This window comes from Cupressus sempervirens, chromosome 7, assembly GCF_028749045.1.
Source record: "Cupressus sempervirens isolate cs-2001-9-10 chromosome 7, ASM2874904v1, whole genome shotgun sequence".
NCBI lineage: Eukaryota > Viridiplantae > Streptophyta > Pinopsida > Cupressales > Cupressaceae > Cupressus > Cupressus sempervirens.
Window position 1 is genome coordinate 329,483,854 of NC_143124.1, and position 144,179 is coordinate 329,628,032.

A 144,179-nucleotide genomic window follows, 5' to 3' on the forward strand; every position below is an offset into this window, starting at 1 on the left:
TGGACAAGATACATGCCGATAAAAATCCAACAAATATGTTTAAAAAGGTAGTGACAAGGAGGAAGTTGAACTCTTCTTCAGCTTTGATTGGTCTTCTAGACTGAACATAATAAAAGAACAATAAAGTCCAAGGTGGTTTGATCCAGTAGGCACCTCGTGGAGCACTGACATAGCTACAAGATTAGTCTCTAAGTGGGAGATTGTTTTTTAGCATGGAGCCTGATCAATCCCCCAAGTGGGAGATTATTAGATTGTGGTTATTGATTAGGAAAGTACTATACATACTCAATAATTCCTTGGTGGGGTTTGGGGCTATTTTATCGACATTTTATGGTTGACATGTTGTAACTAATTTTAACCCTAAAGTGGCAAAAATACTTTTATGAAAGGGCTTAGGGTTAGGGATTGTTTCATCGTGTGTGATGCAAAAATTGCTTCTTACAACAATATTGAGCTGTAAGGGATTACAGATTGTAATCACTGGATCATAATAATATTGGACTTCTTGTTTGGTGGACATAGCCCAAGGATTGGGTGAGCCATGTTAAATCGTGGTGTCTTGTGTTCTCTTCTAATATTATTCATATTTACATGTAATTATTATTTTTGTCTAAGGTTAATCCTAACAACAACTACTAAAGGCTATATAAGATTCTTAGGCATGGATTCCCTTGAGTGATTCTCATGAAAACCTTGGGGGGTGGATGCCCTAGAGAGTGGAGGCATAGGTGCTCCTACACCATACTCCCTTGTTTTGAAAACTCAAGTCCCACTTGAGAGTAACTACTGAACAAAAGTGTCATGCTTGGCAATACATTCTTTACTCATCCATGTAGCATCAATATCAAGAAGACCCTTCCATTTAGCCAAGTAATCTATGTAGGTCTTCTTTTGTGTTTGTTTGACCACCTTGGAATCAAGAATATTTTCCAACTATAATGGTTGGCTATGCATTATGCATGTGTATCATCAATATCCTACATAGAATCATTAGATCTTGCATCACCTTTAAAAGGGGTGAGATAAAAAACATTAAAGATAGGAAAAATGGAAATGGTTTAGTATAATGAGATTTCAAATGAATTTTCCCTGAATTTGTGAAATATCTAATAGGGTCCAATCTTTCTCATCTATAGTCCAATCTTTCTCATTTGTAGTTTGGTGTATCTACTAGGTATCCTTTCCTTATTCAAATATGCCCATACTTGATCTCCTTCCTTGAAAGCAACATGCCTTTTCTTCTTGTTTGTTTGTGCCTTATACCTTGCAATATTCTGATTTAGGGTGTCCTTGACTTGGTCATGAATTTATTTGATCCATGTGGATAGTTCTTCACCTTGTGCACTGACCTTAAATTCATTAGGTAAATTTCTTAACTCCATGAATCCTCTAGTATGAAGTCCATAGTTCACTCGGAATGGTGTCTTCCTTGTTGACCTATTTACTGAATCATTAAAGGAAAATTATGCTCGAGGGAGGATAGCATCCCAATTTTGTCCATGCTGTTTGGATAGACACCTTAGAAGGTTTCCTAAGGATCTGTTTACCACTTCAGTCTGCCTATCTATTTGTGAATGGTAGGTAGAACTGAAAGAGAGGTTTGTTCCCAGCTTTTCCCATAGGGTTCTCCAAAAATATCCTAGGAATTTTACATCTCTATCTAAGATAATGGATGTTGGAAATCCATGAATTATGACCACTTCTTTAAAGAATAGGTTGACAATATAGGAAGAATCATTAGAGCTCTTTCAAGGAACAAAGTGAGCCATTTTTCTAAATCTGTCAACCATGAAAAAAATTGTCATTAATAGGTAGTTTAGGCCAATGGTAGTTCCTTATTAGGATTTCTAGTGTCTTATCAATCCCAAATTGATCTCCTAATGTGCCACAATGCTTTTCTCTGATTAGATTTTCTCTAATGGAGAATTTTGGAATACAAAGTTGACCTCCTTTGAACAAAAGGTCATTCTACAACAAGTATTGAGAATATGTACTATTATAAACATCAAAGAGAGTAGAAAAAACCTTATGGATGTCACCAAAATTTGGATAATCTTTGTACAGGTGTTTAAGGGCATCAATTCCAATGCTTTGTACCTACACTTCTTCAACTAGACTAACTCTCTTGCTAAGAGCATCTGCTACCTTATTTGCAGTACCTTTCTTGTGCTTTATAGGAAATGTGAAGGCTTAGAGTTGTTTAACCCATTTCATATGCCTGCAACTTAACTTGTCTTGGTTGTTAAGGTAACTTAGTGCATGATTGTCTATATAGACAATGAATTCTTTAGGAAACAAGTAGTGCCTCCATTACTGAGGGCATGAACCATAGCATATAGTTCTAGGTAATAAGTTTTGTATTTCTTCTTGGCATCATTTAGTTTTTCAGAGAAGAAGGCCACTGGTCTTCCCTCTTGACTAAGGACTGCACCTATGGTTAGGTTGCTAGCATCAGTCTCCACTGTGGAAAAAATGTTGAAGGTAGGTAGTTCCAAGATGGGATATTGTGCTACTCTTCCCTTCAAATATTCAAAAGCTTCATCTATTTGTGTAGTCCACTAATTTTTTTTTTTCCTACCACATTTGATGGTATCAAGTAAAGGTGCACAAATGTGACTAATTTTTTTGACAAATTTCCTATAAAATGTTGCCACTCCATGGAAAATCTTGACTTCTCGTGAGGTCTTAGGTTTTGGCCAATTAAGGATAGCCTTTACCTTTTCAAGAACCATTTTCAATGTACCCTTTGAGATGACAAAATCCAAAAATGTCAACTCTATTTGCATTAATGCACATTTTTCTAGATTTAATGCTAGTTTCTTCACATGTAGCCTTTGGAGGACTTGTTCCAAGTATTTCATATATTCTTCCTTGGTGCTTCTAAAGATAAATATGGCATCTAAGTAGACCACTACAAACTTGCCTATGAAATCATGAAGCACTTCATTCATTAGCCTCGTGAAGGTGCTAGAAGCATTGCTAAGACCAAATGACATTACAAGCCATTCATACAATCCCTCAATGGTTTTAAATGTTATTTTCCACTCATCTCCAAGCCTTAATCTTATCTAATGATAGCCTAATTTAAGGTCTATCTTTGAGAAATAACATACTCCTCCAAGTTGGTCTAATATATCTTCTATTCTGGGTATAGGGAACCTACACCTTATTGTTATTTTGTTTATTGCCCTGGAGTCAGTGCATAGTCTCCATTTGCCATCTTTTTTGTGGCCAAAATACTAGGGATTGCACAAGGGATGAGCCTCTCACTATTACAGTTGATACCAAATTACCACAGAAAGTCTGTCATAATTTTGGCATTGCCACCTATTGCCATCACAATTATGACAGCTTACCATCAAAATTGTGATGGCCATAGGTTGTGACACCAAAATTGTGATGGACCTACCATGGTAATTTAGTAGATCAAATGTAACTTGGTATCTTTTGTACGAGTCATTTTGCCAAAAAAATACTGATTTTCCTAGAAACCTCTGCATTATGACCAGGAGTGAGTTTTTAAGAAACTTTATTGGGTAGGGAAGCACTTGGAATGAATTCTATTTGGTGAGAGATGTCCCTCAATGGTGAGAGTTCATCTGGTGTTTCCCTTGCAAGTATTCCTTTGTACTTCTGCAACAGACAATCTACTTCCTTATGTACTTCTCTATGCATTTCTTTCGTCTTTTGTTCGAGGACTAGGGCATACCCTATCTTTGTATCTTGAATGGTGTTTATCATTTCTTGTTCTCCTTCCATGATGACTGATTGCTCCTTTGATTTCTCTTGGTGAGGATCAGGAAGAGGGAGTAAGTTATATTTATGACCACCTTGGTTAATTTGACATTTGTTTGTGACACCATCATGTTTGGCCTTTAGGTCATACTGTCATGGATGCCCTAGAAAAAGGTGATAGACATCCATGTCTACAACATCAAAAAGGACTCTATCCTTGCAATCTTTGATTAAAAAATCTACCTAGGCCTATTCATCTATAAGGGTTTATTGTCCTTTTGTCAACCAAGATACATGGGAGGGATTTGGGTGGGATATTTTATCCAATTTTATTTTGTCTACCATTTCTCTAGATACAAGATTTTTAGTAGAACTAGAATCAATTAACAATTTGTATACCTTACCATGACTCTTACTGTTGGTCCTGAAGAGAGTCTTTCTTTGAGGAGGCTTCACTGGTACAGGTTCTTAGATCAAGGTTCTTTTCATCATGAGGATAGCCCCTTCTTCGCTAGTATAGCCTCTTCCACTGCCATCGTCATCTTCTTTCTTAATATTGGTTCTTCCCTCTCCTTGGTTATTCTACTTCTCAAGCCACTTGTTGGTATAGTAACCTATTTGGTTGCAGTTGTAGCATTTGATCTACCTAATTTTTCTTCCACCATTTCTTCCTCTTCCATTACCCCTCCTTCCTCTGTATCCACCTCTTAAAATTTTTTCTCCTTGGGTGTTCTCTTTATTGGAATCTCCTTGTGGCCTATTGTTTTGTGTTCCTCTTCCTCCGTAGTTTTCTTTTCCTCTATCATTATTCCTCTACTTCTATGACTTTGTTCATTTCTTCTTTTGTACTTTTCTTCAACCTTGAGTTCCAATTGGTAGCATTGGTTTACTATGGTAGGGCTTGTTAGACTAAGTTCATCTTGAATGGAAATCATTAGTTCTTGCATATATCTAGCACAAGTTTCACACTTTTAGGTTCAACAAGCTTAGATTTCATCACTAATTTCTTAAATTCTTCAGTGTAGGTATAGATATCCATCTATTTTTGTGTCAAACACATCCTTTTCTCATGAATTTGGACTTCATAATCTTCAGGGACATAAGTTTCCCTTATTAGGGCCACCATCTTCTTCCATGTGGTGACTAGATTCTTGTTATTCTTTACCCTGTCATGTTGAGCAAAGTTCCACCATGTGAGTGTAGAGCCTTTGAGCTTAGACTTGGAAATCTTCACCCTTTGGCTCTCAGAGATGTCTTCACAATCAAAGAAATTGTTTAAGGAATCTACCCAGTCCACTGCAACATCTAGGTCCACTTTCCCATTGTATATAGGAAAATCAAACTTGGCATGCATGGCTCTCCTCTCTATAGATTTTAGAGTCTTCACAAGTAGCCTCTAATCAGCAGGTCATTCTTCTTCCTCTTTCGCAAGGGGTTCTTCATCACTCCCTTGTCTAATATTTTGAGAGTTTTCACCACTTTTGTCACAAAGTTCTTCCTTAAGATTTTCCATCTCTTGCCTCATCAACTGCATTTCCTTGTTTCTTTTTTCGTCTTGCCTTTCCATGGTGTGGTCTTAGGTGCCTCCTTCTACACCCAAAATAGGCTTGAGAGAGGGCTCTACACCTTTGTAAAATCCCACATAAAAACATCAAATAGATACTCCTTGAGAGCAATCCAAATGTCCTTATCAAACATAACAACTTGCTTGATTCTTTCTTGGAATGAGAACCTAGGTGTTATGAAGGGAATGGAAAGGTTCCAAAACATCAACTAGTCTTAAAGTGGTGGAATGCAACAACCTAACCTATGCCCAAAAGCTTTGGCAACAATTTTGGATTTTAGGCCTAGTAGTCTATTAGCCCTACAAGCAAGGAAATTTGGTCTTGGTTAGAAACTTGTCCAAAAGACCTTGGAAAAAAAAAATATTCAAATACCATTTTGGAAGTTGTTGTAGAATCCAAGGTTTCATACCAAACCCTAAGTGCAACACCAAACCTATTTGAATAGGTTTATGAAGGAAGTCTTCACCAATACAATGTCTAGTCTTAGCCACTAGTTGGAATACTTGGAGGGATCTACGTGAGACCAAAATCCACCATCATAATTGATTTATCCATTCCCAAAGTGTTTCTATCATGTCAATCTCTATGATCTTGGAACAAACACATAGAATCACAGAAAATCAAAGCACAATATGGAAAGAGGTGGGATCCAAAATACATAACTCCAGAAATCTCTTCATTATATTAATTTGCTTAAAATTTCTACATCTGTAGTATCATATCTATGCTTCAAAATGACCCAAAATAGACTCAAAAAACCATCAACATTTCATTTCATCCCCTTGCATTTATAGGAACATCAAATTCAACAACAAGTAATGGATGGACAAAAAGGAATGTTTTTACTCATAAAATCAGAATTTGAACCCTTCATCTCAATCTTGGCAATCCTTTTACAGGGAAGGATTACAAAAAGTTTGTGATTGGATAGAATGACACATGTCACATATTAATTTGATACACATCTTTAGTTACAACAAAATACATGATATAGGAAAAGATAAAAACATGCACTTTACCCAAAATATTTGCAAGAGAGGAAAATACATTTATAAAGACAACTGGCAGCCTAGATTTTGAGGATCAACCTTGGTTTGTTATGTAGGTGTGCTCATAGCAAGTGAATTGCAAAAGTAAATAATCCTATTCATGTGATTTTTCCTTCCTCTATTGGATTTTCATGATGCTCATCCAACTTTGTGTTTAACTGCTCCCAGGTGGTGATGCAGAAACTTCAACTTTGTCCATTTCTTCCAAATCAGTTGCCACTATTTGCACACACAAATCTACAATATATGTTAAGAAAGCTCTACAAAATCTTCGAATATCATCTTCTCATAATCCTATTTCATTCTGAATATCTTAAATGCTTCATGAAGTGATGATCACCACTAAATGACTTATTACTCTACAACATCAATGGTCACACGCTCCACATTAACTTCCACCAAAATTAAACGTTGTAACTAATGCATGAAAAATCCACCATGAAACAATATTGAATTCAAGTCATCGATAAATTTTCATGCAAGCATATTTTTGTGGCTTAGATTTATCCCTAAAATATTGGGTCCACCTTTTTTAAACTAACGAGGAGGACGATCAATGAAAATAAAACATTTGGATACCACTTGGCATGCAGATCCCACCACCTAACCTTCCATCCATTGTCGACATGTGTCAACCTATCATGAAGTTTCAATGAGTAAACTTCTTGCGACTCTTCATCATGGGTTCACAATTGCCTTTCGATCTTATGTGCCTTTAACTAGATCTCATATCATTTTCCCTGATACATGTCAAGAAATTACGAAGCCACAATGAGAAAATAACTTGCACCTTTTCATTGTGAGGTCATAGTGAATATTAAATTGCTTTGATCTTTAACTCACAACTACTTCTTTCTCCCAAGATGTGTCATTTAGTTGAAAAATCATAAAGACTAAATTAACATGCATCTTCCCATCACAGGTTTGTGATTACTGTTCGATTTTTCTTGCAATAACCAAATTTGACTCACAGAACATCAAGAAAATCAAACACGTGTCAATTTGTCACTTTTTTGTGAAGTTACAAGGCTTAACACACCATGCATCTTATTATCGGGAGTTCACGACTGTTGTCGATAGTTTCTATCTTCACCCAAATCTAACCTTTCCTTTATGACATGTGGCAAGAGGTTTTGAAGCTGTGATGAGTAATCATCATGCAACTTATGATTATAGGTCCATGACAACCATTTTATCATTCTAATCTTTGATCTCATCTTGTCTACACATTGCAAGTTGCCAGGGACACATGGCCTTCAGTCACAAATCCACAATGAATAATTAAACCTACAACTTTCAAGCATGGGTTCATGACATCTATTGGATTATATATTTGGTATCAGATCTTACAAGAATGGAAAAGGAATTCCCAAACATGTGGAACCTCATCGTGAAGCCACAAAAAATACACATCATGTAACTTCTGATCATGGGTTCATGAGCATCGTTAGATCTAATAAGATGATATTGTATTAGGACATAGAGCTAGTGGGTTTGCTATTTTTGGGACATGTGTTACCAATAGTAGCCTGCCACATGGAGTTAAGAAAAAAGAGCCACGTGAATTGTATTTTGTAAACTCAAAAAAATGATTTCTCATGTAGAAACAAACTTAAGGATCATTTTTAGAATCATGACCACAGTGAGACTTGAAACATTAAAAAGGTTGTGACTTGCTAGGAAAATAAAAAGGGGACCTACCACACAATGGCCCACCCATCTTTTAATGATACAAAAGCAAAACCTTATGATATAAGACGACAGGTTAGAAACATTAGGTTATAACATTAGAAAAATGAAAAGGCCCCTTTTCAACAATATAAAAACCCTTCATTAAGTTGTTTCAAAAAGTAACTCAAAATTATAACATGCTAAGGGTTTTTGTAGGTTTTACCTAAGATATGAACATATATGCAAAAACCCATCTTAATCAATAGAGTATAAACAATTAATGATGCAAATCTAGGCTTTTGTATTTCACAAGAAATAGCGCTAATAACAGGTGAATGATGAGAAAATTTCTTTAGATCCCATTCAGTTTCTTCAACATTAGAAGTTGACCCTCAGAGGTTGGGATATAGAGCAGGTAAGGGGTCGGTGAGACCAAATGATGAGACTTCAACCACTTGGGAGGATGCCACATGGTTAAGAGATTAGTATGCATGTCTTTTTGTATGCTTCTAGGAGTAAGCCTATATTTGTAGGGGAGGATGTAGTGCCTCTCATGTTTGCATTATGCCCTATGGTTGTTTTTACCTAAGAGATACATTGACAATTTACATGTTTATTTGCATATCAAGATGTTTCAATAACTATACACTATTTTGATTACTAGTATCATAATTGCTAGATGTTAGATGATGTTGTTGTTCAATTTGATCATATCTGCATGACAATGCTAGTGACATGACATGTTGTTTTATGATGATACCTAGTTTATTTTGTATTAAGACTCGAACTATGGTTTATATATTATCATATGGATATATGTCTTTTACCTTCATTAAATATATGCTCAAATGATTAATAATGATTATTTAAATGTTTGATCATATGACTATATGTTGTACTCCACCATTTTCATGCATTGGTACTTGTTGGTGCTAGTAAGAAGTGAGAATAGATTTGTTGTCACTTGCTTACAAGATCTATGCAACACCTTGTTCTCCTTCATGTGACTATGTGCCTTTATGTACTTTGTATATTTGTATATTGAGTATTCACACTTGATGTTCATTGTTTACTGAACACATACAAAGTACATTCACTCTAAACTCAGGATTTAATTATGTACCTCTATTCTTGACAGTAGCACCATGGGATAATAACTTTGATTGTTCATGTTGAGCCAATGTCATTCCTATATGGGAGACATATCCAAATCACTGTATTATTAACCCTCTAGTAATTAGTAAATTCATATTCATAATGCATTGTGTGATTAGACCTATGAGTGTGTCTATGCATTTAGGGTTCTATAGTTGTTGCAAAGAATGTCAATTTAATTATTTTGGGGGATTTCTATATTTTATTGTAATTTATTTTAATTACTAGATAATTTGTTGTAGTTGAATTCTAAATGCTTAGAATTATCCAATTTAATTTTGGAATGGGGTCAATTACATTACTAACTAATTTAATAAAGTAGTCACTTTAGTAAAAGTGTTTATATTGACAAAAGTGAAGGGGATCAATCACTTCTCATATTTTTATTTTATGATCTTGGAAAATTCTCTCCAAAACCCTCTTGGGTCTTGTGTGAGATTTGTTCATTGTCATAGTTTAGCTTGTCAGGTCTTTGCAAGAGTGGACTCATTGGATTCTTCTTCTTTTCTAAGTTTTCCATCACTTTTAGTGTCCTCATTGTTTTATTGTTGCATTTCCTAGTTTCTGGCTTTTGGTGAAAGGTAGTGCTTTCACATTTCTTTTAGTTTATTTCATTTCTTCTCATCTCATTTGTTGCTAAATGATTAAGGTTGAGAAGTAGTGTTCTGCCCATTTTCATGCATTTGTAGAGCCTAGTTGGTTGGGTATGAGTATTTTATGGTTTTTGAGATTTAATTTGTAAGTTTTTATGTTGTCATGCTGTCAAATTTTGCATGTGAACTTGGATTGAAAATGTTATTGGATGTTTGTTAGTTTGACCAATTTTTGGAAATGGCCTTTTATTTTTGTTGGAATCCAAAAAGTTAGAAATTTGAGAATTTTTATCAGTCTTATTTTGCATACCACCTAGACTTTGATGGAATTTTGTGGCATATATTTGGATAATGGAAATGGATTGTCCTCCCTATTTCCATTCATCCTATGGTTTTACTTTATGAATTTTGGATTCATTGGTGAATCTATATTCTTGACAAGACATCCGGTTGAGTGAACTTTTACACTTGATTCTTTCGTTGCATTTTTCAAATCCAACCCTAGCATTGGTTTTATCATGTTATTGCACAGAGTTAGTTATGTCCACCCACAAGCATGTGCATGTGCATATGATAGGATCTTGTGAGACCCAAACTCCTCAATTTAGGCCAGATGATTGATTACTCATTTGGGGGTTGGGGTGGGAATTTGTATTGCCTCATGTCACTCATTGTATGATAAGAAAGGTATGTATGAGTAGACACATATAGTGTCTTCTCGTGGGTACGTTGGCCTAGAAGTGAATGGAAAGTTAATGTGGCAAGGTTCTAATAAGTGATAAAAAAATAAACACAAGATAATAAAACTTCAGATAAGATATGTTATCTACCTATACAGATGATAGTTGAGCATCTTAAGGAAGTTGGTCTGAGGAAAATGTGTCCAAATGGTAGCCAATCTTCAATGCAAGTTGGTACAAGGGCATGGTATGGAACCTCTCAAGGGAGTTGATTTATCATACCATTTTATATGACTTGGACTAGTCGAGCCAAGAATTTAGACTCTACTAGTGTCCCTACATAGTTATCCTATAGTGTGTATGGCTAGTAACCTAATACATTACATGGAATTCATGATCATTGAGTACTTTTTTCATGCATTGATTAACATGTTTATTAGCCTTAGATGTCTTTATCTTTTGTGACTATGGTTAGGTCATTATCTCCGTGAGCATGACAAGGTGGACCTGCGATTTCTATGTGGTTGGGAGGTGTTTCTACCTATACTACTGTTGGTTCAAAGAATATGAATGACTATCATCCAGATACATGATATTGTCAACTTATCCCTTCTCTTGTCTTTTCAATCTCACTTTGCAACTACACTCTTGTTGTGGAATACTCTTATTGTATGTAGATATTAATTATCTAGTTAAGTGGATGATTTAACTGATTATATGTTGTATTGTTATTTGATGTGTAATTGATTGCTTATCTCCTCAATTCATGCACATCCAATACTCCCCAATGATGAGGTTTTCTCTCATTGTTATCTTTCATACTTTTTTTCATATTTAATAGGATATTGTATCACACTCTTTAGGTGCATTGCATCACACGATGAGACACAAGACAACTTTTAATCACATGCAATAAGGACATAATATTACACAATGAAATATAGAATTGCATTTTACCACACCACTTACTAGTGGAATATCTCACCATTTGGAACATTGTATCACATAATAAAGTATTTTATCATACCCCTTCCAGAGTTTTATTATATGATATTGTTTAAACATTATCACACCATGGATAGTGAGCACTTCTAAACCTTTTTGAAGTTTGTGATTTATTTTTTTTAGTACCCATTTGGAAGTTGTTTATTCCCAATTTGGCCAAAATTGACTATCTAACAACTTTGGGATGGTTAGGAAAGTTGTCACATTCTTCTTGCATTTTAGCCAAAAATGATCTTGAATTGTTAATCATCTAGGAATATGTACTTAGACATTAAAATGAGTATCATATCTAATGCACTTATGGATAATGGAATAAACCATGTATGTTAATCACCTAGATATAAAATGTATGCAATAGTCATGATTAATGTATGCATGATTATATGATTTATTTAACAAAATTCTTAGTTTTTAATTTATCCTTGTTTCCAAGGAATCCTAAGTGGGGCATTCCATTAATGCCTAAATCATTTGATGTAATTATTTTTTTCCAATACCATCATCAGTCTGACCATGATATTGAAAAGTGTTATTCTTTGAATTTTTTAATCCAAGATCTCATTGATTCTAATGTTGTATCCATTGATATCGATGTTAATCATGTAAATAAATATATTGTAGCTTCTGATTAGAAATTTTAGATTTACACTAATCATTTACCCTCTTATTTGACCAATGGAATTAATCAACCTTCTTCCTTTGATACTAATATCATTTATGATGACAAAATAGAAGAAGCTAATCATATTGTTAATCAAGTTGAATCTCAACCTCAACCTTCAAACTCACCTCCACTTGAACCCTTAAATCCTTACTTCCTATAACCTTTAATCATTACATGAGATGATTAAAGCACCCGATGGTCCTCTTTGCATTACTTATTGTTGGAAATATTCAAGATATGACATGTTACTAAGAGGGGAGGGGTGAATCAGTAACCTTAAATCTTTTTATTAATTTACCACACATCCATCTATGCTACTGCATGCATTAGTTTTCAAACATAAAACAATCAATGCATAAGTGAACACAATATTTTGGTGACCCAGAAACCTTCCAAATAGAAAGTAAAAGTGGGATGGGGATGATACCCACAAAACTTCAATATTGCAGTATAAAGTTGGCCTATTAAGGCTTTTATTGACCACTTCTAGTGATCTACCCTATTAGGAGTACAAAGGACTGCTAGGTTCACCTTGTTAGAGGATTTGAAAATATGATTCACCTGTTAGGATGAAACAGTGGATCTGCTTGCAACTGATTAATGATAAGATCCCTTATGCATTGATCACCTCATGTGATGGATATAACTTTTCAGTCTCTGAATTGACCTTGTTGTGTACCTTGAACTGCTGTTGATGATCTTTCGCATATACTTCACATTACTTTACAATTCCTTCTCATTCCATGCATCATACATACATTCATTCATCATATCTTAGAATACATCTTACATATATACCTTTCAAACTTACAAAATTACAAGGTCGGCCAAAATACAAGTAAACAAATACATTACAAAGTCGGCCCAATAGTAAATAACTCGGGTTCACTGAACTAACTCGGTGACCTTCTGATACTCAGCGTCCACTGCATTACTTGGCATCATCATGCACTCGATAGAAGTGAAGGCTCGGTCCATACTAATCACTCAATGTAGTTCTAAACTCGATAACCACTGGTGACTTGATAGATGAAGTATCACTCGGTAGATACTGTTCATTGAGTTTACCTTGCTTCACTCGGTAAACATTGAATCTTTCATTGCTTGGTAGACACTATGAAGCACAATAGATACTGAGAAGCTCGGTAGACACTGTTGGACTTCACATTGTCTGTATTTGCTCAGTAGCCATTGTCTACTCGGTGTAAACTGTAGAATTGCAAAGTTTACAAGGTAACCACTTAATGCTCTGTAAGCATACAAAATTGAGTAAGTGTTGTCACTAATGACAAAATAATCATAATGCCAACAATCTCCCTGTTTGGCATTAGTGACAAAAACACTTATGAATCAAAACTTATATTCTGATTTACTATGTTATTTACATATCTTACATATCTCACATATCTCCCCCGTACATATGGTATGCATAACATTTATCTGTACAATGTCTTTCTTATTCCTTATTCATCTCATAATCCTAATGACAACAATCTTATCTCCCCCTGCCAACAATCTCATCCCCCCCTTTTTGACAATAATGCCAAAGAATGTATATACAATAAATTTAAATTGAAACACCAAAATGTGAGAGAAAATCTAAGTGTACTTTGAGAATAAGAGACAATGTCTTATCCCAATTGTCTTGCAAAATCTTGCAGGTGGAGAGAGCCACTTGAACTTCTGTAGAAAGTTCAATCATATGATCTGCTATTGAGAAATTGTTGTCACGAATCAATGTTTTTGAGTAGGCAATGTGTTTCTACATTTGATCCATGATTGGAAGAATCATATTCTGGATGTCAATCAATGTAGACCAGATTTTGGCTTCTTCTCTAAGTAACTCTGCCTACATTTTGGACAAAAATTTCACCTTTGTGTGATGTGATGAGCTTGATCTATGGTCAAGTTACAACTTTTGAGCGCTATCTTTCATTTCCACATCTAATTTATTCAATTTTTCTTTGACTTCCTTAGTGAACTCGATAACATCACAGAGCTTGCCAAAAAGTGATGTTACATTTGTGAAAGCTTGCTCAAGATTGCTCAAAATTGAGGTTAATTCAACCTGTTTTATCGCAATGTGCTCAAGCACTTTATTATCAAATTTCTTTTTTGCCTTTTCAATGAGTTTCTCTTGCCCAAAGGTGTCCTCATTGAACTTATTTACAGCCTCTTCTAATTGCAACAAAATGTGTTGAGATGAATCAACATCAACACCAATAGCTTCAATAATTATATTTTTAGCATTTTCTATTATAGTATATTCCCTATCTCTCTCTTCTATGAGTTGCTTCTGCCTTGCCTTCTGCTCTAGAAGCTGACTAACCATTCTCATTTCTCTGGCTGAGGCATTGTCCAAGTCTATCTTAGGAATAACAATTTCTGTATCCAAATCTATGTCTTCATCAATTTGTTTTCTAGTAAGCAGAAGTTTCAGAGGAGTCTTAAGCTTTACTTCTGTGCTTACTTCCTTGGATTTTGAAATAGAAACAATAGTTGACATGGATGGACTAGTAGAAAATATTTGAATAGGTGCAATTGGAGGAGAGCTGAGAGAAGTACCGACTGAATCCAAAATTGGTGTGCATCCCAAAAATGATGTACAAACAGGTAGTGTACTTATTGGAATATTTACTATTGGAGTAGACAAAATTGTAGAAATAATTGTAGAACTTACTGTACATGCAATAGAGGAGGTAGACATAGTTGATGCTCCAATGACTGATTGCTTGGGTGCTAATGAAGAAGGTTGCAGCTCGATAGATGAAGTAATGGTTACTTCCATAGATGATGCTCAGAGCTATGGGGAAGCAGGAGTAGATGATGTTTCTGATGTGGCCAATCTTGCTGAAGCTATCTCTAACCCTGATGATGTTGCAGTCTTAGGTGGAGAGTGAGGAAGGGAAGTAATGACTTGTGCTACAATCTTCATTGGATCATCTTCTTCATCCTCTTCCTCCTTGTCTTCTTCTTCAGCTTCATCCTCCTTCTCCTCTTCTTCCTTCTTCTTCATCAATTATTGCATATCTTCCTTAGTTACTGTGACCGAGGGAGTATTATCATCTTCCTCATCCTCTTTGTCACTTTTATCATCCTTGATTTCTATAGGATCATCACTGGGCTTATGTAGATGATAGATGCCTTTCCACATATTTGTTGCATCATTAACAACATGCTCAATTTCTTTGATTAAAATCAAACATGTATGGAATCTAATCATCATTGTTCTTCATTGTTGCCTTTATTTTTGCCTCGATGAGACTCAGTAGAAGATTCTTCAAGGATTGCTCATATATGTCCTTGGCTATTTGGGTGGCTGACTCCCACCTTGGTTGGGTGGCTGACTCCCACCTTGGTTGCAATCTTACCAACAACTCTTTGGAGATTTGAGGGGCAATTTGGTCTGGGGAGTACTTCCATTTTCCCATCTTGGTAAGTACCAGTTCCTCAATCTGTATCTTCTCTGGATCAGTTCTTGTTTCAAACTTTAGAGCTTTGAAATTTGTGATGCCAACTCCTTCTTCCATCTGTTTCAATCTTTCTTGGAAGGTCAGTTGGGGCTTGTTGAATACTACTTCATCCTTATTCCTTGGGTGGCTTGGTAATGATTACCTTACCCTTCTTCTTGACTGGTTCTACCTCTTTCTCTGATTCTTCCTCTTCATTTTTCAATTCCTGCTCCTCTTCTTCATCCTCACCTTTTCCCTCGGTAATCATTAAAGGCTTGGTAGCAGGTTTCAACTTGGCAACCTTTCTCTTACCTTTACTAATTGCTTGGGAAAGTTTGATTTCTAATTCTATTCTGGCTTTAGCCTCATCATAGGTTCCAAAAATTGGTTGGTTGGGATGTACTGGTTCATTTACCAGTGCTTCAATAATATCCCTGGTTTCATCAATGTTTACCTTATAAGGTAGAGGCTTTACCCATGCAACTCGGAGCCTGACTGCCTGAATATATACTCTGTCGCAGTCAACCATAAAACAAACATCATCTTTGTAATCTTCAACAAGTTTAGGAGGGATTCTAAACCCGTTGTTCATTCTCTCCTTGAAGTCCTCAAAATAGTTGTCCATTATACTGTTAAAATTGACACCCATTTTTGCTATAAACTCATTAATTGTTAGTGTAGTTTTTTTATTTTTCCTATTTTGCTAGTTTTTTCCTACACTTTTAATAATCTCGCTTAGGTTAATAAAGCATGTCTTATTAGGTGAATGGTTGTGAGGTGTCATCTTCCTACATGTGAGCATCCATTAGCTATCTTGGGAAGATACTTTGCTATCTTTAGTCTGATAGATGGTTGCTCCTCATTGGTTGGTGTTGCCACCTCCTCCCTCTTCCTAGCCTATATAAGCATGCTACCTGGCTTGTATTTGCATCTCTTGTTTTTGCATCCTCTTAATGCTATTTTGCTTCCAGCATTTGCATTACTCTCTTGGAAACTGACTCTATGATACTATTTTGATTTTGTATCATTTGCATTCATAGTTTAGATATTTACTCTTTGCACTAGTTTTCTGGGTTATTAATCTTTTCAGATTCTAACATGGTATCAGAGCTTTTCTATGTGCAAGAGTAGATTTTAGTTTCCTTATTTGAGAGATTTGGGAGGGGCAAATAAACTTTATTGTAGTTTTTTGAAAAACGAAGTATGCTCTTCTCTTGCATCTTTGGATGATCTTGAGAATCAGAAAAGTTTTGACAAAAACAATTTTTCTCTGGGGTTTCAATCTCAAATCTGACAACCAACTTGCATATTTGGAGTTTTCAATCAGTTTTGCAGGTTCCAGCATGCCATTGATGGACTTAAGAAGCTGATCCAGCATTTGCATGCCATATTTTGGTTGCTGGGGTCGTTTTCTGATTTTTGGAGCCGTTTTTTACTGTTAAAAGCGTTTGATTTACACTACAGCAACATCTTCTGTTCATCAGCAAGAAAAACGCTTTCTGGGTTTTGTTTGCAGCCCCGAAAAACCATCTGGGTATCTTTTAGATTTTGCATGCAAGTTGTATATTTTTTAGAATCGAGCATGCAAAGCTACAGCCATACCCCTCTCCGTTGGCAGCCGCAGATTTGAATGCAGTTTTCAAATGTCTCGTTCTTGCTCATACGGACTCCGATTTTGATGATTCTTATTATGAACTTGGCTATTTTTTTGTGCTCTATCCACTAATGGAGTTAGTTTTTGATTTTCATGCATGAATTCTTCAGAAATTGCAGATTCTCAGCCATGACTGTGCACAGTTCTCATTTTGGAAACTTCGGAGGATCATAAATTTCTCATACGACCTCGTATCGAGGCGATTCTTTTTTTGAAAGTGCATGATTTTTCGAGTAGATCGCAGTGGTGCTATTTGTTTCCTTGATTATTGTGCCCAAGTTTCACTTTTAGCATATGCTCTTCATGAGGGTTTGTAATGCATTGAAATCAAGACCACTAAATATCTCTTTCTAGTGGTAATTGTAAATGCACTAAAATAAAGTGCCAAATCATATTTCTTTGCGGGGGGTTCTTTAATTGAGTAAAAAGGGGAGCGCATTGTCGTGGCTGGATTCTCTTCCTTTTAGCATTTTTTTGCATTCCTTCATCATGGATCAAACAAATATGCCCATCCTAACTCCATACAATTACTTTGAGTGGAAATCACGCATGATAATTCACTTAAAGAAAGCTGGATTAAATAGGATAACTATGGGACTTGAAACTGAACCTACTAAAGATGAAGACAAGCCTAAGTGGTTTAACAAATGTGATGAGGCATATGGAACATTGTGTTTGTCTGTTTCTCCTGACTTGATATTTCACATTGAGTCTTTGGATACACCAAATGAAGTATGGACAAAGCTAGAGACACTATTTGGCACACAAGATTCAATGAGGGGTCATATGTTGGAAAATGAATTAATTAGTTTGAGTCCAGGCAATTTCAACACAATTCAAGATTTCTTCACCAAATTGAAATCACTAAGGCTGCAGTTAAAACAATGTGGAATTGAAAAGAAAGATGAACAACTGATTCTTAGTATTCTCTCTAAGCTAAGTTCAGAATATTCTGTGTTTGTTTCTACCTTCTATGCTACTAAGAGTGCACTTGGTACTCAATTCACCATGCCATCTTTAGATGATTTTGCTGTCAATCTCACTCGAGAACAGGACAAGCTAATCCAGATGGGCATTCTTAAGTCCTTTAAGTCACATGCCTTGGCTGCTAACCAAGACACAAAAGAACAACAAGGACAAAGTAGTAACAACAATAGTAAGGACAAGAAACAAAAGAATAGCGAGGAGAAGAAGGATCAGACACCGATTTCTTCAACTATTGATACAATATCTTCCAAGGGCGATAAGCCTAAGAAAGAAAAGGTCAAATGTGCTTATTGTAAAAGACCTGGTCATGATGAACATAAATGTTTGCAGAAACAACTTGATCACTTGACATACATTCTTGAGAAGAATAATATCAGTGTTCTTGAGTCTATCAAACAAATTTCTAATGAAGGGTCTAACAAGGAAAAATAAAATAGCAAGGGGAAAGGAAAGGGCAAGGCCCTTTTTGCAGTCACTTCCTCACCATCCACTTGGGTTCTTGATTCGGGTACTTCACACCAAATGGCTTCATCTAAGGAAGAACTTGCATCCTTGGAGCCGTGTACTATGCCTTCTATTTTGATGGGTGATAACACTCTTGTTGAGGTGTGTGGGAGAGGGTCTATTGATGTGGGGGACAGTACATTCCATGATGTTCCTTATGTACCCTCATTGTCAACTAATCTCCAATCGGTACACCAGATCACTCACACGGGTTTAGGCAAGCGGGTTGAGTTCACTCCTAGTTCAGTGGAGATATGTGAGTTGCACAATGATTCTACAGTTGCAGTTGGGAGAGTAGATCATCAGTCACGACTCTATATGTTTTCTCACTTTGTTCCTGATCCTCCTTTGACTGTTTCACTCACTCACTTTAATGATGTGAGCAGATTATGGCATGAGCGGTTTGGCCATCTTAACTTCCACTACTTGCATCAGCTTAACCAGCAAAGCATGGTCACAGGGTTGCCTTCTACTTTGACATTGGAGTCACTTGGAATACATGATGGGTCAGATTCACTTGAGCAGTCTTCTACCTCCACTTCTGATGCAGGGAGTGATTCAGAGGACTCACCTCCTTCCTCTCCTAGTCATCATTTACAGGTTGATGATTCTCCTCTAGATTCTCCATCTTCCGGTCCACTTTGGGCTAGACAGACCTTGCAGTTTACAGGTGATTGGGTTGGGGATCCATCAGACACCAAGCAGACTCGTTCACAATTCCAGGATGCTCTACATATCTTCATTGCTACTGCCTCAAATCCATAGTCCTTTCATGAGGCTTCTGGTATTTTTGAGTGGGATACAGCTATGCAGGAAGAGTATAGTTCCTTGATGAGGAACCACACTTGGGATCTTGTCCTTTTTCCTAAGGGAAGAAAACTTGTTCGATGCAAGTGGATCTACCGGACAAAATTTGCAAGCTTTGCTGGAGGTGCGGGATGCTACATCTTTTGGGGGGGCCTCTTCCTCTCACTTGGAGTCCTAATCTTCTTTGGGGAGTCTCTTTTCTCTCTCTTTTGGGGGAATTTTATGTACATGGGTACCTCATCAGGCTTGACTTGCCGGGACCCATTTCTACATTCACCTAAGCTTCGCTTATGGGGGGGTGTTAGTGTAGTTTTTTTATTTTTCCTATTTTGCTAGTTTTTTCCTACACTTTTAATAATCTTGCTTAGGTTAATAAAGCATGTCTTATTAGGTGAATGGTTGTGAGGTGTCATCTTCCTACATGTGAGCATCCATTAGCTATCTTGGGAAGATACTTTGCTATCTTTAGTCTGATAGATGGTTGCTCCTCATTGGTTGGTGTTGCCACCTCCTCCCTCTTCCTAGCCTATATAAGCATGCTACCTGGCTTGTATTTGCATCTCTTGTTTTTGCATCCTCTTAATGCTATTTTGCTTCCAGCATTTGCATTACTCTCTTGGAAACTAACTCTATGATACTATTTTGATTTTGTATCATTTGCATTCATAGTTTAGATATTTACTCTTTGCACTAGTTTTCTGGGTTATTAATCTTTTCAGATTCTAACATTAATCTGATATAGAATAGGGACATCCTTTCTCCATACAATAGAACCTTTGGAGGGAAATAATTTTTGTACATAGAAGAATAAACATGTTAACAATGATATGAATTTACAGGGGTTATTCTTGGACGATTTGATACTGTCCATGTTCTTGTTTAGCTGTCTTAGCAATAGCTCAGACAAGTCATACTCCAAATTCTTCTTCACAACCTTAAATGCTAGGTCTATGGCCTCACACGACACACTGTTCAATCGGCTTGAATTGTAAATCTTGTGAGCTATCACATGAATTCCATATCTAAGTTCAACGTCGAGTTTTCTTTTGTAGTTCATCCTGACCTAGAGTTTTGGTAGTTTTGGCTTTGTTGAGTATGGGAAGGCTAGTAATCTTGTGAATCATCTTCTTGGTGATTAATACGGGTTGTTCCAACTATAACTGACCATTGTGAACATGACTGAGAATATACCTAATCCATTTTATTTGAAAGCTTCTTGGCATATGGGAGATGTTGGTCAACCCTTTTGTCTCCAGATGTTTATGCTTGGGTTTAAGAGAGCCATCAACACACATTTCTTCTAACACGCTATCCATTTCTAGGGTTCCTATTTCTTGAATAGAACATTTGAAATGAGTTTGGATATCATTGATTAAAAGTACCTTTGGTGGAATTCGCGATTGTGCGCTATTAGGGTCTAGTGCCTCTGCAACAGCGGGAACCAACTTGAAGTTCGGTGCTTTCCACTCTATGCCCTTCACCAACATTTCTGATCCATGTTTCGCCTTGCTGGTGCTTGTACTTGCAGAAGCCATTGATGCTTAGTAGGTGATGAAAATCTTTGAACAAACTTCTTTATCTGCAAATTCACTCGAAATCACTTTGAAATTGCTTGAATGCACTTGGAAATCTTTTAGCTCTGAGAGTACAATGAAAATGAAGTTGAATTCTGCCCATTTTGATGAAGAGTTCACCATTAATGCTAGGTACCATGTTGTCATAATGCATGACAGACTGTCATCCACTAACCTAACTCAGCATGAGTATCAACTCGATAGATGAACAAAATTCTTTTTACTCTCGTCCTTGCTCACTAAAGTCTTTAACCACTTTGTTTGGTAGAGTCTGATGCACTTGGTGAAAGATAACTTTTTTGTGATCCCGACATATCTGCAATACTGATTGGATCATTTGCTTTCTTTCATTTTGAACTGCTCTAGATACAACTTGATGATACAGTTCCAGATCTTCCTTTATGAATCTAATTGGAAATGGTGGAGTCACCTACTTCTTGAGTGACGCGGCCATCATTTGAACTATTCTGCTTGGTAGATTTAGGAATCCATTGTTGTCTCATTTGCTTCCGAATGTTATCAGTTTTAGCTTTATTTTCATCTTCAATTCTTCCTATATTCATGCAGTTTTTAGCTATATGACCGAGTTCAGTGCATGTATAGCACCTTACAGTAGTGTCCTTCTTCCTTAGGTGATGTCTTGCACAGTTTATACCAATGTGTCCATATTCTCCACAATAATGAGATCTGCACCAGGCATTGTAGTCCCATCCAAATATTGCTTTAACAAGTTGTTCAACTGGATTGAATGATTTGGATCTGCATTGGAATGCCTTGTGACCATGCTTCTTGCATTTGTGACAATTACCTTCAAATTTTGGTTTCTCCTTGCATTCATTGGCTTTGTGACCATGCTGATTACAGTTATAACACTTTCCTTTGAATTTTCCTTTTTTATTACTCTAGCATTTGTTTGACGTGTGACCAATTTTTCCACAATGATTGCATGAGGGTTTTAAGTTCCTTTTTGCACCTTGCTTGGAAGATTCACCTTGATCTTCATTGTATCCAAGTCCTGCTTTATCTTTTTGCTTATGAAGATTCTACTCATTTTGCTGAATCAGTTAATTCATGTCTTCTTGTGACTTCATCATTCTTTCATTGATTTGCTTTTTAGTATTTAGGTCACCTCTTAATTTTTCAACAATTTTCTTTTCACATCTTAGTTCTCTCAGTATTCTTTCATTAATTTCCCTTTCACTATTTAGATCACTTCTTATTCTTTCATTCTATGCTTTGAGAATCCTGATTTCTTCATTTGCTTCAAAGATTTGATCCATTAGGTCTTCATGCTGATTGGATTGATTATTTCTTGCCTCCAAGTCTTCATTTGCTTGTTTCTTTGTTCCAAAACTTCACGTAGCCTGATTGATTGGATTTCTTGTTCTCTTTTAAGTTTTCTTACTTCTTCCTGTAGAGAGCCATTCTTTGTTAGGAGTTCCTTGATTGCCTCATTAGCTTCATCTGAACTACTTGATGGTAAAAAGTCTTCAATCTTTTCTTCAACATACTAATGGTCATTCATTTGTTTTGCAAGTTCCTTCCTTCTTTTCAGGGATTGGGAAAGATGCTCTTTTTCTTCTTTGAGTTGAGCCATGGCCATTTCAAGATCTAGCTTTTCATTTTCAATTGCCTTGTCAAGTCTGAATATCTCCATTTGTCCTTTAGATCTTTGCTCAAGCTGTCAAACTTTATCCTGAGAACCACAAATGCTCTGATACCAATTGTTGGAAATATTCAACATATGACAGTTACTGAGAGGGGAGGGGTGAATCAGTAACCTTAAATCTTTTTATTAATTTACCACACATCCATGTATGCTACTGCATGCATTAGTTCTAAAACATAAAACAATCATTACACAAGTGAACACAATATTTTGGTGACCCATAAACCTTCCAAACAGAAAGTAAAACTGGGGTGGGGATGATATCCACAAAACTTCAATACTGCAGTATAAAGTTGGCCTGTTAAGGCTTACATTGACCACTTTTGGTGATCTACCTTGTTAGGAGCACAAAGGACTGCTAGGTCCACCTTGTCAGAGGATTTGCAAGCATACAATGAAGTATGCACTCTGTTAAGAGATTTGTACAAAGACTGTTAAGTCTACCTTGTTAGAGGATTTGAAAATCTGATTCACCTGTTAGGATGAAATAGTGGATCTGCTTGCAACTGATTGCTGATAAGATCCCTTATGCACTGATCACCTCATGTGATGGATATAACTTTTCAGTCTTTGAATTGACCTTGCTATGTACTTTGAACTGCTACTGATGATCTTTCACATATACTTCACATTACTTCACAATTCCTTCTCATTCCATGCATCATACATACATTCATTCATCATATCTTACAATACATCTTACACATATACCTTTCAAACTTACAAAATTACAGGGTCAGCCAAAATACAAGTAAACAAATACATTACAGAGTTTGCCCAATAGTAAATAACTCGGGTTCACTAAACTAATTCGGTGACCTTCTAATACTCGGCATCCACTGCATTACTCGGCATCGTCATGCACTTGGTAGAAGTGAAGGCTTGGTCCATACTAATCACTCGATGTAGTTCTAAACTCAGTAACCACTGGTGACTCGGTAGATACTGTTCACTGAGTTTACCTTGCTTCACTCGGTAAACACTAAATCTTTCATTGCTCGATTTGCACTGAATCTTTCATTGCTCGGTAAGCATATAGAATTGAGTAAGTGTTGTCACTAATGACAAAATAATCATAATGCCAACATACTTCTACAATTTCTTGTATCCCTTCTTATGGTGTTTTAGTTGATCCTTTTCTCCATGGCTAACATTATCACTAAAGAACATCTTTTCAACAGATAATTGTATAAAGATTCTTATGATACATCTAAAGTTTGGATTCAAACTTGTAATGGTTTCCCTTATCATACCAATGATTCTATATCTCTTCCTATGATCCTTTGTGGTAAAATTGTGGATATTAAATTTGTATTAATCCCCACTTCTGATCAATTTAAATTAAGCTTGATATTATTTGGCTTTATTCCATGAAAGTTCTCGCTTCTCCCATTCATAAAGACCTTAATTTACTCACAATGGAGAAATCATCACCATTAATCGTTTTGTTTATCAAACTTTACACCCTCACGATTATGTTGACATAGACTTCTTTTGGCCTTCTTTACCTCAAAAACCACCAACTCTATTGATAATCTTTATTGATCCTATAAAAAAATTCAAGATTCAAAAGATTCTTGAACTTCATCAACCAAAGATTGTTTCTTCTAGAGGTCTTTTGCCTACTCCACCTATCTCTCCGTCACAACCTTCTAATATTTCTCAACATGTAATTGTTACGTCCTTGGAACCTATGTCTATTGCTCCTACTCCTTCTACTTTATCTTGTAAAACTATTCATAATCAACATGCTCATTATAAGTGTCACAAACATCATTTATCTAGAGCTAAATATGTGCTCTTGCTTCTCAAAACGCTTCATATTCTCAACCATTGCATTCCTTTGATCAACCCATTCTTGAACCTTTGGAAGACGTAAATCATCATAATACCATGCAAATGGATAAACACAATGATTTTATTTGTAACTTATATTCAATTGTGATTAATCTTGATCATAAAGTTATTGATGCTAATAATAATACACATGTTATTGATGATGAATATGCGACTATTGATGTTGACTACGCTTTGCCTAATATGCTTTCACAATAATTGATAATTATTCTTACTATTGAACATAATGACTCCCAACAAAGTCCTCATTTGGGACTAGCTATGGTTCCTACTATGTTGGACATTGTTCCTCTTGCGAGGTGTCCACTTTTTCCTAATGATACAAGCCGAGATTGTGGGGAGGGGGGTGGGCGGGGGCAGTTGGGGGCGGGGCGGGGTTGCAGGCCATGTGAATCTTTAACATGGCAATTTTTGTGTGTTTTCCTATTGAACTATGATTCCCTTGTGATGTGTTGCTATATATTTTTCCTACTTTTATTTAAATGGTCCTTGTTTCTCCATTAACACAAGGTGATATAGTAATCAAACATATTGTATATATTCCTATATTTGTATATCTCTTCTTCTATATGTTTTACACATGCCATTGCTCATAAATGTATCTTTGTGTAGTCCACTTGGATACCTGTGACATGATAGTACTAATTCTTTTTGGTCTCTGTGATCAACCCAAAGAGACTCATCTTCGTAACTCTTACATGTTTTTCCTCCACTATGCCATAGTTCTACTCTCTTTTAGGGAATGATAACATTTCATATTTGACACAATATTTCATATATTATCATATGATCATACTGATCCTAGAGTTATTAGATCCCTTTCATGTTTCTCTTTTTGTTATGTGTTTATTTCCCTTGAGGTGATCTCTCCTAGGGGCATCTAAGGTTGACATAACTTCTGCCTTTCGGGAACACACTGACTTGGTGAAACATACACCTGTATAGGCTGACCGGGTCAACTTGTACCTAGAGATCTACAATTTTATGAGATTTTTAGGTTTTCTATCATGATGTCTGATCTAGTCTCAGTTTTTGCCCTGTAGTTTCCAATTTGCTATTTTCTAAGTTGAAAGATGTTTTGCACTACACATATTTGAGGTTAGTCAGTTTCTTTACCTTCCCCTTATGTCTTAGATTTGATTTCTTGCTTTAGGAGGAGTGTATATGTGTTTCTTGCAATTAAATCAATTAACCCTAGGTAAGTTACTCAATCTAACAATGTTGTTGTCAACTTTCAAGTTGCTTTCATATTGAGCACATATGTCCTCATAAGTCGTGCAAACTATCGTTCCATCTGCACTACACCATTATTGTAAAATATGCAAATTCTCCCTTCCCAGACTTCCTTGAGCCTCTTCCACCCATCTATCTCACACTTGAAATGATGTGATCATATCTCAAATTGAGCAATCAGCAACCTTACTTTTCTTTTAATAACTAGCACTCAATTTTTTTTTGATGTAATACTTTTTTTTGGTCTAATATAATAGGTCCACATAACATCTTAAATCTTTTATTTTACAAATTTGATATTTGAACATTCATATTAGTTAATATTCTACTTGCTCAGTCATTTGTTATTTTGCTTCATTTGGATATTCTTCATATGATCCACCCTCCCATAACTATTTTAGACAACATTGATCATCCATTATTATGAATCTTAACTTTATCTTAAAATTCCACACCCCTTAGGTTAAGGGCACACTTAAGGGCACACGTGATTTTGCCTTCCCCATATTGTAACACGTGCTTCCCCTAACACACAAGTTCTTATGAATATTTACTTATATGCCCACCTTTTTTCAATAACCTGTACGTCAAAATTTCAGCCACAGTTTTCGTAAAGACATTTCAGGTAACACACAACAAAGTAGGTGGGTGAAATTTTTGTTTAAGGAACAAGAACATTTTAGTAGTATTTATTTCTCTCTTTCGTTTTTTTCGCGTTGTACCTTGTACTGTAACGGTTGTTATTGTTTGGAATTATCCTCCCCGCAAGAATAGAAGAATTGGGATAATACAACTAGCCCAAACACGATGGCGTAATGTGATTTAGGATGGGTTTAAGCATGTGTATTTAAGGCAGAGAAGACGTTGACGCGTTGGATTTAGGCCGAGTAAATTCAAAGCGGGTGGCGGTTTAGTTGTGCGCGACAAGGGCTTCTCCATAAGACCGTGGTCGTTGTTCCGCAGATAGAAAAGATTAATAATGCTATCAGGAAGCTACGCAGCAGCACCAGCACAGCACAGCAGATCTGACAGCGTTCCTATGAACAATGGATCAGCCAATGGCCCAATAGGAGGAGGAATAGTTCAGTCCCCTAGAGTTGGTTCTATGGCGAACAATAATCCAGGTGTTGCTAGGCCAGGCTGGGGAACCATGCCAATTCCCATGGGTCCTTATGCTCCACAGCCTATGCCCGTTCCAGCACCAAATGGTAAGGACTCTTTCTGAATTTGGGCATTTCATAGGGGAATTGGGTTTAACTGATCTCCAATTCATATGGGTCCAAAGACTTCGAATTTTGTTTCGTCTGGGTTCTCAGTTTTAATTCAAACGTGAAGTGGGTTTGTAAAATATTTTGAGATGATAGACGCTCTTTAGGCCAAATTGTTGTTTGATACATGTTTGTTTAGAAAATTGCTTGTCTGGGTTTATCCGGAATTGACCTCGTTTTTCGTGACTTCCTGATTTATGTTTTTATGGACCCGTAAATGCTTATCTAATGTGCTTGACAAAGCTTAATTTTTCTGCAATGATGATTTTCTCTTTGAGCCCAGTAATTTTATGCGAGTAATCAGGATTGTAGTTCGGGGTCGAAAAGTTGTATTTAGAGGCAGAATTGGGTTTGTGGGCAGGTAGGATGTTGTTAGGATTAAAATTTGCAATTCATATGGAAGTTTTGTTTGCCGGTATAATTTTTCTCAACCGTGATTTTCTCTTGCGAAGCTTTTTATCTTATTTGGGTAGGTGCGATGTTATAGTTTAGGGTCTAAGGACTGCAATTCATCATATTTGAATTGGGTTTCCATGCTTGCTTCATATGTAAAGTGGGTGCATGGTTTCAGTTGGTATATAATATGGGTTGTAAGATTTGAAGTGGACATGTCTGACTAATTTTATATTTGGATGGTAACTTACAAATGGCAGGGGATTCTGGTTTGTTAATTTAGTTTGTAGTTGATTCTAGTTTGTAGGATTGAATCCATTGGTTTTCAATTGGGTTGTTTATTTTGGATCCGTTATGTAGACCAACATAGTTTTGTATGCTGACTCACACTCATCACAAATAATTATATGGAGAAGGCGAATTTTATCCCATGTTGATCTAGTTTTACTACAGGGCAGCGTATTTATTGAAACTCCTCCCACATGATTGAAGGTGCTATTCCTTGGACAGGGTGCATTGTATGTTATCGGAATCTATTTTTTGGACTATAAAGCACACATGGCATTGTTCTTTGGGGTTCATTTATGCTTCATTTGCAATAATCTCTCTCAGTTCTCTAGAAGGGCTTATATTATGGGGCAGGCGCAGAAGATAAATTTACTTGCTCCAGACAATATAACCTTTCAGTCATCTCATAAGATCTATCAGCTGAAAGTTAAAAGAGTATATAGCTTACGGCTGATAGCTGAAATACTCTTACAATAACTGTAACTACTATCCACAAAAATACTACCCAGAATCCTAAAATTTGCTGGGAACATAACAAAGTGGTTAAGCGTAAACAAGATAAACCTAAAGGTAATAACTTATAATTTATTGTCTTAATCTAATCTTTGGTTGCATTTATCCAAATATTCCCTTTTGCTTGAAGAGCTTTGTACAGGAGTTGACGTGGAGAGAAATCTAATACTTTTCAGATGAGAAATGTTAAGCTCAACCCAGAAGATTTGTCAGCTGAACTTTTATGGATATTTTTAACCTGCCACAGATAGCCAAAAAAAAGTACAAATATAACCACTATCCAATAAAACCTATACAATTTAATTTTCATTATCCAATAAACCCTATACAATATAATTTGCATTTAACCCAAATTATTGCTGGAGACCACAAAATTCTTCTGCAGACAAACATAAAGGATACATTTGTATGAACATCCAAGTTTGGGTTATTTTCCTTTCATATTGCATGCAAGACATTGAGATGGAAAAAATATGGTTTTCTGCATAGTGGTGCTTGACTATTAATTGACAAAGGCTAAGAATTAAAAGGCAACATATAAAAGTACCCGCTACAAAATGCTGTTAGGATTTGCTAGGTAAAGTGATAATCATGGAAATAAATGTAGAGATATTATTGAAGGAAATGCTTTTCAGCTTATAATTGAAATGAATGGGACCAATCTCATAACAATCGCGCCGATGTGATACTAAATTGTCAAGAGTCAAACCAATGAACAAGAGAGGTATTGTGATAAGTTTGCACAAGTTGGACAAAATAGATACACCAATGGCTTTAGCGCTCTTTGTTCTATAAATAATCATTCTAAAGTTAATCTCACAATCACGGAATATATGTTAGAATCTGAAACATTCTAATATGAACTGTCAGTTTGACAGAAGTGAAATGTAAATGGCAGAGAATATGAGATTGAAAGCCCCTTTAGATCTGACAGATTGGATTTCAACCATAATTGAAATGCACCCATTTGCATAAGACGTTCATTAAACTATACACGAGACTGGAAAAAACACCTGATCTTTATATTAATACGAGGATATAAAACTCCAAGTTACTCACATGTATATTACACCATTTCGACCTAAACTTGAATTCCATTCTATACATGCCATGATGAAAAAAGTTTGTTCTAGATGGTTCTGACTAACAATGTGCTGGTTTTGTTCTAGTTTAAGATCTTTTGTATAAATACTCAAGTTCTTCAGTAGATTCTACCAAATGCTTTTTTACTTGAGAGTTGATAGTTGAGAGTATACTTCATCTTATGATGAATGGATGAAATATTAGAACAGGTTATCATATTCCCTTCAGTAGATACATTGGCCAATGCATATTTTATATGTCACTTATAGGCTCTATAATAGCCTTGGTTTTGTAAGGAGTTATCTATTCAATATTGAATCTATTAGAAAAAAAAACAGCAGTAATTAGCCCACTGCAGATATATAAGAGGAAATCAAAGGATGCAGTAATCTTAAGCACTTTCACCATCATCATGTTTTGAGTGCTTATGCCTCTTTATAATCATTTTGTTTTGCCCCTTTGAGATGATTTTGTTTGCTTGCTTCTGTTGATTAGTGATCTTATGATGCATTGTATATACATTTCTTAACATGTAAATTTTTTTTTTGTAAGTACAAGTCAACTTGAGGAAACAATTTGGCTAATGTTAAACTTTTTTGTTTGTACAATTTCTTTTTGTTGATAACTTTTCACGGTACCATAGTAAGTTATGTTTATTATTTTCACAATATCAGGCATGGGTTTCTTCTACTTTAGTTGGACCTTTAGGGGTGACAAAAGCTTTAATGATTATTATTAGATTGCATTCTCTTAATGAGTGGCACCCCATTTTTCGGCCCTATACTTACCAGTATTGGGGAACACACATCTGTAATACAGATGTGTCATTGTTGGTTTCCATTCTCAATCTACCTTTGGTCTTCATTTGCGCCTTGTTATCCTTTATGGGTCCTCCTCTCACATGGATGCCTTTTTTTTTGATAAATAGTGAATGATTTATGCTTCCATCGCTGCAGTGTTCAAGTTCTTTGTATTTTTTTTCAAATCCTAGGTTACTTATTTCTACGTAGTTATGGTTTACTTCTAATTATGCTTTCACTGTTCCACTTCTTTTAGTTCTTTCCGTTTTATTTTCAAATCTTAGGTTTCTTTATTAGCCTAAAACATTTTATTTGTAGCAAGCTGTAGAATAAGTCCCATTGACTTGCTCTGGTCATTCAGAGGCATAGAATACTTTTTTTCTTTGTGAACATTATTGCTGGCTTCACTTGCTTTGTTTCTGTGTTGTACTGACCGACTTTAAATGTTTTTGTAAAGTTTATGGTACATTTTGTCATGCTATTAGGAATTGTGGCCAGGAGAAATTGATGAAGATAAAGATTTATTGGTGTTTTATTATATCAATTTTAAGCCTTGTGTGGTTGTTTGGTCCAATACAGCCTAATTTTTAACAAAATGCTTTCACATCTGTAGGAATGCAGGGTCAGCTTGTGTGCAGTGGATGTAGAACTCTTCTGGTCTACCCTCAGGGTGCAACAAATGTTTGCTGTGCAGTGTGTAACACAGTAACAGCAGTTCCACCTCCTGGTTTACATCTCTCTCTTACCAATTGTGCTTTATCTTTTCTATCGATTTTTGTTATATTGAGATCGTTTTATTTGGAAGTGGAAACATTTAAGAAGGAAATTACCGTCTATTATGATGAGTTTTTGAAAGCTTCATTTTTTCTTTCGATAGGAAAAAAATGCAAAATCCTACAAGGAATTGCATCCTTAGTTTGCTAGATGTTGCTAGTAGTTTTATATTGGCTAGATAGGTCAATGAGTTTGACTCAAAAACTACACAGTTAAATCCTGATAGCAATAACACAGTTTTATATTGGTTACAATGCTTGAGAAACTGAATAATGTCTAAAACTGTTTTTTGGCAGTGTCTAGGAATATAATAAGTTGTGTAAGATAGGGAAATACAAGTAACGTCACATTAAAGCATTCATATCAATAAATATAATGTTACTAGCTCAATTCAACATTTAGTTTTTGGTTGTATAAGGTTTCATGGGTGGAAATAACATCAGATGAGATACTCATCAATCTGGTGCAGTGACAACAGAGGAGATAGGAGAGTGGCAAGATACTCATTAATCTAGTGCAGTGGCAACACAGGAGATGCGAGTCTTGGCAGACCTTTGAAAACTTGCGTAAGTAGCCCGGTGTCACGATAGTATTGGAAACAAATCTCTATTTGGGCTGAAGACTACCTGTAGATCATCGCAATAATAAGGGAAGAAAATAAAATTATGCATGCACCCTTTGAGACCTTTCGCTTTGTTTATACAAGCATTGGTCAGCTAAGTAAACACATCAAGGTTTACTAGATCAGATGATCCTGCTTCCATTTAAAATATTTTTGGTTTTGGCCATATTTTTGGAATATGGCAGACAATCCTGCTTCCAAGGTTGCAAAGTATGTTGTTTAACAATGCTTATTATACAGTGAATCCCTAGGAGAGAATGGTAAGGGTAAATGAAACAGATAATATGGAATAAAGGCCAAACTAGGATGAACTCAAAACAGAAAACACAGAAATGGACTGTGATAAAACATCTAACATTTCCTTCAATAAATATAAGCTAATTAAAGATTTTGAGTATAGTGAGAGAAACAATAGTCTTTATAGATTCAAGAACAAGACATTAATGCTTGGATAAAATATCTTTTGCAATGATTTACCTGCCTTTTATATTGTTCTGGTGATTGCTAGTGCCTAAAGTACTAGGTTGCTTCTATTGTATGTTTTGTTTTAGGATATTTAATAACAAAATTATCAACTGCATGTTTATGCACATGTTGCCAAAAAAATTTCATCTATAATAATATTTGCTATGCTTAGTAATTAGTAGATACTAACAGCCCGGCAAGTGACCGCAAAAAATCATTAAAGGATCAAGAGATTGTTTGGAAGAAAAAAGTATTTTTACGAACTGCAAAAGTATGTTGTTTAACAATGCTTATTATACAGTGAATCCCTAGGAGAGAATGGTAAGGGTAAATGAAACAGATAATATGGAATAAAGGCCAAACTAGGATGAACTCAAAACAGAAAACACAGAAATGGACTGTGATAAAACATCTAACATTTCCTTCAATAAATATAAGCTAATTAAAGATTTTGAGTATAGTGAGAGAAACAATAGTCTTTATAGATTCAAGAACAAGACATTAATGCTTGGATAAAATATCTTTTGCAATGATTTACCTGCCTTTTATATTGTTCTGGTGATTGCTAGTGCCTAAAGTACTAGGTTGCTTCTATTGTATGTTTTGTTTTAGGATATTTAATAACAAAATTATCAACTGCATGTTTATGCACATGTTGCCAAAAAAATTTCATCTATAATAATATTTGCTATGCTTAGTAATTAGTAGATACTAACAGCCCGGCAAGTGACCGCAAAAAATCATTAAAGGATCAAGAGATTGTTTGGAAGAAAAAAGTATTTTTACGAACTGCAAAAATTTCGAGACTATTTCATCATATGCTGTATAAAAGTTTACTTTGCTAACAAAATCTAATTCACAATAGAAACTAAACAATGGCACACTTGAAGATGACACAATGGTTTACTTTGGTAAAACCTTTCATCATTGTATCAACAATAATCCTTATAATGCACTAAGATTTGTTGTGTTCTCAAGCCACTTGTATGCATTACAAAATATGCTTATATTTATATGCACAATTCTTATAAGAAATCAGTAAGTGGTTTTACAAAACAACAGTCCCATGCACTTAGGGCAGGGATGTCCCTGCGTTGGGGACGTGCCATTCCCAAGTCCCTCTGCCACCTTCTTTGCACTGCCATCTTGCTGCCAAAGGTTTCTACAAGCAAATTGGCAGCTGCAGTACTTGTTATAGAGAGTGGGTTTACTGGCTATTGTAAATGCCACTGCTACACACACACTACATATGCATATTTATGAATGTACGTACATGATTTTGTAATTGTTTTGATATAATGCTACTTATTATTAGTCATCTTTATGATGTTTTTTATATTCATTTTGCAATTTTGCCATGTTCAAGTATTTTGTTTTATAATTTATTAGCTCTTATAATATTATACATCATTTCGTATCTCACATTTCAAGTACTATATTTATAGTATATTACAATATTAAAGTTAGGTAGCTGCAGGAGGTATCTGTGCACCTGTGATTGCATCAGCATTGTATTTGAGATATCTGCTATGTAATCTCCTGTGAGTTATCTAATCCTTTATAATTACTTTTCTGTGGAAGAGTCATCATTTATGAATGATCTTTATTCGAAGAGCCATGTTTTTTCAAAGATCATGAAGAGTCTTCAGTGTTGGCTAATGTGTGGCTATTACAAAACTCCTTGAAGCATCATCGCATGGTGTGAGATGACAACCTGTAGCAATGGTCTTGATTTTTCTTTGGGTTATCTATTGTGAGGACGTTTTCTGAGGATTGGTTATAGAAATTGAAGTCAAGGATATTGGTGTGATCAATTTTATTGTGATTATCTGTAGGGTGTCATTATTAGAGGGGATATTTTAGCAGATTATTTGGAACAATGATTGGGAGCATCTTTGGGTCATTCCTTTCTTGATCGTTATTTGCTGTGTGATGCTGAGTTACATGGTGCTATTGGATTCATGTATGATCAATAGTTGAGTATTGAACATTATCAATTTTGAGAGATATTTGATTCTTCTACTATTGAAGATTTACTTTTGGAGCCTATTGTTTATCCTTTGAAAGTACTGTAGAGTTGTGTTGAAATCATCATGTTGGTAATCATGGTATGTGTGTTTCGGTATGAAGTTATTTGTTGACAGAAGTTAGAGTAAGGCTTTGTTCATCTTGTATGGAGTGTTCAACATATGAGTACTTATAGTAGAAGATTCATTATTTTGTAAATATAGTTTTGAGTAATTGCTTTGGTGTGTGGAGACTCAAAAGTTGTGAGCTATGTATTGAGACTCTGTCATTATCTAAAATAAAGGAGTACTATTTTGGTGTGGCTGGTTTTTGCCCCTCGAGTAGGAGGGTTTTCTCAGGGTATTTCTGGTGTTATTGTGTTTTTGATTTATCTGTTATTTGTTATGTTATTCTGATTTGTAAAACTTAACATGGTATCAAAGCGAGTTTAAGGAAAGAAACAAAACCAGATTTATTCTAACATCAAAGTACTTTTTCTTGCCCTCTACTTCGATTCTTTCAGGTTTCAAATGGTGAATGGGCTCAAAGTTGAAGAGAGACTGGATGGTGTATTGAATTTCACATCATAGAAATTGAGAGTCCTTATAGCACTAGAAGAGAATGATCTTTTAAAATATGTGAAGGAGGATATGCCTCAGCCAACCGATAATGTTGAGAAAGCTCAATGGAAGAAGAATAACATTAAAGCAAGGTTGCATGGCGACGGGGTTATTTGGGTACTTAGGGTATGGGTGTGGGTATGACTATTTTTCGAAATAAGGGATGCGGTTATGCCAATTTTTTTGGTTTGTAATTTATAGATATTTTATTAATATAAAAAAGAGTTGTACATCATGAGGTGATGCAGAGCATCCTCAAACTCCTGAAATCTGCATATTCAATACTGAAATTTTTGTCATTATAGAAGAGGCAAATCCATATTATTCCTGTAGGTAAAGTCTTCCAATACTTTTTGCTTAAAGTTTTTAGTCTTTAATCTCTTCAAACTAACCTTCGATCTTATATCCATATTCCCCAAATTGAATCTATAAAAAAGACATTGTAGCATGGTAATTCTGCTCTTAAAAATCAGATTTTTGGCTACTTCAAATAATTCATACTAACTGAAAATTATATCCAAATTAGAGGGGTGCATCAAACCATTAAATAGAATTTATTGAACCAACTCCAATGTTAAACTCCAAAATCAGCAGATTACTCCCACAAGAATCAGTGCCCTAAAGTAATATTAAAAATTAGAATGTTCAAACCATAAGTGAATCTCGTAACGTGGCAAGATCTGCTCTTTTCAGCCCACTTAGAATCTGATTTTTATGTCAAATAAGAATTAAAAATCAGAACTTTCCAAACACCAATCTGATTTATGAAGACGGTACCCATACTTGTTCAAACTAAATTAAAGTATAGTCTAGTGAAATCTGCATTTTATGCATATAATCTAGAACATGAAGGGACCCATTCTAAATTGGACTTCTTCATTTAGAAACCACAAATTCATTTCATAAACAGTTTGCTATAAGGTGGCTTATTTTTTTTTCAGATTTATGCTCTTACCCAAATTGAAACTGTAAAACTGATTTCAAATCCATGAATCAATAATACACTCGATACTACCATGCAAGGATTCAAATACTTTTGTGCCCAAACTAGACTCATGAATAAATTGATTCACAGAATTAAATGATAAACAAATACTCAACACATTTTGATTGCTTCAGCATGAACATAAATTCTATGCCATTATTTTGGGCTCTGCTTTGTATTCACATAATGGTCATGACTGTCGACAGTCAGAGGGCTGATGATGTTTTCATTTCTCCCTCTGCTATGATATTTCAATTACATCAAGCCCTTTTTATAATTACTTTTGGCAGTTACTAATTCTTCTTTTTGGTTACAAAAGAGTGTTCAAATTCCCTTAACAACACATGATTTACAAATTGCAAAATTCCCAATTTTTGCAATGTTGTTTTATATTTAAATAAATTACTATTGTATTGAACTCTTTCACATTTATACCATTGGCCTTCCATTGAAATTTAGCAGATTAAAATGATTTTCCAAGGTGCTCTTGCACCATACTTCTGCCCTTGAAAAAATTTCCATGTATCATGGAAATGTTTTTTCTGATAACCTGTAGATAACTTTGCCTCTTTGTCTTCATTTTCTTCTTTGATACCTTTGCAGAACTTTGTCTTCAAATGTGACTCCCATTAATGGAGTTTGAATGGTTGCCTTTAGGGTGCTACTCTAGAGTTAGGTTCACTCCTCAATGCCACATCTTATACAAACAACTTGCCTCATCCAGGGGTCCTCTCTTGCCTCTCTCCCCAGGTCTTTTGGCAACCAACTGGACCTTCTTCTCAGGCCTTGGACCATCTTCTATGGCCCTTTAGGTAGACCTTCATGTACACCTCCCTGTAGCTAGTGAACATGCACCTGCAACCAAAACTCATCAACTCCATTTTATCCTTCGCGATTCTTTTTAGCAATCTCCATATGACTCTTAATATATCAGAGAGTTTTTGGCTACTCATTCATTGATACTTCAAATTGTTATATTGAGAATTCTAATTAACTTTCATCCCTTTTCTGTTTTTCTTCTCTTAAATCTATATCTTTTAGCATCAGCTTATCAACACAAGCTTGGAACTAGGTTTCTTATCTTATCTTATTGCCATGATAGGCAATTACTTGATATTTTTAAAAATGAATCTCTAGTTCTTGGTTTAGAAAAAAAAAGTAAATTTTTTTTTTTCAAAAATGTGTTGTTCTGCATTTTGTCACCACAAAATGTTGGTAACAGCACGAAACTTTTTCAAGCTATTTTTGTGTTTCTCTAAGCTTGAATTTAATAGTCAATTGCTTAATGTTGATCGGTCGATCCATTCCAATTCATATATCAAATTTTTTATTGAAGGCCTTCGTCAAGTGTTTTTCGTTTTGCTTTTTGTCGAGCCTTTGCTTGATTTTTGAAACCTTCATCGTCCGTTCTTTGCTTTTGAGTTTGTGTTTGTTGGTTTTTTGACCTTTGGTTTTGCTCATGTCATGCCTTTCGTTTTTCCCTTCGATTCAGTCTAACTAGAGCTCAATCAAAGTTGTTAGTCAAGAGATATGTTTGTTTTAGTGCCTCAAAAGTGGACCTTTTTGGTGCAACATCACAAATTAAAAATATGATGTTATATTTTTAATTTGACTTAGACACTTTTTGAAAAATATAACTTATATTCACTTTTTGTCATATTTTAAAGTTACTTTAACTTTAAATTTTTTAACTTAAAGTGACTTTAATGCACTTTATGTTATAATTTTAAGTTGAGTTACATTTTAATTTTTCACTTAAAGTAACTATATAACTATATAGTTCCAGTGTAATTTTTGGTTTTTAAATCAAATGCTTATTTAAATGTTACTTTTTAAATGATGTTTATGTGTTATATTTTTAAATGTGATAAATAAATATTGTTTATGGCCAATTTTGTAACATTTTTATAATTTTAAGTGAATTAAATGAGAAGAAGTCTTCTAAAGTGGACAGTTTATATGCAATTACATGAAAATCCATCAAAAGTGGACATCTTACATGTCACTGCATATAAAGTTCACTTTGGTGGACCTTTTTGATGCTACTGCATTAAAAGTGAAGTTTTTATGGTTTATAACTAAAAAGTGAGATGTATTTTAAAATATGCAATAGCACCCAAAAAGTGCGATTTTGATGAGATGCATATTTTAAAACATGCAAGGAACCCAAAAAGGTCCGATTTTGACCAAAACCATGTTTTAATATATGCAATAACACTCAAAAAGTTCGATTTTGAAGAACAACATGTTTTTGCCCTCTAAGAACTCGATTTTGATCACGAGTAGAGATTTTCTCAATGGATTTGCATGAGATTTCTTCTATTGGAGGCGTTTTTGATTGGAAATGAGTTTTCTTGCATTTAAAATGGATTCAACAAGCTAAAAAACATCTTTGGAGGCTCCCATCTAGGGCACGTTTTTGGAGAAATCAACAAATAAATCTAGTTTTGCTCCGTATTTTCACTCCAAAGCAAATTAATTTGGCTTCTTTTTGGGATTGCATTACATATTGATGCATATTTTGGTGTTTAAACACCAAAACATTTTGATCTTGCATCATGGAGAAACACATCTTTTTGCTAAAAACGTCCCAAGCATGTGTTCTTCAAAACATTGGATCTTGGAGTGTTTTTAGGGCACGTTTTGGTATCTTGTACCAACTTCTCCTTGATTGCTGTCTTCTACCATTCAAATTTGTGGAAGTTTGAAAGATTCAAACAATTTTGAAGAATTTTCAAACATTGGAGCATATTTTTCCTTCATTTTTGGCACATGTAAGTGGACTCTTTCTTTCTTGTTTTTAATTCATGCTTATCTTGCTGATTTTATGCATGTAATTTCTTGATGATTGCCACTTGTTGAAATCTTTGCCATGTACAGTTCATTTTTTCCTTAAAAAATGAAGTTTTTGTTATTTTTCATGTTTTTGGTTCTTTCCCAAGTCCCAATTTCGAATTCGTGTGTTGAAGTGCATTGCATCTTGGCATGTTTGAGCCACTTTCAAAAGGTACATTTTTTCTTTTGTATTTTGTGCTTTGTGTTTGCTTGCCAGTTTTCTCCACTTTGGAGAAGTCACAAGTTCTTCCCCAAGAACTTGTTCTTGCTTCACTTCATGCGAAAGCATCATCACGTTCCACTTTTCGTTTCCATGTTAGAACACCTCATCTCTCACTCAACAAATGCGATTACATGTTTTCCATCTTATTCACCATTCAGACATGCATGTAGTCTCATTTTCTACTTCCATTTTCACTCATCTTGCTTTTTGCATCCATTCGCACGATATGATTACACGAAATGTCTTACGTGTAATTGCATCCAAAAGGTCCGATTTTGATTAAAACTCACATTTTGAAAAGTCAAAAAGATATCATTTTCATCTCCCATGTATTTTAACTTCCACTTTTCACCAAAAGTGACTATAAAACTCATTATCCCTCTTCCATTTTCTATTTCCGTCCCACCATATGCATTTGTGCCTTCGTGAGCAAATACATGTTTTCGCATTTTTCCATGCTTTCCATCTCATCCTCCATTCACACTTACATGTGAAGTGCATCCTCCACCTGCATTCATATCTTATCTCACCTTCCATCTCTCGTTACATGTTGCACTTACATGCATTCATTTTTCATGCAATAATGCCTTGAAAACATTAAGTCACTTTTGAAATCAGCAACCTTAATTTGCATGCATTCCTATGCGTTTCACCATCACACATTCTCATTTCATTCTGTTTCATTCCATCTTCCATATTTTCACTTTCATAACACTTCATTCCGTTTTCCATTCATTTCATTTTCATCCATTGCATATGCATATGATTTCTCTGAGATCATTTCGTTGAATCTACCAATTCTCCAATTTGTTTCCAAAGCTTTGTTGATCACAAATCAACTTGTATGGCAATTCCATCTAATGATGTATTTATGTTTTGGGATTTTTGTGTTGTAGTACAAGCACAAGAAATGTCCTCACCGTCAAAATCCAAAGGCAAAATGAAATATAAATATGATAAAGAATTGGCTTATGTAGCTCCTTTATCAGTGATATTTATTTTGGATAACGTGATGGACACAAAGATTGGTCATGTGGACATGGCTGATTTGTTATAGAGAGTTGAAACTCCAACTAGTCAAGAAATGAAGCTTATCAAGAAAAGCAACATTCACTTGGTGTCTACATTTCCTATGGTGGCTATAGAATCTGACTTCATTCGCCGATGTGCACGACTATTTACTCCAAAGACGAAGACTATCAAAGATGACGACGACAAGGTTATCATTAGCCTTGATCTTGAGGTCATAAAACAAATCTTCAAGGTTCCACATAAAGCAAAATGTGCAGATTTGACCAAAGAATCATCTTTAGCACGCTGGAATGGGCAAAAGGGTTATTATCAGAAATATGTCAACCTTTACTGGTTAGACAATAAGAGAAGCAACTTCTCTAGATGGCCAAAGACCACTTATTGGTCTAACTTCAAATAAGAATATAAGGATCTCATCATTCATCATTCTTCTCAGTAGAATTCGTGGCTTTAAAGATTCTATTGATTTTGAGCCATGAATGTATAAGTTCATGTTTCAAATTATGGAGAATAAAGAACATATCTTTTAGGGAGAGCTCATCAGCATTGCACTTTGCTAACAGATAGGCAACGTGGAAACTTCAGTACCCTTGTACATGAATTCTTGCCTTGTTTACATTGCTGTTGGGATCTTTCTTTGGTCTTTCTACCAAGGGATATCCTCTTCAGGGTCCTATTTGGAATTACTATGACCAAATCACTTTGGTAAATAGTAAATTCCATTACAGAAGAGTCCAAGATGCCTTCTTTGAGCATTTTCAGTGCTTGTTCAATAAACATTTATCTGTTAAAAGTATCTGATGCAGCATGGGAGAAGGTAAACCAATATGGCTGTATTTTTATTCAGGTTTCTACTTTTACATACTTGATAGTTGGATATTTTAAAGGCAAGCTGTGTACCTTACCTATGTATGTTATAGATCAAATCATCTTGATGGAGCTAGCTATACAACTCATGGATGTGCAGAGTGATCAACATGCTATGCATAGGCCTAGTTGTGGCATTACCTCAGCTGAACTTTTGGCTATTGGCAATTATTTGATCATTTCTGTGCCTAAAGCAAAGAACATGAAAGCAGAGTTGCAGTTGATCACCTTGAAGAAGTTCAAGGCCAGATTTGATTTTGACTACCGAGAGATGAACTCTCAAATGAAAAGAGCCTATACTCACGTTCATCGCATTGAGTACATTTGGATTGATACGAGGATAGAATTTGACATCATGAAGATGGACTACTGCAGATTAACCTTCCAACAGATAATTGAGCCTAACATGTTGGAAGTCCCTTTAGATTTCCAAGTTGAAGATGATGACAACATCTTTGATCCGAAGTTTCATCAAGCTGGCTTTGATAAGAAGTGTCCTTTTCCTATCCAGTGGCAACAAAAGGAAGGCACGTCTATCATGGACAGGTTTCAATCCATCTAGGTAAACATCCAATAAATGGTTGAAAAGTAAAGGCCTAAAAAGAGTAAATCCTGAGATGGGCTTGGATTGTGGAAGTTTTGATCCTCCTGTAGGAAACCATGGGGAAAGATGATGCCTCATCCTCTGATGCTAATGGTTTCCTCAAATTCAAATTGAAGGGCGGAAAAGGAGCTAATTCATCTCAAATTCTTGAACCAATTCAAGAATTTGTGGAAGAATCAGAAGAGGAATTGGAAACAAAATTTGATAAAGGAGATTCAGATGAAGAAGGGGAAATCATGATCATATCACCTCCAAAGCCTACACAAGCTTGTACATCTTCTATACATGAAGAGCCTTTTCTGCATGAGGTTGATGATGATGTGGATTCAGTCTTCCAGTCTCAGAGGTTAATACCATGGCTCTTCTTATTTCCTTTGTTGCTCCTTGCATCCCTGCAAATGAACAATATGAACATTTAGTGAATGTGTTTGAGGATTTTTTGACTCTTACAAGTGGTCAAGTTTCCCAACTTGATACATCTTCGACAGGGTTTGAGCTTTTCGTGACAAAGTCTTCTTAGCATGGTCCTATGCCTTCGCTGTGCAAACTAAATCCTGCTCTATTACAATGGAAATACAATCAGAATCAATGCCAGTGGTCTCCACTATAACTGCTTTTGCTTCTACGAATGAAGGTTTCAACCTACCTACATGCTTGAGCAAAATAACAATGAAGAGGAGAGAAGTGGTTGTTCCTCTGGACAATCTTCCCGTTAAGAAGACCAAATCCAAATCTTTGAAAGATAAGATTGTTTCTAGGATTTTGGTTGATTTTGATAAAACCAAATTTGTTGAAGTTGTTGAGCCCTTGGTAGATAAACTTGTTGAGGAACTTACTCGTTCTGATTACAAGTGTACCAAGGTTGAAATTGGAAAGCAATCACGTTTGAGTGGTTTGTAAGATGCTCAAGATGCATTAGCTAATGTATCAAAGAGCAATCACGAGCTTTGGGAAAAAAAATCAACTGAAATAGGAGGTCTCTTGTTTAAACGAAGTCATTTGGCAACAATCTTCTCAGAGTGTTGTTGTTATGTCTCAAACATCTAAAGAGAGAAAGCTGGTTGAAGCTGCCAATTCTTGGATATAGGAAATCATTTTTGAAGGAGTTCGAGCCATCACGGAAACATTTGCAGTAATTAGGTGCGTCAAATAGATGAATGAAATGGAGCGAAATTTAATCTCTTCTTTAACTCAAGAAGCAGATAACTTGAAGGAAATCCTTGATGATTGGGATGAAATGATGAAATTTGATCTGGATGCCTTGGTCTCATGTGACATTCCTCCGTCATGTGAAATGTTGTTTAGATTTCAAGGACTCATTGGTTACAAAGAGGAGACATTGAGGAAGCTGATCATAAAGTTGCAGGTGGCCTTTGGAGATTGTCAAGCAGTTGAAACAAGTGTTACTTGTGATTTGGAACAGATGGGATGTCGTGTTACTGATGACTCTAGTAATCTTATTGCAGTAGAAACAGTAAACTCATAATATACAATCAGGATCAATGCTGATGTAGATTCTAAAGACTTTGCTTCACACACGATGAACAAGTTTGTCTTGTATAAATCCTTGACAAAACACTTGTTAGATACTACAACAACAAATTTCAAAGTTGTGCAATTAACATATGCAAATGCAGTGAGAGTAGAAGCCATATCAAAGACCATGGAAATCGTTGATCTTCCCATAGTGCTGACATCGTCAAATTCAAGGCACTGAGAGATTGTTGTTTTGTTTTTATTTCATGTTAGTAGTTGTGAAGGATGCATTACATGAAAAAGTGCAATTACATGTAATGCGAGTTACATGTGTATGTAGAAGATGTAATACGAGTTGCATGTGCAGTTGCATGTAACCCTTTATTTTCTCCTATAGTTAGACTAGCTCAAAGTTGTTGATTTGCTCCCACTTTTTCCTCTACCTTTTTCTTGACTCTTGTGCCTATACAAAAGAGTGCCCTCTCATTGTAAAATCATCATCATCTTTATGCAAGAGTGTTCTGGAGAAATTGTGCAAGTAGAACTTTGTTTGTGTAAGCATTATTTTGAGAGAAAGTGAATATAAAGGAGCATTTGAGTCTTAACTTTGATTAAGTGAGATTGTTACTTGCATGAGTTATAAGCTTTGTCTATAATTCATTTAAGTTATCTTTGATTCATGTTATCTCGTTTTCTTGGTAATTGTATCTCGTGAATTGAATAGAAAAGAGTTAAGAAGCAATTGGAGCCAGAGCTTTGACTAGGAGCAATTGTGGAAGCGTATAGCTAGAAGCTTTGTCTGTAGCTTATATTTTCGTTCTTAATTCGCAAAATAGTTCAATTTTTTTTTTACTTTTAGGAGTCTTTGTGACCTAATTGTAAAGCTTTTCCATATAGAAGTACGACCAGACTTAGAGCCACACTGGTACGTTTTCAGCTAGCGTTTGTGTTAGTGAAGGTTTATCGGTATCACTGTTTCCAGTGCTTGATAGAAGTGTAGTTAGATATTCACCTTGCCCATTACTCGCTCTACGAGTAAGTGGATTATTTCTTGACAGATAAGAAGAAAAGATATTGGTAACACCTATGTTATAAAATCTCTTGACTTCTTGCTTACCTTGAGTTGATCCAAGGAATGGTGAGAAGGGGGAGCCTTCCCTTTAAGGTAGGCAAGACTCTGTCTCACACGTTGTGGCTGGTCATCCTATTTTGCTATTGGATTTTTACCCGAAACTGTTGGTTGGAAAATATCCACCCAATAAAATGCATGTTAGATTTTGGTATAGTTTTGCCTTGAAAAATTCTTAATTAGGTTAGTCACTAGCAAAAGGCCCCCCTCAGGCAATGAGGTTTTCCTTATTTAAAGTGAGGAAGGCTTAAATCCTAGTAACCTTATGTAAACAGGTTCATTCCTTTTTAGATCAACAAAAAAAGTATGGAATTTCTATTGAGGTCTGTGATCGATACATCTAAGTTCTATTTTGGGAAAATGTGGTATATCCACTATTAAAGTGCACTGAGAGTTTCTATGTTCAAGTTTATACTAAGTTGTCGATTCGGGTTCAGGGACGGATTCGGGTTTAGGGTTTGGGTTCGTGGGTTCGGGCAATTTTTTTTTTTCCCATTTGGGTTCGTGAGTATATATATATATATGCAAAAAAAAGAGAAACATGCATAGTTGTAAAACTAACTTACGAAGTCATTTCATAGTATGAATATATTAATGTTACTTGATCATTGATCAATGCCAAATGTCAAAGATAAACATTAAATACTTGCTCATTAATCAATGTTAATATTGTAAAGAAAATCATACATTGAAAATATTAAAAAATGATATTTTAATGTAATTTGAAACACTTTTATGGCCCAGAGTCCCAATTAGGGGGCCCTGCCCGGACCCAAGCACGAATCCAAACCCAGACGAATCCGGATCCGGAGCCGAGCTTGAGGGTCCGAACTTGGTAACTAAGGGTTTATGCCATGTCATTACCAGTGTTCTTTTAAAAATTTACTGCATGTCTTAGAAACATTTTTCAAAGCTGGAAACTCTAAGATTTGTCGAACATTCTGTGTTGATTGCATTGTTATTTTTTTCTAGGAGGTTTTAACATTTGCACCTTGGAGAATTATATTTGCATGCTGTGTTTTAAGGTGATATTTTTGTTTCTATATATAGGGACAGAAATGGCTCAGCTGATTTGTGGAGGTTGTCGCACATTATTAATGTATGTTCGTGGAGCAACAAGTGTTCAGTGTTCCTGTTGCCACACAGTTAATCTTGCAATGGAAGGTATATGTTTTAATGTTTATTGTCATGTCTTTGTAAATGTCAGAGAAGTTCTATGCATATTAAATTTTTTTAGTATGAAGGTCTTCAGTGTGTTTATTTGGCCTTTTCATTACAATGTATCAGTTGATTACAATTATTCATCCATGTTATTTCTATTATAGTTCTCGTGGTCTGAAAATAAATACATGGGGAAAATTAATTGCAGCAGTCTGGCATTAAATAGAAAACAAACTTTTAAAGATGGAGTAGGACAAAGATGCATTTTTACCATATTGCTTATATGAAGAATAATTGGAAGTAAAGATTGCGCACACATGTCTACATGTGCACATGCAATCAATTTGAATAGATTTTCTTCAAAGAGGACTTCTGTAGTCTCTTTGAACAAGCTGGATGGCGAATGATCCACGGTGTAATCATTTATAATGATTTTTTTTTTTTCAAAATATGGAAACTATCAAGTAGCAACCTAAAATTAATTTCTTCTGAATTCTTGATTTCATGTTTACCTTTCCAGTTTCCATCTTTATCTATTGTTTGTTCCTTTCCTATTAACTGAAAATGGTTGATAAAATAGAGCTTGCTGAAGTTTCTACAGGATGGGAAACCTTCTTATATTACACGAGCATGAGATTGACTCGAGTCTAATTATCTGGATCCTGTACCATCAGCGGAACCCATATGAGGCTACATTGCATAAGATACATATAAATGATGGTATAATTTTAGTGAGCAGGTGATAATTGTAGATTGAGACAATATACATTTATTTATGTGGGCAGTTGGTCTATCAAACTCCCTTGATTGCATCTTGACACAAATTTATTTAAATTTGATGTTAATAATACTGCATCCTAATTATGGTTGGCATAACTTTAATATGTCATCCATTAAATTTTAAATCAGTAAATTACCCCTGCTATAACTACGATGCATGGACTGCCTCTTTCCAAGTTCCTGATCAGCTTTCATTGATTCATCATACATCTGCTTAGATGTGTGCTCTTAGGATCATATATACACAAGCAATTGCACCTTAGTGTGCAATAGGTATGTGGAAGAGTTATGACACAAATTTATTTAAATTTGATGTAAATAATATTGCATCTTAATTATGGTCGGCACAACTTTAATGTGCCATTCATTAAATTTTAATTCAGTAAATTACCCCTGCTATAATTACGATGCATGGACTGCCTCTTTCCAAGTTCTTGTTTAGCTTTCATTGATTCATCATACATCTGCTTAGATGTGTGCTCTTAGGATCACATATACACTAGCAATTGCACCTTAGTGTGCAATGGGTATGCTGAAGAGGTGTGTAAGATCAAATAAAAAGAAATGGTCTATTTTTTGCATGCATTTATGTACTAGATGATTATTAGATTCCATTACCAATATGTTTCTAAGTTTTCCAACGATATGTTAATGTTGTAGCTTTAGTTGCATTGAATGGACCTAGAGATAATCCTTCTATGGTCATTTGTTAATCATCAATTAGATAAACTCTCCTATATCTACTTATATTATATATTATATAATGTATATATATATGTTACACATAATTATGTTTATATAATATTGGTAAGATATTGTCTAATGATGATTAACTTATAATTTACCATATAGAGACATGTCTCTTCATGGGACATGTCTCCTCTTCTCATATTTATCTGATATTCAAATCTGCATTTGGAACACACATAATTAAATGGTAGCGTTATTACATTTAGAGGAAGCGATCCTTATTACTCAACATGGTATCAGAGACCAACTGCAAATGCAAGACAAAGATTAAGGAGATGGAGAAAAGAAAGGGTATGGAAGGGGGATTCACATCGGTGCAGACTCCTATTCGAAGTTTGCTAAATCGTGCCTCACAAATAGGTAATACAAACAAGATCTCTGACCAAATACATATTGGAGGTGTAGAGCGAAGTCCATTGTCCACACTCATGTACTAATGCACGATGGAGTTATATATTAGTAGCAGAGGGATAATGGCATTGCAACATAATACTTATATTAGCGCTTGTGATATTGTGGCGTACAAATGACATTAATTATAGCATTCTTATCAGGACGGGGGTCACGACAACCACTAAATAATGAAAATCCTTTATATTGGCCCAATTATCACAACAACATGGGAGCTACCATAGTATACATAAAATGAGGAAATTGAGATTCATCTATAGCAACAATTAAATAGACTCTTAATACACGTAGCATTTGGAAGATTGAATCGCATGGTAACTTTATAAATTTGATATTTATTGTGTACTAGAGATTTAAACCTGCATGATGGAAGAAATTCTTCTAGACTTGTAAGTGTTTGTCCTCGATGGTTTACTTTTGGTAATGCAATAGGGTCATCCTTAAGAGTTGATGGTGTAATGGAAATAGCATGTGTTCCTAGGGAACATACTAATTGTCTCCACCCTTAAAATTGAAAGGAGTTATTTAATATTATGTTCATACGACAACGGAAGGAGGAAATATGTGAATAAATATATGAATTCCAATGTTTGGAAATTTTAGTATTTGCTGTAAATAAAAATGCTTCCGATGAGGATCTTGTAGTCATCGCTGATACAAATGCTGAAAAGCATGGTGGTGTCATTTTCATGAGATGCTATTGACTCTACTCTCTATGCCATTTTCCTGCTTTTTGGCATCCCTTGATTAAAGGAGTCAAACTATTGTGTAGGCGCAACAATATTTAGTGGGGCTTGAAGAATTAAGGTTATAATTTGTATTAAAGGAATATTGTCGATGGATTGATCAAATAAAAGGGAAATCAAAACTGTAAGACCCATGCGAAAGTGGTATGATAGCTGGACAAAGTACACTCCTCGTGCGACATATCTAGAGGTAATCACTATTAAAACCGATCAAATGGGATGATATAACATTGCTTAGAAGGAAGAAGCAATTATTAAGAAATGGACTAAATATATTTGACTTGACGACAAGAACATTATGAAGGTCAACAAGGAGTGGAAGTGACCCAAACATCAGCAATAAAAATCAAGTGTATTCTTGTAATGATGTCCTATCATAAGTCCACGTAAGAGTACCTCTCATCGCATTGCTTGCTTTGTTGAAGATAACGAAATTCATAGAATTTTGGTAATTAAAAGAAGAGATTGTCAGAAATAGCGCTTTAGGTTGATAGATCCATCAAATCATATACGAAATGCAATATGAATTGCAATTTTATTGTATTTTGATATGTGAATTGTTGAGGGAAAGGTTGCATTTGTGTCTATCAGTCAACTTCTTAGAGTGGAGAGCTTGATCAAATTTCCATAGTCATTATTGATATGATACGAAGGCATTATACATCATCGTCTCCTACACTACACTTCTCTGTATTCTCTATCTTTTAACGTTAGTGAACCCTACAACTCTTATGATAGTGGTCTTGTGAAGGCATATGAAGCACCAAATAGACATGTGTGGATAAGATAAGATAAGATAATAATATTATTGTCCAACAAGAGACCAACTGGGGTCTAAGGGACTAGAGGATACAACAGTACAAGAAAGAATGAAACAATTGGCACACCAAATGGTGTCCAGGAAAGAGCAAAACAAGAAACCAATTAAAGGGAACAAAAGACGAGAAGGACTAGGGATCCTTGCTCGGTGAAAAGAAGTCAAGCCCTGAAGGATAAGGCTCAATACAAATAGGGGTCCGAGCTTGTCTTAGAGAAGCACTGGAAGTAGGGTGCCACCATCTGAGAAAGCCGTAGTGAGATCTAACTGATTTGGTATGTCCAACGATGGTTGTAGTGAGTTGTGGCTCATACCTCGCGAAGGAGATAAAGACGGAAAAAGTGTGATGAGCTGATTGGAGGCCTGACTCTGAGGAAACATGAGCTGTAAAGTATGGTCCCGTAGTTGGGAGGTCTCTTGGATAAAGAGCTAAACATTGCTGGTTAGAGTAGCTGAAGAAGGCCGAAAGGATATGCAGTCTTTGAATAGGCAATAGAACCTGTCTCTAATCTCATAGTAGATAGGGCACCTGAAAATGAAATAGGTCTCAGTCTCAGCCTCGGATAAAGTACAAAGGCGACAAATGTGTTCCTCATGGGACAAGTGGTGATCCGTCTGGCACCGAAGACTTTGATCATTTTTGCAGCATCATGAAGCAACATATACAATAGAGATGTATTTATATCAGAGGAAATTTCTATGCCTACCACAAAAAATAATTATTCTCCTTGGGAATTAATACAACAGAGCTTTTAAAATAAAGAAATCTAGTCTTCTTCATATTGTAAGAGCTTGCAGATACCTTTTCTTTTTATATATGTTGGATAACCCAATAAACTCGTATTGGTCTTTGTATCATCAAGAAGACCGCCGTACTTAACATTCATACAACTACAAACAACTGGAATCATTGGTGAAATTTTGAGTGCTAATATTAAAGGAACTAAAAAGAAGGATTATAGGAGGAGTTCTATGCATTCATGGATATTAGGGCGGGGGCCCTAGCTTGGTTGGCTAAATCTTCCCTGTTGCAGAGGGTTGGTCACGGGTTCTAGTCTCCCCCATCCCCGTGGTATCCGTGGGCGTGTTGCGCTAGCGCTACCGGTCACGTTAAAAAGTTTACCCGGCGCACTGCAGTTTATAGGGGGTCTGTGCTGCACCTGATTCCTGCAATCTAATTAAAAAAAAAAAAAAAAAAAAAGGATATCAAAATCTTAACAGAAACTTTGATACAATATCCATGTTTGTAAAAAAATTCGAAGGATTATAGGAGGAGTTCTATGCATTCATCTATATCAAAATCTTACACAGAGACTTTGATACAATATCCGTGTTTGTAAACAAATTCTTTGATATGCAGAGAAACTTTTCAAGTAAAAGCCTCAGTCAAAGTTCAGAAATTCACTAAATTAAATGAAAACCAATTGCCATTGAGAGGATACATTTGATTATAGAAATGATGAGAAGGATATTCCTCATCTTTACAACTTTCACAAACAAAAAAAAAAAAAAAAAAGAGTGTCTTAAACAAGACAAGTTGAAAAATAAATACCGTGAAGGAACTAACATGGGGATCTTGGGGAACAAAAATTGATTGGAATTGTCAAAGAATATATTCTTGCTCTTCGAATGGAGGTCAAATTAGACCTTATTGCATTCTTAGTAGCAACATATTGATTCGCCCGTCATTAGAGTCACATAATCTACTACAGGCATCCTTGGACGAAGAGAGAATAAGTTAGAACTTGAGTTGTAGAGGGAGAGTGCAAACTCATGTAGCAATGTGACGACTAAAACTCCATGTTTTGGTCATCACTGGAATCAACACTACAAAATAGAATGAATAGGAATTTTACATTGTGGCGGGTACTAGTCAATGTTCCCACGTGAACCATCTTTAGAGGGAAGATGTTCCATTCTCAAATAATCTAAGAAGACAATTTCTGAACTTTCGTGTGCAAATAAGTATTCTTATATTTTATTTATCTACTCATTGTAGTCTCTCTCCTATTTGTAATTCCATACATACTAGAAGAGTTATTTGCCTTGATATTTTCCTTTATCTTTGAGGATGTTCTTGTAGGAAAAGAAGGTTGGTACTTTACACATTCTACCAAATATTGTGCAAACTCAATCTTATGATAGTAGCCTTAAAGAAGTTGTGATCTAGAATTCTTTAGTCATTTGATGATCAAGTTGGATAAAGTGAGTCTTTTGAAGCGAATATCCTTGATGATTGAGATTACGAGTATCCTTCTATATAAAGAGGGAGTCTGACACTTGTGCAAGGAGGTCAGAAGGTTGGTATCAGTTTTAGAGAGAGTCTGACATCCCAATCAGAAGCAACCTTGAATAAAAGGTCAACAGATTGAGAGGGAGAAGTTTGAGGTGAAATTCCTTGTAATACATTCTTCATGAGAGAGAAGCTTGAGGTGAAAGCCCTCGTTCCACCCTGTAGGAGCAGCTATGGTGGATCCACCTTTTGACTTAGTTCATAGTGGATATCATTAGAGTTACTATTTTGCATATGTTGATTATGTCATGAAAGGTGATGATCTTTCATCGATGTAATTGTGTGGTCGCTATTGTAAGGTGACGATCTTAACAATGGATTGACTTGTTATCATGATTGACTACATTATTTAGTTGTCCCAGAGTGCTGGGTATGTTGATAATGAATGTATCATGATAGGCTACATTAAGTTGTCATAGAATGTCGGATATGTTGATAACAAACGTATCATGATAGACTACATTAAGTTGTTGTCTTGGAATGCTGAACATGATACTTGTCATGATGGAGAACATGAGATATTTACTTGTTATTTGATAGACTAATTGAGTTGCTGTGCTGAAGTGTGCTGGAAATTAGAGAACTCATATCCTAGAACATAGTCCTTTGGTAGGCATCATGAACATGATGCCAGTGCATATACCAAGAGAATATAAGTGTGATTGATATTTCTTATTGAATCAAACTTCAGATGATATCGAAAGTTGACGGATATATGTTGATATCCTTAAATATGCCATTTCAAGAATATCATATTGATATTATATCTCTTTATATGTTTGAGAGCTTAAAGTGTTCTATAACAATCCTCCCTAGCTAAGAGGGAGTGTTAATGTTGTAGCTTCAGTCAGATTGAATGAACCTAGAGATAATCCTTGTATGGTCATTGGTTAATCATCAATTAGACAAACTCTCATATATCTACTTCTATATATATATATATTAAATATATAATATATTTTATATATAATGTATATATATGTTATACATAATCATGTTTATATATTATTGGTAATATATTGTCTAATGATGATAACTTATAATTTACCATATGGAGACATGTCTCTTCATGAGACATGTCTCCTCTTCTCATATATATATGATATTCAAATGTGCATTTCGAACACAAAAATAAATGGTAGTGTTATTACATTTGCAAGAATTGATCGTTATTACTCAGCACGATAAAGGACTCCAACTATAATGAACATAAATATTTCCTTATATGAAAGCTTACATCATAGATTATATAGTAGAAATGCAGACGAATCCAATTGAGTCTAAATCAAATAACTTGTAAAGGATTTGATGATGAATCTAGCATGGAAAGAGAAATCTCAAGGGTGTTCTTGTTCTTCAAACAAAAATCTCTTGCATTAAGAAAAGCATCCCAAGAATTCTATTGTGTCAATAATCATTGATAATAATATTTGGTTCTTGATATATAAATATTGACACACATTTTCACTTAAAAAATTCAACCATTCAAAATATTTTTAAATCCTATCATCTAATGGGCTTTTGTTCATGTAGGTTTTGAAGTACACAGTTTTTATATAAAAAACACTTGATGGAGCCATGTTGACATGGGACTAATCTATCTAGAAATATGATATGATATATTTACATTGTAGGCCATAAAATCAGTGAAGTAGGGTAAATCTATTTAAAAAATTTAGTAACATATAGAATCTGTGGTTGTCATTTTGGTAAGAAACCACATGGAAGAAACATAAAAGAGAACTATAAGAGAGGATGTTAAATGTATTGCAATATATGATATTGATGTTCACTTAGAGAGAGAGAGAGAGAGAGAGAGAGAGAGAGAGAGAGATTGTGGCAATTATGATGAAAGTTCAAGGTGCACTTTCGTTTGCATTTATTAATTAGTTGAATATAAAAACAACTATATTTATTGAGTATTTATTAATCAAATTGATCTTTGAATAGAAGATTGTTATTTTATTGATGATCACTGCAAATGTAATAAGACGACTTATATATATACATATTCATACATACATAATAACTTCGATGGTATATGATTTAAGGAATATCTTTGATCAGAAGATATCCACCATTTAGATATCATCTCATGATATCAAGAGTAATGGCCTCATAATATCGAGTTGTATGATATTCACTAGTACTAAAAAAAAAGGTCCTTAGATAATGTATCCTCAATAATACTTGCAATAGAAAAAAATCATGGTCTATTTAAGGAGCTTAATCCACTATGCAAGTTATCATCTTCATGATCTATTTAGACATCATGAGATTTTCATCACAATAGAAGGCCATGGTCTGTTTAAGGAACTTAATCCACCATGCAAGTCATCATCTGTCATGATCTGCTTAGACATCATAAGATGTCAATCACAATAAAAGGCCATGGTCTGTTTAAGGAACTTTATCCACCATGCAAGTTATAATCTTTCACGATCTTCTTAGACATCATAAGATATCCATCATAAGGGAAATTAAGTTATTGTAAGATTGTCACCTTTCAATAACTTTTGCAAATACAAGTAATCATCATTTGGAAGTCCTCACTTCCTCATGATGTACATAGAGGGCAAGCCCATTAAAATCATGCAATCATACGCATGGACTTTCAGATTCCCTCTAAATCTTTTGAGCTCCTCATCCAATGACTCCCCCTGAATCTGATATTTGATATCAATCTTTTCCTGCAAGAATATTCCTGGAGAAAAAAGAAAAGATCAAGGCAAATAGCTCTTATAAGATAAGAAAATTGATTAATGTCCAACAAAAGACCACAAGGGGTCTATGGGACTTAAAGCTTACAACCAACAAAACAACATCAGAAGGAGCACCAAACAAAAACGAACTACAAAAAGGAAAGCAAAAAGAAAGGAGACCAAAGAGGAGAGGACTAGGGGTCCTTCCATAATGGAAATAAGTCTAGCACTGAAGGGTGTAGGCTAGGGCAGATGGGGGCCCTATCCCATCTTTGAGAATTGTTGGAAGACTGATATTGCTGAGTGTACTCATGATGGCGTTTGACAGACTTGGAGTGGCAGGTGGTAGGAGTATCGAGCGATCGCTTTGTACTTCGAGTGGGAGGCAAGGGCGTGAAGAAGGCCGTGATAAGATGAATTGAAGCCCGGTGTTGTGGGAAAAGGAATTGCAGTGTGTGGTTACGAAGCTTGGACGCCACACGGAGGTAAAGCGCAAGACACTGTAAACGGGGCATCGAAAAATGAAGTAGGTCTTAGTTTTTGCCTCCCCTATGGTGCAAAGATGACAAATTCGGTCATCCCTAACAAGATGGTGATTAGTCCAAATTTGAAGTCTATGAGAACCAACACAGAAGGAACCCAGGGAGATACGCAGGGCGTGGCTCTAATGGAAAAACTAGTAACGTGGGCAAGAGATAATCCCATTTGGATGTCAAGAAAGTGCTCATCATAGAAGGCCATCTGCGGTTGTAACCATCGGGTGGGTTATGCCAGGTATAGTTTGTAGTTGTCAACTCTAACATTATAGTTTGTAGTTGTCAACTCTAACATGCTCACTCAGCTTCTGCCGAGTTGGAAAGAGGTGAGTAGGAACATCTAGTGAAAATTAAAAGGGGGGAGATGGTCAATCTTGATCTTGATCGAACTCAACAAGGAAGTGTCATGAGCGTACCAACAACAAGCTCTGGTGGTAGTGTTGTAGTTAGCAACAACAACAAATAGCGACAACAATAGAGGAGAAAAAAGCTAGGTAGGAATAGCGGTGACAACCATTAGTGGAGTCAGCAAACCCACAAAGGCGGTGAAGAAATTAGATCAGATCAAAGATGACCCCAAGCCTGAAGGGGTGCACACTAAACTCACGAAGATAATACTGAATGGGGTAGACTAATGACATTTGATAATACGTTGAAGAAAAAGCATCTACATACGCTCGATCGTGGCCCAATCCAAGTCGAATAGGGAGGGACCCCACACCACAGAACCATAAAGCACAGTAGGTCTAACCAAGGAATCTAGAAGAGACAACTTAGAGGAAGTATTTGGAAATGGTTGCTAAAACACTGTCTATCAATCATGGCAAGGGAGCCAAGCCCTTTGCTAACCTTGGATTGAATCGCAGATCTCAAATTGAAGTAGGGCCTTAAAAATTTGACCCCGAGGTAAGTATACAAGGAAGCACACTCAATCTTCTGGCCTTGTAAGTAAAAATGAAGTTGCGATGTCTTTAGGCAATTGAAGACCATAACTTGCGTCTTACTGAGGTTCACAACAAGCTTACACTGGTCATAGAATGACGCAAGGCCGTTAAGAAGTCTTTGAAGGCTCTCAGGGGAGGAGGCCATAAGAACCGCATCATTAGCGAAGAGGTGGATGGAGGTCAAAACCTGGTGCAAGTAGTAGCTGTCACCAGGGAGTGAGGATTTCTTGAGTAATACCTCGGGCTCATCGGTATAGATGTCAAACAATGTCGGTGAGAGAGAACAACTGTGCTTCATCCCAATAATGCCCTGAATAGGATCATAGAAGACCATGAGAGTCCTGAATCTGCCTACAACTATCTCATAGAGTCTCATAATAGCAATTAAAAGAATCTCATGAATCCCAATGTCTCCAAGCCTATGGAAAAGGGCCACTTGGATGATGGAGTCAAATGCCTTGCGGAAGTCAACAAAACAATAGTAGACTTATAAATGAGTATAATACATATAGAAATATAAATAAGAGATTAACTACAAAAGTAAATAAAGGTAGTTGTCAAGATATAATAATGAGAAAATACTTATCTCAGTTAGTATCCTTGATGCAAATTGCTCCAATGAGGGTCCATTTACTTCTTGTGCTCGAGCTTGGTTGATTGTAAGTCGTATACTTAAATGAAATACAATACCCATGGAATTGTATAATCATCCACTCGAGGTCCATTTTATTTCCCCGTATTGCCATCTTTAGTAAAAGACTCCTCCCCTTTATCAATTTCATATATTTATTTATGCATAAATATATAAGACCACGGGGAGGATACTTCAATCACTTGTATCATATTTATAGATTTTTGTTGACACCTTTCCATATATATATATATATATATGTATCCTCAATATAAGACCACGGGGAGGATACTTCAATCACTTGTATCATATTTATAGATTTCTGTTGACACCTTTCCATAATTTAGTTAGCTGAAATTGTTATATCATATTTAATAACATATATCATATTTAATAACATATATATTAAGGGGTTTGGATGTCCATGTCCCATTTAATTATATCTCACAATTCAAGATTCCCAATATGTATGAGATACCTCTAAACATATAACTTTAATTGTTAGACTCTCTGCTTTTCCTAACATGCCCAAGAGAGATTAATTTGGCACTTTACGTTATCCATGTGCCATTATCCCTATCTCCATTCATGCACCATTATCTCTATCTCCCTGTTTGCTCCAACTAAGCAACTTCTTAGTCCATGCTGTCACTTTGGCTCGTTGTATGATATCTCTGATTTGTTTCCATCTTAGTTTCATTCGTTGCTTTTAATGTATCCGCGACGCCCTTAATCAATTCTGTATGCTTTATGCTTTGTTGTGATGTATATCTTAATACTTCGTAGATCCTATTTGGAATGGTTCGTTGATTGTCCCCTCAATCTTTGCTTGACCGTTCTGCGTTTATACTCGCTATGCCTTGCTATCAGTTTATTTAAGTTTGTGACAATATAATTTGATTGCAATTGTTTTAGCACAATAGCACATATCATACAAATAATCTAAAAAAATATGATAAGAGGCATCCTTTCTCAAGTCGAATTTATTTTTGTTCCAGTTAAATTATATAACGTGTCTAAAGTAAACTTATGATATGTTTAATCTTTATATACAATTTTATATAGTTCTCTAAAATATATAAATATCATATTTATTTGTATTTTTTAAAAGGACTTATAATAATTAAATGTCATAAATTTTGAACCCCCTCTAACCTAAATGAAGAAGTAAAATATAAAATAAAATATTTTTTTTATAATATCAGTTAAAAATAATTATACATGTATGAATAAAATATATTTGTTTCAAAAGATAAATTCCATATAAAATACCTATTTAAAAAAAATAGAATGAATAAGCTAGACTTGATTAAACACAGTCTTTACATCTATATGTAAGATAATATGATTAAATAAATAGAAGGTAATATATTAGCTATAATTTTTTTTGGATGTCCAGTGTATAATGTTGAGGAATAAGAGCATTGGCATCCCCTAAATGCAACAAATGAGTTAAACTCCTAAAATATAAGTAAGAGTTGTCAGATTTCTACAGTAGAATTAAAGCACCAAAAACATAAAAATAAAGTTTATGAAGCTTAAAAATTTAAAATACATTTTTAAAAATAAAATTCTTCACAAATGTTTATTTTGTATTTTAATGTGTTTTATATAGATTTTTCTAAAAACATATATGCAAATAAATATTTATATTATCTTTTTTAATATATATATATATATATATATATATATATATATAATTAAAATTATCATATTATAATGTAATATATATTTAATATTTTATGTTATTTACAATATAATAATATTTTTCCAATATATATTGTAGTAATATGTACAATAGTTTGTATTTTATATTATTTTCAAAATTTATATAAACCTATATTCATTATGTTAAAATATTCACACAAAAAAAATATAATGATATTTTGTTAGATTGAGTGCTCATAATAAATTTACATTGATTAAATACTATAGATTAAATTACGCCTGTCCAAAGTAACTAGTGAAATGGTTGCAAAACAATAGTAGCTAGATATTCAATTTTGATTTGACTTTTATCACCATAGGGGTTGTTACTAATATCGAAATTTGTTATTTGAACATTTTGTTTTAATCTGTCATATCAATCCATTAAAAAGGAAATTTCCATGCGGACGCAATTCCTATGCCATTTATGATTGTGCAATATGCGGATTCCTTTACCATTTAGAAAACATAGATATATTCTTTCAGTTCATCCATTTCAAATAATAAACGCCTTTGGTGTAATTAGAAACTAGAATTAAAACTTGTTTTGTCATTGTAAAATATTATTAGTGATTTGTTTTTTTTTGAATGGTTACCTTATTCATTTTGGTTGGGTTCTGAACAAATGCAATCCTTCTTGTTTATTTTTTGCACTGTCACATGAGAAGCTTGTGTCTGAAAAGCCTTATTCTCTGTTTTTATTTCTCTATCAAGTTGAGATTTTTGAAACAAACACCTACAAGGGTTTGTTTCCTGTGATCCTTCTAATGGTCCGTTAAAATGACTTCATTACATTCAAGGATGCTGTATGGTGTTGTTTCTCAAAATGAATAGTTTGCATCCTCCTTTTTTTTAATACAACTTCCTTGACTTTGTAAAAGTTTTTAAAATCCTTTAGGAGACATTCATAGAATTTGATCCATATCTATTTGAATCCACTTGTTTAGCCCGAGATAACATGTTTGGTATTTCTAAAGCATTATTTTTCCTTGTTTCCTCAATAGTTTTTTCCATATTCATTACTTATCGAATGCCTCAATGCTATGCTCTACAATGTTTTTGGGATGAGGACAATAGGGGACAGTGGAACATGTTTCCATTATGGGTACTTCAAGAGCAAATTTTTAGGGGATTGTAGGGGACGGTAAAAAATAGGGGAACTTTTATTTACAAGGGAAATTTCAAATATGCATATCATAACATTGATAAAGCATTCATCATAGACATTTTATATGCTTAATACATAGCATTAGACTTGAGTTGAGATTTCACATGTAATTGAACAAGAAATTAACAAAATTCAAATGCTTTCCATTGTCAATATATGGCATACATATATATAGCGAAAATGCCCAAAGTCTCCAAGTTTCAACCATGAAAATAATAAAATGTAAATTGTAAACTACTAAAAGTAACCAGTAAACACAGGTGTCCAATTCCATAATCTGTTGTCCAAAATAATCATAATGTTAAGATGTAAGTAAAACTAAATATATGGCTGTCCATAAGCAACACATGTTAGGTCTAGGAATCAAAATCAAAATCAGAACTAGAATTTATGACTGCCAAGATGAAGATTCCTCATCCAATGGAACCCCAACCAACTTGGAGATGTGTTATCCTCCTCAATTTGCAAAGCATCTTTCGGATTGACATCACAATCTAAGGTTGGAGTTTGGCAATACTTAGTATACTGCTCCTGTAGCTGCAATGTGATGTGAACAACCACCAACCTCTTTAATTGTTTAGAGGTAAGGGTATTCCTCTTGATTGATTGGATGAAGCTATATGTGGACCAATTCCTCCTTGCAGCAAGGAATTGTCAACTTGTGAAAGAAGATGGACGACACCTATTCTCAGCTCTGGTCATTTTGAGCTATTGTAGCTCTATCTGGTCTTGTCTCTAGTCTAACCTAAGGTTGCACCAATTCTTGCAGTACCAGATCCTGTTGCAGATTTTGTGGTGTGCACCGATGCATCTTTAGATGGTTTAGGAGCAGTCCTTATGCAGGAAGGACGACCTATTTCCTTTGAGTCTAGGAAGTTGAAGACTCATGAACTCAATTATCCTACTCATGACCTAGAACTAGCGGCAGTGGTTCATGCCTTGGTGAGATGGCGACATTTCCTTCTGGGTCATAGATTCGAGCGGACTGCAAAGATTGGTGAATACAAGCCATCGAGTTAGAAGTTTAGTAGCTACATCTTCATTGTACATTTTTGGAAGGGCCTTAAAGAAGCCATCCTTCACTTGAGTTGAATACAAAAGTAAATTATCAAATAATGAAGAGATAAGAGATAAACTTCACTATTTAAAATTTAAATTGAAAACTTGATAATCACTTCGTCATCACTAGATGGAGCCACTCACCTAGGTTTTGTTGCATACCGTTTGGGATTGAGAGCATACTGTTCCGAAGAACTGGTAATTGCATTAATTTAATACTGAGAAATAAACAACCTTATAAAGGCAATTACTGTAATGTCCCCTGTTGGGGCCTTAATTTATTTATATTTTTTTCATGAGCCACTCACCTAGGTTTTGTTGCATACTGTTTGGGATTGAGAGCATACTATTCTGAAGAACTGGTAATTGCATTAATTTAATACTGAGAAATAAACAACCTTATAAAGGCAATTACTGTAATGTCCCCTGTTGGGGCCTTAATTTATTTATATTTTTTTCATGTGGACTTTTTTCAGACTAGTTCCATATATTTTCCTCCCTATTTCTCAATGTCTATTTCTTAGGAATAGTATCCCTTTCAATGCCTTTTTTCAGACTAGTTCCATATACTTTGTAATGAGAAAAGCTGTGTCCTTTCATTTGATTAATTTATTATATTATTATTGATTAATAATATTATTGTTATTATTATGTAATTATTATTAAATTAATATCATTAATATTAATACATATTATATATGTATGTCAATTTATATATTTTGATTATTAATTAATTACTATATAAAATTATATTTTATTGTTTTATAGAATAATATTCAATTACTATTTGATTCATTTCCATACTTCAATATTATTATTATTGTGTGATACTATGACATGATTATAATGTTTTTTTTTTTTTGATCGGTAAGAGGTCAAAGCCAAGAATAATTGTTGCGTGTTGTGATTAATTATTGATATTTATTAAGCACGAGTAGATTTGAACCCAAGACCTCTTCGATAAGAGGCTCACAATTTACCATTGTGTTGTAGGCTCTTGCCTCAGGTTTTTTTTTTTTTTGCTTTTGATCAGTAAGAGGCCGAAGCCAAGATTAATTCTTATGTATTATTATTTTATTAAGCATGGGTAGATTCAAACCCAAGACCTCTTCGATAAGAGGCTCACAATTTACCATTGTGTTGTAGGCTCTTGCCTGTAAATACTACTTTTTTTTTTTTTTTTTGGATCGGTAAGAGGCCGAAGGCAAGATTAATTATTATGTATTATTATTAATTATCATTTTATTAAACACGGGTAGATTCGAACCCAAGACCTCTTCAATAAGAGGCTCACAATTTACCGTTGTGTTGTAGGCTCTTTCCTGACATGATTATAATGTTATAATTATATCATTGTTAATATTATATTATTATTTTGTATCTTTTAATTATTATTATTTTTAATTAATTATTCATTAATATTTGAATTATATAGATCTTATTTTGACAGGGATATGACAATTACATAACAAAAGATTATAAGTGAAAGTGAAATGCTAAGATAGAAATGTTCTAGGAAAACTAAACTAAAGTAAATATTTACATTAATATTGAGCATTAACTGGATATCAATATTACTCTTAACACCCTCCCTTAATGGTCAATCTATCAATACCACCAAGTCGCCCCTTCAATCTGACAAAACTTATTCGGGGTCAGAGACTTGGTTAGAATATCTTCAGTCCAATCCTTTGTCAGAACATACTGCAGCTGAATTGATTTTTTGGCAAGTTTGAGCACCTCTTGATTATTAGTGTACAAGGGAGAAGGTCTTGCTTGTGACGTCTGCAGTTTAGAAAGCATCCTTTGAAGCCAAACTTCCTCGCATGCTGCCTTAATTGTTTCTCAATACTCGACTTAAGTCGAGGAAAGAGCTATTGGCTAATGTTTCTTGCTGGTCTGTATTATAACACCTGTACCCAAATTGAATATACATCCAATAGTGGATTATTTGTCATCGATTGAACCTGCACAATTTGAATCTGTAAAACTCACTTTGCTGCAATCCACTGATCAACTTTTGGAGTTGAAATGAAGCAAAACTGAGATCAAGTCTAGATGCAGTGAGATAGATGCGGCTGCCCACTAGTTGCCTGAATGTGGTTTCATCTACCGCAGGTGAACCAGATTTTGCTAACAACATCAACCCTCTTCTACATAGTTCTTAAGGCAGGTTTGCTGTCCTACATCTGTCCGCCAAGAAGACTTTTAGCATACTTGGACTGAGAAATGAAAATAGTACTAGCTGTTTGCCAAACCTCAATATCCAAGCAATAATGGAAGAGGTCCAAATCTGTCATGTGAAAGCTTGGCACAGATCTTGTTTGATTGCTGCAATCAAATGTGCTGAATTTCCAACAATGATCAAGTCATCAACACAGACCATAAGAAAAAGAATATCATCACTAGTGTTTGACATACAAATTAGTGTAAGAAGGTCTGTGCTGAAAACCATGATCAATCAAGTATTGATCGATCTTGACGTACCATGTTTGAGTATCTTGTTTCATCCCATAGAGTGCTTCAATGAGCCTACTTGATTTTTCTTGCCAACCACCTTGAGAACAAGAGGGCACGTCATCTAAACTTCTTCCTGTAATTCACTATTGAGGATGGCACTCTTAACATCCATTTGATGGAGATTCCATCCAAACAGGGTTGCACAAGTGAGAACTAGAAGAAGATGAATTGTGCTCATGTTGGCAGAAGGAGCGAAGGTCTCCTCATAATTAATCCCAATCAAAGCTGACCATAGAACTTCATGTGAGTCTTCCGTTTTATTTTAGCAGAAGATTTTGTAAAGATTGCTTGTTCTATGGAGGTTGACAAGCACTAATCCCAAATTACTGCTTCCAATAATCCAGCTGTACAAATTTGTTGCAGAGACCTGGAAACTTTAAATCAACATTTGTTTAAGTAATGTTGAGCATTGAGCATTTTGATGAATGTTCAGAATTCTTGTAGACTCTGCAAAGTAATGGCCACCATATCCTCTTCCTTCATTTTTCTTTCAATTGCCTCAAGCTGATCAGGGATCTCCTTGAATAATCAAATGTTCTGGCATAGACGTCTTCTCATCCATCATAATCGAAAAGAGCACTTTCTTAAGAAAAAATACACCATCTTATCTAATGTCTCATTGAGATCCTTCAAATGCTTCCAGATCTCAGTAGCTGACTTGCCTGAGGGAACCTATGGTAATCGATTATTAGTGACGGAGAGTTTGATGAGCATGATGGCTTCTTGGTTGGCCTCATTGCATTTGTTCTGAGCTTTTCCAACTTCTGTACAGGCTAAGAACAATTGCATCAAGACACCAGTGACTTAAAAATAGTCATCATTCATTGCTTCCAAATGTTATAATTTTTACCATTAAATTTCTGATTGCTTTCAAGCATAATACTTGTTAGAGATCCCATTTAGCGTTGCTTCCCAAGGCACTAAAAATCAAGGCAAAATGCGTGAAAACTAGGGCACAAATTCCAAGGCACTAAGAAATATTTGGTGGGTGGATAGAGAAACCCTAGCATGGATTTCCAGGTACAGAGTTGCAGGAAGTAAAACCAAAGATTTTTTTGATAAAATCAAGAAAAATCTGGTAAGCCCTAGTTCAAATTTCACAGAATGCCCAAAACTCTGCAAACTTTAAATGTGTAAATTGTTACAAAAATATTGCTTCCATTATCTGAAAACCTAGGTTGGATTGAAGAAAATGCCATAGCTGCAGAGAATTACAAATCTGTACTAAAAAATGTTCCCTAGTTGTGCTCAAGTCAAAAAGATTGCCTCTGTCAGGAAGACACCAAAATCATGCCCTAGCTGTAAAAAATGTGGGCAAAAGTTTGCATCCACAAAAGAAATCAGAAATTGTGATTTATAAAATCACGTTCATTGGAATTTGAAGCTGCAGCAAAAGCTTAGGTGGTCTAGTGAAAAATTCATGGGGAAATAAACCCAACGTAGTCGTGTTGAGTTGTAGAGCCTTCAACAGAAAAAAAAAGAATAAAAATGAATGTGGGACTTGGAGAAACAAGCGTGCAAGAAGATAAAAGGTATGAAAACCCTTTGTGCGCAGTTGCACTCACTCACAACTCAAAAAGTGCCCCAAAATTTGCTTCAAAAAACATGAATATATTAGCACTGGGCCAAAAATAAGAAGAAAGAGCTTAGTTGAATCTCTGCAAACAAATTTCGAACATCCCATGCTCAAGAAAATGACAAAACCATTTTTTATAAAGCTTGAAAAAATTGCATTCATTTTTTTTTAGAAAAACAGATTTTGCTTCCTGCTTTAATGGCATGTTCAAAAGATTTTGTAATTGCATTGATTTAATACTAAGGAATAAACAACCTTATAAAGGAAATTACCTAGCAAAAGATTCTAAATGAAAGTGAAATATCGAAATAGAAATATTCTAAGAAAACTAAAATAAACTAAATATTTACATTAATATTAACAATTAACTATATATGAATATTATTCTAAGAGAAATAAAGTGTTCATAATCTTCCATTCTCTGTCACGATAGGCCTAAGATGCTCCTCCTAAATTAGGATGCCTACTATGGCTAGTTTGCTTGAATTGCCCAAGCATGCTATCAAAGTTGTCATAAATCTCACCAATATTAGGAGACTCAATATCAACATATCTATTGACTTCTACAATAGGCTCAATGAAAGAGCAAATGTGTTTGCAAGTGCAAACAAGTTAACTTTATTAAATTCTTATTACTTAAATAATAAAATCAGCAGATGCCAAAATCAGAAATCCTATTAAAATCAGCAATAGCAATTTTCTTACCTCATTTTGGACCACCAGTAATGATCAAGGATTCTTGGCTAAACACTTCTCTCTAGTGTGTTTGAGTCACACTATCTACCCCACTATGCATTGACCACCATGGATTATAGACCCTCTTGGACCTCAAGCATCCTCTCTAACAAAATAGAGTAGTTGATGAATCTAGTCTCCATGGGCTTGAGGATTTCCTTTTTCAAAAATGTCCTAAATAATGCAAGAGAAGTGTGATGGTTGTGTTGATGTGAGTTTTGTTCCACTATAACATGCAACTTAATGTTTGGAGGAGAAATACCAAACGCTCAATCCTCTCTTGATATAAGGTAATCTCTCATGTTAAGCTTGCAAAGTAAAGATCATGAAATGACTTCAGGGTTCCTTCTTAATTCTAGACTTCACTCAGTTTTATGATGTGATATGCTGGTAATCACGAAGGGACTTATGATATTCATTCAATAGATATCAACTCTTGCACTTCTAAAGATTTGGCTCTACAATGTGCAATGAAAATACAATTTTTGATCTTCTAACTTTTCCACCTCAAATTAAGCTTAACTTTTACTACTACTTCTATCTCTAACTAGAAATGCAAGGATCATGGATGGCCTGGACTCAACTTGGTGTAATCTCACCAATGACTCCACCCACCTAGTGCAAGCTTCTAAGGAATACACAAATGATTTTCACATTAATATCCTCTCTCCAATCCCATCATCTAGATGCAAACCAAAGATTGGACATCAGTTGAAGTTAAGTTTTTCATCAGCTTACCATGTAGGGCACCCTTACCATCGGCAAGTGGCTAGTGGCCTAGATTTGTTCAAGTCAAACAAGTAAACATCCACAATAACTTCGATTCCACTAAACTACTTCAACATGAAAAGAAATCCACGCCAAGTGAAAGATTGAGGAAACCATGTAGTACTACAAGGCAATATTAAGTAATCCACCATGAAGAACCAACAATGAATTATCAATTACTTTGACAAGTATTATAGCAACAACTTCATCAAGTCTCTTCATCAAGTCTCTCCCTTGGCTAGCCTACTCTAGTCTAGCTCTCTACTATCTCCAATCTCTAAGCTAATTTCTCTTCTAATCTCTAAACTAATTCTAGTGAATTACAAATGAGAAGGCCTTGTCCTTTTATAGTAGTCCAATTAAAATGAAGGGCCAAGATTGATTCAAGATCAAGGGCTGAGATTCCTTCCCACAAACCCTAATTAGGGTTGCCAAATTTGTAAGGCACCAATTTATGGGCCAATAAGAAAATTACAATGATTTTGATAGCCAATGAGAAAATATGAGACTTGGCATGATTTGATTAATTGTGCTTGAATTTGAAATTTTCTCATTGGAGGAGAGAAACAATTGCCACCTCATCATCCTTATTCTGTGCTTGGAGTCTTGGCCTGTAGAGTATCCCCACCATTTGTGATTTTCTCCATCCTTCGAAATTACCTCATGGAATTGACTTGAATCACTTCCATCTTTGTGAACTTGTGAACTTGATCTTTCTTGATTCTCCTTAAAAATGTGCTCATGTAGCTAGATCCTCTGTGCTTTCTTGAATTTGTTCTTGATTTTGGCTTGAGTTTTGTGGGTTGATAGCTTGACCATGATTCCTTCCTTCTCATTTGAGCCCTTAGGCTCGAGACATCTTCTTGCAGTATCCACTTGAAGTTTTGAGGCCTTGATCATCACCTTGCCCTCTAGCTTCTCCTTCTTGAATTCACCTTACAAAACGGAGATAGTTAAGCTTGTGAAAAATTCAGAAAATAAAATCACATTGACAAAATTCATCCCAATTTAAGACCGACCATTGTGCAAAGTAGATGCAAATTCTAATCTCATCACAATCCAAAACCATCTATTATTATTATTTTTTATTTTTTAATTCTATTTTTTTGTCACTTTCTCTCTTATTTTTAAAAAGATATATGGTTTTGGCAATTAACAAAGGGTGATAGTTGGCTGGGGAAATTTCAGAAGATGTGAAATTTCCATGGATAGAAAATTTTGGAAGATTCGAAATTTCCACCAATGGAAATTTCAAGGTTGCAAAATTTTCATTGAAGGAAAAATTCCGTGGAAAATTATCAATTTCTTCCCCTTATCGTTCTAATATTGCAATGCTTAAGTTGCCATCAAATAGAGGCCCAAGTCTTGAGTTTTTTGGGAGAAATGAAGAGGGGGGAGATTTAAGAAGATCTGAAATTTCCACAAAAGGGGAGATTACGAAAGATACAAAATTTCCACCAAAGGGGAGATTTCGGAAGATCTGAAATTCCAACAAAAGGGTAGATTTCAGAAGATAGAAACTTTCCACTAGAGGGGAGATTTTGGAAGATCCAAAATTTCACCAAGACTTAGTTCTCTCACAAATTTCGTTCCCTTTTCCAACATAGAAACCCATCTCTCCCAAACCAAAAAATTTCACTTTCCTCTTGGACTTAGGCTATGAAATTCCCAAGTGGCATCAAAATGCTTGTACAAGCCTTAGACCAAAATCGATTCCTACTGAGCTGAAATTGCTCAATCTCACCCCAAACTTGGAGACTTGAAATGTTGCCAACCAAAACCGCCTAAGACAAAACTACTCCTACTTGCTAAAGCAAAAAAAGAGGAGGTCCACATTTGCAGTGGGGCGATGATGTGAAGACCACACAACTTCTAGCACCCACCCAAAAGAAATGTTCCTATCGAACATTTCAAGGATATGACTTGTGCAGAACTAGGAACCTTTGATCAAATCCCCTTCCACCTATTAAACAACTAGGAAATGCACTCAAAATTGAATTGGGCTAAGGGCCTTCATCCTCAATTACACATGTTTGTGCAAGTGTATTCATTCCCTGCTTGACAAGAACCTAGAAATCCTCTCATATCCATTGGACTTAGCTATTTTAATATCCTTACTCCAGAAGCATCCTGGATAGAGCCTTTTTGCTAGTCGACTGACATCCATAGCCCTGACGAGGTTATCATTGTGGTCGACCACAAATATTGCTCTACCTTTGGTGATTATTTTTATAGCATCGGTAGAGATATTTGCACTCCAAACCCAATTTTTTAAATTTTCTTCTCTCATTTATCCTTTTTTCTTTTCTTTTGATAATGTCTTTCTTTTCTTCTCAATTTTTTATTTTTGCTTACAAGCAATGAAGCCTGTAAAGGGTTTGGAAGTCCACATTGGCGCTGAAACAGGTGTATGGTTTTTACTATTCCCAATTTCACCTTGAGAACTCTCAAAGCCCTCACAATAATTAAGTTTGAGTAAAACTGTTATAATCGAAACACTTGGATACTCAACCCCAATGGATGAATCTAATCCAAATTCAGTATAAATCCTTTTCGCAAGATAAGGTTATTAGGAATCCTATCTCCAATTCAAGAAAACCTCACAAAGAGATTTATAGGAATTATACCAAACAAATCTACTGGGAGATATACCAAAGTGTGTTGTCTAACACTCTACCTTTATCACAAATTTGGATCCCTCTAGCCAACCAAACTAACCAAGCAAGCACTAAACTACAGACGTCTAGACAACTAGAGAAAACAACTACCGAACAACTCGAGTCAAATGACTCAAGGCAAACCCACAGACTAACTCCCTAAAGAAAACTAAGCCAAGCAATAACTGAGCCACTCAAAGAAATCCCAAGTCAAACGACTCAAGGCAAATTAACATCATGGCTCAACTTGAAAACAACCACTCTAACCAACGGAAAGGAAATCTACTCTAACCCTTTTTAACCAAGTGGTTCAAGACAAACCTACTCTAACTATGTACAAGAATCCTGAAGGGATGACACAAACCAAATGATATATACACTTGATCTAATATGGTTTCATAAGACATTCAAGAGTAACAAGGCTTGGGTGATGGTTCTCAGTTTTGCAAATTCAAGAAAATTATCATGCAGGATCAACAGTTGAGTCAACTCATGTGGTCCATGGTCAATCCAAATGCAAGTTTTCTTTCTTAAACCTCCATAAATGAAATAATAAACTTTCAAAATTTTCAACATTAGAAGCAAGGAAAGAAACAACTTGACATGTCTCAGGTCATAATTCATGTTGAAATCCTTGTTGATTATCCATAGCTTTAGGAGGTTGTAGTTGGTGGTGGATTCCCCCCTCTGGCAGCGACCTCAAATTCATGGGTGGCCAAGGAAAGATTACTCCTAAGATCAAGCCCTTGGAATGATGCATTAGGTGGCTTGCCCTTGTATAGCATGAACCACACATCCTTGTGTGTATTGCTAATTGCATCCTCAAAAATAAATGATTCCTTGATAATTTCTCCTTCAAATATCTTCCCAAGCTAATCAAATGAAAAGTCCCACTATAGCACCAATCCAAATTGTTCTTCATCTTCTTCTCTCATGGAGTTGCATGTAGAATTCTCTTTATGAACAACTTCCAATTCTTCATGTAAAATCTCATCAATCTTACCCACTTCAAAATTGGAAGAAAGCTCCTCACAAAACATCTTAATGTGTTCATCAGATTCAATCTCAAGTGGCGAAGTCTGTGGAGGTCAAAGCTAATGGTGAACCATATCACTTGCAATAACTTGATCATCTTGAAATACCTTTGGTAATGAATTAACTTCCTTCATGACATCCTTTAGCACTCCCCCAAAGAACATGGTGGTGATGATGTCTTGTAATGACTTATCAAATTGCTCCTTATACCTTGATTCATTTATGATAACTTGTAATTCCTTGTTCAACTCATCCATATGACTATCCTGTTCCCAAAGGCAATGTGAAATTTATTGTAATTCATCCTCAAGAATTCTTTCTTCTAGCACGAGGGAAAGTTCACCAAGGATCGCCTTTTCAAACTTGTGTTGATCACCTTCTAGTTCTTCAAGACGTTGATCTTTGTCTTCTATGTTTCCTCTTCCTTGGATAAATTCTATTGCTTCCTTAATTTTCTTGCCTACCCCTTCTAGTGAAGTGATGTGTGAAAGCTTAGACCTTTTGAATATCATTGTCATTATACTCATCCTTGCTTCCTTGATGCAACTGCTTTATTTCCTTGACTTTTGGTTTGCAATTTGAGTGATCATCACCACCTTCCTTTGACATCCAACTCTGGAGTTGGAAGAAATCCTTGCCACCCCTTAGTAGATATTTCCTCAAATCAACACATTTGAAATTTGATCAAGTCAATAGTGTCTTAACAAGATGGACTGGTAGATTTTGAATATGAAAGGCTATGTACACTGCACCAAGTATTTTCTCCATATATAATCCTTTGCTTCCTGATGATATCTTCTTTGAAATCAAGGAACTCTTCTTTTGAATTGACAAGCACCATAGGCTCATACATTGTGAAAAATAAATTCTTCCTTGCAATGCCAAGTTCACTCTCAAAAAGGAAAATCAAGCAATGCATTCCCCATGCTCAGTGGTGTCATGGATTCTACAGTTCCCTTTTGCTGCAAGTTGAGACAAATCCCATGGATGCAATCATTTGTTCAAATCAAACCAAATAGGGAGAACGCCCACCTGCCTATCCATTGAGAAAATCTTATCATTATTTTTTTAATTTTTTGGCAAATTTTCACTTTTTGAATTTTTTCGAAGAGATCTTCTATCTCAAATATAACTTGAAAGCTCACTCTTGTTGATATCTCCTAAAATGAACTTCGTTCATGCCCTCCTTCTAGCGCCAATTTCTGTTGATGTGAGTTTAGTTCCACTACAACATGCATAATCAAATACATAATGTTTCGAGGAGAAACACCAAACATGCAGAATCAAATACATAACGTTTCGAGGAGAAACACCAAACAGTCAATTATCTCTTGATATAAAGAAAGATCATGAAATGACTTTAAGGTTCCTTCTATTGTGGATTCTCTCTTAGTGAAATTATGTGATTTTTAGGTTATCGCAAAGGGACTTACACTATTCATTCAATGGATATCAACTCTTGCACTTCTAAAGATTTGGCTTTACAACATGCAATTAAGATATAGCTTTTGATCTTCTAACTTTTCTACCTCAAATTAAACTTAACTTCTACTACTACTTCTATCTCCAACTAGAAATGCAAGGAATCATGAATGGCCTGGACTCTACTAGGTGTAATCTCACTAGCGGCTCCACTCACCTAGTGCAAGCTTCTGAGGAATACACAAATGATTTTCACAAGATGCAATTAAATTTTGCACAACATGCAATTAAAATATAGCTTTTGATCTTCTAACCTTGCCATCTCAAATTAAACTTAACTTCTACTATTACTTATATCTCTAACTAGAAATGCAAGGAATCATGGATGACCTGGACTCTACTAGGTGTAATCTCTCTAGCGGCTCCACTCACCTAGTGCAAGCTTCTAAGAAATACACAAATGATTTTCACATCAATATCCTCTCTCCAATCCCATCATTTGGATGCAAACGAAAGATTGAACATCAATCCAAGTTGAGTGTTTTCATCAGCTTACCATGCAATTCATGCTTACCATCGACAAGAGGCTAGTGGCCTAGATTTGTTAGAGTAAAAAAAGTAAACATCCACAATAACTTCCATTACTCCAAGTGAAATATTGGGGAAACCATGCAATACTACAAAGCAATATTAAGGAATCCACCATGAAGGACCAACAATGAATTATCAATTACTTTGACATGTATTATAGCAGCAATTCTAGCTCTCTACTACCTCCAATCTCTAAGCTAATCTTTCCTCTTAACTCTAAACTAATGAATTACAAATGAAGGCTTTGCCTTTTATATTTTCTCAATTACAATGAAGGGCCAAGATCAATCGGAGATCAAGGGCCGAGATATCTTCCCACAAACCCAAATTAGGGTTGCCCAATTTACAACCAATTACATAAAGGCACCAATTCACGGGCAATAAGAAAATTACAATGATTTTGATAGCCGATGAGACAATAGGACACTTGGCACGTTGTGATTGATTGTGCTTGAAACTGAAATCTTCTAATTGGAGGAGATAATCAATTGCCACCTCATCATCCTTATTGTGTGCTTGGAACCTGAACTTGTAGAGTATCTCCCAAAATTTGTGGTTTCCTCCATCCTTCGAAATTTCCTCATGGAATTGACTTGAACCACTTGCATCTTCGTGAACCAATGAGCTTGATCTTTCTTGGTTCTCCTTGAACATGTCTTCATGTAGTTGGATGCTTTGTGCTTTCCTAAATTTCTTCTTGATTCAGTTCTGAGTTTGCAGGTTGATAGCTTGACCTTGGCCATGAATCCTTCCTTCTCACTTGAGGTTTGGAGGCCTTGAGCATCACCTTGTCTTGTAGCTTTTCCTTCTGTAGGTGTGACGATGGAGGGTATGTGCACCAACAATACTATGATTTGCCAAGATTTTCCAAAAATGAATTTCCATCCACCCTTTCTCCTTCTTGAACTCACCTTGCAAAACAAAGGAGAAAGTATTAAGTTCATGAAAAATCTGAAAAAACAAAGTCACATCAATAAACAAGATTCATCCCATTTCGCATTAAATTTCAGTTGTCTCGCAACTCTACCCATTCAATTGGTCTTGAAGTAATTCAGATTTCCCTTTTAGATTATTCAAAGTTAGACATCTTATTGGTGACAACTCCCAAAATTTTAAATTTAATTGCAAAAATAAAATCGCCGTTCTTGGAGCTAGGGTCACCTTAACACCATCAATCTCGAATTTTCACTTTTAGGAGGCAAAATATTTCCAGCTGAACAATTTTAGCGCTTGGTAATAGATGGGAAGGGACAAGGGAAACTTTGAAAGATCTGAAATTTCCACCAAATCTTGGTGTTCTTAAAGTTTCTTCATTCTACTCTTCCTTGGTGATTCCTCACTCAATCCTTGCCCGTGGTGTTGCCCCCATGCCACAAACCAATTTCCAATGCCTTTGAGGATGGCAAAACTTGGTAGACTCAATGTGGGGAAATTTTGGAAGATCTAAAATTTCCACTAGTGGGAAATTTCGAAGTTGCGAAATTTTTGCTGGTGTGGAAAAACCTTTGAAATTCTCTTTGTTAACTTCTTCTTCTCATCATTCTTAAATTGGAATGCTTGAGTTGCCCCTCTGAATAAAGGCTCGAGTCCTGAGATTTTTGGGAGAAAGGAGGAGAAGGGGAGATTTCAAAAGATCTGAAATTTCCATCAAAGGGGAGATTTATGAAGATCCAAAATATCCACAAAAGGGGATTTTGGAAGATACAAAATTTCCACCAAAGGGGAGATTTCAAAAGATCTGAAATTTCCACAAAGACTTGGTTCTCTCACAACGTTGTCCCCTTTTCCAACATAGAAACCCATCTCTCCTAAACCATTTTTTTCACTTTCCTCTTGGACTTGGACCACCAAAATGCCCCTAAGTGGCATCAAAATACCTGCACAAACCTAAGATCAAAACTTGCCTCCCAATGAGTCAAAATTGCCCAAATTCATCTCAAACTTGGAGACTTGAAAAAAAATGTTGCCAACCAAAACCGCCTATAAGACAATTACTCCTACTTTCTAACTCAAAAAAAAGAGGGGGTTCCCATTTGCAATGGGGCGATGGTGTGAAAACCACACAACAAGTTGCAAATAAACATTTGCATATCTTTAGTCTTTGACACCATTGCTTTTATCCTATCAATTTTCCCAATATTTTCTAGGTATAGTTCAATCCATGCATGCAACATGGGGTCCAAAAAATGTTCTTATAAGCACCCTCTACCATCTATCTACCATCAATTTAGCCAAGTTAGACAACTAGGCTGAATCAATGACTACTTGTGCAACGTTAGAGGGTTTAACGGTTAACCTCTTATATAGCTTCTTTCAAAATTTTAAATTGGAAGGTTGCATCCTTCCTTTTCCTCGAACAATCTCTAGCTCTAAGAAAATAAGAATCTGCTTTTCTGGTGACGATAAGATTGATGAGTGGTTGGTGTTTGATATTGGTCTACCCATCCATGATGAGGAAACATCCATCCCCCAACTAGCTATGTTTCATATCCTCTATCAAAATGCTTACTTTGGAGTACTCTTTATCAGGCAAGGTGGTAGTGTAGTTTAGTTTCTCTAGGTGGAACAAATGAGGGACCAACAACATAGATATCTGTGCGCATTTGTTTAAAATATGACGAACTTGACATAGAGAATGGTATGGCATGAATATAAAGAAATTTAGCAAAGGATGATTCAACCACCTTATGTGCTTGTTAATTAAACAAATCAGCGTCAATGGTGTCTCTCTTAGTCTTCTTTGCCTTTCTTTTACTAGAAGTGGGAGTGCGTGTGACACTTTCCTTTCCATGAGAAGGATCATTCATGGATCTTGTAGTCATTGACAAACTGACTTACACATTATCAATTAAAGTTCTTCTTTTTAGCACCTTCCCTCAATATGCAATCTAGTTGCTCAAGTTTTTGTGCTCGTGTTATTTTTTTGCAACCTTTCACCCCTTGACTGCTTATCCACAAAAGATGACAATAGACTCTATCATAGCTGTCCCTATAATGTTTGTGGCACAAATGGTACTTCCATTCCCTATTACCCCAGGATCTTTTTTCTAATCTTTAGCAACTCTTGTAGTAAATTATAGGAGAAGTTTCTTCAGGTTAAATGCTTCTTTTGCATAGTCTTTGTGGGCTTTGGAAGGGCACTCAAATAGGCTAGAGGTTGCTGTCCCTGCTACATTAATATTGCTTGAAGGCCCCTAAATGGCTGCCCTAGTACTAAGTCTATTCCTATGAGGTGTTTCTTCCATTTCAATTTGCATTCTATCACTACTCCCCTCACTATCACTGCTGCTCACAATTTTATTCTTTTTAAAATGTCAAATAGAGCTGCAAGTTTAATAACAAAAATAATAAACTGCCAATGCCCTCCCTATGTGTTGCAAAACTTGAAAAAATCCAAAAGAAATTAGATAAAAACAAATAGAAAATGTAAAACATACCTTGAAGAAGATTCGATGCCTAAACCTCTCCTCTTGCAACTGCTGTTCTCTCCCTCACAAGTTGCCGCTCTTCACTTAGAAAAAAAATTGAACAATTTTTTAGTGTTTTATTTTCTCAAAAAGGGTTTGGAATATATTAATATCTTATTGGGACTGACCAAATGAAGATAAGTTACAAAAAAGGTTTTTTTAAAAAAGTTTGCAACACTACTTTTGTTGCTGGGTCATTGGGGATGGGAATCCGGATAGCCAGGCCATCCTGGTAAAGTTTTCTGCACAGTAGCCCCCTAACAAATTTGCTGGCCATTTCAGGTACCATCCACTTTGTTTCTCCAATTTGGGAATGGCAAAATGGTCATCCTGTGTACCCATACCTTATTACACTTGTTTATTCAAGAACCTATTGGCAGTTATTGGCTAATCTGTATTTTATTTGTTTGAAAATTTTATCTGATATATGGAGGGATTTACTATGTAGTCTTTGATGTTCCAGTTATCACAATGAGTAGCACCTCTTAGCAGGCTTATCAGGAGGAAAAGTTCATTTTTAGTATTAATTCTGTTATTCCCATTCTGGTCTTTTGGTTTAGGCCGGCATCAATTTTATTGAATTCTATTTTATTATTGTTTGCTTGATACAAATCAACATTCAAAATTTCAAATAGAACCCTCTTCTGTAGATTTCCCATTTTTGTTTTGATTTAGTTTGGTGATATTAAGGAAGCACTGCCTTACAGTTATTGATTGCTCATATTCTAAGCTTGGCTTTGGAAGAATTGTGCTTCATTGACTAGACAGTTCAGATCTCTGTTGAACAACTCACCAATTTTTCTCGACTTCGGAGTACTCCTGAATCAAAATGAGAGTCGAATTACTCTTGCAAAAACTTTCCAAGAAGTTGTTGAAAAACATGTGACAATTTTTTTACTACAAAACTCCTGAGTAAATGCAAAAATTCGGGAGTTTTTCTTGCAATGAAAAGAAACAAGATTTTTATTGGTGGTACAGGTTTCTGAGACCTTCATTTGGGCTTGGCTGCCCTTTGTAATGTCCCTGATATGGAGCCAAGGAATTATAGGGCTGTAAAATGAACAATAAGTACAAGGGAAAGAGCTTAAATTACAAATTTGGACTCTTAATTGCCCAAGGTTAGAAAATTAATTGAATAGTAAGGGAATGAATGAATATTCAAATAATAGCCTGAAAAGCTGAAGTCCCGGCAATTATTATTTTAATTGCTCATTATGTCGATTGGTGGGACCATGCCTTTCATTACAATGTTATGGCAACTAGGAAGTGTTGTTTTGATAATTAAAATCTTTGAATAAAACTTTGGGAATTATCTTAGTCGCCAATAGAAATCACATCTTCTTGTTATCCAAGATGGAAACCACAGCTTTTTGCCTCAAATGTTTTTTTTTTCCCTTTAAGTTAGCAATTGGAGTTGGGAAAATCATCTATCTATCTATAAATTTTGCTCTGCAAGTTTAGATACTGCTTTTCTAGGACGAAACCCTTGGAAAACTAAGGATTGGACGCAAACCCAAGTTGATAATTAAAATCTATGAATAAAACATTGGGAATTATCTTAGTTGCCAATAGAAATCACTTCTTTTTGGCATTTTGCCTTTAATGTTTTTCTTTTCTTTTAAGTTAGCAATTGGAGTTGGGAAAATCATCTATCTATCTATGAATATTTCGGAAAGGATTGCAATAACAATTTCCAGACAGAATAGGTCAAACAATTCCCAATTTTCAAGGTGCTATTGAAGAATCAATTTGAAAAGAAATTGCTGCATGTTTGACCTATTCCTACTACAGGTAAACCCACTATTTTTACAGTCAGCTGGGCATTGCCACTGGATTCTTGGAGTTCACTGAATGATAAATAAGTAGGTGCAGCTTTCATGTCTTATATCTCTATGTTTCCCCCTTGTATTAGTCACTTAAAAAATTCAGTAATTCTGCCAGAATATTTCCAGCTAGTAGAAGTAATTGACTATTTTGCCAACAAGGGTATTATCATTAAGAAATGTTAGTATGATGCATAAATCCTTCATGACTGTGAAAAATGGGTTTTGTTTGAGATAGTTTTATGAATTTTTAATATTCTCAGTAAGAACTATTAGAAGGAATATTTCACCCATTGCCCTCAGACCCCTACAAGGTGCACTGTTCCTTGATCCCATCTCGGGGTCCCCACTCCCAAATCCAAATAAATTTTTTGATTACAAAGGGACAACAGGGAATATGGATAGAACTCTTGAGCGTGCCTGCTAAGATGTTATTATTGCACAACTTGCTAATAATCTCTTTAGATGAGACAACTTCTACATTTGATATGGCTAATGAAAGTGGCCTTATAATTCTTAACTCATTTATAGCTGTTTTTTGGTCAATGATATATATTAAATTCTATTTCTGCTTTATATATGATGAAAAATTGTAGTACACAAAAAGAATTTAGTAATGCGTGTTTTTGAGGAATAACATTTCTGTATATGAAAATTTTCAAGAAAATTGCTGAGTTTTTTGTAGAGTCCTATGTTTTTAAATATTTGACCTACCAAGTTATTCTCAAGTCCAAGTTTTTCAAGTTTCAACTATGTTAGTGAAATAGGATCGATTAAACTATTCTGTAACTTGTAATAGCACTCGTGGATATTTTATGTGTTTTCCAAGTTACTATAAGAATGAATATATATGTGATATAAAGAGGCATGTCTCTTTAATATATTAACTTACATTAGTTATAACACTAAATATACCCTCAATATATTATAATTCTTATATAACAAGAAAAACACACACACACACACACACACAAACACACAAACACACACATACACACACTCTTAACATAAGTTAATTAATCCATATATATATTTTCCATATATTATTTATATATCAAATATATATAATATAATTTATCCAACAAAATTATAACATTTTAACACTCCCTCTTAACGAAGAAGGATAAAACACATAGATATTACACCATAGGTAATATTTCAAGAATAATACATATAGGAAACTTTGATCAGAAGATTTCTAGAATATGATATCATATAAGTATTGACCTATCAGAATATCAATACATGATATTCATCAATTACTATTTGATATCATATTAGGTAACATGAGCATTGTCCTATCAAAACATCAATGAAATGATATTCACCAAGTACTTTGAGTAATGGCCTATCAAGACATCAACTAAATGATATTCACCAAGTACTCAATGCGGTAATGGCCTATCAGAATATCAAGACAAGATATTCTCATGTACTTAAAATATATCTATACAAACAACTTGTAGATAGTCAAATTAATGACATCTAACACCTAGTTGTTGATTTATAAGATAAAGCCTTTCATGATTTATTTCAACATTTACTCAAAGTGTATATCATGATACAAGTTATTGTAAGGTCGTCACCTTTCAATAACTTCTCCAAATACAAGTGAGATCATTTGAAAGTCGTCACTTCCTCATGATGTATGCAGGGGGCAGGGCCATACTCACATTACAAGACAAGTTCAGATGAAGTCACCACGGATACTATCATGTGGTGTTGTCATAACATCCACCATGAAAAAACATTAGAGAATAAGGTTTTCACCTCAAACTTATCTCTCATAGATAAGAATGTATTACAAGGGATTGCGCTATGACCTCTGATATCAACCTTATGACCTTTGATATCAACTTTTCAAACTTCCTTTGAATATGTTATCAGCCTTTTAACCACCTAGCAGCATGTCAAGTCATGCTTCCCTAATATTCTTGAAAGCATAAGGTCTTTTGACTGAATTATATATTCTATTTGCTCTCTCTCTTTGTCCAAGGTTGCCTCTAATGAACTGTCAGACTCCCTCTCATAATTTCAATCATCAAGGATATTTGCTTCAAGAAACTCACATTATCCACCCTAATCATCAGATGATTCGTGAATCCTAAATCACAGCTTCTTTGGAGCTACTATCATAAGATTGAGTTTGCACAATATTTGGTAGCATGCCTAGTGTTCCAATCTTCTTTCTTGCAAGGACATCCTCAAAGACAAAGGAAAATATTAAGGCAAATGACTCTTTATAGCACATATAGAAGTACAATTAAGAGAGAGACTACCATGAGTAGATAAGTGTAATACTGAAGGATAATAAATACATATCTACGCATCCTTGATACGAGTTTGCTAAAATGAAGCTCCATATCTGAAAATGTCTTCTTAGATTGTTTGAGAGACGTCTCCTCATTTGAATCAGCTCCTCACTAAGGATGGTTCAAGTGGGAATGAAATATTTTTTATTATTTCTCCCCCACAAAGTAAACTTCACACTTTTATATCATCAAACAATTTTGTATCGCATTAAATATGCCATACTTAAGCTGCTCCAATGAAGGTCCGACCACATTACAAGCAGAATGAAGTAATAATTTTCATGGATCATGCAATAGTCATAAATCTCTCGAAATCCGATAATCCATGTGGAGATCCTTAGTAAGTCTTAATAGATCACCAAATCATATTGATACAACCCATGCCTTACATTGAGTAGACTCTTTAAATCACCGGGATAAGATGAACACTGTTATAATGGTTGCAACAATTTATGGAGCAATAATAATCAACTGGATTGGCTATGTCAACCAACCAATGTCTCCATACTCAAAATAAGATACTGTTCATGCAATACATTGTTGGTACATGATAATTCTTCAAGGTTGATGGAAGTGTCTTTATATTTCCACAATAGAAGCTATGGATTAAAAAAGTTATAACTCGAGTGAGTTATTGTATATATTGACTTTACACCTCTGTCTTTAATTTCCCTCACTTTGAAAATAGGTTGTTGTGATGCTTGCGACGAATAGCCAAACAATAGAGATATTATCAATTCCTACATTTAAAGAAGTCAATCAGAGTTACTGATTCCAAAATCAATTAGCCATGATGTACTTATAAGGCATAAATAAGATGTGCGGCTTGACCCATCAGCATTGCATTAAATCCACGATGATGCCAAACATTAACTTGTATTGATGTCCACTTGTTTGAGAAGCCAAAATATTTCCTATTGCTGAGTAGAGGAATTGGGTAGATTATATCTCCAAATGACTAAGTATTTTAGTCAGAATTAGGCGGTCACAGTGAATGATTAAAAAAATCTCATAGATGGATATTAGTTATCCTTTTCACCATATAATATCGTGCCCCATGAATTTTGAGCTTGTACGCTGACTCGGATGGATTAAGTGATGAATGCCTTGAGAAAATATATGTATCTTTTGATGGCTTGCTTTTACATATAACATAGTCATACACCCCACATGAGGGGAATAAGGCTGAATGAAATAACAGGGGTGACCCATAAGAGGTGTGACCTAATAGCACAAAGTATGCCATTTAATACCACTTGTACAGACAACGAGATCTGGACTATATGGCAGCAGGATTTGGAAGTTCTCTCCTTATTGTTCTTTTCACTCCACAATTATTTGGAATGACTCATTTTGTACCCATCCGCATGTGATGCTGTTAAGAACATACTCCACGTCCTCATTGATTTCAACTATTCTTCCCATGGTGGCGATAACGATTTCCTTTCGTATCCATGACAATCCCTATGTTCTCTTCCACGTCAGTTCGTGGCATTAATGAGAATCCACCACCTCTAGCGAGATTTCCACTTTGATTATCCACGCAAGTTGAAAGTTTTTTTCCTCAACTCCCTGTATCCCACAAAGCTACTCAAGGAACTGCTTTGGCTAAAGGCCCTAAAATTATCATATATTTAAACATTCACTTCTACCATTTGGATGGCTGTGGAGATATATTTTCTGCATCATCAATGAACAGAGATCGCAGAGTTTCATAATGCTTCTCATATTCATTGTTAACCCTTATCAACGTGCATTTGCATGAACATTGAAAATTGATCTCTTAGAATTGCAACCTGGCTCTGATCATCTCCTTTCAATGCATTATTGATAAACATAAATACAGGCTGAGCGACTCTTTTAAATTATTCTTTCAATGTCATTTGACCCTCCACATAGTTTCTCAAGGTATTTCCTATGTTCAACAAATCAAGCAGAATTTGCTCATGCAGTGCCTTGAGATGATTCACCAAACAACTTTCCTCCATATCGAGCTTGCAAAATTTATAGGAGATAAGGTCAAGCTTACTGTACACAGCATTAGCAAGAGTTGTATTTCCAACGCCACTGGTGCCATAGATAACCACAACTGTTCTTGAAGGATTAACTTCGATTCACAGAAGCCCAATTACTTCATCTTGTGCTTCTTCAGTGCCTGCTGCATCGGGATATTGTCCAGATACTATAATGCATGTTAATATAAATCAGTACTCCAGTTGCTATACATCGCATTGATGAGACAAGGCATCTGTAATATTGAAGCAGTGCTAGACAGTTAACTTCTGCCTGAGTATCAACGTCGTTTCACATAAAGACTCACCCTTATGATTTACAATCTGCAGATTCTTAGATTGCAACTCGATACAAATTTGAAAGCGATAAGACTTCAAATGCACCGATTCTTCAATGAATTCACTGATCAAACTTAGCTTCCAGCGATACAATATGTCATGAACGTTAGGCACCCCTCACATATAACATCGTTAGTGAAATAATATTTTAAAGAAAAATAATAGATGCACAGGAATAATATTTCATTCTCAAACTTTATAATTTCAGAATTATATGACTCATAGATTAAGTCAATATATTTTTCAAGATTGTCACCTGCTCTGATACCATGTTAGTGAAATAGGATCGATTAAAGTATTCTGTAACTTGTAATAGCACTTGTGGATATTTTATGTATTTTCCAAGTTACTATAAGAATGAATATATATGTGATATAAAGAGGCATGTCTCTTGAAGAGACATGTCTCTTTAATATATTAACTTACATTAGTTATAACACTAAATATACTCTCAATATATTATAATGATTATATAACAAGACACACACACACACACACACACACACAATTAATCCATATATATATATATATATTTGCCATATATTATTTATATATCTCATATATATAATATAATTTATCCAACAAAATTATAACATTAACAAACTATGGTTAAGATGATGCAGGGTCACATGAGGTTTTTGGGTGAATTACTTTTTGTAGTCGACACTAAATAGTGAATAGAATACTAATTTTAAGCTTATGAGGAAATGTCGTACCTGCCCAAAAATGGTTGATTTGAGTTTAAAGGATAAAGACCGAGTACCAAGCGGGTATCTATTCTTGTTCTTTTTTAATCATTTCTTTTTAACATTTTTGTGTTGTCATTATCTATGTCAGTGAGATTAGCTAGGTGAAAGTCATCTATAGCTTGATGGGTAAAGACCTTTTTTCTTGCAATCGTTTTAATGAAACTCAAGATGGAAAATACATGTAATATGTTATTCTTAAATGTCCTATTGATTTTTATAATAATTTGGCAGTGGACAATGTGCATTTGAAACAGCAAATCAGGTTGCACATGTGAACTGCGGGAATTGTTGCACAACACTTATGTATCCATTTGGAGCACCTTCTGTAAAATGTGCACTCTGTCATTTTGTGACAGCAGTTGGAGTAAGTAAACTTTGAAATTTTAATTATGTAATTTGTATCTGAGCAATTTTTTCACTTTGAAACAAGTTTCGTTGCGATGCTGGGTGTTTTGTTGTAGCAATCACATTTCTCAAGACCCTGTTATGTTTGAGACTCATTGATTATTGCATGTCGATCTATTGTTTTGGCTGTTTGTGCATGTTTGTTATCCATGTGACTATTTTTCCTATTTCATTCCTCACTGCTAGGTCGTTTTCTTATAACAGATGAACAATATGAGGATGCCTCTTCCTGCACAAAGGCCTCCTACAGCATCTATGACACCCCCATCTTCTAGCTCACTGGTGAGTTTTACTTAGGATTATGTTTAGTATCTGTTCAGTGATGAGCTGTGAACTGTGTTGCTGGACACTCACGCATTATGATATCCACTGGCTTCAGGTCCTGGATTTGGTTAAATATGCGCATTGCAGTTGACAATTTCTGAATTGTATCGATTTTGGACATATCATTTTTTATTGCTTTGGAGGCATTTGCCAGCTTTCTCATTTTTAATTATGTTCAGTTTGCCATGTTTTAAAAGTTTGTTCAGTACATGCATCTGCGACTATACCAGATTTTCATATATATATATATATATATATATAGCTTTGCAAACTATGATTTAGTTGACAAGAGCATAGGTCTGGAATTGCTGTATTCACTTTTTTAATTTTTAAGTCGCTAAAGGTATGAATATTTCCATTGTGATTTGAATGCTGATTTATCTTCTCTGCAACAAGCATGCTGTAATTTAGTCCTATGGAGTTGCTAATGTTCGCAGTGCATTGTACACTACTAAAACTATGTACGTGCACCCGGGGCAGGGGGGTTTTAGGGCGGGTGCGTGCACCCAGGTTACACTGAAAAGTTTAAGTTAAACAACAACAATTCAGAAAATGAAATATCAAGAATTTAGAAAATGAAACAAGAAGAATTTTAGAAATGAAATAACTATAGGAAAATGAAACAACAAAAAATGGAAAACTAAGAACTTTAAAACACTGGACATTCATTTGAAAATTAGGAAAAAAAAAAAAATCATTTATAAACCCTACCGTTTGCTTAAAAAATCTTTTCAACAAGGTGACAAATCTTCCTCCTCTTCTGCTTGCTCCTTGTCACTCCTCTTTGACATGCAATTACCTTTTTCACTCCTACATTCTCCCTTTTCTCAGCTATTCACTCTTCTTCTTGCTGTTGCTGCTGTGTCAAACATAGAGAAATGAAAATATGAATAGAAATGAAGCTTGATAGTGTTTTGAAGGAATAAAACGCAAGTGCTGTGCACCACGTACCCCTATTGTTCGAATAGAACCTAAGAAATTTATAATATGTTTTTTTTCAAAAATGCACTTTATTTTTGTATCGTGATGGAGGATGCCTGGGCATTCCTGGAATGGTTGAAGGATTCTGGCGTGTCCCTTTGACTGCTCAGGGGATGCTGGAATGTTTCCACATTTCTGATGGATGGTGGCGATTAGAGTGGCGCCACTAGGGATGCCAGAATGTCATCCCCGATGCAGCCCTATTCTGGGAACGCGTCTCTGGGGTACACTGTGATTCTACTATCAAGTAACATGCATTAATCCAAGATTTGTATTTACAGTGAATTGAATGATGAAACATGGTTTGATTATTATCAAGTGTTTCTAGGACTGGCTGTGTAATACTGTCAAAAGTTCCAATATATTTAATTATTTTGTGCTAAGGCATTTTCACGCTACTATAGCACGGCTTTAGCCAAAAGTTGTTTTCTTCAAGTACCATAATTCATCACTTCACTTTAATTTTGGTTAGTTAAGAAACCGTTTTGAGAATTTGTTTTGCTTACCATGAGTACTCTCAAAACATACTGAAGGAGAAGGTTTGTATGCTAGTTGAAATGGATGCTCTTTAGATTCAGATATTGCAAAATTAAGGCTCATGGAAAGGGGCTTGCTGAAATACATTTGAGCTTATTTTCATAGACAAGACAATTTTAGAATATCCTAAAAATAGAACTAGTTATTTCTCTTTTTATTTTCAGAAGCTACTTTTCTGTCTCATGATTTGTGTTGTTTGCACTCCAGGACATAGTTTTTTGTTTCTATTATCAAATAACACATTATGATTAAATGGATAAATTTATAGTGAACTGAATAATTAAACATATCTTTGTATCTTCAATTATTGAGAAAACATGCTTCTTAAAAATTTACTTGGTAGGCTATATCTGGTTTGATCATTTTCGAAGATCGTCTTCTAGTGTTTCGAGGATTGGCTGTAAGATCTTGTCAAGAGTTCTTGTGTCTTCAGTTAGACTCTGCTTAGATTTTATCATGCATTCAAATGCTATTGTAGCCTATAGTAAGGCCATGCAAGTTTTTTAAAACCATATCTTGACATTACTTCTTATGAGCTATATGTTTTTGATGGCATCACATTTTTGTCATAGAATTACTACTTTCAATGGTGTAGAGTGCCCATTTGATATTTTGCCTGTTGATTTTATGAATATATTTGAATTCCATGGTTAGCCATATTGGTCCTTAAATGGTATGGTACATTTGAGCTTATACCTTTTGTTGTTTTTTGTGTGATTTGCAGCCTCCAGAACGGTCACAATCTCAAACTGTGGTGGTGGAAAATCCAATGACAGTTGATGAAAGTGGCAAGCTGGTAACATTTGCTATCTATTTCTGGAATATGCTTACCAGATAATTGTGGTACTTATTGGAATTTTGTGTATGATGGAAATTGTTTCAAATCATGCAGGTAAGTAATGTTGCTGTTGGAGTTACAACAGAGAAGTCATGATTATGGAAACATCCATAGCCAAAATCTTTTTGGTCATTTGTATGGGATGTGTGTTAAGAGGTCCTAGTTGTTTACCCTCCAAAGCACCTCCCACTTTCTTGAAAGCTATGCCATTTGATGTCATGTTCGTATCTAGTTTGATCTAGATGTGATAGGAAGCCCATGTCTCTAGTCCAGTATTGTGGATATTATTATCTAGATTACTATTAGGCATACTTGTTCCAAATTGGACATCTTGCCCGTCACTAGTTGTATCTTATTTCCATCAGAATACTTGAGTCTTAGGGATTCACAGAGGAAGGATAAGACAACACTTATTTATGGGTGAGTATGCTAGATATTTGCCACATTCATCAATAGTTTCTACTACTGAAGACCATTCAAATGAAGATTTTGTATTCTTTGTATTATGACATTGTGGATTATTGTGAAGCATGTTATTGTGAAGCATGGAACTTTCTTTGTATATTTGGGCTCTATTATGTTGTATTTTGAGCGAGCCTCTATTAAGAAGCTTTGGCTTACATAAATATTATTGAACAAATTCATAAATGAATCGCGGACATTTTTTGTTTGAGATCAGTATTAAAAGTTGATCCATCATTTTATTCATTGATATTATTGAGATCACGTTAAAGGAAGAAATTCAGGATAGCTAAATAACTAGATGTCAGCTATGAAATTCTGGATAATTCTTTAACATATTCTGCATGTTTGATACAAACTATGTACTAGAATCTGAAATCACGAGGACAATGATTAGAAGCTTACTGTTTCAACTGGGTTGGATCTTTATTGGAGGTTCAATATACTAGGGAAAAAATTGTTTCAAAGGCAGGATTCAGAATTTGCTTTTACACCCTTAGTCGGAAAACAACACTTACCCATGGTCATAGTGGAACATTGCATGAGCACGTGTTACGGGATGCTACATATTATTTTGTATTTCCTCAAAGCTGATCACTAATTCCATAAAACTCCTGGATGTTTATAGTATTCTTGACAGTTGTCCGGTATAAATTTTTAATTTAAGCATTTTCCTCGTTAATCTCCCACACTATGCGTGAAGAAATCTTTTTTTTGTCACTGCAACGAGGATAAATCCAAAATGAAAAAACCCATAGTAATAAACTAACACACGGTCTTTCTAGAGAATATGCATTTAATTGCTCAGGAGTGGTCATTCTCACCATGGGAACCATCACAAATATACGGTGATGTTTCTACTTGTGATCATTGCGATCATCTGGGATGTAAAGGTGAAGGAGCTTTTAAAGGTCCTCCATTGGCTGGCACTAGAATTCCCTTGCTATGAATGGGACAAGAATTGTTTGAGCTGTTTGCTATGTAGATAACAATATTCATGTTTATTCGCACTGGCACTAATGCCTCCAATAGCCCCAATCTTACATTACCTTTTGATTTATTGTTTCCCTATTATTTGACTAAAAAATTGCAGTTTGCAGTAAATGCATGTTATTTGAAGAGCCTATTGACTTGTGAAGTTTCTTCTTAGCAAAATTAAAAGAAGGTGAGATAAGCCATGATAAATTCACGGCCTTAAAAAGGACCTGTTGATGATTGAAGTTTGTTGTCAATTTGCATGGACTTAAGCTTATGCTGGTTTTCAAATGTTTGCCATTTGGGATTGGCACCTACGTTCGCACTCATTCAACAGGAAATTTTTTAGGGAATTGTTTTGATGCAGGTATAGATCCTATGCCCGATAATAATAGGGGGTTGAATTTTCTCCGAGTGATGTTGTGTAGTGGTAGGTTGTATGTTCATGGTAATGTTGTACCATATAAATTTCTCATATTGTAACATAGTTTTGCTCTGATCGTTGCACAGACTAGATTCATATTCCATGTCGTGCTATTTTAATTGCTTTTATCCGTGTTTTATTGATCTGCTTGTGTAGATTTTTAAAAAAAATCTAACTGTGGTCAGCATTGCAATTATGTGGAAGTAGATGCAAGTTAATGTCTGAACATGCATCATCTAAGGACACGACATGTTGCCCAACATGTTTAAAATTATTATTCCAGACGGTACCAGCATAGCTACCATGCTAGTACGCAAGGGGAGGATAATACAAACGCTTGTTTAACACAATGCTTTACCACCCATAGTTTATTTCAATATGCTTGTTTAGTCTAATGCTTCTAAAGAAATGACTTATAAATTAGGGATGCAGAAGTTGGAAATCAGAGACAAGATTATAAATTTATCGATGTGCAACAAAAGACCACAAATAGGGTTAACGGACTGCAAAAGTACAAAATAGAAACAACCAGCAGTGGGAACACCAAATGGTGCTCAAGGAAAGAACAAAGAACAAAGCACTCAAGGAAATAACAAAGAACAAAACAAAGAAAACCACAAACCAAAGAATGGAGGCAGAAACCGACAACATGCTAATCTCTACATGAGGCAAAGGAAGAGTAATTGTACTCGGAGCAATATATACAATTTGGCAGATTTTTATGTTGGTCAAAATTGTAAGACTACAAAATACATAGGATAGATTGCTTTCGATTGCTTGAGATTTTAACTTATTTATATGATTCGTGTAGTGCTTGCTCCTAGTTTACATTTTGGCTATCATTGCCGAATTTTTTTAGGCCAGTTAACATAGTTTTATGTTAACTGATTAGTAGCATTATTTTGAGATTATTAAATATTGTTTTAGATTCAGTGGATATATGATGAGATTGCTTGGTACTCTATACTTTATGTATGTATGAGGATTATTATAGTGTTTTTCAGTTATTGATGATGTTTAGTTAGATGGATCATTATTTGTGTTTTCTTATAGATACCTACCTCATACTGTATGTGTATGGTGTGTGTATTTGTTTTTTTAATGTATGGTGTTTCTGATGTGATTAAGAAAGTCGTAGTCATCTGCTAGTCGAGATCTGCACAATACACGATGCCCTGCCATTGTCTGTTTAGTTTAGTATATATTGTGTTTGTACATGCATAGAGTTTATGCAAGTTGCAGGTATCAGGTATCGACTTCCCTGAATTGTCAGGATGAGCGTACTCTATTGCATTATCTCAATGGTAAGAGAGGGGAGATAAATTTTTAAGTCCAAATTCTAAACTTTAAAGCCATTTGTCTTAGAAAATTAGGATAAGTATCTGAATTTTCTATCCTTCAAATGTGTCAAATGATTTTAATTTGTGATTATAACCTTTTAGTTTGTTTTTTTATGCATTTTGCTATGATGGGTTTTCGTATGTTGTTTTATGAGTCTTTGGTAAATTTTTCATCAATTAAGTCTAATTAAAAGATCAAATTAATGATTTAATTTAATAGAAAATTATTATGATATTTTAATATTTAATTATATTTAATTAATTGAGAAATTAATTTAAAAAAAAAGAATTAAATTTGAAAATAAAAGTTATAAGTATAAATTTGGAACGTGATAATATTTATTTAATTTAATAATAGTATATATTTAGAGTTCATTTTTAAATAAATGCTAAATAATATTATTATTTAAGTTAATAATAATTATCAAATTTAATATTCAAAATAAATTTAGAAGTGCAAAAAGAAATTAATTATTAAAAGTTTAATGATTGCATGATACGTGTATGAGATCAAATTTAACAAATTAATTTAAAAAGAGTCAAGTGAAAATTAAATATAAGTAATTTAATTAATTAATCAATATGCATGAAAAAGATAAAAGAAAGTTGAATAAAAGTTAATAATGAGTTAAAGGTTGTGAACAAGGAGTTTTCTCAGATGAACGCACAATTAGTGCTTTGATTTTTGGGAGAGAACTCCATATCACAATTTGGGGGTTTATTTTCGAATGATTATGAATTTTGGAGAAAGAAGAAATTTTCGGAAGGAGAAGGTTATGAGAGGAGGAATTTTTTCTACAGTTTTTCTGTGGCGTAGCGATTAGCATTAGTGTCCAAGTAGATGCTTGTGATTTTCACATATTTTAATACGCTATTTTCTCTTTCCTGTCTTCATCATGCTTGTTAAATGGATGTGGATAATTTTTGTGACGAATTTATCATATTAAGATTTTTTGGTATGTGTGTTAATTTGTCAGAGTATGAGAAGTTTTAATTGATTAATATTCCTTACCATAGATTATAAAATTTTAAAAAATAAAAATAAAACAATAATATATATTAAAAAAAAGAATGGGGTAGGGTTTTGTAGTAAATTCGAAGATTTCATTTGTGAATTCGACCAATTGGTCGTAGTACCTCTATTAGATCTATAGGTTGAGATTTTGTTTTAAAAAAAAAGAGAGTTTTAAACAAATTGTATTTATAAAATTTTGGGTTATAAAATTTATATATAAAAATTATATTGCAAATAACAAAAAAACGTTTAAAAAAAAATATTATTGAATAAATTAAAAAAAAACTAAATTTTTTTTATGAGGGGGAGCGAATTACCCTGTACCCCCCCTGTCGTGATCCTGCGATTAGTACTTGCCGTCACAGGTACTGCAATGACAAGATTGTCGCCGCAAGCCTTGCAACAGTGGGGTACTGTGGTCGTAGGCCTTCTATTAAGTCGATGGGCTATAATTGCTTTAATTAATGTTTTTAAAATTTTTTTTAATTTTATTAAATTTTTTAATATTATTTATTATAAATTATTTTAAAAATATTATTTTATTAATAAAGTTTATTAAAAGTTTTTAATTTATAATAATTAATTAATGTTATTGAAAACTTATTAATTTATTTAAAATAAATTTATGATAAATAATTAAATGTTATATAAAAAGGTATTAGTTTATTTTAAATGAATTTAATTTAATTTATTAAGAACATTGGCTAGATGGGAGATTTATTTTTAATTTATTGAAGATTATTTAAATTCTGACTCTAGTAGAATTACTATTATTTTATCGGAAATCAATGAGAATCTTACTATAGATATCTCAAAACAAGTATAGTATTTACCCTTAGTAAATTTTAGAAAGATTGATTTCAAGTATTATGGGGGTAAAGCCTTAATTTTATTCAAATAAATATACAGGTTAATTATAGGGTAAAAAGAGTCTTCTTACTTGAAAAACATACTTTGAAATGAAAACTGAAACCTCATAAATAACTTAACCATGTGATTTCGAAAACAGACCAAAATATGAAATTTACATCTTGTTTTCTGTTCGATGTTATGTTTGGGGTTTGGGGTTGACTAGATTGTTGACCAATTATAGGACGTCTACCAAAGGCTTGGGGTTTTTGCGAGTGTGGTATCATGCTGACTTGATTTTGATTACTTTTACTTAACCATGGTATGTGACGATATACTCTGTTGAGTGTGTTTATATTGCTGATTACTGTTTTTAGTGCCTTTGTGGGATAGTGAGATTTATGTTATGAGATATCCGACTTATCTATTTTTGAGTTGTTGATTAGTATTATTGGGATACTTTTCGGTTGCTCATTGAGAATCGATGGATATTGTGATTTATCTAAGATGCTTTCTAGTCACTTATATAGGACTGATGTGAATTTTATTATGATTCTATGATTTGTGATTTCATGAGCCTAGGGTAGGAAATCTATATGTAATGTTGGGAAGTGGCTTACAATGGGGGCCGGGGCCCTAAGTGGCTGCCAAGGTAACTCATTGTAAGTTGTTTAATAAGTGAAAACATTACACTAAATGAGAGTAAAATGAACCTAATAAGAGTCTTTATATGTTCTCATCCATGCCTCAAGTGCTAGTATAGACTAGGATGGGAGAAGAGAGAATGCTTGGTTGCGACCTTGCATTCGTAGTATGCCTTGTTAGTATGAGAGGATACTAGTGGCCGCATAGGGATCACTAGGGGGCCGGGGTCGTGAGAGACTACCAGGGTAACTCTAGCGTGATTCGTATGATGACACTTGCCCGCTTACATAATAGGTTTCTTACATGTCTTGTGTGCCTATGGGTATAGATGTCGACTTGTCTTGGAACTCTTTGAGTTAGATTACTTTTAAGATTTCATGGACTTAGAGAGTATTTTGAGATTTGGTTTGATATCCTGTTTGAGACTTGAGACTATCTCCTCAACGTAGTGGGAGTGGGCCATTTAGGTTCCATATGGTTGGGTGGTAGTGCTTTTTCACTCTTACCATTGAGATCTGTCCGTAGTCACCATAGCTGGAGCATTCCTTGCCTGCATTTATTTTCATTCTTTCTATGTATCATTATGATGGATGGTTATATTTCATGATGAATGTTATATCTTTTATGATGGATGGATGTATCAAGTATGGTGGATGGTTTCATTTATTTTATTGTACTTTGTATCATGGGTCCGAAGAGGATGATGTATTCCTATTTCTACATATGTATATTCTTTTAAGTCTTTCATACCCTGTGACATGTATAGTGGATGATTGAGCATTCTGAATTTAATTTGCCAAGAAGCATTTAGAACAAATGTATATGATTTAAATGGACATTGGACTTTATAATTATTCTTTCATATGGATGTGGTATTTGATGAACTTAGTATTAATTTAAATTTAAATGTGATTCAATGTCATGGGATCCTTAAGGAATGTAGCCTGTTATGTATGTTTTTAGTTGATTGTATGTTATTTCTTTTGCTACTATGTGTTTGATGTGAATGATTTATCTTTCTTGTTTCAAAAAAAAAAGTTACCAAACTTAGTAAAACTTTAAGTCATTTCTTTTGGATCCCTTGGCAGGGCGTTACATCTGGTATCAGAGCCCAAGTTTCTACATTGGGAGCTTTGGGTATGTTGGAATGCCACTAGTGTTAACTATTTGAACAAAAATGAATTTTTTTAAAACTGTTATATGTACCTATATCAAACTGAAACTTGAAATAGTTGAATTGAAACAAAACTTAAACTTTTAGTTGTATATTTTTCATACTTCAACACTTAGAATTCAAAACTGAAATTATACTTAAACCTACATATAGGCAAATTAAAAATTGGAACTTATTCTGTTTTCAAAACCATCCGTATTTTTATATACATGCTTACAGTAGTATGCTTTATGGTTGTTTTAGTATCTTGCATCTTGGATATTATTGTAGGATGGTATCTGGGACGAGATCTTCCGTTAGGGGACATAGTCTTGGCCGTGGACGACGCATAGCTATCAGTGTACATGAGTCTGTCCACGAGGCCCCATTCATGAAGAGAATAGGGAAGAGGATATCAGTGAGCATTAGGAAGAGAGCCATAGAGAGTAGCATGCTAACTCTAAGGAGGTAGATCTAAGGCAAATAATGTGGACCATTATTGATCGCCTACCCCCTATTCATGATCAGGATAGAGCACATCAGGCAGGACATGAGCATAGACCCAGGTCTAGGAGCCCTTAGAGGCATTGTAGATCCATAGTATCTGCTTAGACGAAGGACCTTATGAGGACCAAGGTTAAGCCCTTTAATGGGCATGGTTTAGGATATGTAGTTGAGTAGTGGCTTATTGCTCTTGACAAGATTTTTGCTATTTAGGACTTTGATAGTAATGTCAAAGCAAGGTTTTCCATTACCAACATGGAAAACTTTGGAGCCACTTGGTGGACTATCAAGGAAAAGAAGCTGGGCATAAACATGAACAGTGTCACATGGGAGATATTCTTGAAGAGCTTTCGTGAACGATTCCTACAAGAGGAATGGAAGCAGCATAGAGCAGATGAGTTCCATAACTTGAGACAGTACACTATGATCGTTGTAGAGTATGAGCGCAAGTTCTATGAGCTCATGCCCTTTTCGGGATTCATTGACAACCCAACATAGTTGGCACAACATTTCATTAGAGGCTTGAACAATCGTATAGTTCGGGGTGTTAAGGTATTTGAGCTTAAAACCCTCAAGGATGTGGTACATCGAGCCATCCTTGTAGAGGAGAGTGTCAACCTTGGGCATGGATGTTTTGTGGGAGCACCTACAACATCAAGATCTAAGAGAAACCATAATACAGGTGGAAACAAGAAGCCTCCTTTTCCTAAGGGGAATTAGTATCAACAGTAGCCTCAACAGTCACAACAACAAAAAGGATCATACCCTTAGGCACAGAGTGGTGGCGGTGGTTCTCACTCCAAGAAAAATTGCAATGCTCAGTGTAATAAATGAAATCAACAGACTCAGCCTGCATAGAGTAGCCAATCTTTTACTAGTAGGGATAGCCATCAACGGTCGAATGCACCACCTATAGGGATAGGATTTGGCAGAGATACAAGATGTTATACGTGTGGGCTGATTGGACACATTACAACTCACTATCCATAGCGAGCACCTTAGTATTCAGGTCCTAGACCAGTAGCTTCTGAACCCACAGTCGGAGATGCAGGTAGAGCTCATAGGGTTCTTGCAGCAGTTGATCACCATCAGGCAGATCATCATGGGACCATGGTTGAGACTATGGGAGCTATCCGAGGTACACCTCTCTCTGTGTTGTTTGATTCAAGTGCCATAGATTCTTTTATTTCACCATCATTAGTTGCTAAGTGTAAGTTGGAAGTGGTTTAGCAAGATCAGGGTTGTCAAGTGGAACTAGCCTTAGGTGCTAAGGTTTCCATAGATTCCATAGTCCATAAGTGTGGGCTTAGCATAGGAGGGTTTGAGACATCAGTTGACCTTCGAGTTATTCCTCTTGGCTCCTATGATGTGATCTTAGGTATGGATTGGCTTGGCTCTTATAGAGCTAGTATAGACTGCAGGAAGAAGACCATTATGTCTTAGGATGACCAAGGGAAGGATGTGGAGATTGTGGGGAACTGAGGCCTATATCTCTACGGATAATATCTACCATGCAATTGAAGCAAAGCTGTCGTAAGGGATGTCAGGTATTTTCTATTACGGTAAGTCAACTAGATGAAGAAGATCTTACGAGAAAGACTTTGGACCACCCTATTCTATAGGAGTATACAAATGTCTTTCCGAGTGAGATTCCAGGCATGCCTCCGAAGAGAGATATTGATTTCAGCATTGACCTTACTCCAGGAGTAGAGCTTATCTCTAGAGCTCCTTACTGTATGGCCACTTAGGAATGGAGTGAGTTGCGCTTACAACTAGAGGAACTTTTGGCCAAGGGTAGTATTCAACCTAGTGTATCACCATGGGGAGCTCCAGTGCTCTTTTTGAAGAAGAAGGATGGTTCTTTACGCCTTTGTATTTATTATAGACAGCTGAACAAGGTGACAATAAAGAACATGTATCATCTACCAAGGATTGACGATTTATTTGATCAGATCAAGGGAGCTACAATGTTCTCCAAGATCGACCTTAAGTCAGGATACCATTAGCTTTACATTAAGGAAGCTAACATTAATAAGACCGCCTTCTAAACTTGCTGTGGGCACTACGAGTTCATAGTAGTACCTTTTGGGCTAACGAATGCTCCATCAATTTTCATGAGCCTGATGAATGGAGTGTTCCGTTCCTATCTTGACAGATTTGTACTTGTGTTCCCTGATGATATATTGATATATTCTAAGTCCAGGAAGGAGCATGAGGAGCACCCACATTTGGTTTTGCAGTGCTTGAGAGATAATCAACTTTATGGCAATGCGACAAAGTGTGATTTCTTTCAATCAGAGATATAGTATTTAGGACACATCATATTATGTGAGGGTATCTTTGTAGACCTCATGAAGATCCAAGAAATAGTAGATTGGCCTACACCCACTATTGTGTTAGAAATTCATAGTTTCATGGGTCTAGCTGGTTATTATCATAGATTCGTCCAAAACTTCTCCAGAATAGCACATCCTATCACCTCCCTTCAAAAGAAAGGAAAGAAGTTTTTATGGACAAAGAAATGCAAGGAAGCATTTCATAAGCTCAAGGAGCTTTTGACCAGTGCATCGATCTTAGCAATACCTGATCCTGCAGGTAATTTCATGGTGTGTACAGATGCTTCCCTTGAGGGAATTGGAACAGTTTTGATGTAGAATGGATGAGTGATTGCATATGAATTGTGAAAGCTCAACGATCATGAGCTAAATTATCCTACACATGATCTTGAGTTAGTAGCAGTAGTTCATGCCTTGACAAGATGGAGACATTTCTTGTTGGGGCACAGATTTGAACTTCATAGCAATCATCGTAGTCTCCAGTACATCTTCACACAACCTAATTTGAATGCTTGACAAATGCGATCGATGGAGTTTCTATGTGATTATGACTTCGAGATGAAGTACATTCAGGGGAAGGAGAACATGGTGGTAGATGCTTTGAGTCGTAGGAGACATGTGATATCATCTATGACTCTTAGTATTGATTTGAGGAGCCAGATACTTCAGGCACTCCCTTGTGATTCTTGGTATCATGAGGTGTGCAGAGAGATAGATTCAAGGAGACCTTTGGAGGGTAAGTTTGAGACTATGTCCTAGAGTCAGATGGCCTTTTGAAACATTCAAGAATGATTTATGTGCTGCTACTGGATGAGCTTCAACATTGATCCTAGCAGAGGCCCATCATTCACCTTACTTGACACATCCAAGTGTCAAGAAGATGCATGCAAATTTGTGACATTTATTCTATTAGACAAGGATGAAGTGCGACATTGCTGATTTTGTGGCTAGGTGCCTTGAGTGTCAGAGATTCAAAGCAGAGCACCAACATTCAGCGAGACTTTTATAGCCAAATCTCATTCTTCATGGAAGTGGGACATCATGTCTATGGACTTCATAGTAGGATTACCTATGATTGCTCGTCGTCATGATGCTATCATGGTCACCGTTGATCGATTGACTAAGGTGGCACATTTTTCACCAATAATATCTTCCTACACTGCAACTTTTGTAGCTAATGTCTTCATGCGCAACATCGTGAGACTACATGGTATTCCCCAAAAGATCATTTCAGATAGGGATCCTATATTCACTTCCACATTTTGGACATCGCTACAGCATGATCTTGGAGTGCAGTTGAATTTTAGTTCGACATATCACTCAGAGATAGATTGATAGATAGAGAGAGTGAATTAGGTTCTAGAAGATATGTTGAGGATGTATGTGATGGATAGGCAGACTCATTGGGAGTATTGTCTCTTCCTAGTGGATTTCGCTTACAACAATGGGTATCACAGTTCTATTGGCATGGCACCTTTCTAGGCTTTATATGGTCATCCTTGTCGTACACCTTTGAGTTGGGACAATCTTAAGGATCACATCCTGTTGGGTCCTAAGATGCTTCGAGATATGGAGCAACAGGTAGTGCATATCCGAGAGCACTTGACTACATCACAGGATAGACAGAAAAAGTATGCCGATGCACATAGGATAGATAAACAGTTTGCAGTGGGAGAGAAGGTGTTCTTGAGAGTGCATCTACGAAAGAGTCCAATCTGTTATGGAAAGGGTTCGAAGCTAGCACCTCACTTTATGGGACTGTTAAAGATACTTTAGAGAATTGGTCCAGTTGCCTATCGTCTTGCTTTACTGCCCAGCCTAGCTCACATTCATGATGTTTTCCATGTTTTAGTACTTAGGCAATATATCCTTGATGTGGTACATGTTCTTGATTGGAATACATTACAGGTAGAGGACCAGTAGCTACCTTTATAGCCGGTTTTCATTTTGGAGTAGTGGGAGTTAACCCTTAGGGGTCAAACCATAGAGCAAGTAAGGGTCCAATGGGACCCTACTGACGACTCTTCAACAACATGGGAGGATGCATCTAGATTACGAGATTTATATCCCTATTTGTTTGTAGGCTTCTAGGAGTAAACCTAATTCTAGGGGGGGTGGATGTAGTGCTTGCCTCTAGTTTACATTTTTGTAGTTTACATTTTTGCTATTATTGCCGAACTCTTTTAGGCTAGTTTTATGTTAGATGATTAGTAGCATTATTTTGAGATTATTAGATATTGTTTAAGATTCAGTTGATATATGATGTGATTACTTGGTACTCTATACTTCATGTATGCATGATGATTATTATAGTGTTTTTTAGTTATAGATGATGTTTAATTAGATGGATCATTATGTGTGTTTTCTTATGGATACTTAACTCATACTGCATGTGTATGGTGTGCGTGTTTGTTTTCTTTATGTATGACATTTTTGATGTGGTTAAGGAAGGGAGTCGTAGTCACTTGCTAGTCGAGATCTACATGATGCACCACTTCCTGCCATTGCCTGTTTAGCTTAGTATATATTGTGTTTGTATATGCATGTATTTTATGCAGGTTGCAAGTACCGGGTATCGACTTCCCTGAATTGCCAAGATGAGCATACCCTATTGCATTATCTCAATGGTAAGAGAGGGGAGATAAATTCTTAAGTCCAAATCCTAAACCTAAAAGCCATTTGTTCTAGAAAATTAGGACAAGTATTTGAGTTGACTACCCTCCGAATGCGTTGAATGACGTTAATTTGTGATTATAACCCTTTAGTTTGATTTTGTATGTGTTTTGCTATGATGGGTTTTCGTATGTTGTTTTATGAGTTTTTGGTAAATTTTCTATTAATTAAGTCTAATTAAAAGATTAAATTAATGATTACATTTAATAGAAAATTATTATGATATTTTAATATTTAATTAATTGAGAAATTAATTTAAAAAAAGAATTAAATTTGAAGATAAAAGTTATAAGTATAGATTTGGAACGTGATAATATTTATTTAATTTAATAATAATATATATTTAGAGTTCATTTTTAAATAAATGCTAAATAATATTATCAAGTTAATAAATAGTTATCAAATTTAATGTTTGAAATAAATTTAGAAGTAAGAAAAGAAATTAATCATTAAAAGTTTCATGATTGCATGATACGTTTATGAGATCAAATTTAACAAATTAATTTAAAAAGAGTCAAGTGAAAATTAAATAAAGTAATTTTATTGATTAATGAATGTGTATGGAAAAGATAAAAGAAAGTTAAATAAAAGTTAATAATGAGTTAAGGGTTGTGAGCAAGGAGTTTGCTCGGGTGAACGCACAATTAGTGTCCCAATTTTTGGGAGAGAACTCCATATCACAACTTGGGGGTTCATTTTCGAATGACTGCAAATTTTGGAGAAGGATGAAATTTTCGAAAGGAGAAGGTTCTGAGAGGAGGAATTTTCTCTACAGTTTTTCTTGGGTGTAGTGATTAGCATTAGTGTCCAGGTAGGTGCTTGTGATTTTCGCATATTTTAATATGCTCTTTTCTCTTTCCTATCTTCATCGTGCCTGTCTCGATAATTTCTGTGATGAATTTATCATATTAAGATTTTCTGGTATGTGTGTTAATTCGTTTGAGTATGGGAAGTTTTAAATGATTAATATTCCTTTCCATAGATTGTAAAATTTAAAAAAATAAATAAATAATAATAACATATATTAAAAAAAAAGAATGGGGTAGGGTTTTGTAATAAATTCAAAGATTTCATTTGTGAATTTGACCAATTGGTCGTAGCAACTCTATTAGATCTAGGCTGAGATTTTCTTTAAAAAAAGAGGGTTTTAAACAAATTCTATTTATAAAATTTTGTGTTATAAAATTTATAACATAAATTAATTTATATATAAAAATTATATTGCAAATAATAAAAAAATGTTTTTTAGAAAAACATTATTAAATAAATATAAAAAAATTAAATTTTTTTTATGAGTGGGAGGGAATTACCCCGTACCCCCTATCACCATCCTGTGACTAGTACCTACCGTCGCAAGTACTACGATGATAGGAGTGCTCTGTACCCATGTCGCTGTAGGCTTTGCAATAGTAAGGTACTGTGGCCGCAAGCCTTCTATTAAGCCGGCGGGCTATAATCGCTTTAATTAATGTTTTCTTTTAAAGTTTTTAATTTTATTAAAATTTAATTTAATTAAAGTTTTTAATATTATTTATTATAATTTATTTTAAAATATTATTTTATTAATAAAGTTTATTAAAAGTTTTTAATTTATAATAATTAATTAATGTTATTCAAAAGTTATTAATTTATTTAAAATAAATTTATGATAAATAATTAAATATTATATAAAAAGATATTAGTTTATTTTAAATGAATTTTATTTAAATTATTAAGAACATTGGCTAGATGGGAGATTTATTTTTAATTTATTGAAGATTATTTAACTTCTGACTCTAGTAGAATTACTATTATTTTATTGAAAATCAATGAGAATCTTACCATAGATATCTCAAAACAAGTATAGTATTTACCCTTAGTAAATTTTAGAAAGATTGATTTCAAGTATTATGGGGGTAAAGCCTTAATTTTATTCAAATAAATATACGGGTTAATTATATGGCAAAAAGAGAGTCTTGTTACCTAAAAAACATAATTTGAAACGAAAACTGAAACCTCATATATAACTTAACCATGTGATTTCAAAAACAAACCAAAACATGAAATTTACATCTTGTTTTCTATGCGATGTTATGTTTGGGGTTTGCGGTTGACTAGATTGTTGACCAGTTATAGGACATCTACCAGAGGCTTGGGGGTTTTGTGAGTGTGGTATCATGCTAACTCGATCTTGATTACTTTTACTCAACCATGGTATGTGACGATATGATCTATGTTGAGTGTATTTATATTGTTGATTACTGCTTTCAGTGCCTTTGTGGGATGGCGAGATTTATGTTATGGGATATCTGACTTATCTATTTTTGAGTCGTTGATCAATATTATTGGGATACTTTTCGGTTGCTCATTGAGAACCGATGGATATTGTGATTTATCTATGATGCTTTCCAGTCACTTGTATGGACCTAAGGTGAATTTCACTATGATTCTATGATTTGTGATTTCATGAGCGTAGGTTAGGAAATCTATATGTAATGTCAGGAAGTGGCTTGCAATTGGTGCCGGGGCCCTAAGTGGCTGCCAGGGTAACTCATTGTAAGTTGTTTAATAAGTGAAAACATTACACTAAATGAGAGTAAAATGAACCTAATAAGAGTCTTTGTATGTTCTTGCCCATGACTTGAGTGCTAGTACAGACTAGGATGGGAGTATAGCGAATGCTTAGTTGTGACCTTTCATCCATAGTATGCCTTGTCGGTACGAGAGGATACTAGTGATTGCATAGGGATCACTAGGGGCCAAGGTCCTGAGAGACTACCAGGGTAACTCTAGCATGATTCATGTGATGACACTTGCTCACTTACATAGTAGGTTTCCTACGTGTCTTGTGCCTGTGGGTATAGATGTCGACCTATCTTGGAATCCTTTGAGTTAGATTACTTTTAGGATTTCCTAGACTTGTTTGATATCCTATTTAGGACTTGAGACTATTTCCTTAGTGCGGTGGGAGTGGGCCATTTCAGTTCCACGCAGTCGGGTGGTAGTGCTTTTTCACTCCTTCCATTCAGATCTGTCCATAGTCACCGTAGCTAGAGCATTCCTTGTCTGCATTTACTTTTATTCTTTCTATGTATCATTATGATGGATGGTTATATTTCGTGATGGATGTTATATCTTTTATGATGGATGGATGTATCATGTATGGTGGATGGTTTCATTTATTTTATTGTACTTTGTATCATGGATCTGAAGAGGATGATGTATTCCTATTTTTACATATGTATATTCTTTTAAGCCTTTCAGGCCCTGTGACATGTCTATGGATGATTGAGCATTCCAAATTTAATTTGCCAAGAGGCATTTAGAACAAATGTATATTATTTAAATGGACATTGGACTTTATAATTATTCTTTCATATGGATGTGGTATTTGATGGACTTAGTATTAATTTAAATTTAAATATGATTCAACGTCATGGAATCCTTAAGGAATGTAACCTATTATGTATGTTATTGCTTCCGCTACTATGTGTTTGATGTGAATGATTTATTTTTGTTGTTTCAAAAATAAAAGTTACCAAACTTAGTAAAACTTTAGGTCATTTCTCTTGGATCCCTTGGTGGTGCATTACAATTTGATTGTAAGTTTTAAAAATATTATTTAATTCTTATTGTTTAGGGTGTAAAGAGCATTATAAAGTTGTATGGTCTAGAATATTCCTATTATGGGAAGCAAAGGAGCTTCTAGATACAAAGGGAAGCACTAGAACAATTAAAGAAGATGGAATACAAAATACAATATTTATCATGGTTCACTACAACTTGTGGCTATGTCCACACTCAATAGCGTATCTCTCATATTAAACAATATTTCAAGAATACACTACATGCACCACACACAACCATTACATAGAGCTCTACATATACAATGAGTTAATAGGGAGAATCGGTCATGTGACTGTTGGGCTTCATATCCCAACAATCTCCCTTGTGAAGTCCAACCAGTACAAAAATGTAGTGTGACATCCCCCACTTCCCATTTGATTTACATGATAACCAGATCTTGAGAACATTTCAGCTTCACCAAACTCTGTTCTAGAGTAATACAAGTTAATCTTCTCCGAATTTTGTCAACCTGAATATAATCTAAAAGTTGAACAACTTCTGTTCTAATGATTCCCTTTGTATCTAGTAGCTCATGATAATGTGCATTAACAAGCTATAGAATAGTTAAATGGACAATCACCAATAGTCTCTTTACCAATATCCAAAAACATATAAGTATCCTCCTTTGTAATCCCTCTAGGTAGTCCCACTTTGTAAGACTCTATTACTAACATCCAAGCCTTACTACTCCTATCGTCCACAAACTGGTTTAGCTTCATCTCACAATGGTAATTCCTTATCCACTACTCACTCTTGAGAATCTGGAAACTTTTAACATGATGCACCTACTCGAGTAGCTCGTGCTCAACACTGAGCATTGTAGGGATGTACATAATGAGACTCACCTCTCTCACACAACCCACACTACCATCACCATGTACAACGTTGCCAACTTTTTCTAAGATTCTTGAAGGTTTGTGTCTTCTTAAAGCAACTCACAATCGATGTCATGTCCCCTTTTCAAATAATTAAAAATAATAATCTTTGCTAAGGCAGGCAAGCCCAAAAAGGTGAAGTTTTGGAAAAAGCGGATAATCTTTGGAAGCTAATGGACTAATAAATGAATATTATTATAAAAATATGTTTTATTAACCCCTCTTGGACGTGAGTTAGGGTTATGCCCTCTTTTAAGGGGTTTGGAGACATTTTGGGTTGATTCCAGAACTTGATTTTTGCTCATTTCTTTGTTGTTCTTCAGAGGCTGCCAAACTTGTGGAGAAGGAGACTCAAGAATGGGAGTTTTTAGGTTTTCAAGAAGGCTAAGGATGGGATTTTGAAGCCATTCCATGTGCATGCTCATGCAGAGTTTGCCTTTGTGCTGAACAGTGCAGATTTGTGGATTTTTGAGTGTGTTTTTTGTAAGAGTTGGTGTTTTCGGTTGAGTATTTCATATCAGTTTGGGTTGCTGCTGTATTTCAGACTTTTAGATGTTAAAATAGAGCTAAATATATGTATTTGGTCATTTACATGTTAGTTCTTGGTGAATTTGGTGGTTGCATGTTGCTTCTAATCAGTTGCATGTCAAAATCTATAGTTGCATGCTACTTCTAATCATTTGCATGTTAGTTCTTGGTGTTTGAAGAAGTTATAACTTATTGGGGTTACACTCTACTTTATCCAGAATGGACAGGTATAGTATAGAGTCTTAGAGGACACGATCTTGGACAATTGATATCCAGAGTCAGAACAGTAAGAAGGATGATAATTTAGACATTCGTGATAAACTTAGGAAAATAAGCCATGACATGTCTGAACAGTTGGTTGAGCACCACCGTATGATGAATGACATGTTGTCCAACCCAGCCAAGGTGGATAAGTTGACTGGATTTCTATTTGGCAAATTTTCTCATAGGGCAAATGACACAATTACCAAGAACTTGCATGAGGAGTTTGAGAAACTAGCTTATAGCCAGGTAGAGGTCTCAGATTCTACTCTGCCACACGAGGTAGTGGGTTTAGATGATGATTATGAGGATGTTGTTGTGCATGATGGTGAGATACCTAGTAGAGATGAGTAGACATTGAGCATTCATGACTTTGCTAAGAAAGAGTACCAGACACAGTTAGATGCTTCATCACATGAGGTTGAGGCAAGTAGTACTTCACATGATTTGTCTAGCCAGCTGAAGGTGAACAAAGATAGTATTGTGACTTCATTATCTCATCATGATAGGATGCGAGATATGATAGAGGATCACATTCATATGATTCAGTTACAGGGTAGACATAAGGGAGTTCAGGAAAAGTCTCCTTGTGTTGACTTACAAGCGATTAGGGAAGGAATGGGAATGATGAAGTTGAGTTATTTACATCTTCTATCAGATCATGACCATCTTCTTAGCCTTGTCAGAGACTATTCAGATGCCTTGAGGAGGAAGGAGGAGGAAGTTGACAAGCTTTCTCATGAGCTTGAGGATACTCGAGCTTCTTTGGTGAATACTCCATTGGCAGTACAAGACTGGGAGAGACATGGGGATAAGCATGGCATGGAATTGAGTTTAGTTTCATCTTGCACTCCTAATCTTAGCTTTCTGCAAACAGTAGATCATATGTGGACATTGATAATGTTGCGAGTTCATCTTGCATTCACATCCAGGATATAGGGACAATGTCAGACAGGTTTGTGGAATTAGTTGGTATTGGTCATATTACTCAGGTGAGGAGTTTGCTTGAGTTACTAGCTGATTATAATTTACAGATATGGACTCGAGATTTCTATATTGGCATTTGGGATTCAGTTGACTAGAAATATTTAACACTTTTTGGTAGCAGTGATTATTTGGGTGCTATCATGGATTTGATTAGCAGATTGCACGGTGTTGTCTTTTCTTGTGCCAGGAGCTTATCTGATTTTGGTATTAGTTTTTATAAACTGGTGTTGGGATTTGTTCATATATCCAGTCGACCATTTTTGCTGGAATGTGTTGATGATCTTTCATGTTTGGCAGTGTATACAGATGAGTCTCAAGATCCTATTGGCATTGATGGCATCCAGGAGGATGTAGTGGGCAGTTTTGAAGACTTAGTTTCCTTGGTGGTTTCTTTTGGTACAGAGGAGTTGGATAACAGTGCTATAGTTTTTGATACTCCGTAAGTTGATATGAGCTTTGGAGTTGATTTGCATTGTATGGATGGTAATACTCTAGAGACTAGTAACCTTGAGGATACTCCTTTAGATAGTGTGTCAGAGGAGGTTTGTAGGATACAGTCTAGCCAGTGCCATCATGTGTCTAGTCAGTTGAGAGTTAGTGAGCGAGACATTGCTATTTCTTGCCAACATTTTGATCCTGCTCATCAATTGTTAGCAGTTTATGGATGGGGTTCTCCTAGTAGTGATGAGCAGGGAGGTAGTTATATTTCCTTGATAGAGTTCCACTCTTTATGGGAGTCTATCCAGATTCTAAGATAGGATTATATGCAGTTGGTAGCCGACAGAGATTATCTTATGGAGTGGGGCAGTACAGCATACGATGCATTGTTGGCCAAGGAAGATGAGGTGAGTGAGCTTACTCAGCAGCTTGAGGTGACTTCTGAGATTCTTGAGAGTACACAGTTGGATTTCAAGGAGTCACAGTTTCATTTGGCTAAGGTGATCATGGAGCTAGAGCAACTACACTATTTAACAAATTTTGTACAGTCACAAGCTATGGTGTCTGATGATCTGAGGATGTCCATGGTCGAGATTGTCAAAGATAGTGGAGATGGGGATGCATCCATCCTTGATACTAACATTGGCATATCGGGTTCATCCCCACTAGAGTTAGGATCAGTTGAGTTGGGTGCTGCAGCAAATTGTTGTGGTATGCTTGACATGGTGGTGACCTCTAGTACTAATGGCACGAAGACCAGAGATGTTGTATCAAAGATCATGTGTGATGTTGGTGAGCCGACAGTTGGCATGGTTCCTGCTAGTAATACTACTCCCTTGGCGATGTCTTGAGAGGTAGTAGTTAGTTCCAACTTGATTAGTGATCGATTGCAATTAGTTACATCTGGATTGCAGTTTGAGCCACTGATTGAGATTGGCGCATTCTATCGACATTACATTGTGAGGTATGCTCATCAATTTACCTTTGATGACCATGTTGGTGAGATGATGATACAAAGATGTACTTTGGTTCCTAGTGCTTATCATCAGTTATGGGATAGTTTGATGCCTCGGGATGAGAGTTGTGATGGGCACGACATGGCGATAGGTTCTGCAGTTGATAGCTTGATAATACATGAATTAGAGCAGGAGTTTTGGAGTGATGCTTCAGCGGGTGTTGTTATTGATTCTACTCCTTTGGCTATGACATCTCCTCACTTAGCTTGTGATCAGTCACAGTGGTTGTATCACTTGTTCATGGAAAATTTGGTTTGGGTTCCATTTCTTGCTGTTTATCTTGTGATGGCTTTTCACCATTAGGGGTCCATGGGAGTTATGGTTATGAGACAGTGGCCAGTGATTTGCAGAGTTGTGTTGAGTGCAGGAGTTGTACAGTGTGTGGATTCTCCATACTTGGTACAATTTCATTCGGGAGCATTCACCATTGTTGCAGAGTTGGATTGTACATTTCATATAGGCCAGTGAGATGCGTTGATGGTATTTACTGTGTTGGCAGTTTGATTTGTCCACTTTACTTAGGTTTTGATGTTCTAAGAGTTTATGTCTCGTGGGTTTCTGACTGTGGAAGTTGTGACTTTGGAGTTTGGTTGAGTTGTAATTGTCAGTTTGATTATAGATTCCTCTTGGTTATATTGCAAAGGATACCTGTGTTAATTGACAATATTATAGTTCATGACTACATTTGGGATCCAGGTAGATTGATTGGTTTATTGTTTAGCCATTTCTTGAGGACAAGCAATATTTGGAAGGGGAGGACTTGTCATGTCCCCTTTTCAAATAATTAAAAATAATAATCTTTGCTAAGGCAGGCAGGCCCAAAAAGGTGAAGTTTTGGAAAAAGGGGATAATCTTTGGAAGCTAATGGACTAATAAATGAATATTATTATTAAAATATGTTTTATTAACCCCTCTTGGATGTGAGTTAGGGTTATGCCCTCTTTTAAGGGGTTTGGAGGCATTTTGGGTTGATTCCAGAACTTGATTTTTGCTCATTTATTTTTTATTTTTCAGAGGCTGCTAAACTTGTGGAGAAAGAGACCCAAGAACGGGAGTTCGTAGGTTTCCAAGAAGGCTAAGGATGGGAGTTTGAAGCCATTCCATGTGCATGCTCATGCAGAGTTTGCCTTTGTGTTGAATAGTGCAGATTTGTGGGTTTTCGGGTGTGTTTTTTGTAAGAGTTTGGTGTTTTCGGTTGAGTATTTCATATCATTTTGGGTTGCTGCTGTATTTCAGACTTTTAGATGTTAAAATAGAGCTGAATATATGTATTTTGTCGTTATTATACTTCTGTGATAGATTATTAGTGTTTGGGAGCTGTTGTGTAAATTTTATACAGATCTAGAAATATCATTTTGTAGGCTGTTATGCTGCTGAAATTTCTATAAAAATGTCCACTTTCAGATTTATTAATAATATGTGAAGCTGTGAAGTTTTTGGCACTATTTCGGGCATACCCGATTTGGGGTTTATTGAGAAATTGGTGGATCTTTTGAAATATTGGTTGTTTGATTTTAAAGATCTGATTGGGGCTTGAAATATCATATAAAATTAGAAAAGGGACATTTCAATCAACCACACCAAGTCCACTTGCTCATTCTCCTAATGCACAACCATGGATGCATTTTTCTCTGCTAACACATCATGAATATGGTACTGTAAGATCACATTACTTGCTACTTTTCTTGTGGGCTCATCCCCTTCAAAATTAAACTCCACTTAAAAAAATGATCATTGAGGGGTTGATACTCCTCCAAAATTGAATATGTCAATGTATCCTTCAAGTATTTATTTTGTCTCCATCTTTTTATGTTACCTAGTTGGAGGTCACTCCTCCATGCCTCCTTCTGGTCCAATAGTGGCTGTTTGGAGAAAGACATATTAAAGCCTCCAAACATACCTTGGTGGCTGCCTTTGTGAACTCTAATTGGGGCCTTTGTGCAGTCAGCAAGTCTTCCTTCACCAGTTTGAAAGAATGGCGACATAGAGAAATAGAGAAATTGGGCATCGTGGGAATTAAATTCCCAACATAGTGATTGAATGCCTCATGCAAAAGTGACTGAATACCTTTATAACCACTAGCTAGGGCCTCTGAGTAGTCTGTGGGTCTTCTTTAACCATTTTGAAAGGATGGTGGCAGACAAAAATTGGGCATTATAAATTCCCAACATAGTGACTAAATGCCTCATGCATAAGTGATAATTGTAGATAATGATTTATGCTCTTTATTTGATTGGTGCAGGAAATATCACCATACCCTTGACTACCATAGATTGAGCAACCATATTCCATATCAGCATGAATTTGATAAACATTTCCTTATTGGAAAGTCTATGAGTGATCACCATCACCACACACTGATAGATTTTGAAAGTGATTTTATGCATTGAAAGAGATATCTATAGGACCACGCAATTAGAAACTCCCTACAACTAGGTACTAGGACTTACTAGCATGCCTTTAAAAGAGTCACAGTTTGGTTGGTTCATGCATAGAGAATAATTTTAATGACTCTCAAATATGAGAGTTTCTTGTAGATTATCCACATTTGTGGATACCAAATCATAGCTGCACTATTATGCCATGATTGGGACATGTCTTCCCCAAATTTTGAACTGGGGAATTAGTTAGACTATTATGCCATGATTGGGACATGTTGTCCCCTAATTTTTAATTGGAGAATTAATTAATTGCATGCTCTTGTGACTTCCTTTTGAGCCACATATGTCTATTCATACCAAACCATCTTTTATTTATGCTTTTCCTAAGCTATGCTCAATGTCGGCTAAATCTTCTACTCCATCAGTAGTAGCTCTTTCAACTTCTTCACGATAGATTTTTCATCTACCCTTTCATCTTTTTTAAAGCATACTTGTCATTTGTTCCTTTATTTTTGTAATGCTCTATTTGGGAACCCAAGATAAATAACCTAACAACACAAAGATAACAATGCGGTAGCAATATACACACACACACACACGCACACATACATATACATGTACACATACATATAAAGTACACATAAACAATTAAAAATACAATTTTTCATTCTTCAAGGGTTCCTTCATGTTGAATCACATTTAGGAAGTTTATGATAACTAGATTAAGTCTTTAGTAGATGTTCATGAATCATAAGGAAATAACAGATATATTATCTCATAAAAAAATGCATAACTACAATTAACACAATGAAAACACATCCAATGAATAACATCCACTACACATGTCATAGGGTATACGAGAATAGATACAAGTACATCAGATTACATGATAACATACATACATCAACTAAATATAAGTCTCTAAGATAAGAATAAGAATGATAATGGTACAACTGCATCCATGAACATCCAACAATAAGTATACCACAAATAACTACACCACCAGAGGCAAAACAAAATCTATGGAGACTCAAGCTATATACTAGAGAGTGCCATCACATAATTCTAATGACAAATTTAAAGTTGAAACCCAATCTGTTTAATTTGTTATTATCTTCCAATTTTCTATAATTGAATTTTCCCTATATTAGAAAGGATTTTGAAATTATACAATCTTAATAAATTTTTAGATTTTTCTACAAGTTTCCTCAGTCAAATTTTCTTGATCAATAAGTTTTCCTTTTCAAAATCTACAACAAAATTCTTTATCCAAAAATTAATACAATTAATTTATTAGCATTATGCAAGTACCTACGAAGATATGAAGTATACAGAGCTTTCAATAAAATTTTACAATGGATTTTCAAACCCTATTTCAAAACCACAACTAAAATCTAAGACAATTTGTAAATGCATGCAAATCCAAGCTTTCCAAAACTCAACAATTCTTTTGATCCAATTAAGTATTTTGCTCCCCCAAACCTGTTCATCTCTCAAATGAACTACAAACCTTCTAAAAAAGAGCCATAACTCTAACTAGGGTTTCTTTCTCCAATATTTTGAAAGTCACCAACTTTATTAAATAATAATTACTTTAATTATTTAATCCATTCATGCACACTTAAAGAACTTTATAATTAAAATATTCTTTTATTTTTTTCCTCCACTTTATTAATTAGTGCAAGCACTATTTAAGACATACTTTATTAAATTAATAATAATATTTAAAACTCATTATTTAAATGCAAATCTAATTTAATTATGATTAATTAAATAATTATAATAAAAAAATATTAACTCTTTAATCTTTTAAGTTTTATTTATTTTTATCAAACTCATTATATTAGACTTTTAAACTAAATCTTTTAAATTGAATCACATATTTGATTAAATTTTAATCAATTAAATATTCTCAAATTTTAATATTTTATTTTAAAATGATTAACCCACATATTGTAATTAAATCATTTACCAAATAAATCACATAGCAAAATCCACATAAAAACAACATTACTAGAGCTAACCACAACTCAAAATCAAACAACACTGACAAAGATAAACTCATGGGTTTAAAAAGGGTGGAAAGTTAGATACATGTCCTCCTTCTCAGGACAAATAATTATGCTATGGCTAAGATTGGACCTAAGCATTATCTCCCCATTCTTAGCATTAGATTATTGCGATAGAACACGCTCATCTTGACAATTCAAGGAACTCAATGCCTTGTACTTACAAATCTGTATAAAAGACAAACATGTATATGTGCACATATATCTAAGCTAAACAAACAATGGTGGTGAATGGTACAACGTGTAGATCTCGAGTAGCAGGTGACTACAACTCCCTCCCTCAACTATATCACGCACGTCAAACATAAATATAAAACAGATACACACACCATACACATGCAAGTATGGGGTAAGTATAATAGTAAATCCTAAATATAAATAATTGTTGATCTCATTGTGGTATTGATAAAATTAGTGATAAAATACTTAGTCATTATATAGCAAAGTTGGTCATTACTGTGATCGAGCTACTACTTAGGGTGAGTGAACTGAGTAAGCCGAGTGACTAGAGTATGCTGAGCATAAGTGTTCAGACAATACATGCTGAGTAATATGACAATAGCATGTGCCGAGTCACTCAAATTCAAAGCAAACAAAAGGTGCTGAGCAAAAAGTATGTGCCGAGCCATTCAGAAGTTGAGCAACAACAGAAAGAGCATAGTTAAGGCCGAGCATCAAAAGCCTCTTGATGCTGAGCAACCAATTTTGGACATGCAAGTCTATAATGACACAAACTTGTATGTAAACTATTTTTGGCTGACATAATCTTTAATTTATGATATTAAGAGATAAGGATAAAGTCATATAAGGGATCCCTAGATTACCTAAGCAACCTATAAGAAAAAGGGAAGCTTAGGGGAACAATAATAATCAACTAGAGCCATTGATTATGACCTAATATCATCTCCAAAATCCTATTTAAAGAGGTAAACCCTAAGGGGGAGTTATCATGAAGTAAAGAGAAGTATCACATGTGAAGGAGAGAAGGCATTCATGATGGAGAAGATGCTTAAGTGAAGGAACAAAGATGCAAAACTAGTTGATAAGAGCAAAGTTAGTTGAAAAGACAAGCTATGAAGGGTCAGAGAAGAGAAACTATATCAAAAGAATCAAGATACAACCAATAAAGAGGAGATCTATTATCTAGCAGAAAGTGCTAACTGAAGGATTAGGTACTGAATCATTTTGATAGGTGATACAGGGTAAATCTCTTAACAAAGTAGTCCTAAAAGACTCTTGTAAATTTCCTAACAAAGTGCTTACTTAATTGTGAGTTTAAATTCTCTAATCAAGGTAAGACCAAACAATCTTGCAAGCCTTTAATAGGGTAGATCATAGATTATGATCAAAACGTTGTTAGCCATAATTGGCCACATTTTATTGCTTCAGTAGTGAAGATTTGTGGGTGTCATCTCCACCCTAGTTTTACCTTCACCTTGGAGGATTTCTAGCTAACCAAAATAATTTTTGTTATGTGTTGATTTATAGTATGCTATGGATGTGATGCATGATCAAATATATTTCAGTTTATTAGATAAGTTATGAGATGAATGAATGGTGAAATATTTTTATAGTAAAAGTTTGAAGTGCTGATTCACCACCCTCGCAAAAATTACTCTTCCATTTATATTTCTAACAATTGGTATCAAAGCCTAGTTCTCTAGAAAGTAAAGTTTGATAGCTTGAGAGGTAAGATCTTGAAGATGAAAGTCTATAAATTTGGAAAGACTATTGAGAACCAAAAGATTGAAATACAACTTGCCCTACATCAATTAAAGGAGACAAGAGATGAACTACATCAATCATTATAAAGAAGAAAAGATTTGACCATTCAAAAAAATGACACTCAATATCAAGAAGAAGATACTACAGTATTGTTTGAGGGCAATAACTTTGTTGATGCAAGAATTATAGATCTGATGGAAAAGAACAATGCCCTAAATGAAGAAGTCATAATCTAAAAAAGGGAACAAGAAACTTAATCAATATTGTTGTGTGAAACATCTAAACTAAAAAAGAAAGTTGAGGAAGATAAAGACATGATTAAAGAAGAAAAAATATTATTGGTAAATGGATTTGAGGAGAGGTCACCAAATGTGCAAAAACTAACAAGCACTCAACTGGATTTAACGAATCAGTTGATGCTTGCAAATCAAGAATTGAATAGAAAAGACATTGAGATTGCAACTTTGAAATCATAAAATAAAGTACTATAGAATGAATTGAAAATTGAGAAGGCATTCATTGAAAGGTTTAATAAGCCTAATGAATCCATAAAGTACTTTGAAAAATTGATGAAAACACCATGACCAAATGGGGATACTGCTAGATTGGGATATTCCACTACTGAGAAAGGAGAATCATGTAAAGTGAACAAAGGAGTGATAAGGGAAATAACATCAAACCCACTTGTCATCATTGTTGTAAACTAGGTCACATAACAAATGTCTGTAGAAGTAACACTAGAAATCAAAACCCTAAGCAAAAGTACAAGGGACATTGCCATAATTACAAAAAAGTAAGGACATCAGGCACATAAATGCAAGACAAATACCATCAACACTCAAAGATTTGAAGGATATTTTTACAACTATCAGAAGTATGGACACAAAGCATATGAATGTAGATCCAAACTTGAGTGGAGATCAAAAAACAAACAATGGTACATTATCATGGGAATTCTTACAATTCGGATTACAATACAAGGTACAGTTGTCACTATTGCAAAAAATATGATCATGTTCCTATAAATTGCATAAGGACTCACTTTAGAGACAATTACAAAAATTGGTTAAATGGAGAGATTGTATGCTTTAGTTGTCTTAAGATCGTTCATGTAAGTAGAAATTGCCCAACTCGATCACTTGCAATGAGCAATCAATTCAACAGAGACAAAGGAAAGGTAGATGTTGAAAAGGTAAAGATCCAAATGAATAAAAAATGGAGAAAGAAAAAAGATTGTAGCACATCAAGACAAGGTGAGGTCACTTTATCTAATGGATGAGGTGATCACATCAACCCAAATAAGAAATCAGAGGTATGTACAAAACTAACATCTGAAATGATATATTTTGCATCAATTCCAAGCATTTAAGGTATGAAAAGGATTTATTAGCATGAATCAAGATCAATGAAGTGATTAGAAGGTTGAGATTTTTTTTGCTATGAGATTTTCTATGTTACAACCGAGTATTGGTGAAATTGTTATGATAATCAAGTAAGCTATATCGATTGAGCAAAATGTAAGACCTATCAAGACTGATATGACAACTATGTAAGCACAAAGCAATAAATTCAAGGCTATATAGTCAATTTTTAGATCATTTTCACCTCCTAGATGACTAGAGAGCAACCAGGTGATTAGTAAAAGAGATATAAGTGTCTGCAAAGGTGATTCAACTACTACCTGACTTCTTTCATCAAATCATGAGATATTTTACTTATGCAGAGTTACATTGTTTTCACGATTTTCAAACCCTAGCAAGGTTAAAATGGTAACAAGTTCATCGATGATAGTAAGGAAGGAAGGAAAAGAGGTTACAAATGTTCAATTGATCAGTATTGACATTTGACAACCTCCATTTCGTGCAATTCTTGGGATAGCATACAAAGGAGATCCGTTAAGTGTGTTGTCAACAATTCCATCAAAGGTATTAATGATACAAGATGTGAGATGTTGTTATATGTGCAAGGTTGGAGAGGTTGGTGACCTTTAAATCAAAGAAGCATACCAAAAGCTATGTCATAATGAGATTTTGAAGGAGGAGCATGAAATTGTTGAGTGGAAAGGGTTAACTTATGCCCTAAATTCTCCCCAGGTTTTCAAGACGAAATGGATTAAGATTATCTTGAGTTGAATACAAAACAATCAACTATGGTTGGAGAGTACTTCTATTAAAATTTTGAAGAGAATCATACATAGGGTAATAAGGTATCTAACCTAGAAAAACCCAAGATCTTGAGGCACGACACCAAGGAAGCAATTGAAAAGCCTATAGGAGCCACATGAAACAAGAGGGGAATGACCATAGACAATATCACAAACCTTGTTATTGCATTTAAGTACATGTGATTGCACATAGGTTCTACCAGTCAAGCTGAATCAACATTGTGCCATGTATTATAGTAGACCTCAATTACAAGATTGTAAAAAGAGATCATAGTTATGACCTATTCGAGCTACAACTTCAACAACTATCAAAAAATCTTGGAGCAATCAGGAAAGCCAAGAATTTCTCATGTAAGTTTGGTTCACTTATTGTTTGTTGAGAACATGTGTCTCAACCTTGCATTATTTTTTTGGAAAATTCCAAAATTTGTTTGTGGAAGTTTTCCACTTGTTTATATCTTGAAAAAGAGTGTATAAAATACCAACATGTGCCCTGTCCATAGTCGAATATAGGAGGACCATTTTTAGAGCATAATTAGCTTGTTTTATGATTTTTATGGGGTTCTAAAATAAGAGACAAAATTATGGATGGGATTACTATTTTAACCTAGTTGTTTTACCATCTTAGAAATGTAAATGTCAAAAATGGGTAACATCTGCCATGGTAGTTTTTCCCATGGTTTTGTAAAACCACAAGTGGTTTCCAAGTTGTAAAATCACTATAAAAGGAGGGGTTGGAGAGGTGTTTGTGTAATTGAGTTCAATTTGCAAGACTAGGTGCTAGAAGAAGTCTCTTCGAGTTTGAGTTGTCATGATGCACTCCTGTAAGAACTTGCATTGCAAATGTATTGTAATCATCTTGGTTTGATAATACATTGTGTGGGTTTTGGAGGGTGGGGTTTTTCTCCCAGAAGGGTTTCCCCATGGTAATCATTATGTTATGTGTTCATTATTATTTTTATTATATCATTATGCATTTCTTGAGATCTCTACAATAGTTATTTGAATTTGCATAATCGTCCTCTCAAAGATTAGTGAAGGAAGCAATTTTGCACACCTTTTCTTCCTTACAAGTGGTATCAGAGCCTAGACAGTTTTGGTTCTATTTGTTGGGTATAGGGTTTTTTGAGCTAATCAAGGTTTGAGTGGGATCTTGTGCAGAGTATTTCACTTTCATATTGTGAGATTGAAAAGATGGAAAAGCATGTCAGGGAGAATTGATGTTAAAAAGTTTACTAGCAAAAAATTTGAGATCTGGGAGCTAAAGATGGAAGATCAGTTGACTGATCTAGATCTATGGGATGTGATTGATGAGAAGAAGTTGAGCCCCAAAGATCCTCCTTTAGCTGCACAATATGATGTGACAGACATAAGAGTTGAAGGTCTCATCAGATTGTGTCTTGTGGATTGAAGTTTGATGAATGTCCATAAAGAACCTATCACAAAGAAGCTTTGGAAGAATCTAAGTGAGATCTATCAAGAAAAATCACTTGTAAACAAAATTTTATTGAGGAAGAAGTTGTATTCCTTGAGAATGGAAGAAGGCAGAAATTTTTTTGAGCATATGGAAAGATTTAATATTTTGGTGACCTAGTTGACCTCAGTTGGGGTGCCAATAGATGAAGAATAAAGGTGCCAAATCTTTCTATTTTTGTTGCTAGAACCATGGTACAACCTTGTTATGGTCATAGGGAGCACTTCAGTTGTCTTGAAGATTGAGGACATTGTTGGTTCTCTACTTTTTGAGGAGATGAGAAGGAAGGTCTCTCTGAATGCCAAAGAGGCTTTGAGTATTCAAGGAAGACCAAAAGAAAGAGGAAATAATGAAAAGCAAGATGGCTATTCTAAGTCCAAGAATAAGGGGAGATCAAAATCTTTTGGTAAGTCCAAGGAAATCTACTAGAATTATGGAAAACTTGGACACTTTGGAAAGGATTGCAAAGAGGAGAAAAAGAAGAAGAAGAAGAAGCAAGATTCTGATTTTGAGTCTGAGAAGGAAGATGGAAATGTTTTTATCGTAACCTTGGCCACTCATGCAGGTAAAAATGCATGGTTGATAGACTCAACTGCATCTTTTTACATGACTCCTAATAGAAATTGGTTTCGTAAGTATGAAAATTTTGATGGTGGTAAGGTGTATTTGGGCGATAACTTAGTTCTTGATATTGTTGGTCGTGGAATTATTCTTGTAAAATTTTCTGATGGTAGAATTAGAACATTTGATGTTTTCTTGCATATCTCAGGACTACCAAGAAATTTGTTATCTATTAGTAAGCTAATAGATGTAGGTGTACATGTACAATTTTCTAAAGTAGGTGTAAAAATGGTGAGAGGTGCTTTGGTGATAGCAAGAGGAAGTCAATTGGGTACATTGTATCAACTTGATGCATGCACAGTTGAGTGCAATAGTACTTTTGATAAGATTGTGAAAAAGACTACTCAGTTGGAAAAGGAGAGGTATCTCTTTCAACATATGGTCTTAATTTTTGAGTACCTAAGGGTGCTCTATCTACCGAATCAAAGTTTCCTACAAAGAAGACCATGTTATGGCACTAGAGACTAGGCTACATAGGTGAGAAGGGTCTATGGACATTGAAAAATAAGAACCTTATTGATGGGTTGAATGATTGCAATCTTGAATTTGATTTTTGTGAGCATTGTATCTATGTTAAAAAAAACCGCATTCAGTTTTACTTGAGTTCTCATAAGTCCTCATGTATTTTGGATCTAATCCATTCGAATGTATTTGGTCTAGTTGATATTCTATCTATTGGTAGATTAGTTTATTATGTTTCTTTCATTGATGATTTTAGTAGAAGAGCATTGGTTTATTTCCTTAGGAGTAAAGTTGAATTTTTTAGTCATTTCAAAGGAGTTTTAGCAATGGTTGAGTTGTAGATTGGAAAGAAAATAAAATGTTTGAGAACTGATAATAGTGGTGAATTTTGCTCCAATGATTTTGACATATTTAGAAAAGATTGTGGTATTAAAAGAGAAAAAACAACTCCGTATTCTCCACAACATAATTGACTTGTAGAAAGAATGAACAAGACCTTGATGGAGAAGGCTAAAAGTATGTTGAGTGGTGCTGGACTAGAACAAAAGTTCTAGGCTAAAGTTGTAGCCACTGCTTGCTACCTGATAAACAGGTCTCCTACATCAGCTCCTGTTGATAAGACACTAGTGGAAGCATGATTGGGCCACAAGCCTTCACTTAGACATCTAAGAGTGTTTGGTTGTGAAGCATATGCTCATGTGCCAAAGGAGAAGTGAATAAAATTACATAACAAAGCTGTCAAATGTATCTTCATCGGATATAGTTACATTGTGAAAGGATACAAGCTTTGGGATCCTGTTGCACAAAAGGTATTTTATTCAAGAAGTGTTATTTTAAAAGAAACTAAGCCTTCTTTTGTTACAATGCAGCGAGAAAAAATAGAAAAAAAGAAAGATTTGATTCAACTACCTGCTACATCGAAAAAAGTTGAATCAAGGCCTTTAGAAAGATAAGAAATTGAAGAGAGCTCTATGAGTTCTGAATCATTAGAGGAAGAAGAGGTACCTAAAGCTAAACCTAAACCAAATCTTGTTTGAAAATCTACTAGAAAAACAAAACTACTTGAAAGGTATGGGTATTCTCTTGATAATTGGAGATGCATATTTGTATTTATGCTAATATTGATAAATCGAGATCTGTACAAGAGGCTTTTGGTATGAATGATTCAAAGTCTTAGAAAATAGCCATGGATGAATAAATGACAAATCTTAAGAGGAATCAAACATGGGATCTTGTACCTTTTCCTAAAGGACGGAAGCCTGTTGGTTGTAAATGGGTGTTCAAAAGGAAAATGGGTTCAGATGGAAGCATTGAGAAGTATGAAGCACATTTGGTTGCAAAAGGTTACTCTCAGGTTGAGGGAGTAAATTATGGTGAGATTTTTTCTCCAATAGCCAAAATGACATCCACTCGATTTTTTCTTTCTATTGAAACAACTTATGATCTAGAGATTGAGTAAATGGATGTGAAAACTGCTTTCCTTCATGAAAATTTGTAGGAAGAAATTTACATGTCATAGCCAGAGCACTATGTGGTAAAAGGTAAAAGTCATTTGGTTTGTAAATTGAAGAAATCCTTGTATGGTTTAAAACAAAGTCCTAAGATGTGGTACTTGAAGTCTGATACATATGTATTGAGTTTTGGATTTGTTCAATCTAAATTTGATCACTGTATATATTTCAAATCTGATGGTGATGGTTTCCTGGTTATTGTCTTGTATGTCGATGACATGTTGTTTATTGGCAAAGGAAAAGGTTTGATTGCAGAGTTAAAATCTTAGCTCTTGATAAAGTTTGAAATGAAAGATCTTGGTGTAGCTAGGCACATTTTGGAAATGGAGATTATAAGAGTTAGACAAAACATAGAGCTCTCAGTAGGCCAAAGTAAGTATGTTGGTACTATTTTGAAAAGGTTCAATATGTAGGATTCAAGACCATTGAGTGTTCATGTTACAATGAGAACAAAGATTTCTAGTTCATAGTGTCCCACATCCCCATTTGAGATGGAAGATATGCGTCGAGTACCATATTAGAGTGCTATTGGAAGTTTGATGTATGCTATGGTCTATACAAGTCTAGACATTGCCCAAGTAGTGGGATTACTTTCCCGTTATATGTCTAATCTAGGAAGAGGACATTGGGATGCAGTAAAAAGAGTTTTCAGATACTTGTGGGGTACCTCAAAATACTCGATATGTTTTCATGGAACAAGAAATAAGAATTCCTTAGGCTATGTGGATTTAGACTGGGTCGATGATGTTGATAGTAGAAGATCCACTAGTGCATATTTTTTTACATTATTTGGTGGTGTAATCAGTTGAATGAGCAAGTGATAGGCTATGGTCACTTTGTCTACTACTGAGGTAGAGTATATGGCAGCTACTCATGCTTGCAAGGAAGCCATCTGGCTAAAGAGATTGTGTTCAGATATAGAGTTCAAACAAGGTGCAGTGACAATTCATAGTGACAATCAGAGTGCAATATGCCTAACGAAGAACTTGACTTTTCATGCCAGGACCAAGCACATTGACATACAATATCATTTTGTGAGAGATATGGTTGAGGATGACAAGGTGAAGCTAGAGAAGGTAGAGACTTCAGTGAATGTTTTTGATGCATTAACTAAGCTCGTGAGCATAGAGAAGTTCAGAGTCTATGGGCCTCTCGACCCCTAGCAATTAAGTCGATGATATTTTGGATCCCATGACTCTTGCAAGGTGTTTGACAAGTGGGAGAATATTGAGAATATGTTTCAATCTTACAATATTTTTCTAGAAAATTCCAAAATTTGTTTGTGGCAGTTTTTCACTTGTTTATATCTTGGAAAAGAGTGTATAAAATACTAAAAGTTTTTGTGTCCATAGTAGAATATAGGAGCGCCATTTTTAGAGCATAGTTAGCTTGTTTTATGAATTTTATGGGGGTCTAAACTAAGAGACAAAATTATGGACGAGATTACTATTTTAACCTTGTTGTTTTTTAATCTTGGGAATGTAAATGTAAAAAATGGGTAACATGTGGTGTGGTAGTGTTGCCCATGGTTTTGTAAAATCACAAGTGGTTTCCAAGTTGTAAAGTCACTATAAAAGGAGGGCTTGGGGAGGTGTTTGTTTAATTGAGTTTAGTTTGCAAGATTGGGTGCTAGAAGAAGTCTCTCCAAGTTTGAGTTGTGGTGATGCACTCCTATAAGAACTTGCATTACAAGTGTATTGTAATTGTCTTAGTTTGATAATACATTGTGTAGGTTTTGGAGGGTAGGGTTTTCTCCTGGAAGGGTTTCCATCAGTAATCATTGAATTATGTGTTCATTGTTATTTTGATTATATCATTATGCATTTCTTGAGATCTCTGCAATAGTTAGTTGAATTTGCATAATCATCCTCTCAAAGATTAGTGTAGGAAGCCATTCTGTGGACCTTTGCTTCCTTACATTGTTTGTATATTTTTCTATGTGCAAAAAACATTTACTAAATTTGGTAAAGTTGTATAGAGGAACAATTAGTCCATTACCCAACAAATAAGGGGAGTACATTGAGAAATTGGGAGAAAACTTTGACTCAATTAGGACTAGCTATTTTGAAGACCTCAAGAAGTCAATGAAGAAAAGATCAAGAATACCTGTATCTCTAGTGGAGCAACATTATAATGATGTTTGTTTCCTAGTAGATGCCAACTACACCTATGTTCAAGTAGCTATTCCAAGGGTAAGATGGTTGAGACCTCTACCTTATGAGGTGAATGTAGATGAAGCATCAAAAACCATCTTTGCATTGTTGGCAGAGGAGATAGATAAGGATGCTACATCATTTGGAAACTATGAAGAAGAAAATTCAAGGATTACTATCATCTTGTATATTGCTACCATTGTCAGGAAGAACAACATAATGGTGAAGAAACATAAAGAGAAATTTGATGAAGAAGAAGAAGAAGAAGGTCAAGGACCCTTGCAATTAACATAAGGATTAGGTGAAGACTAGGATTTTGATGAGGAAGAAGCCAAGGAAGAAACCAAGGAAACAAAATAGAAAAGAAATAAAAAAAGAGTCAACAACCCAAGAAGATATCAAAGAAGAATGAATAGAAGCCCGTTGTACCTTTAACAAGGTCAAGCACAAGGGAAACCATTGCATTAGGCAAAGAAAAATAATCAAAAGGCAAGAAGAATGATGATACTGCAAAATCGAGAAAGCTTGCAAAGAGAGTGAGAAAGACTCTTACATTACAAGATAAATTAAATGAGGAGAAGACTGAAACATATGACATCAGTCAATTCAAAGTGGTAAGCCACAGTCCTTCACTTGATATAGATAATTTCTATGAAAATGTAAAGAATAATGTAAATTTATTAGGATTTCAACATATTGATTTTGATAAGTTAGACAATGGAGAGAAAAACAATGTCAAAGAGGATATATATGATATGATGGCTACATTCAAGACTATTCCATTAGAAATTGCTAATTCAATACCTTATAAGAGCTTGTATGAGTGACTAGAGCAGAAATGGAAATTCAATATGATAACCAAGAGGCAGATAAGAGAGGCTACTTTAGCACAAGTTATGCCTACTCTAGATAAGAAGATGATTGCAAAAGTGGTAGACAAGCATAAAGGGAGATTTTCTCCTAAATACAAGGCTTTTCACATTTTAAGGAATCAAGTGGAAGAGGTGGTAACCCAAAGTACATTACTTTGGAAATCAATCTATGGGTTGATCACAAAAAAAATGGAAGAGAATGAAGAAACAATGGAAAATAAGGACGAAAAATCAAAGGATGACACACAAGAGGGTACATATGTAAATATGCTTGACACTAGTCTTCCACAGGAAGTGCACGATAGTCAAAAATACTCTGTAACTATTAAGGACATTACTAACAAAATTACATAAAATGTTAATCCACTCAGTGATGAGGACATCAAGAAAATGTAACAAGAATCTATTGATGCACCTATTCTATGTGAAAATGCTATAATGATAAGGGTTGATGAATCTCCTAAGGTTAACATTCCATCCACTAAGAAAAAATGACAAGATACATCTAGAGTGCCGCCCAATGTTGTAAAAGTTAAGGATAAAGAGTCACAAGAACAAACTACATGTCAAGATGAAATTTTAAAGAAAGATGAGCTTAAAATGGAACCATGTTCAATGCCTACATTTGTCATTGAGATGAAAGAGAAAGAGGCAGATACACCAGCTATATCACTACCTACTCTACAAAGTTTAGGTTTACCAATAATTGTGGTAATTGATAAAGAGGGAAATGCAGAGAATGAGGGTAAGGAAGTTAGTCCTAAAACAACCTCATTATAACCTATTGAAGGTCAAAAGGAGGATGAACACAGAGAAGAGGATAAGAAGACTGTTGAAATGGAGGAGAAGGTAGCTATTCAGACATTGGTTACTTTGCCAGTTACTAAATCACCTCTTCGCAACTAGATTCTTCAAAGACCAAGTACTCAAGAAATTCCAATGAAAATATCAAGATCAAGTACCAACACACCCAGGAGTGCTGACACTACATCACTGGAGGATGTTAGTTTGGATGAAGTGATTGTGTTGCCACAATTCAATCCTACAACAATCACAATTGAAGAAATGGAAATACTCTAGGAAGCTCTACAATGCAAGTCAAAGCAAGAAAAACTTAGGAGGGAGCATAAACAAAAACATGTTTTACATGAGATTAAAGATATTTTGTAGATTCTTTTGATGTTTTAGATTCATTATCCAATAAGCCTATCATTGAACAACATGTACAGATAGTTGATAAGATAAAATATGAGGACATAGAGACTAATGTCAAGTTATTGGAATGGTATGAAAGGAAGTTTCATAATAAGGTCATGGAAAAGATATCTAGTGCCATTGAACATAGACAGGTTGATTTAACAAAATAGGTGGAGAATGTGAAGAAAGTTTTGGATAACACATATTCTTTTTATACCAAACTGTGCAAATTGACTTTTTTACTCAAGAAAATCAAGAAACTATTGTTCTGTTGCAAGGAGATTTACAGTCTATTGGAGCTACATTGAAATCATCTCTTGGCACCAATCAATTACATTTCCAAAGATTACTTCTTACACAAAGTAGACTTGCTGATTTGCAAGCTAAAGATGCTAACATTAGATCAACTTTGATCATTATTTAGTCCATGTTGACCCCACACATAGAAGTGTTGCAAAGAGAACTAGCATTTGTAGGAACATTGTTGAATAAAGATTCCCATCTTTCAACACAAGAAGGACTAGTGGACATGGTAGATAATTTGAAAATTTAGATCCAATCTTTAGATGCAACCAAAGATAATTGAAATTCTGCATTAGGAATCATTGTGCAAGTACACAAACCATTTTTGGATAAATACACTTTAATTGTACCACTCATAAAGACATAAGTGTCAAAAAGGGTGATTTTGTATATTTTATGGAATTTTGTCAAGGCAGACAGTAGGGGCAATATATTTTTGAAAGAGGAGTTATGAAACCAACATGAAGTATTTAATCGGGGGGAGTAACTAGGTAATGAGACAATATATTGAAAATTTTAAAATTTTGTATCGCAGACGGAGCATAAATTCTAGATTGTCTGACTTATGCATGTTACAAGATAATATATGCCTTGACAAAGTGTTTTTGCCACTCATGTCAAAGGAGGAGATTGTTGATCTCATTGTGGTTTTGATGAAGTTAGTGACAAAGCATTTAGTCATTATCTAACAAAGTTAGTTGGTCATCATTGTGACTGAGCTACTACGTAGGCTGAGCGAATAGAGCAAGCTAAGTGGCTAGAGCATTCCAAGCATAAGTGTTCAGACAATACATGCTGGATGATATAACAACAGTATGTGCCAAGTCACTCAGGTGACAAGAAAATAGAAGGTGCCAAGCAAGTAGTATGTGTTGATCCATTTAGAAGCTGAGCAACAACAAAAAGAGCATAGTTAAGGTCAAGCATCATAAGCTTATTGATGCCGAGTAACTAGTTTTGGACATGCAAGTCTTTAATGACACAAACTTGTATGTAAACCATTTTTGGTTGACATAATCTTTAATTTATGATATTAAGAGATAAGGATAAAGTCATATCAGGCATCCCTAGATTACCTAAGCAACCAATAAGAAAAAGGGAAGCTTAAGGTGGCAATAATAATCAACCAGAGCCATTGATTATGACCTAAGATTGTCTCCAAATGCCTATTTAAAGAGGTAAATCCTAAGGGGGAGTTATCATGAAGTGAAGAGAAGTATCACATGCGAAGGAGAGAAGGCATTCATGATGGAGAAGATGCTTAAGTGAAAGATTAGAGATGCAAAACCAGTTGATAAGAACAAAGTCAGTTGAGAAGACAAGCAGTGAAGGGTCAAAGAAGAGAAATTAGGTCAAAAGGATCAATATACAACTAGTAAAGATGAGATCTATTATCTAATAGAAAGTACTAACCGAAAGATTATGTACTGAATTAATTTTGACAGGTGATATAGGGTAAATCTCTTAACAGAGTAGTCTTAACAAACTTTTGTAAATCTTCTAACAGAGTGCTTACTTAATTGTGAGTTTTAATCCTCTACTCAAGGTAAGACTATCAGTCTTGTAAGCTTTTAATAGGGTAGATCATATATTATGATAAAAAAATTGTAGCCATAATTGGCCACACTTTATTGCTGCAGTAGTGAAGATTTGTGGGCATCATCCTCAACCCAGTTTTACCTTCACCTTGGAGGGTTTCTGAGTAACCAAAATCTTTGTGTTATGCGTTGATTTACATTATGTTATAAATGTGATGCATGGTTAAATATATTTCAGTTTATTAGATAAGTTATGAGATGGATGAATAGTGAAATGTTTTTATGGTAAAAGTTTTAAGCGTTGATTAACCCCCCCTCTCAAAACTTACTTTCCCATTTATATTTCCAACAATATCATATTCTAATATGAATATCTCATCACAGTGAGGACATAATAAACATATTTCAAAGACACACCATATGACATCATCATAAAGGTGATTTCATTAACTAACTAAGAGCAATTAAAGCATCATCACTACAAATAAGAAATTGTTACAAACTAACATAATCAATTACTCAACATATCAAAGTATTGCATTTCAAATATTAAATAATGGATAACACATTTATAGAAAAGTCATATAAAACTTTAACAACTAAGTTTACAATGATAGCAAATGAGGGGTATTACAATTTTCTTCTATAGGGAACTTTTTGTTTATTTTAGTCTTTTGTTCTTGAGGGACATATTTATAGTTTTCCAATTGAAACATCTTGTGCACTTTGAATGTAATTATTTTTTTGGATCGTGTAGTCCGAAGTCAGAAATAAGAGAAGTCATGCTGTAAAAGGCCAACACCAAGTGTTTTATAGAATTGCAAGTCTTGTCCTCCTTTGCTCTCTTCCACAATTCTTGCATGACAATTTTCTTATTTTGCACATCACCATTACTTGTGCGCTCAAGAATTGCATTACGCTTAGATTAAAGAGCTTAAAATTCTTCTTCTGCTTCAGCTTCAACTTTCGACTTATCTTCCTAGCCATCCCACCAATGCACATGGCAGATTCTTTTGCTCTTTGAATGCACAATGCCACTCTCTACCGAGTTTAAGTTCCCAAAAAAATTGTTAATAATTGAATCAAATTCACTGTTTTTCATTTGTGCTCTAGCCTCACCTTGACTCTGATACCAATTGTAAATATTGAAAAACGAACAAAGAAATGAAATCAAAGAAGAGAAAATACAAAACACAATATTTATAGTAGTTCACCACAACTCCTAGCTATGCCTAGGAGGAAATCTGTTATATTAAACAATATGTCAAAAATACACATTACATGAACTGCACACAACCATTATACAGAGCTCTATGAATATAAAGAGACAAGGGAGAATCAGTCATATGACCATTGGATGGTTTCATATCCGAACAGTCTGAGATCACCTTCAGCAATACAATGGAAGGAACAATGATGATGACCATGGCAACTGTAAACATCACCACCGTCAGCGGCCAGGTCAAGAATGTTGGATTCAATTCCACAATCGTCGGTTTGGTGGACAAATTCCCATTACGTGGCAAGCATAGCAAGGATCAAATCAATGATTTTTCCCTCCGACTTTGATCTTTTGAGCTCCTCTGCTCCTTTCTCCCTCGGCTTCAATGTCATTGATGCGCTCCTCAAGGCCAAATGTTTTACTTCTTTGCTTCAAACTTCAGTGGGAAGAAGCAGGCGCCAGAATCACCGTTGTTGCCTTTTCTGCCTTGAATCCACATATTACATGGCCTGACGATAGACAAAAGAAACACATTGTCAAATACCATGTTTTTCTTTCATATTACCCATTTGAATCTTTGCAGACCATCGTTAATCCCGTGCAACCGACTTTAGAAACTGAGGCGATGGGGGCTTCGAACTACTCTCTCAACATTACTCAAATTCATGATGATGTTGCAGTCAATCTAGGCATAGTTCAGTTCTCTGTTATTGAAACAGTCTTTGATCAGAAACCCCTAGCCATATTTTATTTTGTTCCCAGAGCTTTACTGCCCTTACAAATATTCGGATAGAAATTTGCTCCTACTCCATCTCCAGTGCCAAGAAATACATAACGAACTTCCCTCCAGCTGTTCATTTTTCTCTTAGCACTGCTATTAAAACCTTCCTAACCATCGCTTCGTGTAGAATGAAAACTGAATTTACCTTATAATTGATGTACACGCCTTGCTATAGGTTTGGATAATATGATAAAAGTTGTGGAATTTGGCTTTACACCAGCGAATAAGATTACAATTATAAGGCGTTCTTTTGCAAATATTTCAATCTCATTAACCATTTTATGTAGATTGAAATGAAGTGTTGAAGAGGAGATGGTAAACAAACTAAAATTGAAATAAAAAAAACATGGATTTTTTTATACCAATTACTGATTCACTCATGATGCTCTTGTACCATGATTCAACTTTCAATACATAACATTCTTATCTCTTTTCCTCAAGCTTCTCTTTGGCTATAGTTTTAGAGGACATCATTGTTGAGTGTAATTTTAATGTTTCACTAATCTTTGAAACCCTAACCCCTTGCATCCTTTTACTAAGTGTTGCTTGGATACTTGACAACCCAAGTTCAATATTTTCTTACTTTAAGCTCTCTTCTACTTGGGCATCAGGGATAGAAGCTTGCTACAATGGAGAAGATTGCTTTGAAAATGGCTTGGAATGCTTGAGAAGTTGGTCTTGAATGCTTGAATACAAAATTGTAGGAGAGAACTTGAAGTCTAACTCGCTTTCTTATCCATATGAGGAGAGAGAGGTTTCTATTATAACTTCTACAATATTTTGGAGCTAAAAAATTGAAGAAGGCGAACACAAAATTTGAAATCTTGTTAAACCCACAAAACAAGTCCTTGATTTACATTTCAAACCAAACATCAACAAATAGGATGCCCAGGGCATACTCTTCTTGCCAAAATAGGCCTAATTTGAAGTTCGATGTTGAGAAGGAGAAAAGAAAGTAGGAACTACAAGTGGTGGATAGCTGGATCAAGCATAGTAGACATGAAATCTTGTGAGCGCGAAAATGAGGCCTAATTGAAAATCTAATTATAGTCACTTACAATTCAATATGCTATGTATGGATGTATGGATGTATGTATGTATATCAAGTTTATCATAACAATTGCAACTTGATTAGCCATGGTAGAGGTAAACATCATTTACACAAAGTAGGTCACCACGAACACATACACTTAATATGATCGACACCAAGAGATAAATGGGACCCAAATATTTCATAATATTTCTTCAATAAGTTATGCAATCAAAGCACATGCAACACAATGCTCTCTATATTTAGTGCCAAACGTAATGTGTAGCTACGCATAAGAACACATTTATTGATCAACCCCAAAAATATCTCAATTCACATAATTCCATGAAAAGCACAAAATGCCATAGAAACAATAATATCAATCTCTCAATTCTTCCTCCAAAAAGCTAAATTGATAAGTCATATTTATAAAATCATCTCAATCAAAAGAGTCAGTTAGATACATGTATACACCTAAAAGTGGTCAACAAAAAATAAATCAAGCAATTGTGAGCAAAATTAAAATAAATCAAAATTTAAACTAATTGGATTCTGTAAATCAAAAGATCAAATAATTATATAAGTGATTAATTAATTGTATAGTTTCATCAAATAATTAATTCAAATTCAACTCATTCAAGGGGCACACATGGATAAAATAAATAAATAAATTCAATTATTAATTCTTAATTTCTCTCTCCCACCACATGGGTCAAATTTAATTCAACTAATGGAAATTAAGAATTAAGTCACATGGATCGCTAAAACTTTTCTATCTCCAACATACAATTAGCCTTTTCATCTTGACCATTGAATTGGTCATGTTGCACAAACATTTGAACATACCTTGTGTCTTTGTCTCATCATTTGAAACCATTTACATGACACTCATTAACCTTTAGGTACTTGACTTTACCTCCATCTATTGGGAAAATCTATAAATAGTAAGCCATTTTAGAAAAAATCATCCATTATCTTTGTACACCATTTTTTTGATTGGTAAACAATCAAAGCCTTGATTATTGAAGTAAATAAAACTACAAAAGTACATCTCCACTCATAACTAGCACTAGAAGGGGACAAATAGACAGGGGCCCCAGTTTTGCCTAGGATTTTTACAATCAAATTAATTAATTAGTAAAAGAGGAGCGTATTGGATTCATGTGAAACCAATTATTTTCTTAGCCCTTACAAATCCAAATACCAAATAGAATATAATGAGACACATGTAACCTTTCTTCATCTTTAAGTCTCTAGTGGATATGAGTAGGATTTCTAGAATGTCTTCCTTACTACATGATCTTAGAAGCCGCAAAAAGAAATCTATACAAATTTTTAAGACATCAATAATGATTTCTAAAGGGAAGCATTTATGCTTAGAATCTTTATTTGAAAGATATTGTGAAACAAAACTGTAATATCTTGTTCATACTATAATCCATACCCAATCATTGGTAAACATAATGCATAAATAGTGAATTCAACCATTTCCCCATTAATTTTAATTTAAAAGGAAGAAAATTAATTTTAATAATTCTAAATTCTTATGTTGCTTATAAAATTAGACACCAAGTTGTACAAAGATAGCACAATTAATCTTACAAAGAAACAATAAATGAATATCAGAATGAAATCTGATCCTTGTATGCAACCTGCTCTTGGTAAGTGACATGAAACACTAAAATGAATGTATCTAGTCACTAGAATGATAAATTTGACATATTTGATCCTTGTAAATAATAAAGAGGCATGGAGTGCATTGGCATCATGCAGATAAGGCCCAAAAAGCCACTCAACATTAAAGAACTGATGTTGATAATGTATCGTGGTTGCAATAAATCAAATTAGGTCATTGTCAAACTATTAGGATGGGATAACATGAAGTTTAACCCACCCATGCGCACCTGTACAATTGACCAATTTTCCTTCACCAATCTACAAGCAAAAACCTATTTGTGAATTGGGAAAGAAAAATGACCATTGATCATTAAAAAAGATGCATACCATTAACCTTAAGAAATGTGACATTGGCATGGGTCCACAATGCCACTTGGCTTGAAAAGCACCAACAAATATGACATGGAACAACTCCCCATGAAAAGGTAGCAAAATAGAGTGCGATAAAGGATAACACAAAAGTTTACCATTGCCACATAGCACAATTCCAGGACTTTAACCTATGGAAAATGCTACAACACAACCACATGAATGAAATGAAGACATGTGGCAAGGAAAATGTGGGAACACACAAAGTTAAAGCCTTCCATAAGGGACCAACTCCTTTAACCATTGAAAAGACACATCCAATGTGAAAGCTGGGTCACATGGCAACGTTGTAGGCATTTAAACATGAAAAAATGCAAAATTACCATCACTTCACCAGAATGGTGACATGTGGTAGAAATGCGATAAGGGTTAATGCAAAATGTTAACCACAAAATATGGTGTGTTAACCCACCTATGACATATTCCAGCCCATTAGAAATTTCTCGATCAATTATTCATGATGGGTTAAATGGGGGAAAAAATAGCCAACAATACAATACAGGTATGATTATTAACCCTTTTTCCATGAAACAAGGGAAGAATAATTTGAGATTTGAGGGTTCAGGGAAGTTCAATTTGAAAATTAAAATATTATAATTTATTGTATTTAAATTTATGAGAATAACAACTATATCTTTACTTCCCTATTCAAGATTAATTGTGATGGAGAGCTTCTTCTTCTTAGAGCCTTCGTGCTCTACCATGGCTACTTCCTAGCCTTCTTAGGGTCTCTACACTAGAGGATCCTCTTCTAATCCCCTTTCACCAAGAAAATCTCCTATCAATCCAAATTTCACTCCTCTAACTCCAAAACCCAACTATGCACCTTTTGGCTTATCAAGCCAAAACTCCACTAAATGCTACTAGTAGGGAAAAACTAGGCCTAGTCCTTCCTCTTGAGGTTTGTGACACATTTTAAGTCATTTTGCACATCTTTTTAGGTTTCACACACCCAAAACCCGTTCTTTCTCTCTTTGTCCTTGTAGTCCTTGTAGTCCTATGGGCCCCTACTAGCCCTCCTAGAAACAAATATTCTTCAATAACTTATAAAATCTCTTAACAAGACCGATGGATGTCTATTAGACATTGTTTCATATTGACCTGGACTTAAAGATTTTCTAGGTCTTAGGTCTTCCAAGAGTTCTTACAACGTTGTTCTAGACAACCTTATTTTTAAGGGTTTTTACTAACTTGCCTAGGGATTGCTTGCAAAAATAGAAAACAATATCTCCCAAAATATACACAAACCATTACTTGATTCCCAAGAGCGATAGGTTTTCAACCATGGGAACTCAAGTTTTAGCCATCTTTGTGCAACCTTGCCAAATCTGACCAACATGAACAATGGAGCTAAATCATTTTTAAAACTTGATAAAATGAGTGCTAACGACTAAAAAAAGATTGTGCAGAGTAAGTACATGACCACAAGAAACTATTCCATGAAAAATAGTAAGCAAAACAATCAAGATCTTCAATCAATCCTTCAAAAACTACATTTTCTGTCAGCAACTACTCCTTTCATCAATTGTTTGTACAATGACATAACCAACCCCTTCTAAGGAGTTATCTTCTATTTAAATAGACTTCCCCAACTATCTAAACCTTTATGTCAAGTTCTTGGTTCATCTTATAAAGCCTACACCAAAGTGCAAAACATTGTCATTGCAACTTTGCAAAAATGCAAAGTTATCAATGAGCAACTTTGACAATTTTTGACAATTTGGCATTTGAGCCCTCCAAACTTGTCTAGCTTGGTTTCAACCCTTCTAAAATGATCCTATAACACCTAAGGACCCTTCATAAACACTTCTTTATCTCTTTAAGAAATTTTTCCATATTTTTCTATTTTGGAACAATTTTGCATTTCTAGGCTTATCAGGACCCAATTGTCAAAGTCATGACTCAAACCTAGTTTCTAATTTATTTACACCTTCTAAACATACCTTGAGAGTTCATAATTAGTCCCTACTCATCAAATTGTTAGATAGACCATTTACAAGCCAAAATTGATTTAGGGATTTGCCCTTCCCCAGGTGATCCTACACCATACTCCCCCTACAAGAAGAAGAATAAGGTACCTTTAGTGAGAGGTTCAAATCCTTACTAATGCCATGCTTCTTGAATTCACTCTCAGCAATCCAATTTGCCTCAGCTTTAGGGGCATCTTTTTATTTTACTAGATGTTCCTTATAAACCTTCTTCTTTGTACTCTTCTTCACCCTTGAGTCCAATATCTTCTTCACTTGTGGTTGCTTCCTTTCAGGTACCCACAAGTATGATATGACTTGGTGTAGCTTTGTTTGATATTGCATGTCATCAATATCTAGATCTTTGTAAGGTATTAAATCTTTAACATTGAAGATGGAAGAGATAGACATGTCTCTTGGCAAGTCAATTTTGTAGGCATTGGAACCATACTTCTCTAGCACCTTGCATGGCCCAATCCTCTTCATTTGCAATTTTCTTGGGATGCCTTTCTGTAGTCTAGCTTTATTCAAAAATACCATGACCAAATCTCTTACCTAGCACTATAGTTCTCTTCTCCCTTCATCCTCCTTTTCCTTCAACCTCTGATTAGTCTTCTTAACTTGATCATGTACCTCCTTCATGAACTGAACAAAATCATCTGCATTCCCACTGATGGTTTCATGTGTTGATAGTTCTCTCAACTCCATTATGCCCCTTGGATGTGACCTATACACTATTTGGAAAAGAATTAATCTAGTTGTTCTATTCTTGCTATCATTATAGGCATACTCTGCTTGAGGATGACTTGTTCCCAACTCTACCCATATTCTTTAGTAAGACAACTTAATGGGTTGCCTAGGACCCTGTTAATGACCTTTGTCTATCCATCTATTTGAGGATAGTAGGCAAAACCATGAGACAAGTTTTTACTTAATCTCTTACAATAGGGTATTCCAAAAATGCCCCATAAACTTAACATCTTTTTCAGCCATGATACTCATTAGTAGCCCATGAACTTTGACCACCTCCTTGAAGAATGGGTTAGCTATATTGCTAGCATCATGTGTTGTTTTGTAGGGTATGAAATGGATCATCTTGCTAAACTTGTCAACTACCACTAACACACTATCCAATCCTTTCTTTGTCTTAGGTAAGTCCACTATGATATCCATGCTTATGCACTCCCAAGGCCTATTTGGAATGGGTAGTGGTTGGTAAAGTCCTGCATTGGGTGAGGTTCCCTTTGCCTTCTGACATATGCCACATTGCTCTACATATCTCCTCACATCTCTTTTCATCTTGGGCCAATAATAGAACCTTTCTAATAGGTCTATGGTCTTGTTAAGGCCAAAATTCCCACTCATGATTCTATTGTGCTTTTCTTGAATGAGGTCCTCCCTCATGGATCCCCTTGGGATTCACAATTGCTGACCCTTAAACAACAAACCATTCTGCGATGTGTATTCAGAAAATTGACTATGAAAATGATTTTCAAAATTAGTACATACCTTGTATGCCTTTGTAAAATTAGTGTCTCCACCATACAAAGCCTTGAATCCTTCAAGTCCAACACTCTGCAACTTGACTTCTTGAACAGTTAGCAATCTTTTGCTCAAAGCATCTATCACCTTTTTGTTTGTCCCCTTCTTGTGTTTGATGGTAAAAATGTAGTACTACAATAATTCTGTCTATTTTATGTGTCTAAGATTGAGCTTCTCCTATGAGTTTATAAAACTTAATACTTGGTTTTTGGTAAAGATAACAAACTCCTTAGACAATGAGTAATGCCTCCATTTCTTAAGGGCTTGGACTAAGGCATATAGCTCCAAGTCATATGCTAAATACCTTGTTTTGGCCTCATTAAGTCTCTCACTAAAAAATTCCATAGGCCTCCCCTCTAGGCTCAATATTGCCTCAACTACTATGTTAGTAGCATCACACTCTACCACAAATGGTTTCTCAAAACTTGGAAAGACCAATATTGGTTGGGTTGCCACCTCCTTCTTTAGTCTTTCAAAATTCTCATCTGCAACCTTGGTCCATGTGAACTTTGTTTTCATGCCTCCCTTAATGGTATCATTCATAGGTGCATAAATTTCACTAAACCTCCTCACAAACTTCCTATAGATTTGTGCTAGACCATGGAAAATTTTGACCTTAGTAGAAGACCTACGAATAGTCCAACTCAAGATTTCCTCTACCTTATCTTATCCATTTTTAATCTTCCTTGGGAAACTACAAAACCAAATTACACTAGCTCTTCTTTCATGAATTCACTCTTCTCAAGGTTCACTATTAACTTCTCCTCTTGAAGTTTCCTCAATACCATTTCTAAGTGCTTCATGTGCTCCTCTTTTGTCTTACTGTAGATGATGATGTCATCTAGGTACACAACTAAAAACACTCCTATATAGTCCTTTAAGACTTCATTCATAACTCTCATGAATGTGTTTGGTGCATTGGTAAGACAAAATGGCATTACCAACCACTCATAGAGACTCTCATTGATTTTAAATGCAAACTTCCACTCAACACCCTCTTTCATCCTTATTTGATAATAGCCACTCTTTAAATCAATCTTAGAAAAATATCTAAGTCCACCAAGATAGTTCGTTAGATCCTCTATCTTAGGAATAGGGAATCTATATCTAATTGTAATTCTATTGATTTACCTAGAGTCTGTACACATTCTCCACTTACCTCCTTTTTAGGGGCTAGATAATTGGGACTACACATGGATTGATGCTCTTCCTAATCAGCCCTTGGTCAAGCAATTCTTGAACTTGCCTTGCTATCTCCTTATTCTACTCTGGTGTCATCTTGTATGCAACCTTATTTGGTAAAGATGCACTTGGTATGAAGTCAATTTTATGACTTATGGCTCTCTTTGGGGGTAATCTTGGTGGTGCTTCATCACATATAATGTCTTGAATTGATCTAGCAGTTCTTGTACTTTTGTAGGTACATGTGTTTGTATTGATGACTTCTCCTCCTTTGGCTTCACCATGATAGCATACCCCACTCCTTCACCTTCCTTTAAGTCTTTAAGGAATTCTTTCCCACTCATCAACATGGTACTAGTAGTAGCCTTCTCCACTTTTCCTTCCTCTAATAAGGACTATATTCTATAAGTGACTCCATCTTTCTTGAAGGAATATTTTTTTCTCATTACCATGGTGCACTACCTCCCTATCATACTGCCAAGACCTTCCTAGCAGAAGATGGAAAGCATCCATTAGAAGTACATCACATAAAATCTTGTCTTGGTACTTTCCAATGGTGATGTCCACCCATACTTGTTCATTCACCAAGATGTTCTTCCCTTTATTTAACCATGTCACTCTATAAGGACACACATGTGGGATCTTTGTTAATCCAAGTTTTTGTACTGCCTCGTTTGATATTACATTGTCAATAGGCCCTAAGTCTATGATTACCTTGCACACCTTTCCAAGTACCTTACATGCAGTCTTAAAAAGTGATCTCCATTTATTAGCTTCCTCCTTCACTAGTTCTTTGACTAGGACTCTCCTTAACATTAGATTCTCACCCTTCTCTAGTTCAAGGTCTACCTCACTTGACTTTTGATTGTCCGACTCTTGCACATAAGTGATTTTCTTCTCTCCATATGATGCTGATGCCTTCTCTAGACACCTATAAATAGGATGCCCTAACTTCCCACATTGGTAACATTTCATGTTACTAAAATGTGATCCCCTACTGCTATTCCCATATCTTCCTCTACCACCATTCTTGGAACCTCTTCCCCTATTGTAGCCTCCCCTTTGATTGGTTTCACTGGCCTACTCAACCCATTTGAACTCTCAATGCTTTTGATAATTGGTCCCTCCACTAGAACCACCCCTTAAATTGCCTCTAAAATCTTTACCCCTTCCTCTACTTTTGAGTTTGTATCATTCTTCTTTCTCAACTTGTTTTCCACCTTTAGGGCCATTTGGAAACAACTATGCAAAGCAGTAAGACTGAACAACCTTAGTTCATCTTTTATGGACCACTTAAGCCATTCAAGTATCTTGCTATCTTAATGCTTTCTGCCTCTTGCACCCTTGACCTAAGAGCTAGCTTTTGGAACTCCTTTGTGTAAGAAGCCACATCAAGATCCTTCTACTTAAGATTCTTCCTTTTCTTGTGAAGTTGGATCTCATAGTCCTCTGGTAAATAAGTCTCCTTTATCTTTGCTACCATAGCCTTCTAGTTGGCTATTGGTTTCTTTCTTTCACTCTCTCTTTCCTCTTGCACAAACTTCCAACAAGTTAGTGCTTGTCCTTTCAATTTAGACTTTGCCACCCTTACTTTTTGAGCCTCTTTTACCCCTTCACACTCAAAATGATTCTTAATTCTTTTAATCCATTCTAGGAACACTTTTGTATCCATATTTCCATAGAATATTGTGATATTCTCTAGACTCTTTCCTCCTAATGCCTTGAGGGCCTTGATGAATGGTTCTTGCTCACCAAGTGGAGGGTCAGGTTCAAGGACTTCATCTTTCGAGTCTATCTTCTTCTTGCCTTTACTAGTGCTGGTGTCATCATTTTCCTTTGCTAGAGTTTCCTCTACAACTTCGTTCAATTTTTCCTTCATCTCTTCTATAGCATCATCTAGAAGCCTAGTTTACTCATCCATGATTCTCTTTTTCTCATCTACCTCTTTAGCCAATTCTACATTGGTCACCATATTTGTAGACCCACTTGATTTAGTAGGATGCAACATACCACCACAGGCCTCAATCTTATGGCTCTAATACCACTTTGATGGGGAGCTTCTTCTTCTTAGAGCCTTTTTTTCTCTACCAAGGCTACTTCCTAGCCTTCTTAGGGTCTCTACTCTAACCCTAACTTAAAGGATCCTCTTTTAATCCCCTTTCACCAAGAAACTCTCTTGTTAATCCAAATTTCACTCCTTTAACTCCAAACCCTGACTATGCACCTCTTGTCTTATCAAGACAAACCTCCAGCAAATGCTACCACTAGGGAACAACCAAGCCTAGGCCTTCCTCTTGAGGTTCTTGACACATTTTAAGTTATTCTGCACCATATTTTTAGGGTTCACACACCCAAAACCCATTCTTGCTTTGTCTCTCCTTGTAGCCCTATGAGCCCCAATTAGCCCTCCTAGAAATAAAGATTCTTCAATAAATTATAAAATATCTTAACATGATTGATAAATTTATATTAGAAATTGTTTCATATTGACCTAAACTTAAAGATTTTCTAGGTCTTAGGTCTTCCAAGTGTCTGTACAACATTTTTCCAGAAAGCCCTATTTTTAAGGGTTTCTAGGGCAATGAAAATAACTCCTCTTAATAGGTATTTAAAATATGTTATAGAATCCCTCATCTAGTTTAAGGATAGTAGGCACACTATTCTATCATTTCTCAACTTTTATTTGCACACACCAATCCAGTTCTCCATTCAGATTCCTCTTGCAAGCACATCTATGCCTTGCCAAGCTTCTACTAGCTTGCCTAAGGCTTGCTTGCAAAAATAGAAAAAAGTATATCTCATAATAAAAAATACATATTTATATAAAATACATAGGATATTACTTGATTCCCAAGAGCCATAGGTTTTCAATTGTGGGAACTCAAGTTTTGGCATCTTTGTGAAACCTTGCCAAATTTGACCAACAGGAACAATGGAACTAAATAATTTTAAAAACTTGATAAAATAAATGCTAACGAATAAAAAAATATTGTGAAAATTAACTACATGACCACAAGAAACTATTCTATGAAAATTATTAAGCAAAACAATCAAGATCTTCAATCAATCCTTCAAAAACTGTGTTTTCTGTTAGCAACTACTCCCCCTTTCATCAACCGTCTGTACAATGGCATAACCAACCCCTTATGAGGAGTTATCTTCTGTTTAAATAAAATTCCCAAAATACCTAGACTTTTAGGTCAATTTTTTGGTTCATCTTATACATCCTACACCAAAGTGCAAAAAGTTGTCATTGCAACTTTGTAAAAATGCAAAGTTGTCAATGAGCAACTTTGACAATTTGGCATTTGAGCCCTCCAAACTTGTCCAGTTTGGTTTCAATGCTTCTAAAATGATCATAGAACACATAAGGACCCTTCCTAAACACTTATTTCTCCCTTTAAGGCATTTTTTCATATTTTTCCCTTTTGGAGCAATTTTGCATTTCTAGGCTTATTAGGACCCAATTACCAAAATCATGACTTAAACCTAGTTTCTAATGTATTCACACCTTCTAAACATAGCTTGGGACTTCATCATTATTACTTATTCATAAAATGGTTGGCTAGACCATTTACAAGCCAAAATTGATTTAGGAATTTGCCCTTCCCCAAGGTGCTCCTGCACCAAATTGTCAAAAAGTATACAATAATAACCTGAAAAATGAACCATCTTGTTTGATCCAATAAAAAATTCCACATAAAATATATTATCTATAATAAATATTCACATTTTTATTAGATTTATGAGTCATAGATTAATACATTATACTAAAATCATACACAAAATATCTCAGATCAATCCAACAACATGTTTAAAGGAGATTGCATATCTTCATCTTGTTCAAACACAATGATGGGTTGGATGCAAAAACTCCAAGCTAATGGATGACTCATTCTCCCATGCCCCTACCCTATCTTCTATTATGTATCTGTCAATCTAGTCCACAAAACTGTTAGATTGTGGTGACTGATCAGGAAAGTACTATACATACTTCATAAATAGTGGGGTTCCCCGAAATTTTTTTTTTTTGGAAGTAGCTGACATTGACATGGTAGTTGACATATTATGGCCGACATATGGCCGACATGTTATAACCCTAAAGCGGTTTAATACTTGTATAAAAAGGGCTTAGGGTTGGGTATTTTTGATATGTGGTGATACGAAATTGGTTCTTGCGGCGGTATTGAGCTGTAAGGGATTACAGATTGTAATCAGGTTGTAATCACTGGATTGTAATAAGATCGGACTTGCTGTTTGGTGGACGTAGCCCAGGGATTGGGTGAACCACGTTAAATCTTGGTGCTTTGTGTTCATTTCTGTGTGTTCTATTATTTTTTGTTATTGGTTATATTTGCATGTAGTTTTTATTTCTGTCCGTGGTTTATCCTAACAAGTGGTATCAGAGCCTAGTTGTTTCTCAGTTATCCTCTGCAGGAAAGTCTCACGGTTAAGTGGGAGTCTCACGGTTGAGTGGGAGCAATGGCAGATGATGGTAAGCTGAGGGTTGATAGGTTTAATGGGCAGAACTTCCAATTATGGAAGATGCAAATGGAAGACTATTTATATCAGAAGGATTTGTGGAAGCCGTTGGAAGGAAAAGCCAAGAATCAGGGAACTATGTCAGAGGCTGAATGGGATCTTTTGGACAGAAAGGCACTTGGAAGCATTTGGTTATGCTTGGCACCATCGGTGGCATTTAATATTACAAAAGCAAAGACGACAGAAGATTTGATGAAAACCCTAGCGACACTATATGAAAAGCCCTCCGCTTCAAATAAGGTATTTCTCATGAAGCGTTTATTTAATATGAAAATGGCAGAAGGTGGATCTGTTGCAGATCATTTAAATGACTTTAATACTATTACTAGTCAATTATCTTTTGTGGGTATCAATTTTGATGAAGAAATTAGGGCTCTCTTGATTTTGTGTTCTTTGCCTGAAAGCTGGAATGGCTTGGTAATGGCGGTGAGTAATTCTGTTCCTGGATCTAGTACCCTAAAATATGATGATGTGATCGGTGTTATTTTAAGTGAGGAAACTCGTAGAAAATCCTCAGGTGGATCTACATCAGGAAGTGCTTTAAATGCACAAAGCAGGGGCAGAACGACTGAAAGAGGAAGTAACTCTGGAAATCGTGGGAAATCAAGAGGAAAGTCAAAGGGGAGGAGGTCTCAATCGAGAGGACCAAATGATTGCTGGTACTGTGGGAAACCAGGGCACAAAAAGAAAGATTGCTGGACTCGAAAGAAAAATGAAGGAGATAAATCAGATGGAGAAAAAGAGGCAAATGTGGTAAGTAACAAATCCGAAGAGGATGCTTTGCTTCTGTCTTTAGAGAGTGTTGATGATTCATGGGTTTTAGATTCTGGTGCTTCTTTTCATGCTACACCTCATAGAGGTTATTTCATTGATTATGTCCAAGGGGATTTTGGGCTTGTTTATTTGGGGGATAATGAACCCTGTCAGATTGTTGGAAAGGGAAAAATTAAGATTAAGTTGCAGAATGGGAATCATTGGCTACTACATGAGGTAAGACATGTTCCAAAACTAAGTAGAAATTTAATTTCAGTAGGGCAACTCGGTGATGAGGGTTGTGTAGTTACTTTTAATGATAAAAATTGGAAGGTTTCAAAAGGTTCCCTTGTAGTAGCAAAAGGTGTGAAAGTAGGCACCTTATATCCTTGTACAGGTCATATTGTTCCTTCTACTTTGATTGTTTCAGAGAAAAATGAATATTCAGGAACAATTACTGCAGATGAGTAGGGAGAACAAATAGCTGCTGTGGATTCTGATACAGCGCTATGGCACAATAGACTTGGGCACATGAGTGAGAAAGGTATAAAAGTACTTCATTCAAGGAAAGTTTTACCAGGTCTAAAATGTGTGAATATGGATTTCTGTGAAAGTTGTGTGTATGGAAAACAAAAGAGAGTGAGTTTTGTAAAGACAGGGAAGGAAAACAAAAAGGAGAAATTAGAACTTGTGCATACAGATGTATGGGGACCGGCTCAGGTATCTTCCCTTGGTGGCTCTCATTATTATGTTACATTTATTGATGACGCAACTAGAAAAGTATGGGTTTATTTCCTTAAACAAAAATTTGATGTATTTCAAACTTTTAAGAAATGGAAATGCTTGGTTGAAAATGAGACTGGTAAGAAATTAAAATGTCTCAGATCTGATAATGGTGGTGAGTATTGCAGTCATGAATTTGAAGATTATTGCTCCACTAATGGTATTCGTAGACAAAAAACTGTTCCAAGGACTCCACAGGAAAATGGAGTGGCTGAACGCATGAACATGACTATAATGGAGCGCGCAAGGAGCATGAGGTTGCATGCTGGGTTGCCCTTACACATGTGGGCGGAGGCTGTCAATACTGCAGTATATTTGATTAATAGAGGTCCCTCTACTCCTTTGGGCTGTGGTATTCCAGAGGAAGCATGGACTGGTAAGAAGGTGAGTTATTCTTTTCTCAAGACCTTCGGTTGTGAAGCTTTTGCTCATATAGACTTTGAAAATAGAACCAAGCTAGAAGCTAAATCAAAGAAATGTGTCTTTGTTGGATATGGCATTAATGAATTTGGTTATAGGCTTTGGGATTTTGAAAATCATAAAATTATAAGAAGCCAGGATGTCATATTCAATGAAAAAGTGTTGTACAAAGATCTGTTGCAGCAACATGAGAAGAAAGAAGATGATTATGTAGTGCTGGATGATACTCCAAAAGCTAATGTTCCAGCCATTCCTCATGATGTGCAACAACCGCAACAAAAAATACCACATACACCAGTGAATGTTAGACGGTCAACAAGGCCAATTAGACCTCCACAAAGGTTTTCTCCCTCTTTGTATTCTATTTTACTTACTGATGCTGGTGAACCTGAAAGTTATGATGAAGCTGTGCAGGTGGATGCTAAGCTTCAGTGGGAGTTTGCAATGAAAGATGAAATGGACTCTTTGCTGAAAAATAAGACATGGGATTTGTGCAAGTTGCTTGCAGGTAAAAAGGTTTTACAGAATAAATGGGTTTACAGGTTGAAAGAAGAGGAAGGAGGTAAGAAAAGATTTAAGGCCAGGTTAGTTGTAAAAGGATTTGCACAGAAAAAAGGAATTGATTTTGATGAAACATTTTCTCCTGTTGTTAAAATAACTTCTATTCGTACTGTTTTAAGTCTTGTGGCTACTGAAGATTTGCATTTAGAGCAGATGGATGTTAAAACAACCTTTCTTCATGGTGATTTGGATGAAGAAATATATATGGCTCAGCCAAAGGGTTTTGAGGTCAAAGGTAAGGAGAACTTAGTGTGCAAATTGAAGAAAAGTTTATATGGCCTGAAGCAAGCACCTCGACAATGGTATCTGAAGTTTGACAGTTTTATGCATGAGCATGGATATAATAGGTGTCATTCAGATTACTGTGTTTATTTTAAGAGGTTGGATGATGATAGTTACATTATTTTATGTTTATATGTTGATGATATGCTTATAGCTGGGTCTAACATGGATCATATTAAGGGGCTGAAACGCCAATTAGCACATGCATTTGCTATGAAGGATTTGGGGGCAGCAAAACAAATCCTTGGTATGAAGATTTGCAGAGATAGGAAGAACAGAACATTGACGCTATCTCAAGCTGATTATGTTGAGAAGGTGTTGCAACGTTTCTCTATGGAGAATGCTAAAGCTGTCAGCACACCTTTACCTGGTCATTTGAAATTGTCTAAGGAGATGTGTCCCAAGACACAGGAAGAGGAGGATAAGATGTCCAAGGTATTTCAGCTGTAGGAAGTTTGATGTATGCTATGGTATGCACTAGGCCAGATATTGCACATGCAGTGGGAGTCGTTAGCAGGTATATGAGTCATCCAGGTTTTGAGCATTGGAATGCTGTCAAGTGGATTCTCAGATATTTGAGAGGAACATCCAATAAGTGTTTACACTTTGGGGGCTCTACTACTGATTTACAGGGCTATGTTGACTCAGGTTTGGCTGGGGATATTGATACCAGGCGGAGTACTACAGGTTATGTCTTTACTGTTGGTGGGGCAGCCGTGAGCTGGGTTTCTAGGCTACAGAAGATTAATGCTCTCTCCACTACAGAGGCAGAGTATGTTGCTGCTATAGAGGCCGCCAAAGAGATGATATGGCTTCAGTTCTTCTTGGAAGAATTGGGACATCCTCAGAAGGATAATTTTTTGTTCACAGATAGTCAGAGTGCCATTCATCTTGCTAAGAATTCAGCTCTGCATTCTAAGACCGAACACATACAGTTGCGGTACCATTTCATTCGGTCAGTTTTGGAGGATGGACAGTTAAAGCTGGAGAAGATACATACCAATGAAAATCCAGCAGATATGTTGACAAAGGTTGTCACAAGGGAGAAGCTGAACTCCTCTTCAGCTTCAGTTGGTCTTTTAGACTAAATGTGAATAAAAGAACAACAGAGTCCAGGGTGGTTTGATCCAGTGGGAGCCCCATGCGGTAGTTGAATTGTTACAGGATCAGTCTCCAAGTGGGAGATTGTTGTTTAGTGTGGAGCCTGATCAGTCCCCAAGTGGGAGATTGTTAGATTGTGGTGACTGATCAGGAAAGTACTGTACATACTTCATAAATAGTGGGGTTCGGGGCATCGCCCCAAAATTTTTTTTTTTTGGAAGTAGCCGACATCGACATGGTAGCCAACATATTATGGCCGACATATGGCCGACATGTTATAACCCTAAAGCGGTTTAATACTTGTATAAAAAGGGCTTAGGGTTGGGTATTTTTGATATGTGGTGATATGAAATTGGTTCTTGCGGCGGTATTGAGCTGTAAGGGATTACAGATTGTAATCAGGTTGTAATCACTGGATTGTAATAAGATCGGACTTGCTGTTTGGTGGACGTAGCCCAGGGATTGGGTGAACCACGTTAAATCTTGGTGCCTTGTGTTCATTTCTGTGTGTTCTATTATTTTTTGTTATTGGTTATATTTGCATGTAGTTTTTATTTCTGTCCGTGGTTTATCCTAACAAAAACGTGAGATTTTAACATGCACAAAATAAGATAAGAAGAGCATGTTTCCTTTAACAATAGAAAGTCATTTGATTAGCCTTTGCAGATCCATCTTTTAAAAAATTGGGTGAATAGGGATAGGTTGTACACCAAATGAAGGTGTGTAATAGAGAGATGGTTTTGGAATTGTGAAGTGATCACTTATACTTGACATGACTCTTTCTAGATCACCTAAAAATTATTGCTTGAATAGGTGCTTACAAAGGGTGTTGATGCTAAATTTATCCACGTCAACCTATACCTATTCAAATGAAGAGAAAATATTTCCCCAAAACTTGTAGATACAAATCTTAGCACCAAAAGGTGGGTTGAGAGAAGAACTTCTTTCAATTTAATACCAAACATAGGCTCATTGAAAGCAACCTGAGAAGAAGGTCCCATAAGTTTAATTTAAAGTATTCATTCTAGGGACCATGCAGGATTCTCCTACGATCCTATGTGATTTATAATGAGCACTCTACCTTATGGGAGTCTAAGATAACTAGATATGATGTCTCTCCAATTCTAGAAGAACTCGAAGTGCTAAGAAGAATCCTTATGCATAATTACTATAATGAATTTGGTCTAGACTGTCATAGTAATTTATGTCATTTGAGTAATTTTATCATAATGGAGCATGCAAGATTGATTTCTTGCATAATTGAGCTAGATTGATAATTGCAACAATTTTTTTTATCTTCTCATTCTAGGATTGTTACCAATGAATGCTAATTTTCACTACTACAATTAGACTTGAATTGCGATAGCTGGACATCATAATTGCGACGGGCAACCATTAGCTAAGCAACAATACTAAGAAATGGTTCCCGTCGAACAAGTGTCACACCTTTGCATCTCACATTATGATGAAAGGCTCTTTTGTCACAACTGCGATGCAAAAAATGTAACAATTTGGTAGACAGTAATGTCAATATATCATCGTTACATTATCATAATTGTGACAGGTGGCCATCACAATTACAATGATCAAATGTTCTAATATGCTATCCCCATAGTGACATCCACATTCTACAGCTGAGAGTCATCTGTTGTAATGTCATTGCAAGTGCCATGGTGTGTGAAAACCAAGCCATGGATGCAGTGAAAATCCATTAGATTATTCTGTCACAAATGCGACGGGCATCTGATGACGTCATTGTTTGTCCAACAATGTTCCGTCACGTGGGCCATCGTAATTGTTTGATATGAATGAAGATGGGAAATTGCAATATACTTTGATGTAATTATTTTTCTTCTAGCTCTTCAGTTTTGGGTATTTGCAATATACATGAGATTGTGTTGTGAGGACACTAACCATACATATATGGTTTGCTAGAATATGTTGGATAAGCACAATAAGAAATATTCAAATCCTTCACGGGAAATTACAAAATATGGAATCTAAATGTTAAATATCATTGTTTGTATTTGTTGAGGAGAACTATTCATTGTGGAAGGGCATTGCAATGATCTGAAGCATGAGGCATTGCAATGATCTGAAGCAAGTACAAGTCATGATCAATATGATTCAAAGCTATTTAAGGTTTTCAGTGTGGTAGATGCAGCCAACATTTGTATTACATTTAGTTTCCCTTCTAGCGGTATGCATTCTAGATAAACCAAAAAATAAAAAGAATGAAAAAAAGGGACACTATAGATCTTGCTTGTTTACAAATGAAAAAATCTTCTAAACCAATCTCCATATCGACAATACTTCAACTATGGTAATTATAAAATCATGTAGTGGTCATGTTGCCAAATTATTTGCATCATACATTACCACTCATATGGTGCAGGAGCACCCTGATCATCTCCCATGGAATTTTAAGTCATAAGTAGCATATTTTTGAGTCATGTTAGATTAGGGTAATAGTCATTTCATTTAATGTTATTAAGTGTTCAATTAAGGTCATGTTGACCAAGTTCATGTTTTAAGAAATGTGGGTCAAAGAGAGTCAAAATGTGGGAAATGTCATGTAAGGAAATAAATAGTGTTAAAAAGGTCATAAGAAGATGTTGGACCTATTTAGGGTGCCTAGAAAACATGTGAAAGCATAAAATGCAAATATGTGCGAAAAAGTGTCAAATTGTCAAAACAAAAGTTGTTGTTAGCAATTTTTTCAAAACAACAAGTTTTGTGGAAGATAGATAGTCATCCATCTTGGTGTTGACATATC

The 144,179-nt window shown here is 35.2% G+C and overlaps 1 protein-coding gene across 1 annotated transcript; it reads left to right on the forward strand.

Annotated features, from left to right (window-relative positions):
• The first annotated feature begins 26,770 nt into the window (after positions 1-26,770).
• On the forward strand, positions 26,771-85,307 carry LOC149546764 (protein LOL2-like). Its single transcript, XM_089791347.1, has 7 exons — positions 26,771-27,062; positions 30,813-30,926; positions 44,889-45,002; positions 81,804-81,913; positions 82,159-82,236; positions 84,521-84,592; positions 84,689-85,307. Exons 1-7 carry the CDS (start codon positions 26,834-26,836, stop codon positions 84,728-84,730), a joined length of 759 nt encoding a protein of 252 aa, XP_089647473.1. The 5' UTR covers positions 26,771-26,833; the 3' UTR covers positions 84,731-85,307.
• Positions 85,308-144,179: the final 58,872 nt, after the last annotated feature.

Bases quoted from the DNA above. Each gene is read 5' to 3' on its own strand.
- LOC149546764 (XM_089791347.1), top strand. From the start codon at position 26,834: ATGCTATCAGGAAGCTACGCAGCAGCACCAGCACAGCACAGCAGATCT. The intron at 30,927-44,888 runs GTTTACATCTCT...TTCTATATATAG, and splicing joins AACAGCAGTTCCACCTCCTG to GGACAGAAATGGCTCAGCTG. The intron at 84,593-84,688 runs GTAACATTTGCT...CAAATCATGCAG, and splicing joins TTGATGAAAGTGGCAAGCTG to GTAAGTAATGTTGCTGTTGG.